The following is a 144,179-nucleotide window of genomic DNA, read 5'->3' on the forward strand; positions in this document are numbered from 1 at the left end:
GACGGTGTAGCTGGGTGAGCATGGCGTCAACAAAAGTGTGGAGGCAGCGTGACATGGTGGGCTGGGATATCCCCCCAGCAGCCGCTACTATCCCCTGGAAACTCCCGGAGGCCAGGAGGTGCAGGCTACACAATACCTGCACATGTGTAGGCACAGCATTGGTACGGCTTGTTGGGTGCTGCATCAGGGGGTCAAGGTCCTGTATTAGCTGCATTATCATTTCCCCATTCAGCCTGTATTTAGCATATATCTGCTCTCTGGTTTGCCCAGCAAGGTGACCCACTGGCGGAATATCCTGTCCTGGATCCTGCGTCTCCTCCGTGCTAATCGCTCTAGCCTTCGACGCCTCACCACCATGTACATTCCTGGCATTGTGGGACTCCTAATGCTGCTGATGATGATGGTCCTTATGTGTGATTGGTCAGGCCAGTACCTGTTGGTGATAGGACAACGGTTTTTTGAAAGTTTTTTTTGCATGGCTTTTATGGTTACCACCTGCTTTGAGTTGTCTTTATTTTGCGCGGTGCAAATAGCGATTTTTGGGTTTTTCGCTAATAGCGATTTTTCTTGAATACCGATTGCGATTATATAGCGAATTCGCTATTATTTTCGCAGAATCCGTGGTGTGTCGCAATTTCCGATTCGCTAATGCTCACCTGCCGGGATTCTGCAAATATATTAGCGAATTCACAAATCTGTGTTTGCGAATTCGCTATTTTGATGTTGAATGCCGATTACGGAAATTGCGCCCGCATTTGCATTTTCGCAGCGATTGCGGGCGCAATTTTACTTCATGAATCAGGCTGTAAGAGTTCAAGGTGGATGCACACAAACTACTAAACTTACATCAAAGGAGTTCGATTCAATGCAAACGCCTTTTTTTCAGTTCAAAACAACTGACCATAAAAGGTACCACATTAAAAATGTAATTACAATCACATCAAAATAATAAAACATAAAATACCATGTCATCAACGGTTGTAAGCAAGGAGTACAGTACATACTTAGGCCTACTACAATTCTAAGTACATTCATGTAAAAAGTAGATAAGCATACTTTTTTAGATATTTAAAAACAAAACAATAAAATCTATAAAATGCAGGTAGGTCACATAGTGGCTAAGAAACTGAGACTCCTCTAGGACAGACTGCATCCCATATAGATGAGGTGATACTAAAACAAAATAGCTCTATGGCTAGAATCCTAATGGCACAATTCTAATTAAAAGGAGGCTTACATTAATCCCATCCTGTGCTTCTAAAGTCCAATGCAATAAGAAGTATTGGCATCGTCAATAGGTCTTGCCAATGGGACTAGCGCAGCAATGGCTAGCACACGGAATGCATGATACCAACATGCATGCCTGCATCAAGATAGTGCCCAAAACTTGGGAGTGCAGTACGTCCCTCTCTCACATGAAACGTCTGCTGTACCTGGAAGGTCACAACTCAAGCAGAGGCAAGGCCCCCACAAAAAAATGTTTTTGGAACACCAAGAAAAAGCAAACGCCTTAACGCCAACTGTTTTCAGTCTCTTTCAAAAGTGAAGTAAAAAGGACAAACTGTGCCATTGAATACATTTGAATAAATATCACTTCTTCCAATGAACATCAGGAGAATTGAAAGTTCTTCAAAACACACAAGATGATGGACGGAATGTTGCACAATGGCAAAACATTCACCCCCAGTCACAGATCTGGGTTTAATACATCGTTATTTTGCTCACCAAGCAACCCCAGTTCAGACATGGCCATATGCAAATCAGTCTTGACCCTGTGCCTCATCGGAACAGTCCAGCCCGAACTGCCAAGTCATGTCTTTCCTGGACTGGAATCAAGCATCCTAGGACCGGTTTCTGGCTATCAAAAATTGAAAGTTCTTTTCATGAAGCAGGGCATTTTAAAAACAACTTTTTCAACAGTGACACAACTTCTAGGTATGGTCAGCACAAGGAAAGGGTGCACATACGTGACTCACTTTACTGGAAAGCATGATGACAACACCATCCTAAGGGTGGTCCACAAATTCCTAGAGATACAAACAGATGATCTCACCCTGCACACATGACATCGACAGCATGTGGCACCACAGTGGGGAGTGAGTGGGCAGAACTGAGTGCACAGTTTACTCATTCTTTGTCGTCAATTCCCAATGGTTGTTTGCTGCTTTCTTTGTCTGTCTTTAGAAACCAGACTGACCCAAATTTCCTGAAAAATGTTAACCAAGTGAGAAGAGCAGAGTACAGAAAAAATATATTTGTGCTAAACAAGAAGATAATCCGGCATGAGGTCTTTCTCTAATACAATATTTTATTAAAAAGAAGTGTGGGTGTTTGATGGCTTTTGAGAGAAAGGTGGAAAGCAAACCACCTACTGAAAAATCATAGCCACTCTGGTACGGAGTGAGGCATAAAAACATAGTGGAAAAAATATTAAATTTGGCACATTCTTTGGCGGCTGCGAGCTAAAATAACATTAAGACATCCCATTTCAGCATGCTCCTTACTCCGACTGCCTCATAATTACCCTGTCCGCAGTCCAGGCACATCCAGAGAGCAGGGATTACTCATTAGACAAGGAATTAGCAGGACTGCAGGCTTCACTGGCCGAACAGAATTCTATCTTAATCTGGCAGTGGCTGAGCCTGGTACCTCGCCCGCAGTGTCCCAACGAGAGCACAGTCCGGTCTCAAAGTTATGTAGAACACCTGCTTTCTAATCTTCTGGGAAAGAAAAGAACTGATTCAGCAGGCAACAGCAACCACCCATGCCAGTCACATTGGGATGATGTCAGGCGGCACCACAGAGTCAAAGGGCACCGTCTGGGTTAATAGGCAGCACGGCCAAGTCCATGGCAACACTCATTTAGGCGCCAAACAATATCCGACATGTCTGCAAGACTGAATGAAGAACGGTGCACCAGTGTGTCTGTCTGAGGGGTATCATCCCAAATTAATTTTAGGAAGCTTTTGTAGGAGGGCGGCTGGTGTACTTGGCTAACAGCAAGGAACCTGCACACACTGGTCTGGTCTAGGAAATCTATGAACTATCAATGAAAAAAAATAAAATACAAGAGATTTATTGTTGTTCACCAGAGCTGTATTTACTTATTTTAAAAGTGTGCATGTCCGATGGCGGATGAAGTGCGCGTCACAGAACGCACCCGTAAAGTAAAATCAGCACACATGATCGCTCCTAAAACAAGCGCACCCGCGCAGCCATGAAACCTTTGAAATATGACCCAGAACAGATGGCACCCTGCACGCCACTGCTGTAGGCTGTGGAAAGAAAAATTTACTTGGAAAGATGGGACATGCACCCGCCTTTGGCCACTTATGTGCTTTCATTTTTGAAAGCCACACATAATGGCAAATATAATGTGCCACGCACATGAGTTTGCTGAGAAGCTGGAGTGATTTCAAGAGGTCATCTCCTAGGGTAGCGCATGCGCACTGCGCTAGGTGAGATCTCAAAACATAAAGTGCATATGACCATGTAAACACAATGCTCTCCTTAATGTGAACTGCATCCCATACAAATGAGGTAAAGCTTAAACATAACAACGGATCAGTCAGAGTACATACAAGTTTTAGAGCAGTCTTTTAATCCCTGACATTATTTGCAACAAAAAATGGTTTCAGATAATTTCTCCTCAGTCCGTTATAAAACCTGCAGAAAAAGGATACAGTGCATAGTGTTCTGTTTTGAGATGCCATCACATGGATACAGAATCCTTTTGCTGGGTCACTATTTCATGACCAAAAAAATGACTAAAAAGCGTAATATGACTAGCCGCAACCTGGTTAAAACAAATAAGTGCCCGGGGTGGGAAACCATAGTGAGATATGACTGAAAGTCTTCCTCAGCCGGATTTGACATATATAGTATAAACATAGGTTTCATACCATCACTAAGCATCCTATTCTCTTACCTTGTGCCTAAATCTAGAGATTTTATTTCATTCTTATGCAAGGACAACATACTTTGTGTAGATGTAATCATAGGTGGGCAATACAACTCCTTAAATGCATCGTTAATGTTGGGAAACCAGTGAATGTTAATCAATGATCAAGGGATAAGCAATCCACGATGATCGATCTTGTAAAGGACTTTTCAGATTTGGCTCAAATTGACAGCCAAAACAAAATAGCCTTAAGTGTAAGTAAATCTTTCAGGTAGGTTAGCCCGACCTTTTCAAGGATTATATACGTCGGGGTAGAGGGAGAGATACTTAGCAAACATTTGATGAAGGCATTCTTTTCAGCCTGTCAAGGGCCACATGGTACATGGCCCCATATGCCTCTTGCATACATAGCAAGTGATAATGCTTTGGCTTTATATATGTTAATACTTTTTCTGATAGGGATACTACCTAGCTTACTAGAAACTCTAAATATGCCCTTCCAAACCCTACTCATTTTTGATCTGATGTTTTAGACATGATTTGCCCTTGAACCATTGCTAGCACATAAAATACTCAGATAATTTAATGTAATAACCCACATGATCGGGGAAACTCTTATGAAATAGGTTCTATATTTCTCTGGGCTTTTCCCCACAGATCATCGTGAATGTCTTAATGCTATTAATCTTCAATTTCCTCTCAACCATAAAACCAACAAACACGTTCATCAGCCTCTTCAGAACAACAGCAGTTCTTGACATCTGTAACACATCTTCGGCATAAAGTAGCACAGGAACCGAATGACCGTCAACTATGGGCGCATCAGCCTGCAGTGCTCTAAGGGCATAATCAACCCCATTGATGTAGAGAGAAAAAAGAAACGGGGTACAGGACTCAGCCTTGCCTAATTCCTTTCTTAACTCTAAAAGATTGGTAAATTTCTTGATCAGATCAAAGCGTACCTTGGCATTCAGACTCCCGTATAATATAACAAGAAAACTAACAATCTTTCCTGGTGCTTTCAATGAAAGTAGGGTATGCCATAAGGTTGTGTGCTCTACCAAATCAAAGGCACTACTAAGGCCAATGAAGCACAGGTGCAATAAGCCAGGCATGGCCTTTGTGTATTTTCCACTAATCAGGTCTAAGTTAACACACTGCTCTATTATTCACAATCCTTTTTGAAGCCATACTTTACTTATGAAAGGATTGAATTATCTATGGCCTTCTGCTCCAATCTTTGCAAGAGAACCCTGCCTATCAATTTAGCGGAGGAGTTCAGGAGTAAAATTGGACAATAGCACTTGAGGTCAGATCTATTCCCTTTCTTGAAAACAAGCAATCTGATGGAATCTGTCCAACTAAGAGGGATCCTATTCTCAGGGGCTGCATCGTGCATGCATGTCAGAATTGGGCTCTAGAGTCTCCCCATGGCCTTAAAAGCATTGACTGTGACACCATCTGGTCCAGGTACTTAGCCCCTTGCACTATGATCTAAAGGAAGAAGTACCTCCTCCAAAGTCACTTCCAATGGGCTACTAAAAATTGGGGTATCAATCATACATGTATCACCCACTAATGTGCGAAAAATATCCAAATAATGCTTGTCCCATGAATGAGAAGGCACATGCAAGGTAAGTTCAGGGACTGAATAATCTGTTTAAAAGGGTCATTAACTGTGTTCCATAACAAAGTGGCATCATTGGTCTCAAATTTCACCAAGCCTCTTCCCCGAGTACCCTTTTCCTATTTGCTAGTGCCAAATTATAATCCCTTCTTTATAGCAGTGCAGTCTCAATGAGAGCTATGTAATTTGATCAACAGTAATTTGGCATCCAGGGAACAAGAATGATCAAACCAGCCTTCTTTCAGTGAACAATGGCATCTAGATCTACAAGTCAAAAGAGTGTTCATTGACCCAGCAATTGCCTCAAAAGCCTCTGCTAGCCTTGTATTGTCCATCATATCGCCCAGGCAGTATCCAGTCTGCTGCATTAATGTTTAACAGCCTTGGCAGCACCACCGAGGGATCAAACCCCATCCACTTAATCCGCATGCCTTTGGGCCTAATGGTGTCTAGATTAGCAACTGTTTTACTTAACCCCAGCCTCTCAGCCTTTAATAACAGAGATACGATCAGAGGATTCTGACCACTTACTACAGTTGCTATTATTTTGTGGCCAAGGACAAAGTTCCTTGCTGAACAGGAGACTAATGTATGGTCAATAATCATGTGAGTACCTCTACCAATAAATGAGGGAAGGGTATCATCCACTCCAGAAAGGGTCTCTAATAATGTTAGATCATAGTTAAAGATTAGAGAACTGAGGGAGTCAAAAGAGTTGAATTTATGGCCAGAGGTTCTGGCAGCTATAGTGTGCAACAGTACATCCCGCAAAAAGTGAACAAAATGGCATGCCCTTACATCGTAACTTCCGAGAAAACTAACCACTCTGGACGAAAAATTTAAATAAGTCTCACTACATAGGAGAATGTCATGACCCCGGACATCTAGCTGAAGCAAATACAACTACAGAGCCCACAATCAAGGTCAAAAACATAAGAAGAGTTTCCTCCAAAGGATCAAAACTTTCACTAATTAAGCTCTAGAGGACCAGAGCAAGATCCCAAAGAGGCTCCAGAATGGGCCAATCCAACTCCTCTCATCCATTGAGAGGTATATACCCATCAACAGAGGACACTCCTCTCCCAAGGTTCTCTGATCATCCTGATGGTTGCCAGTTAGGCACACACAGTAAAATTGTATCTAAACCCAAATGAAACTTATAATACATAAAATCTAGAATACGCAAAGGGTCACAAGAGCAGAAGGGTAAATAAGTTTGACTTCACTCAAGCAGCGAACAGCCTTGCAATGTTGCGAATGGGCATTTTGGATATGACAAAACAATTTGCACTTACAAAATAGTGCAAAAAGACAAGTGTCATGAACAACAGCTCTGTTCATTCATTTTATTACTATGCTCTAGCAATAGAAGGTTTCAGCAAACAGGGTCCAATTGTATCAAGTAACAAGAGTAGGGTGAAATACTGGAAATTACATGTGATTAAACCAGCATAAAAATTCTACCAGGCCGTTAACAGAGTCAAGGACCAACCAGTTTGGTTTCTCCCAGAACTGAAGAAAACAATTGTTTTGGCAGAATAGGACCTTTAGAGAATACAGAAAGGCTTATTGTCACAAACTCTTTTGAACACAATAGAAATGGGGCATTGTTAGATTAGCTGAAAGCTACTTGAGGAACAGTTCAGAGTTAGCTGGACAGTCAAAGAGGCTCTAGATGGACTAAGTTAACATCCCAGTTGCATGAATACTGAGGACATGAAGATGAATAACTAAACAGTAACCTACAAACTAAGGGGCACTTGTCCATGGGGTAATGACTTAAAAGGATTAAATTCACCAGAAAAAGATGAATACAACACATTATTTGACTTACAAGAGAGGCTGCTCGCACACTAGGAAAAAATAGAGGGAAAGGGCCAGGTGGATGCAGGCTCTCATCCATGCAGTAGCATAGCCAAGCTTCCCAATTAAGTATAAAGGCTGTCTAGGACCCTTATGCACATGTCTTCTCCACTAGCTTGAAAGCTATTTGCAAACAGACAACCCCTCTGCTACTATTCTAGAGAGATTCCATGCTAGTAGGGTCAAACGGCCCCCCAGGGCTGTGTGGTGGAAACTTTCCTGTAGAAAAAACTAGAAAGGACAAAATAAGTTTAGATAGTTTAATTTAATAATGCACCAGCAGAGGAAACTACCTTTGAAAGGGGGTCAATAGGATCAGGTAAACAGTTCATCCATGCAAATGGAGCTTAACTCAGGGAATCAGAGAACAGGAGAAACTCATAGCTGAAGTTTGGAGCCTATTCTTGGAGAAAGGCATAAACTGGTCGTGCTTCCAGTTTTGAATGCTAACTTACAAATGTCTTCAGTTGTTTGCTGATGTGAAAGGCTAATCAGTCCACCTTTAAGGTATCAGAGCAAGACTGAATTGTCACGGAAATGCAATTGCCCAGCCTCTAATTGATGGAATTTCAAAATTGTGAGGGAGAACCATTCAGCCAATTAGTTCTAATAGCCAAGAAGATACTGCATCATGGCTGTGAGGGTTCGCTCAAAGCAGAGCTATGACAGAACCAGAGAGAGATAGAAACTATATGATTTGATAATTGACTGTTTCACTCCAATTTGTTCTCGTAGCAATATATGCAGAGATGGTGCCCATTTGAAATTCAAATTAACATTTGGACTTGTTCCTGATACAAAATCTTCATCAGGAAGGTTCCAGCAAAACAAGTTCCCAGCAGTTGATGTGAGGAGAAGACTCAATCTGAGACCTGGAAACCCCAGTGGACTGACCCCCAAAGATTCAGTGGTCAGGTCTGGTACAGAGCCATTCCAGGCCTTCAAATTGTCTAGGGACCTGAGTAGTTCATCAAGGTATTCCTTATCAAGAACACTGTGGATGGAATGGGAAAGACCACTCTGAAGATGACTGTCTTTTCATCTCTGTAGATCCTTGTAAGGATCCACACAGATTTTCTGAATGAAACAGTACAGGAAGCTCTCAACCCTTGCTAGTTTCCACATAAAGAGATAGGAGTGAGACAGGACCACTTGGAGTTCCCTCTTCAACGCTGTTTGGCATTTGTTCCAGTGAAGCTTCAGAAGACTTGACTCCTAGCAAATTCAGCATATTAAAGGGTGTGCAGGCAAACTTCACAAAATTATAAAAGATCTTCAGAGAATTTATGAGATTGACTATTAAGGTAAGATGGAGATGAAGAGTCTAGGGCACAGGACCATGAACAAAATATCATCTAGGTAAATAACCAGGCATACATGCCTCAGGAAGGGCCTAACAGTTTGAGGAGTGTTAGTGATACACCAAGGAGCAAACAACAGGGCACAGGGGAGAAAGTGGAATTGCTGCATGTGACTTTCTAGTGGAACTTCAGAAATATTTGATTCTGAGATGATTGGTATTGGAGAAGTAGGTATCATTCATGTCCATGAAGCCCATTCAATAGTCTGACAAAAGGGATTCAGGGAGGTCATATATGACCTTTATGCTGAAACGTGTAATGAACAAAAGTGTTCAGCGGTCTGAAGTTTATCGCTTCTCTCAAGCCTTTCAATTTTGTGAAGCCCATGGAGCTGACAAAACCTCCCCATCCTCTGGTGAACAGCCATAATGATAGTCGACTTCCTATCCTCACGGGTTTGTTGACTTCATGATCCACCAGAGTGTACTGTTCTAGGGGGAGAACCTATGAAGGCAGACTGAGAGGCTTAACCAGGCCCTCTATCAAATAACATGATACAGCAGTAATCAGTTTGAAGTATTCATGGATCAATTGCAATGTTCTCCCATTGATTGAGATACGATTGATGCTATCACTTACCAATAATAATTGGAAAGGAAGGGAAAGAACTGAAAATACACCTGTTGTGGGTCTTTAATAGCACTGAGCAGGAGGGAAGCTACCTCTGGTTCAACTTAAACTATGGCACCACCTCTCCTGCTGAACAATCTTCCACCAAGAAGGGATGGATTGGGCCTCTGTGGCTACGGGTGAAGATGCAGCAACAGAATGAGCCCCTGCGGCAATCTCCTTGGGCAAGAAATCACCAAAGAGTAGACAACTGAAAGAATTATGAAATAGAGCACATTGTGGTAATCCCAGGGTGCAAGCACATGATAAGAAACTTCCTCCACTCAAGTGACCAGGTGGTTTGAGACATACGCCTCCCCCAGAAGTCAGTCAGATAATTTTTTATCAAAAGCAGAATCGTCCCTCCCCAGCATGGTTAAAAATCTGTATAAATGGCCACCAATGTCAAAAGAATAAGGTGCAATACAAGTAGGATAGATCAGTTCTGTCTAGCCTTTGTGTGTAAGGATTTAGAACAAGTATAAGTTCGGTGTTGTATGTAACACTGTGGAGCACAGGTCAAGCTCACTTCCCCATCAGATTGCATGAACAAATTCATGAAGGAGTCTAAAACATCATTGGTCTTGTGGGTTTCTAGTTACACTGAAGTGGAGCAGAATGAGTAGAACAATAATAAGCTTGGGTGAAATTTCCATTACGCTGGTGTAATTTCACATAAATTTGCATTGCGATTCTTATGTGAAATTCCCCACATTACACCTGTTGGAAATGTGCCCTTTCTGCATGGTCACTTCAGATTTTCCTCTTTTTGCAGAATCCTATATTTTTACCGGTTTTAGAACTCGGTGCACTTTACTCCTGCTACCCAGGAGTAAAGTGCCTGTGCTCCCCTTTTAAACATGGATGAGTTGGCATATTCCTATTTGGGTATATTTAACTTACCTATAATTCCCTAATATGGTCCAAGATGTAACCTGGACTTGGAAGGTAAATGCCATTAGTGGGCTGGAGCAACTATTGTGCCATCCACTACAGTGGCAGTGCAAACGGGGCTTTAGTCCTAGCATTATATCCTGAATTAAAAGTGTAAAACCTGTCCTGTCATAATAAACCCATTGACAGGCCAAAATTTCCATTGTAAATATTAATAAAACACTCCTATGTAAGCTTGGTAGATCACAAAACACGATGCATGTTATTTAAAAGTATGACACGTAGAAATGTAATGTCCTTATATTGACTAGTACCCAAAAGCTATTTTCCACTGTTTCAGGTATCGCAGTCCTATGTAGAAAACCAGAGTCCAAATTCAAATTCCAATACTGTATTTCAAGAAAAGGACGAGCTAGAAAAATAATTGAACAACTATTTTAACGGTTATTCAAAATCCAACGCAATGGTGTAATCGGATGTTTGATAAATATTAAGGATAAGTAACTTTTAGGAATATCCATTATCTGTCTGAATTGCCAGAAGGCAAATTAGCATAAGTCTCTAAAAGCTCTCAGCTAATAAGGAGCATTGAATAGGTATGGTATGAGATTCCTCCCAAGAGCAAACAATAGACTGATCTGAATGGGCAGAGACTATTCTTCTGAGCTCACCAGACCAGGTGTTATGATACCCTCCTGCGCCATCTCTGTCACAACCCCTTCCTGCGTCTCTGCATAGTGGTCTAGAGCTCATGTTGCTTTATCCCTATGGTACTTTATGGCATGCTATGATATCATGAATAATGTTTCCCCAGCATCCTCATGACCGATCTTCCCACAGCATCCTCATGACTTATGTTTCCCCAGCATCCTCATGTCCGGTGTTCCCCCATCACCCTCATAACTGATGCTCCCCAACACCCTCATGACTGATGTTTCCCCAGCATCCTCATGACCAATGGTACCCCTCAACGCTCATACTTGATGTTCCCCAACACCCTCATGACTGATGTTCCCCCAGCTCCCTCATAACTGATGTTCCCCAGCACTCTTGTGACTGATGTTTCCCCAGCACCCTCATGACCGATGCTTCCCCACCGCTCGTAATTCCATTGCGCTTTAATCCCTGCAAGCTTCCCCTAGAATCCAGTGAGCCAATGGCAAGCCTTGCTCCCGCTGTTACTGGGGCTTTGGTGTTTTCCATTATGCACGTTTGAGCAAAAACAATACATTTTTCTCCTGTTATGTGGTTCCAATAAACAAGTTGCACCTGTAAGGTCAAAGTGAGTTAACACATGTTTTCTACAAGGTTCGAGAACCTTCCAGACGGCCATGTGCCCCACATTCTGCACATGATCTAGCTACATCCATTGAGCCTTCGAGGGGGTATATAAATCCCACCCAAACCCGAATCGCGACTAGACCTCCCCCCCTTGTGGAAGAAGCTTTATCCTTCCCATTCACCTGAAGAATCTTGCCGGAACCAAGAAGCGCTACAGTCCCTTTCAAGTCCATCTGAGCCTGTGGTTCCAGTGGCACCAACTCCCTTGATGTTTTTGTCCTTGCTCCATCCTGCACAGCTACTTCGTATGCCCGTACGACTCCCTAAGTCATAGACTTGAGATCTTCTTCGAACTTCAGTCAAGTGGAAGAACTAGACTAAGTACTTGTTATCAGGTTAGGGGGCACTAACCTTCCTATAGTAGTAAACAGGACCAAGTATCCCCGTCTTCAAAGACTATATCCATTTCTTCCATGTCCTCTCCGTGATTTACTCCATCATTTTTGTGTATTTATACTCTGGACCCGTCCTGCAACCTTGGTGCTAGAACTGTATTGCACAAGAATTAATTACGTCAGTATTGTGTTATCTGTACAGTAGTGCCCAGAGAAAGCACTTCGAGTCCTTGATAAATGCATGAACCTTGTAACCCACCCTGTGTTCCGAGTGTATTCTTGGGAGGGCAAGTAACTCCAACCTTTGTTCAGATTGAATCCTTGGGAGTGCAAGAAAATCCAACCTTTGCTCAGAGTGTAAACTTGGGAGTGTAAGTAACTACAACCTTAGCTCCGAGTGTATCCTTGGGAATGTAAGTAACTCTAACCTATGTTCTGAGTATATCCCTAGGAGTGCCAATAACTCCAATCTGTTTTACAAGTTTATTCCTAGGAGTGCAACACGCCAATCTGTGATTTTGGTTATTCTGTTCTCATGTCGTGCTGCTGATGAAACCTGTAAGTTTATGTCACTGCAGTTAATTCATGTTCACAGTAGGATTAGACCTGCTAGTGTACTGATGGTAACTGCCTTCTCTTGTTATTTCCAGTAAATTGCTTCACCGCAAAGCCAGAGGTTCTGGCCAAAGCACATCGATCTCACAAAAGTTGAAGGTCTCAGAAGTGACAAATTGTGTTACACAGTGTCGCACAGCCGCTGAGCAGTTCCAGTGCCACAAGTCTCTCTTTTCTTCTTTTATTCCAACTCCCTTGCCCCCAAGGGACAGTGAGGGATCTAAGGTGTTGGTCTCTTGACCTACATTGTCCAGCATCTGCTCTAGTGTCATCTCCATGGTTGGGACCAGGTGAGTGCATGACATGAGGCAGGGTGGGGCTGTGTGCTTTTTTTGGCACACATTGTAAAATCCTGATTAACAGGTCTGCTGAGCCACAAATATCACTTGGGGCACATTTGAAAGGAAGAGAACAGGATGCCAAGACAATTCTTATGTATCCACTGTCTGGTTGCTATAGAATCCTGCTTGTGTCCTACCAGACGTCTGACTCTATGTTTTACATACAACACTTGGAGCACAATTTAAAGGAAGAGATCGGGATGCTATGACAATTTGTGTATTCACTGTCTGCTTTCTAAAGAATCCTACTTTTGACCTACTAGACTTCTGTCTCTGGATTTATTGTGGGTACAGTTGATGCCCCAATCTGGATTGTAATGTTAGATGTGGTAAGAAACTAGGGTTACCATAGTAAACCCCCCACACAGACCTTCGGCCCGCAGAGCTTACATTTAGTGTGGCCAAAAGAATTTTGCCTTCTTTAAAATACCCAAAGTGGGCAGGGTTGGCCCAGAGAACTTTTACCCCATTGGTTAGAGTATGTCTAGGAGTCATACCCATCCACTTGCTTATGCCACGTGGCATTTCCATGCACTCTCTTTCTGAACCTGAGATAGAACAGAAGAGGACTGGAACAGCTGTCTGTGACCTGAGAGGAGCCCTAGAGGGATGGACATGATCTCTCTTGCTTTCAGGACATAGATGAGGACTTTAAGGGTCAAAGGGATAAAGGGATAAAACAAGCTACAAGAAGCCTTTCATGTAACGGCCTAGCTGACCAGTAGCAACTGCACCTAGACTGTATACTTCTGGGGGAATTTAGAAATGTATTCCTGTGGTGGATTGGGGCTCCAAGGCAAATTTTGAAAGCTTTGACCTGGACAAATGAGGTTGATGTATCTGACTCGTGCTCCATTGCAATCAGCATCAAATAATGTTTAGGTCCCGGTCTGCTATGACCTTTGACTATCATTGACACGTTATGCTTCTTGGCGGGATTCCTATGACAGTCACACCAGTCATGGGTGGATTTTGTGGATTCTTCCAGCAAGGCACTGGATGTTTGGGTGAAGGGCAGCAAAGTAAAAGATTATGATGAGCAGTACAATTTAGTTATGAAGAAACACATTATAAGTAATTGTTTTAAAGAGTTGTGCCAGTAACTGATGGACACCAAGCTCGCTTTGCTCAAAGAGGTTGGGAAGGAAGCTGACCTCTTGATCAGCACCAAGTGCCCTAGAAGTTACCCAGGAATGAGTCCAGGAAGAGTGGTTCATGTTCCCCTCTGCAGATGGAAGGGAAGGCCAGGATAATACAGAGAAGGTACTAAAAGGGCCCCCAAAGACTTTGGAGGTGAAGGATCACCCATTCCTCTTCAGAGCACAGATGGGGAGGGTTTGATGGATGAAAGACCGGGGCTCCCTTTCGCTCACATCGGTTTAATGACTTTCTCCAGAGAGAAAGGGGGCTCAGTATGCCCGGGAAACCATCCACAGGTGTTACCTCAACAAATGTAGCCAATGTAGCCCTCGGGAATGGTAGTCCCAGTGGGGAGGGTACAGCATGTCCAAGCCTCTCTTAGTTGGGAGGTAGACCCAGAAGATATGCTCGTGATTTCTGAGGGTAATAGACATCCTTCCAGGAGGTCAGAGTGAATGAGAGCCTTGCCACTGCTCTGATGTATACCTGTGATAGCCAGACAATGGTGTCAGCGAGGCTGATTTTCCCACCACTGTATCTGCCCGAATGGGTCTGTGGGTAATTCAGGCCCTGAGCAGAACCTTTTGCCACCTATGGCTTTGGTATCCCTAGAATTGTAGGGAGTACTTACCCCGAGGAAGATAATTGGCAGTCCCCAGATGTCCATTGACTGCATCCATGGCAATGACCTCCCACCAGAAGGAAAACCATGAGGAACACCCCAAAAGCACAAATTCCTAGCGGTACTGTAAATAAACTGAGGTTGGTGACACAGGCGAAGAGTAATGGGTAAGAGGTAAATGCTATTCACAGTGGGAGGGCCAGTGGGCCAGGAGTTCCCTACTTGGAGAGGAGAACACCCCAAGAATCACCCTGGTGAGCCCACATCTGACCTGGAGGTGCGGCCCATTCTGTCACAGAGACAGAGGAAAGGAGACATGCACCAGGCAGAACCTTGCATGACACAGACAGTGTGTGTCACCCTTTAGGGGGACTGTGTGTCCACCAAGGAAATCCAGGATTTCCAAGCACCTGTTCAGTCTCAGGGTTCAGATTCGGAACTGAAAAGCCACTCTCTGGGTGCCTCCCCTGAGATGGCAGAAGAAAGAGTAGAAGAAGGGTGTCTATCAACTGAGGGTGCAGCACTCCAACCTGAGAAACCCAAAAGGCCATAGAGACAGCAGGAGCAAGCAGGAGACACCTTGCCAGCCCTACGGCTGGAGGTGATGTAGCAGGATTTCCTCATATATCCAATAAAGCCAGAAGACAAAGTTGGAGAATAAAATAATCAATTTATTCTCATTGTAGTAGGACCCACGACTGATCATGTGAGAAACCAGCCTTCAAATGACCACAACATTACACATTCTAGAATACATGATGTCATATAGAATATTAAAGGTCCAACATTCTTTTAAAGTGAAATAGTACAATAAAATAGAAGCAACATACCAACTTACCACACATCCCCTTTTCATAGGTGAATCAAAAATAGTTAAAATATAAAAGTAAAATAAATATAACAATAAATATAAAAATAGAAATAATTACTAATACATGTAATAAATGCAAAGGAAGAAGAAAACAACAATAATATTTGTTTTTTAAATTAATTCATGACATAATTACAATAACGGAGTGGTAAAGATCTGACTCATCCACTCTCATTCATTCTACCTATGCAGTCAGTCAATAAGCTTTATTCGGTTGAAACAAAGCAACCATAAAAGCACAGTACAATTATTAAAATACATTCATATCTATACATTAAAAGGAAATACCGTGCCAAAGAGTAAATATGTACATACATACAATAAGTTTACAAAAATATAACAAACAGTTTTTAGATTATACGAAAAAAGTGCAAAGTGCGTTAACAAGGAATTTCATTCATATAAAAAAGGGGGATACAACCCTCACTCAATCGGCATGTAGCCGGTCTAAACGTAACATCATTCCCCCACTTAGTGCCGCCTCCTCTGCAATTCTAAGCAGCCCCAGGCGTCAGAGAGTTGTTATCAGACCTTTCAAGGGTCGAATTATCAGATCAATGCGAAAAGTGTTTCCAAGTGGGTAGTTTATGGTTACTGAGTGTATTGTTGCCCCAACAGTAATTATTTCCTGTCTTAAATCTTACATGGGGCACATATGCGGCTCTGGGGTAAAAATCTCTCAATTCCCTTACAACTATTGGGCCGTCCCCCCTTTGAGGCTGCCAGCCCAGAAGATAATGGGGAACCCGAGGATCCCTAAAGTTTACAAGAATCAGATCTCCCGCTATATCTTTGGTTAGAGGACCCAACCATTTCACCCTTCTGACATTCAGTATTTTCCCGTCTAAGTTTGGTGGAAGGGGCCTATTCTTTGTTAACCAAAAAGATACCTTGTTTGCCAGCTCGGTTTGTCCCTCGATTTTTCCATTGCTTAATTCAGGCACGCCTGATAGAATGCAAACAAATGGAGCTGCCTCCGGCGGTAGGTCAATTTGATTATTTTTTCTTAGCCTATAACCATTTTTTGAGAGAGTCCCCACTAAGGGCGTTGAATCTTTGGGTGACCCTACTCCTTTATCAGAGTTCAGTGGTATTACCTTTTTTGGACTACTTCTGTTTGGTGTAGTTTGCCGAGTATTAGATGGTAATGACTTTTTAGATTTGTTAGGTGCAGATGGCTTGGTTGGGGGAATACTGCTTTGTGTCATAGTTATAGGTAGATCGGCAGTGGCTGTGAGTTCAGCTTTGTTAGCACTTACCAGACTTTCTAGGAGGATAGCGTTCGCCTTCGTTGTTTCTTCTATATAGGTAACTTTTTCCCCGATAACCATGATTTTTTTAACCAGAGGGGATATTAAAGATTTAATGATGTGTTCAATCAGGGTCAAAGGGTCAGTTGGTGTTGAAGGTAGGGGAGAATCAGAGGTAGAGCATGCCCTGAATGATTGCGGAGAAATAGTACAGACCGAAGGGGGATTTGCATCCCGCTTTCTTTTGGTGGGGAGGGTCTGTGGGTTTGTAATAAAAATACTATCTTTAACTGTAATTGAGGAGTGGTTTCCCTGGTGGGTTACTTGGGGGTTAGGTAGTTTGTTAGGACTAGGACTTATATTTAATGGGGCACCAGTTGATTTGTTACCCTCTTGAAACAGGATGTAATTAGTTTTACAGAGCGCATTAAGTTCTTCCAATAGTGATAGCGATTGGCAGAAGTTGGTTGTTACTAAAGGGATTGACGGTAGAAATTTAAGTTATCCAAACTCCCGTTTCCAAGCCCCCACGGGAGTTAGTAATATTTATGACCCCTTTACCATCCATAATGTTGATAGCTTTCGTATATAGCAGCAATATGGTAACAATGACAAACACCAGTACTGGACCAGTGTACAATGTCATAAGTCCAATTCTGTTAGGCGGGAAAGGGTATCAAGGCAGTCACGATTATGAGTCAATATGATTTACCTCCTGTATCCAGTGGAAGGTAGGACAATATAACAGCTCGGTACCTCCTCCTTCGTTGTAGCCAAGAGGGAGGGCCCGTCCCGGCCTCCTTGTGCCTCTGAGGGCCACAGAGGGCCCGCCCTTTGCCCGGGCTTAGCCCCGAGCTCGGTCCCGCGCGCGTCCCACGTCGCGGGACCTCCCGTGTGTTTTTGACTGCCTCCAGGCGCGTCACAGGCGTCAGCGCCCGCAGGGGATACCGGGAGTAGTAGTTCTCCCTCCGCGCAGCGGCCACCTGGTGTTCCTCGGCGGCGGCGGGAGGGAGGAAGGGCAGCCAGTCAAGGGAAAGTTCAAAGTCCACCCCACGGGAATTGCTGGCGAAAGATGCGGTGCTCCTGACAGGTAAGAGCGGCGCTGGCAGACAAGCGCAGGGGAGCCCGCTCTGCCGGACCTCCCGTGTGTTTTTGACCGCCTCCAGGCGCGTCACGGGCGTCAGCGCCCGCAGGGGATACCGGGAGTTGTAGTTCTCCCTCCGCGCAGCGGCCACCTGGTGTTCCTCGGCGGCGGCGGGAGGGAGGAAGGGCAGCCAGTCAAGGGAAAGTTCAAAGTCCACCCCACGGGAATTGCTGGCAAAAGATGCGGTGCTCCTGACAGGTAAGAGCGGCGCTGGCAGACAAGCGCAGGGGAGCCCGCTCTGCCGGACCTCCCGTGTGTTTTTGACCGCCTCCAGGCGCGTCACGGGCGTCAGCGCCCGCAGGGGATACCGGGAGTTGTAGTTCTCCCTCCGCGCAGCGGCCACCTGGTGTTCCTCGGCGGCGGCGGGAGGGAGGAAGGGCAGCCAGTCAAGGGAAAGTTCAAAGTCCACCCCACGGGAATTGCTGGCGAAAGATGCGCTGCTCCTGACAGGTAAGAGCGGCGCTGGCAGACAAGCGCAGGGGAGCCCGCTCTGCCGGACCTCCCGTGTGTTTTTGACCGCCTCCAGGCGCGTCACGGGCGTCAGCGCCCGCAGGGGATACCGGGAGTTGTAGTTCTCCCTCCGCGCAGCGGCCACCTGGTGTTCCTCGGCGGCGGCGGGAGGGAGGAAGGGCAGCCAGTCAAGGGAAAGTTCAAAGTCCACCCCACGGGAATTGCTGGCGAAAGATGCGGTGCTCCTGACAGGTAAGAGCGGCGCTGGCAGACAAGCGCAGGGGAGCCCGCTCTGCCGGACCTCCCGTGTGTTTTTGACCGCCTCCAGGCGCGTCACGGGCGTCAGCGCCCGCAGGAGATACCGGGAGTAGTAGTTCTCCCTCCGCGCAGCGGCCACCTGGTGTTCCTCGGCGGCGGCGGGAAGGAGGAAGGGCAGCCAGTCAAGGGAAAGTTCAAAGTCCACCCCACGGGAATTGCTGGCGAAAGATGCGGTGCTCCTGACAGGTAAGAGCGGCGCTGGCAGACAAGCGCAGGGGAGCCCGCTCTGCCGGACCTCCCGTGTGTTTTTGACCGCCTCCAGGCGCGTCACGGGCATCAGCGCCCGCAGGGGATACCGGGAGTTGTAGTTCTCCCTCCGCGCAGCGGCCACCTGGTGTTCCTCGGCGGCGGCGGGAGGGAGGAAAGGCAGCCAGTCAAGGGAAAGTTCAAAGTCCACCCCACGGGAATTGCTGGCGAAAGATGCGGTGCTCCTGACAGGTAAGAGCGGCGCTGGCAGACAAGCGCAGGGGAGCCCGCTCTGCCGGACCTCCCATGTGTTTTTGACCGCCTCCAGGCGCGTCACGGGCGTCAGCGCCCGCAGGGGATACCGGGAGTAGTAGTTCTCCCTCCGCGCAGCGGCCACCTGGTGTTCCTCGGCGGCGGCGGGAGGGAGGAAGGGCAGCCAGTCAAGGGAAAGTTCAAAGTCCACCCCACGGGAATTGCTGGCGAAAGATGCGGTGCTCCTGACAGGTAAGAGCGGCGCTGGCAGACAAGCGCAGGGGAGCCCGCTCTGCCGGACCTCCCGTGTGTTTTTGACCGCCTCCAGGCGCGTCACGGGCGTCAGCGCCCGCAGGGGATACCGGGAGTTGTAGTTCTCCCTCCGCGCAGCGGCCACCTGGTGTTCCTCTGCGGCGGCGGGAGGGAGGAAGGGCAGCCAGTCAAGGGAAAGCTCAAAGTCCACCCCACGGGAATTGCTGGCGAAAGATGCGGTGCTCCTGACAGGTAAGAGCGGCGCTGGCAGACAAGCGCAGGGGAGCCCGCTCTGCCGGACCTCCCGTGTGTTTTTGACCGCCTCCAGGCGCGTCACGGGTGTCAGCGCCCGCAGGGGATACCGGGAGTAGTAGTTCTCCCTCCGCGCAGCGGCCACCTGGTGTTCCTCGGCGGCGGCGGGAGGGAGGAAGGGCAGCCAGTCAAGGGAAAGTTCAAAGTCCACCCCACGGGAATTGCTGGCGAAAGATGCGGTGCTCCTGACAGGTAAGAGCGGCGCTGGCAGACAAGCGCAGGGGAGCCCGCTCTGCCGGACCTCCCGTGTGTTTCTACCTATGCCATCTCCTTCCCCTTTATGGGACACTAAAGGATTTGACACGTTGGGAAGAAATAATATTTGAATCCCCATCTCCAGATAAAGAAGGAGTTGAAGTGTGAGCAGAAACAGAAGAATGAATAAAGGAATCAGGTGCAGAAATATTATCACCAACACCAAACCAGTCGGAATCAGTGTTGTCATTTACATTAGTGTTACATTTGTTTTCACGAATAATGACAGCCTGTCTATTGGTTATTTTGACTAGAGCGTTTTTGTACCACAAACCCCGGTCTTGAAGAAGAGCTGGAATACGTAAAACTCTTAGAACACGGACAGGTGATGAAAATTTGGAATGACCTTTAGCAACTTTGAAAGGTCTTTTGATAATAATCCAATCAGCAGGACTTAAAGGTTAGTCGGAAACATGCATGTGGTTATCATAACTACGTTTGTAAACTTCTTGTTTTTTCTCAACATAATCTCTGACTTTACTTAAATCCACAGGAAGTTGATTAGATTTCTCAAGAAACCATTCAGGATTAAGTTTGGAAGTTGGCATACGACCCCTTAGTAAAACACCCCGTCGTACTGGGGGGTGTGATGTTATAATTCCAAATTTTCTGAAATAAAAATTAAGGTATGTTTAAACCATTAACTACAGCTGTTTGAACAACCTCTTTTAACAAACGGTTTGCAAGTTCAACAAGTCCATTAGAGGATGGACTGTACAATGGAACAAGTATATGTTTAATATCCAATTTACTTAAAAAGAAATCAACTTCATGAGAAGTAAAGTGTGACCCATTGTCTGTTATAAGTTCTTCAGGAGTACCTTCAGTGTAAAATAAACGTAAAAATAGCATAACAGAGTTGGCATCAGCATTTTTGACAAAGGCAAAGTAAATCCATTTTGAAAAATAGTCAACAGCAACAATTAAATACCTCTTATCTGTGCTCAGCGCAGAAAATGGACCAGCAAAATCTAGACCAATTTTTTTCCAAGCTCCACTAGGCCATTGAACAGGACAAAGAAGTGGATTTGAAACTTTCCTATGTTTATCTGAGCAAAGGCATTGAAGACACTGGTCAACATGTGTTCTGACTTGATTGTCTATACCGGGCCTCCAATAAGCTTGTTTGATTTTGTTAATGGTAGCTGAGGTACCTGGATGTTCCTCATGAGCTAATGAAATTATAGTGTCTCTAATACTTCTGGGTGGAACAAACTTATCTTGACGAAGTAAAATGTAATTTGCGAAAGATAACTCAGAAAGCAATATGAGCAAAAATGTTCTCTTCTGGAGAAAGACTTCTGTCCAAATGCCACCCATTATCCAAATATTTTTTAACATTTTGTAAACAATAATCCTCAGCAAAATTGCGAATCCAATCATTTTGTGTAATTTTATAGTTTTGTACAACAGCTTCAGTTGAGTATACACATTCAAGGTCATCCTCAGGTTTAACAGACTCATGAACATGAGGTAATGGAATGCGTGAAAGACAGTCCGCACGCACATTTTTCCCACCGGGTATGTATTTGATGTCAAAATTAAACTCTTGAAGTCTAGCTAACAGTCTAATAAGCCGAGATGATGCTTTGTTTGAACAACTATCACCAAGCATGTACATTAGGTTTATGATCAGTGTACAACTGAAATTTAGTTCCCCAAATATAAGTTTAAAATTTTTCAAAAGACCATGTACATGCTAAAGCTTCACGCTCGATAGTACTATAATTAAGCTCAGCAGATGTTAGGGTACGAGATGCAAATGCAATAGTGCTTTCTTGACCATTAACAACCGGACTCAAAACACCACTGAGTCCTTTATCACTTGCTTCAACAGTTATTATGCTCTGAACACCATAAGTAAAAGGTTTGATAGCAGGAGCATTAAGAATTATTTCTTTGACTGAAGTGAATGCATTTTGTGTCTCGATGGTCCATTCAAATGTAACATTTTTTTAAATATATAACGAAGAGGTTGTACAACTGGAGCATAACCCTGAACAAAGCGAGCGTAGTACTCACTCGGCCAAAGAAATGCTCTTAAGGAATCTTTGTCATGAGGAGAAGGAGCATTTTTAATAGCATCTAGTAAAGAAGTTTTTGATTTAATACCTAAACTTGAAATGTTATGACCTAAATAGTCTACACTTTGAGTGAGAAAGTTGCATTTATTAATATTAACAGTCATACCATGTGTCTCTAAGATACTCAGCACTTTTTTTAATAAAACATAATGTTGTTCCAAGGTTTCTGAGTGTACCAGAATATCATCTTGGAAAGCCTGGATACCAGGACAATCATCAAACATTTTGTCCATTAATCTTTGAAATATACTAGCAGCTGATGCTAATCCAAATGGAAGTCTCTTATACATGTAGACACCAAATGGGGTTACACAAGTAGTAAGAGGTTGTGATTTGGCTGATAAAGGAACTGGTGATAAGCTGAGCGTAAGTCTATTGTCATATGGTTACTACGTTTCTATATATTGTGTTAAGTTAGCATGTGCTTATTAAATGTTTAAACGCCATATTTTCTTTCTGCTTCGGTTTTGCACACGACACCTAATTGTTATTGCAGCTTTTAACCTAGACGAAAGATGTGTTTATTTGAGAATAATATGTTATTGCACTGATATCAGTCGTGCTTGGTACACTTGGTACAACTGTCTGCACACTGAGAACTGCACACTCTCAGAATAACCTAACACAAGGTTGCTGTAGGCCTGATCCTCGCACCACGTTAGTCATAACACCAATAATGTTTGTGCCAAATTATGGCTCTACGTGGGTTTAAGATACAGTTACAGGGAATGAATCAACACACTTGATGCTGAGCATGCTGAGAGCTGGTAGCTGTTGATGTGATCTCCTACTACTGAGAATTAGAGGTATGGGTCCGCCCTGCTAAGAACCCAGATGAGACCTTCTTAGATATAATATAATATGCTAATTAGGGTGCGCGAAATATAGGTGACACAGAATTCTATAGATTTTGCATCATAACATGTTATCACCTTTTGCTTACTATGGATTAGTGACGATGCTGCTGACTCTGATTTTTATAATATGTATGTTGATATTATACAAGATACTGCGTTTGAGAATGCTGCATTGAAAAATAAACATTTCAAACTTGCACGTGTTTTCATTGCCTCCCAGTTTCGGTTTGGAATGGTAATATAACGAAAGAGTGTTCATGTGTTCCACGATACCTGAGGTATTCTAAGTTCATGTTCTGGATTGTCTAAGTCATTGGGAAGTAATTACTACCGATGCGACACTGTAGCTAGCTAGGTAAGGGGATTTCTGAAACAAAGGTGAGTTGTGGGTCACCCTAACTCACCCAAGTTCTAGGTCTCTGTGCACAGTTCTGTGAGAGAACGGAAACCCTGCGACATGGCGCCCATACGTTGATTGGCCTTCTTTCATGACACTCGAGTAGTATATCGTTCAAACCTTAACGCCTACATTCCCGTTTCCGGAAAACGGCAGTGTCGGAAGAACCTTCCTATTTTTGAAATAGGTCTTTTTCAAGCTTGAATCAATATAAAACGGTTTCTTTGAATTACTACCCAGTTGTGCTACAAAGTAATATTTGTTTTTTCTCGTTCCTGTGCTGACATGGCTCAAGCCGTGGACATCCCGCAGCATAGTCGCATTGCGGTGCGTGACCATTTGCGGATGTATGATGTTCCTCTGGATGGCTTGGCTGTGGTTTTAGTGGTGAGTGCGGAACATGCTTACCCGTACGAACTGTTTTATTCATGGGTGACATTTCCGCCGGTGGACGCTAATTCTGGTGTGTTCCACTCCTACACTGCTTCAGATGTACCGGCTGCGTACGCTCCGTACAGAGCACTGGAAGTACCTATTGACGCTTGGCAGCATGGAGTTTGGTTTGGTGGCGCCCTACCGCACGTTTTAACCGCTCCGAGGTTAGGTCCATTGTCCATTCCGGGCACTCCGTGGCCCGCTTTGGCTGGGTTTACTCCTCACACCCGACGTGCCACTTGTAACGTGGCAGATCTGCGGCGGCTTCATGAAGTCGCTGTGGAAGTGATTAGAGCACTTGTTCATTACACTAGCCGTAATGTTCAGGACGCGGCCCCTAGGGGCGCACAGCTTCGTGCAGAACATGCTGGTCTGAAAATCAATCCGGTCATGGTTAATTCCGTGATGGGTAAGAAGCCCCAAGAAAAGGATGATTTTCCTTTCTGGCTTGCTGAGAAATTCGGCCAGCTGGAAGCTGTGTTTCCCAATATGAGTCCGGGTGATAAACACCGGATTCTTACACTAAGTTTGCCGAAAGATCTGGCTCCTGACCTTGCTGACTGTGAAACCTGGGGAAAAACTTTTGCGGCGGTCTATTCGAGGTGCTATGGCTCCCCGTCTGTGACCAATCTAGGTGGGGTCCTTAAACGTGTTCAAGACGAGCACGGACCAGAGGCGGCTGTTGAATTGGGCATGCGCCTGTGTGGCTCATTTGAAGTGGTTTGCGATCTGATCCTTGCGAATGTCAAGGGGGATGCAGTGAACTTTCAGGTGGCTAACGCGTTGGCGTTGGTTCAAGAGGCCGACCGACCCCGACAGTTGGCAAAGATTATTGTGACTGCTTACAAAATGGTTGGCCGCAATGCGAAGGGGGTTAAAGCTTCTCCGGATAAGGAGAAGAAACAGCCCCAGGGTCAGACATCGGAAACTAGTGGTCAACAAAAGTCCAAAAAGCAAAATTGGCCTAAAAAGCAGAATCAGGGTAAGCAACAGCAACAACAAACACAGGTTTCTGCTCCTGCGTCTACGTTGCCTGCGCAGTCGGATCGTGTTTATGATTTGCGCCACCGCGCGATGATTAAATCGCCTGAGAGGTTTCAGGCTTCTGACCAACGCTCTCCTCGTTCCTTTCAGGACTCGTCGGCACCGTCAACCGGTGGTGGAGGGGGCGGCAGGGGCCGGGGTGGCCAGCAAGGACGTGGTCAGCCCCGCCCGCACAACGGTGGAGAGCAGCAGGAAGGCTCTACGCCCAAGAGACCACAGTTTGCTACGAAGAAAGTCGCCGCCCTGACCGCGCATCGTTATGCCCCAGATAGTGTGAACGCGGCTTCGGAATCTGACGTGGGCTCTGACCTTGCTGGACAGCGCAGCCGAGATTACCATAGTGAGAGAGGCCCTCCGTCCACTGTTGAAGGTGACAGCGACTGATTCTTATGTTGTAATTGAAACTGCTGATACGCATGTTGCTCCCCCTGAAAGACTTTTTGAAATTGTCCTGTTAATTGAAGGTGACATGCAGCGAACTGTAAAAGGGGTATTTTGGGAAAATCTCTCGTCTACGTATGACATTTTACTTTCGGAGGCTGACTGGCCCCCACCTTTTGTTCTGCGCAGCTCCGCGAGGGGAGGAGGTAATCCTGCCCAGCTTCGCGCACACTGTGCCGAGGGTGGAGGCGCTGCATTTTGCAGAAGAGTGGGCTCTGGCGCTTGCGCCGGCTGTGTACCGCAATCAGTGTGGCTGGGATAAATTGTCACCAAGCCACGAGATTCCTTTGCGGTCACAGCCACAGCCTCAACCTCAATATCCCATACGGCGTGAAGCAAAAGCTTCGGTCGCAGCTATCCTTGAACAATTGGAATATCAAGGTGTAATTGAAACATGTGTGTCACCGATGAATAACCCCCTTTTTACTGTGAACAAGACGGACGGCTCATATCGTTTGGTTTTGGATTATAGGCATTTGAACTCGCATTGCCGTAACTGTGCAGTACAAAATACGCATGGCTCTGCGTTAGTGAATAGTCTTGAGCGTAAACGGTTCAAAACCACGCTTGACATTTCCAATGGTTTTTATGCCCATAGATTAGATGGTCTAAGTTCCCAATGGACCAGTTTTACATGCGCCGGTGTGCAAAAAATGTTTAAACGACTCCTAATGGGCTACAAGAATAGTCCTGGAGTGTTTTCCGCACGCATTGTCTCTCTGCTGGAGAGCTTCGACCCAGTTGCTTGTTCGTATGTGGATGACATTTATCTCACAGACGACGATCTTTGGGAGCATCTGTGTCGAGTAGATAGCATACTTTGTAACTTTGCTGACGTGGGTTACAAATTTAACTTTGCAAAGTCGCACATTGCAGAGTACACAGTGTTGTTTCTAGGTTACGAGCTTAACAACGAAGGGAAGGGTTTAGCACCCCATTTCCTGGAGAAATGTGCACAATTGTGCTCTCCGACAACACTGAAAAAATTACAATCTCTACTGGGCTTTTTGAATTTCGGAAGGACATACATTCCGGAATATGCCCAGCGTATCAAGCCTTTGTATGCTTTGATACAACCATCTTTTTCCAAATCATGCTGGCTGCCTGAGCATTCGGCCATTCTGCAGTCTTTGCAGGCTGATTTGCTCGCTTCTGAATACTTACAGACTCGTGATAACCAAACCAACCTGGTGATAAGAATTATCCCTGGGGCGGTGGGTTTCACATACCTGACTTTTAATGAAGGAGACACAGTACCTATTGCTTACAAGTCACACCTGTACACTTCGGCTGAATTGCGGTTTTCCACTGTGGAGAAGGTTTTAACGGCTGTACAGATGGCAATTCTTAAGGAACGTGCCCTGTCACAAGGAAAGCGCATGTTGGTTGTTACCCCGTGTCCTGCCTTAGAGGCGGTTACGAAAGCCAGTGTACCTAATTCCAAAGCTTTGCACCCTCGGTGGATTCAATGGGCTGCATCCTTGACGTCCCAGGATGTCACGTTTATTTTTGACGCCACTTTAAGGTCGCAGGAGTATTTACAGTATGAATTTGTTCATCCTGCTCCGTTAGCAATGCGGCCGTTGGAGGCTTTCCATTGCATCATTTACACTGATGGTTCGGCGCAGGTTGCGCATGGCTCTAAACATGCCTACGTTTCCGCTTGCGCCATTGTGGTCGGTGCCATGGTGAACGATGAGTTCGAGTCCAGTGTCGTTGCCACACAGACACTTGGGGACTGCACCGCACAATTAGCAGAGCTTCGTGCGCTAATGCTTGCATTAGAGTACGCAGATCCTAGTGTGACGACTTTAATCGTAAGTGACTCTTACTACTGTGTCCAGTCTTACAATGATAACTTGTTCTTTTGGATTCAGAATGATTTTCGTGACTCCAAAGGTAGCACAATAAAACACAAAACGATCTGGGTACGAGTGGCGGAACTTAAAGAGAAGCTGCCACTTGTCTTTGTGATTCATACTCTCGGTCATCAGCGCGTGGGGGTCCACGCTGTTGGCAACTCGCTTGCTGATGAAGCAGCGAAGTCAGCGGTATCGAAATACCTAGTTGCAGCAGTCACGAGATCCAAAAGCAAAATAGATGATGACATCTTGGCAGCTGTTGCTGCAACACAGAAGGGAAGTAAATATCCTGCGGGATTCCCTTCTAAATACACATACCACTTAAGTCCCGATAAGGTTCCTTATGTGAAAATCCCTGAAGTTTGCGAACGTCTAGTTCCCAACTCGGATCGCAGGGCTGCTTTGATTACAGCGGCTCATGAAGGTGTGGCGTCTGCGCATGCGGGCGTCTCGGCCACTGTAACTCAGCTACAACAGAGATTTTGGTGGCGGGGACTGTACAAACAGACGCGTGAATATGTTCTTCAATGTGACATTTGCCAGCAGATTAAGCCTTCAACTGCTGCGCGTCCGCCTCAAACACAGTTGTACATCTCGAATAAACCACTTGGATGTGTTTATTTGGATCACTGCGGTCCATTTTCTTCTGATACTGCATATAAGTACATCTTAGTAGCAGTTGATTCATGCACACGCTTTGTGTGGGTATGGCCGCATCGGAGCGCTGATTCACGTACTGTCATTAAGGATTTGCGAGTCTTTGTGGGAATTTTTGCCTGTGGTACCTTCCATTCGGATCAGGGTCCGGCATTTGCCTCTAAGGCGTATAAGGATGCTATGGTTTCGATGGGGGTCCAAGTCAAATTTTCGAGTCCCTACAGACCTGAGGGTAATAGTGTAGTTGAACGAATGAACCGCGACTTAAAGCAATCTTTGACAGCTCGAGTTATAGGCACTGGTAGAAACTGGTTAGCCCACCTTATAGGCGTGCAGCGTGCGCTTAATAATCTCCCTAGAAGGTCTCTGGGTGGGCGGACCCCATACGAAATGCTCTTTGGTATCAAGATGTATGTACCTGACCTCGATGGGCTAGACAGCAAGGCCCAGGCCACGTCCTTTGACGTAGATGAACATTGCAATGTTTTACAGAATCTACAAAAGACCAGAGACAGTCTTGCAAAGGAACATTTGCCCTCCACATCGGATGATGCGCTGCAGATCCCGGTAGTTGGCTGGCTACCCCAAGTTGGAGAACTGGTTCGAGAGAAGATCGATAACAAGAAAGAGTTTGGTCCCTCATATCGAGCACCGGTTCGAGTTCTTGGAGTGAAGGGCACAAGAACAGTCATTTTACCACCACTTCCAGGTCGTAAGGAAAACAGATTTATTTCTATTGACAATGTCAAGACACACAGGGTGGCCGATTCTTCATAGCATGACACCGGCTGTATCCTGTCCTTCCATGGTGAGGCACTCTGTGCTGGCTATTACATCTCGTGCAGAACTGGAGGTGTCCCCCGAGATGCCTGCCATATCCAGTCCTTTATTAAATACTATTCCTGATACTAACATTGATGAGCTAAACTACACTTATCCTGCTGATTTATCGATGCCTGATTTACAGACCCGTTTGGCGGGCCAGTCCAGATTCTCTTTTGACTCTGTTTCGGAAAGTTCAAAAAAAACCACAAACATTGCCAGATATGCCACATTGTTCAAAAAACATTTTTTAATTCCGCCTTGGACATACATTTGGTAGATCCTATTTTCATTTTATCTTTTTATGTCAATTGGTTTTGTGTTTTATTTTTTCCGCCTGATTGATGGTCACTACGTTAAAGAAAGAACAGCAATTCGGTACCTTAATGGAACATTGGCCCCTCTTTCCTCTTCACATTCAGCGCACAGACTGAAACGAAACTTAAATACAGTTAACATACAGGACATCTTTGGTTGGGGAAGAGGGTGCACGCGCTAGTCCTCTCTCTAGGAGGCGACTAGGGCTTAAAAGCTGCCATGTCCACGCGCAGCGGAGACGCGCAGCGGGGATGCCGGAAAATCGCCGGAGTTTCGCCAGAGTCAAGCCCGTCTGTGCACGTCCGGGCCCAGACGGGCTCAGGGCATACCACTCTGCCCAATCCACCTAGACTTCTGGCCCCCCCTCACAGGTATTCATGGGACTCACTGCTCTCGCTTCGCGCGCCTAAACTGCCTAGTTGCCGTTACTACTGGGTTGAGGGTACTGCCTTTAAACACTGTCTTGGGTGTCGTTTGTCTAATAGCTGTGTGACTTTAAATTCACACACTATGGCTCTGCTTAATTGCAGATCACTGCCTTGTCACGCGATGGAAATACACTCCCTCCTTTTGGACCACTGTCTGGATGTGTTATTCCTGACGGAAACGTGGTTGACCGCGTGTTCTGGTCCCGATATTGTCAATGCTCTCCCGCCGGGATACCTCATTTTCCATCTTGATAGGCCGGATGGGAGAGGGGGTGGAGTGGCCATTGTGTATAGAGATACATTCGTCTGCAAAGCTGTAGACTGCGGTATTACCAACACTGAAAGCTTTCATTTCTCCCTTGGCATATCTTCCTCCGTTTCCATCTCCGGCCTCCTTTTGTATCGGCCTCCTGCTACGCTGGGGAATTTTGTGGACTCTCTCATTGAGGCCATCATTCCATTAGCTGCTGCCTCATGCAACTTTGTACTTCTTGGGGATTTTAATCTTCACTTTGATGACCCCAATGATGTAGTAGCAAGAGATTTATTGAGCTCATTTGGTGCTCTCGATCTTCACCTCGCTCATCTGGGAGCTACTCACAACAGAGGTCATCAGCTTGATGCTGTTTTTGCTAATACTGCCAACCTGCAAGCCCTCCAGATGTTGGCCCTTCCCTGGACGGATCACCACCTTATTCCTTTCAGCTGGTTGTTGAAGAACCGGGGAGATCCCGTGCCTAGACAATATACTGTGGAACGACTCTGGTCGAAGCTGCCGGTTGACAGTTGGGTTGAAGAGCTAGCTATAACTTGCCCTGACCCTTTAGATGACCCCAATATTGCTGATCAACACCTGGCTAATTGGCTCACTAACTCTCTTGATATTTTGATTCCTAAAAAAAGGAGGCTTATCAGGGAGAGAAGAATTGCCTCTACCCCCTAGTACACTCCGGAACTTAGGAGTTGCAGAACTTCTTGCAAAAGGCTTGAACGTGCCTGGAGGAGAGAGCAGACGGAAGAAAGCCGGGCTAATTATAAAAGAGAGATGAGAAAATACAAAAGTGCACTGAAGGATGCCAAAAAGAATTTCTTTAGTGATAGGATTGAGAGGGCAAGTAATTCTCCAAGAGAATCGTTTAAAATTTTTAAAGAACTCTTGAAAGCCCCGGTCCCGCCAGTCGTGCATGTTAATCCTAAAGCTAAATGTGAAGAACTGGCTAGTTTCTTCCATTCAAAAATAGATACAATCCTATCCTCTCTGCCCGCTATGCCTCAAATCTCTGAGCCGGCTGCTGGTCCAATAAGCTGTCCGACCGAACTTGTCTCCTTTGGCCCCTTCTCGGAAGAGGAGGTTACAAAGGTCTTGTTGGAGATGAAGAGTGGATCTCCGAGTGATCCAGTGCTTATGAAACATCTTAAACTTGTGGCTAACACTCTGTCAGCTCGGCTGACCGACCTTATCAACCTCTCTCTCTCTCATGGCATAGTCCCTCAGAGATGGAAAAGGGCAGTAGTAAAAGCCTTACTGAAAAAACCAGGCTTGGATCCCGCCAATTTGACCAACTTCAGGCCAATCTCGCTTCTGCCGGGGTTTTCTAAAATCGCCGAGAAGCTGGTTAACCGTCAGCTTTCTTACTATCTTGAGTCCAACCACCTGTTGGGAGACTCCCAGACTGGTTTCCGTCCCGGCCAGGGAACGGACACAGCCCTGCTGGCGGTAGTGGAGGAAGCAAGGAGCACTCTTGATACTGGAGGATCAGTGGCAGTGATCCTCCTGGACTTGAGTGCTGCCTTTGACACCGTGAGTCATCAGGTGCTCCTCCAACGCCTGTCAGAGGTAGGTGTCTCAGGGACGGCCCTGAAATGGTTGGGATCCTTCCTCTCCAACCGTTTCTACCAAGTCTGGGAAGGGGCAGAGCAGTCTTCCCTATTCCCTCTTCAATGTGGAGTCCCACAGGGCTCATCGTTGAGCCCTACTTTGTTCAATGCATACATGACTCCACTTGAAAGAGTGGTAGCCCCTTCGGGGTTGAAGATCATCAGCTATGCTGATGATACTCAGCTGGTGGTGGGCCTCACTCAGCTGGCGGATCAACCCAACTTGTTACATGACTGCCTGGCCAATGTCTACCAATGGATGTCCAACTCGGCTCTAAAGCTCAATGGAGGAAAAACTGAGTTGATGCTCTTGGGCAACTCCAGTCCCTCCATTATTGCCAGCTGTTGGCCCCGGTCTCTTGGCGATCCACCATCTCCCAAGAAGGAGATCAAGTCCTTGGGAGTATGGTTGGAGGAAGATCTGTCCTTTAGGACTCACGCCAGAAAGACCGCGGGGGTTTGCTTCGGTCTACTGAAGTCAGCCCGAAAGGTGCTACCACTGCTTCCGGATCCAGCTAAGAAGCTTTTGATGCGTGGTTTAATCCTTTCAAGGCTCGACTTTGGTAATGCCCTGTTTCTTGGTGCCCCTGAAGCGACCTTTAAAACCCTCCAACAGGTGCAAAACACAGCTGCCAGAGTTTTGATGGAGATCCCTAGAAGGCAGTCCGCTGCCCCGGCCCTGAAATCGCTTCACTGGCTCCCTGTTAAGGAGCGGGTGAAATTCAAGGCGCTGTGTACGGCCCATAAAATTCTACATGGCAAGGGCCCCCCCATCCTTTTTAATATGGCCCGTCCTTATAAACCTCCACGCCTTCTGCGCTCGGACCAGCAACATCTTTTGCAATCTGCGAGAGTTAGGAGAGCTCGGACTGGGGGCAGGCGTTTCTCGGTACAGGTGGCATCTCTGTGGAACTCTCTGCCCCTTAAGATTCGCTCAGAGCCCAAGATCCTATTATTCAGGAAACTCCTTAAAACCTACTTGTTTCCACAGTAGTGAGTAATCGAGTTTCTCCTTCTTTGGTCTGTCGCGCCGGGATGCCCCCGGGTAAGCTGAGCGCGTTACAAGTTTCATATAATAATAATAATATAATAATAATAATAATAATAATAATAATAATAATAATATAATAATAATAATAATAATAATTAACATTACTGCTTGGCCTGTCCTTGATGGGATTGTGTGGGATGCGGTTAGGTTTCAGATACATGGGCCTACTGAAGTGATTAATGTTCCAAATGTGCTTAGAGTAAACATGGGAGATGTAATTAAACAAGATATGCGCTCTGATGATTGGGATATTCAGGCCGTAGAAGCATTATTCTCTGATTTAAAGTATTATGCTGCCTTCGATGCTGAGGATCTGTACACAGATTCTATTAATTATGGTGATTTGTTTTGTTTTCAACACTATGGTAATCATTTTTTACATAAAACAAACTCCAGGAGGGTTGCTGTTAATTATACACAATGGGAACATTGCCCTACTCCGTTTGGGGGCAGTTCCAATACGTTTCTGAAAAAATACACCTATTTTACAGACTTTAATCAATCTAATCCCGAGTCATTTTATTTTAAAATGACACAAATGTCCATGTCCAAAGTTAGACTTACCGATACAAAATTGCTGTATTCGAAGTCCTTTCTAGACAGGTTGGCTGTAGATGGCTACGAGTTTTGGAAAGGAACAATTGACCTTAAATCGATTTGGGGTACCAAAGATTGGCAGGTACAAGGCACTGAGGCTTTGCATCGTGCATGTCTCATCCCGAATCATCAGTTGTTTTTAAATTCATCCATTTTCCAAACAACATGCTTTGGATTGGCTACTTCTAAAAAATTGAATACACCAACCATCCCAGATTTGGAGGAATATACAGGTTGGGGTAATTTTACTGATTTGTCCATTCATGAGTTGCAAACTCTTATACACAATTCGTCCTTTAACATATCCAGTTTGGATTCGAAGGGTTGGCTGATGTGGCATAAAAGTGCTGATTCTTGCCAACGCCGTTTTCTGGGTTTGGCTAAGGGGTTCACAAAAGTCAGACTCGATCCCCGTTTTGAAGAAGACTACACTGTCACTACTTATTCTGTGGGGAAGCTGTGTCAGAATTGGTTACAACATTCCACTTTAGCTGCAGTTAAAATACATCTGTCTCTATTAGATGATAAAGTGGATTTGAACGATTTTATAAAAGGCCCAGCTAAAGGTAGATCTAAACAATGGCAGTATGCGATTTACAATGAAATTTGGAAGGTTACCCAGGTTGAGGCTGCTAAACGCCTGAGAGCTATTGATCAAGCAAATTTAGAGAAGGTGCTTGCAGTTGTTGATAACAGCATTAACACACTTTCTTCCCGAATTTACACGTTAAACAATATTGTGCCTTCTGTTGTTGACATTGTACATGATGAAGTGTCCGTGTTATATCATGGTCAAAATCAATTGCGTTCTGTGATGCAATTTGCGTGGACACTACAGACTCTTAAGTCTGGTCGAGTGCCATGGACTTTTATGAACGTCTCATCATTATTTGCCCCGTTTAATCTGACTGAAAAACAGCGCATGCTATCAATGAGAGATGCAACGTTTTCTATGTTGCATATTGAAAAATTAGAATCCCTGCCATTTTCTGTGGCTGAAGTGACTGCTGCGACGTGGCTTATTCATGGTGTTATAACATTACCTTTTGCTTTGTATAAATTTACAAATTGTATGAAATATATAGCCATTGGGCGATATGAACCATTAGGCAGCGCTTTCCTCCATGAGACATGGTCTTTACCATACACTTACAGATGCCTTAAGGAGGGAAATGAAGTGAATCTGAATGGTGAAGAATGTACACAGTCGCCTGACCGCTCACTAATATGCAGACACATCCAGTTGCATGGTTCTTGTAATCAGGACAAACCTAATTTGGCCTGTGTTTTGAAAGGGACACCAGTTCCTGCAATTGTTCCCACGTTCACGTTGTTGTCCAACGGTAGTTATTTACTTTTGAATAACGAGTTTTGTTGTGGGTTAGAGGCCGGTATCGCATATGTGGTTACCGTGTCAGAGAGGGTGGTTTGCTGCAAGAATGTGTTGTATCCACCCACGCATGGGAATTCAGAAGTTTTAATTTGGCCAAGAATACCAACCTTGAGAGCTGAGTTCAATGGTTTAGGCCGTATAAGAGCCCTTTTGTCTCAAAAACAGGTGGCCCTGAGCTCTGCACGCGAAACTTATGTCCTTCACATAGCAAACACACGCACAGAAGTACAAGCACTTTTAAGTACTGATTTGCCGTTTCATTTTTGCGAGCTGGTTCATCAGATCTTTAATGCCTCCTCCACAACGGGCCTGGCTCATTTTTTTAAAATGGTTAGCAGTGGTCTCGTGACTACATTTGAAAAAGTATTTGGTATTATCCCTGCGTTCTTTCATTCTATATTTGCTAGCCTGTTTGGCGGATTTCCTGTTTTGCTGGCTTTGGCTGCAGGCGTTCTGGTGATATTTTATTTTATAAAACATGGATGCCCATCATGCGCAAGGAAACGCACAGCCCCTACTGATGCAGTTTCGCAACCGGATGCTTGATTATTATGGATCCTTGCCACTTGCGACATTGAGCACGGCTTTTGGATTATCCTTCAGATTTTCCTATTTTACCTGTGTCCACCCTGTGTTTCATTGCCTGAGCTGTGATTTCGACTGGGCCATTGATTTGTGTCTCTGTTTACCGACTTCTCCTGACGTCAACTTTGATCAGCTGATGTACCCCGTAGTGGCTCACGAGTTGGTCTGTTCTGGCGAAAGGGTAATGGCTGTAGCAGCGATGCATGGACTAATGGGTCAGTGGGACATATTCGCAGCGGCGCATGACTTTCTGGCACAGAGCGTTCTCGAGAATCCACTGAGTTGTCCTCTGATGTTGCTAGAGGAATCAGTGTTGGAGGAGCACGTATGTTCTTTCCCATTGCTTAATTGGATGGCTGAACTGTTTTCGGATGATGGCAGTGATTTCATGTTGGAAGCTGTAGCAACCTATTTTGCATATTCATTCAACGAGGAATGACTCTGAATACTTCCATCTGGCACGTGACTTTTTAGTAATTCTGAATGGTGCCTTTTTCAATACGAACATTCGATTTTTTCATATGTTCTAGGCCTGTTAATTGAAATTAGGCCTCAAGTTCGACTTTTAGTGTTTTGTGTGGCCACTATAGGCATTCATACATACATTATTGTGTTTTTAAATTTTACATACATTTACATACATTTAGCTTGGCTCAATATCATTGAACTCTGCTTTCATGTCTTGCCTCTCATAGAGTATTGGCTTATATTTTTTTAACCGTCCTCGGATCATTGGGGGGGTGTCATATGGTTACTACGTTTCTATATATTGTGTTAAGTTAGCATGTGCTTATTAAATGTTTAAACGCCATATTTTCTTTCTGCTTCGGTTTTGCACACGACACCTAATTGTTATTGCAGCTTTTAACCTAGACGAAAGATGTGTTTATTTGAGAATAATATGTTATTGCACTGATATCAGTCGTGCTTGGTACACTTGGTACAACTGTCTGCACACTGAGAACTGCACACTCTCAGAATAACCTAACACAAGGTTGCTGTAGGCCTGATCCTCGCACCACGGTAGTCATAACACCAATAATGTTTGTGCCGAATTATGGCTCTACGTGGGTTTAAGATACAGTTACAGGGAATGAATCAACACACTTGATGCTGAGCATGCTGAGAGCTGGTAGCTGTTGATGTGATCTCCTACTACTGAGAATTAGAGGTATGGGTCCGCCCTGCTAAGAACCCAGATGAGACCTTCTTAGATATAATATAATATGCTAATTAGGGTGCGCGAAATATAGGTGACACAGAATTCTATAGATTTTGCATCATAACATGTTATCACCTTTTGCTTTCTATGGATTAGTGACGATGCTGCTGACTCTGATTTTTATAATATGTATGTTGATATTATACAAGATACTGCGTTTGAGAATGCTGCATTGAAAAATAAACATTTCAAACTTGCACGTGTTTTCATTGCCTCCCAGTTTCGGTTTGGAATGATAATATAACGAAAGAGTGTTCATGTGTTCCACGATACCTGAGGTATTCTAAGTTCATGTTCTGGATTGTCTAAGTCATTGGGAAGTAATTACTACCGATGCGACACTGTAGCTAGCTAGGTAAGGGGATTTCTGAAACAAAGGTGAGTTGTGGGTCACCCTAACTCACCCAGGTTCTAGGTCTCTGTGCACAGTTCTGTGAGAGAACGGAAACCCTGCAACACTATGGTGGAGAAAAATTTACTATGCCCTAATTTAGCTAACATGTTGTGAATTTTATGCAAAGGGTGGGCATCCACCACAATATTACGATTTAGAACTCTTAAGACAGCACATAAGTGAATATCACCAAAGTGTTTGCGTGCTACAACCGCAGCAGATTCAACAGTACAAATGATACCTTTTGAACATAATTAATCTAGATGTTTCTTGAGATCGTCCCTGACAGAGAGAGGTACAGGTCATACTTTTTGAACAACAGGAAACACTTTATCCTTTAATTTAATGGTATGCTCAAAACTTTTAACCAATCCAATATTGGTACTGAACACATTTTTATGTTCATTAAATAATTTAAGTAACATAGGATCTTGTATACCAGAAAATCCCCAAGAACCACAGGTTCCGAATGTCCTGGTTTCAATATTATCCCCAAACTAGCTTGGTCTTGCCATCCTAAAATGTCTCTGCCATTCAATGCCACATATATTTTTGTATGAATTATTCTATTTTTAAAGTTAATAGTATCAGTTAAGTATCTGACAATGATGATATCATAGTCCCCGAAAGCTTTCGGATTAACATCTGAAGGAGATAACTTTGCGTCAGACCACGAGTTGTTAAATGTCTTTTGATCTCAAATAGTTATTGGTGATCCAGAATCTGCCATAACATCAATAGCAATTGGACCAATCAATACATTACAATTAGGTCGTTTAACTGTCTTATTATCAAGCGAATTGATATGTATAGATAAAGCAGCAATATTAAGGGCATCACAAATTTCATCTTCTGTACAAACAGATTAACATTGCTTTTGTTTTTAGGTGTTTTACAAACAGTGAAAAAATGTCCAACCTTTTTGCAATTGTTACACCTTTTGCCTAAGGCAGGACAATTAGGATTATTACCCACATGAAATTTAGAACGCACCTGTAACAAAAGATGTTAGTTCTGCGTTCAGAGGTTTTCTTATCTTTGAAACGAGTGGTAACAGCATTGACATTGTGTTCATTATCATTATAAACACATAACACTAGTGTAGGGATTGACTGTAGAATTTTCAGCTAAAATGTTTGACGAAATAACAGAACATTCAATACTTCTTGCAATTACCATAACTTCATCTAAAGTAGGGTTTTTCATGTTAAAATATGTTCTTGTATTTTTTTGTTATAACAATTGAACACCAACTGATCATGTAATGCAGTGTCCAGGTAGAAACCAAATTCACATTTGGAAGCAAAAACTCATAAAGTAGCTAAATAGACTTTAATAGATTCCTCTGGTTACTGTTTGCGTTTGAAAAAAACATGACGCTCAACCATTATAGATGCTTCATCTTTGTATTGTTTTCCTAGACGAGCCAACGCTTCAGAGAAAACATTCCATGTATCGTCAGAAGATGGAGCTTTAACAACAGGTAAACTATCAAACAGTTGTTGTCCAGCATTACCCAAATGGTTAAATAAAATTGCTCTTTTCCTGGAGGGAGAATATTCAAGTGCATAAATTGGTTCCAAATAGTTTGTAGAAATTCCTAACCCTTTATGCCATGGAGTGGGAGGCTTGCCTGCAAAAAGCAGGGTGGCGAAAGAATATTGTTAGTGTTGGCCATAGTAAATGAATAGAAAATAAAATACACAAAATATATATATAATCCAAATGATGTGACCGGAATTGCAGGTTAGTGAAGAGAACGATGAATTGATTTGCCGGATAACGGTTTTTCAAATGACAGTTCGTATTAGTGAACAAAAGAGCACATTACCGTTCGTTGTTCAAAGCATAGAAAAGCGTGGAAACTTTCCCAAAGATAAAGGATAGGCGCTGAAACGTACACTACGTGAGCACGTTGATTACATGAAAACCATTGATTCCAGAAGCATAGAGACGAGGAAAGTTCAACGGAACAATTCTTCGTCATTTAGACAGCAGGAGACAGCATGAGCATGGAACAAAGGCGCAGTTCAAGAAACAAAACTGTGGGGCATATTACCAAGCAATAGCGATAATTATCGCTATTGCTTGGTTAGCGAGAAAAAATTATGGCCGAGCTGCGGCGATTTTTATCGCAGATAAACCTTCGTATTACCAAGGTTTATCGCAAATGCGATAAAAATCGGAAACAATGCATGAATATCGCTGAAAAGTCAGGGATATTCAGGCATTACTGAGCTAATGCTCTTAGCCATGTTATCCACCTACCATTGGATAACATGGCTATGAACTGCTCAGGGGCAGGTGTTAGCTTTTGGAGATATTCGCGCTTAGCGCGAATATCTCCAAAAGTTGGTAATAGGAGATATCGATGTTAGCGACTGTTTCCAGTCGCTAATATCTTGGCACACCCACTTTGCATGTCATTAGTGATAAATATCACTGACATGCAAAGCGGGGCCCAAGATGGTCGCTATCTCCTACTAGCTGTCGCTAACTGGTGCTAGCGACAGCTAGGTAATAGGGAGATAATTTTATCTCCGCTTTTTTGGCTTTAAAAGCCAAGAAAGCGGAGATAAACCCCCTTGATAATATGCCCCTGTGTTTTTACCTGTGTCTAGTTTTTTGTGTTGTAGCCGGTTCCAGGTTTAGTTGCTCATTATATATATTTTTTGTTTCTTGTGTACAGGTAATGCTGGAAGGAGAGTACAAAATACATCTTTAACCCCTTCGATGCCAGTGACGGAACCATTCCGTCATCAGTCACGGTTGGGCTGTGCTGATGACGGAATGGCTCCGTCACGACCACACCCATTTTAATAAGGGCCAGCACAGGAGGAGAATTCCATCAGCAGCGATGGTGTTAAACAGGAAGAAAGATTATGTTTGGATATCCGATCTCCCCACTGGGGTAGAAATATTGCAATGAATTAGAATTTTTATTTTTGTGTACACACATTAAGAACCCACTGGAGATGTTTAAATTGTAATGTGATTTAACTGCACATTTAGGGAGGAAGGTACAGACCGCAATTTAATCGTAGTAGAGATGTCTACATATACATAAAATGGAAGGATTAAATAAATAAAAATGTGTAGATAGAGTTGAAAACTTACATATAAGCTACTCCAGTTTAGAAATGGAATTACATTTTACCCACTTGGGAAAGCTGAGTATGAGCTGAAATAGCGGTTTTCAAATCGCACAACTTTATTGATATATATTTACGTCACCACGATGTAACGAGACGATAAGGAACTGACAGTCAAAATGGTGCGCTGGTTTGTGCAATATGTTGTAAGACAGAGTTAAAAAAATTGTTTTAGAAATGGAATTGAACTTTACCCACTTGGGAAAGTTGATTATGAGTTGAAATAGTGTTTTTCAAATGGCACAACTTTATTGATATGGCGTCGTCACTATGATGTAACGAGATGATAATGAACTTACAATCAAAATGGTGCGCTGGTTGGTGTAATATATTTTGTAACATGATACAATTAGTGGCAAAAAGAATAATGTCATCTGTTCCTTATTTAAAGTATACCAGTATGTAGAAAACATTAGGAACACAGCCGTAAAAGAGAAACATTTGCTGTTATGTATTGGCACTAAATAAATATTTTTCTGTGATGTAAACATTAAATGGGAGACACTACAAGATAGCCGACAACCTTTGTTGTTCATGCACTAGTCCACTTTTTATGTTAATTTTTGATCACGTGCACACAAATTGATTAAATGTTCGTTTGAGAAAATAATGCACTAACCCGTGAGCAGGGCGGTTCTCGCCGAAATGCTTAGGGTGTTTTTTTTGGCTCATAATGCAAATAAATAATCTTCGTTGAAGTACACCGTTGGACTGATGGCGTAATTAGAAGGAGTGCACAGGTGCGTTGCTGCACAGTAAGGAATATATATATATATATATATATATATATATATATATATATATATATATATATATATATATATATATATATATATATATGTATATATATATATATATATATATATATATATATATATATATATATATATATATATATATATATATGTATATATATATATATATATATATATATATTACTCAGCACCAGCCACGGTTAAAAGATTTGTCAGGCTAACTCGTGGGCAGTCCGAGTTGGGGCTACCGGAAGCCCAATATATAAATACTCCGTTCTGCTCCTTTACAGATGTACTCGGACACAACACGCTGCTCGTGAAGATCATTTTATTGCAGGAAACAACGCGTTTCAGCTCTCGCCTTGTTCACGTTTCAACATTATGATAAATCGTGATTGTTTATATCCACAGCCTACCATAGACGTAGGACTAACATCCCATCCATGTAGCATTTGTTGTGCAAGCATGGCACCCATTTTGAAATTCTTAAAGCTCATTACTCTACAATGCACTTCAATAATATTTTGCACATCATCGGTGCTTTTTACAAATAATTATAATGTAGCACATTTAAATAATATTGTGCTACCCAACCCACTATACACAATGCACTTTTTACTGATTTTGGCAGAAAATTTCAGAACTTTCATTCGCTGTGTAAATGTATGAACACAACCTATGCATTAATGGTAAGGCTTCAACATAGATTTATATTTACAAATATCGGCATTACATACCCTACCAATATCACATAAACTAATAAAGTTTATCTGTTTTGAACTGTTTTTCTGTTCCGCCCCTTTGCAATGGCATACAAAAAGAGATCAAACAATTATGCACATGTGGTACCACCCATGTCATTTATGTTATTGAATGCCCCTGTAAGCTGTGGTACATAGACAGCACCACTCTAACAGCTAAAAAGCGAGTATTGGAGCAGTGTCGTGCCATTACTCACATAGATGAAAAATACCCCGTTGCACGTCACTTCAGGGACAAACATTTTTCAGATGCCTCTAATGTGAAATTCTTCATTCTTGAGCAGATCAATCACAATCCGAGGGGTGGCAACAGAGTTTTGAAGTTAAGACAAAGAGAGTCAAAACACATAGTGGATTTCCAGACTAAAGATCCGGGGGGCTGAACCAAGATGAGGAGCTTGCAATACATCTTAGGGAGTAGCTCCACCTCTGGCATTTGTAAGATCACAACCCCATATCTGCCACCTGTGAGATTTTGATTGCTTCAGGACATGACCCCTGTTTTCCAGCTTTCCGGATGGTCACTAGTTTCAGGACTAGGTTTCACTAGAACTAGCCAGGTCAGTGACTTTTCTGTGCAACCCTCTCCACCGTTATGTTCTTCCTCCCCACTTTTGTAATAAGTGTACATTGATAAATCTTGTTTCATATTTTAATGTTTTTATCTCTATTCACTACAATACTTTTATTCTATTTCTTTTTCACAGGAGGAAAGGAAGGGGCCCATCCACACCAACCACTCTCATGGGCAACCTACCCTCTCCACCATGATTGTCACTATGTATGTCACTGAGCATGTGTGACTGATGGGCATTCTATTGAATGGCAGCCTGGACACATATGGTGGTGTGTGACGAATGACACGTATCGGCATTGGACCTTGTTTCAGGACTAGAAGGATTTCCACGTGATGGGTCCTTTATGGTAAAGTAAAGTGTCTCCTATTTCAGCAAGCTGTGTTTTCATAGAGTCTGTGAATTTTAACAGTACTGTGGAACTCACTGTTGCACTGTCATGATCTTGGGCCAGTGTATTGTAACAGGCACAGTATGGCGCTCTGAAACATTGGGAGTAATTTTTTACCCACTCCGGGATGTGTGCTGTTTAATTACACAGTGGACAAGTGTATTTTACGTTGTAACTCCCCTTTGCTACACACAAGAGACTGATCTCTATTTAACTATGATGCATGCGACACGCATGTGCGGTATGTGTGAGAGCTCGACACAGTACTGGAATATTGTGGGATGCGAATGAACGACAGGACATTAACAACTGTTCGAGTACAGATTATTCATGCATTAACTACTCTGATTTAATACCGACACGTTGTGTAAAATGAGCTTCGTGAAATCCCTTATATATTTGATTTATGAATATTGCTTACTTTGGGAAATTTACTGATATATGATTTACAATCGATTACCAGCAATTGCATCAAATCACCCTCAGACCGTATACGTGATGATCGGACAGGTCATGTTGCTTACATTTCTACACCACTTCAAAATGGCTGTCTGACTAGGGCATGAAACCTCGATACAATGCAATCATTGTACTTTGTTTGTGTTCATGAAATAATTTTTGTTGGAATACTTTATTAGTCAGTTTGGTGCACTGTTTCATTAACGTGAGCAAGGCTTCTGTGAAGGACGAAATATGTTGTTATGAATAAACACCCATGGAATTGATTTTTGGCTGGCGAATCTGTCTCTGAGAGCGCACGACAACTGTGGACTACGTTTGTACGGGTATATGTATATATATATATATATATATATATATATATATATATATGTGTGTATATATATATATATATATATATATATATATATGTATATATATATATATATATATATATATATATATATATATATATATATATATATATATATATATATATATATATATATATATATATATTACGCTCAAAATCCTCCCACATCAGGAAAGGAAAACAGCACTCCGGTGGCGGCAGTCAACAGCAGTTTATTTCAGCAACAAACAAACGTTTATTACTTAAAAATGTATATATATTAATGCTTTGCCCCTTTTTTGACTATATATTTTCTGGAAACCAATTGGTTGCTTTCCATATTTGGCTAGATATCTTCTCTATTCAAGATGATTTACATGTGTTCTGATCATGTTCATATTACTATCCCTATGTCACTTTGAGTGTGATACTGCAGATATGGTATATGGCTGAGATACCCGCCACCCCCTCTCAACACAATCCCCGAAAGGAGGAAAACCGGAAACAGTTCTTAAAGTTTTTGGATGTGGGATGGAGTGACCATCCCGGCCGTATTTATTAAAACAAAAAATTAAACATTAAACGTTTCATGTTATGTACAATTTCATTATCACATTGCGATGTTTGGCTAACCTTAACATATTCTCTAATACAGAGGTTCTCCTAGCCGAACTAGCATCCTACAAAACATTCTCTAGAAACACTGAAATTGTACATCCTAACGTTTAAGGGCCAACGGCAAGGTCATAACCGGTGTCAAGATCCCTAACCAGACTTACCCCTCCCACTTGGGAGGGGCGACAGCACAGAGGCTTACCTCAAGTGCAACTACTAACAATTTCCCTTGACTTGACGGGGGCACTTAAGACTCGACGCCATTTAAAGGTCGTTCGAAGACTTGTGTGTGGTATCTAGAAGGTATCGTGGACCTCCCCCCACCCCACACAACTTACCGCATCTGCCGTCGCAGATGACACTGGCCCCGGGAAATTCCCCAGGAGGGGGCTGTAACCCCTCCTACAAAGGAAGGGGCCTTGACCGCCTTTCCTTTACTTCCGGCGACCCGCCCTTAGACGGGACCGCCTCCCCACTGAGGGGCCAATGGCCACCTCTCCCGAGCGCTCCCATCCGTGTTGGGTGACGCCCACTCATAGGGATCTACCAATTAGTGCTCACCGATCATGACCTTACCGCCTACCAAAATAAATACGACAATTCTTACTCAAACCTATGAAAACATCGGTCGCTACGACCGAAAGAACATGCATAAAATGCAACACTACTTCAAATCTTTTTAATCATAACAACCTACACGATTTTCACCATACTTTATTATGATCAACAACAAACTGATACTCTCACAGCCTGTAAACGAAATAGAAAGAACAAACTTATAAATTCACTTTATTGCACAACAACTTGCTGTCCTCAGGGGCTGGTGGGTGGGTCAAAATTGGCTCTTCGTTCCGTCCCGAGCTCACGTGTAGCGAGGAGGTGCAGCTTCGGAGCACAAGAACAAGAGGACGTCTTCTGGTCTTGCGTCACTTTTATCCGTCTTCAGGGCGGGCGAAAACCCGCCCCTGCCTGCCCCTAGGGCGGGGCTGGCTACGTCGGTGTCTAGGCCAGCCCACTCTAGGGCGGGAAAAAAGCGCGCCCCGGCTACGCCGCTTCGGGCATACCAGCCGAGACGCGCTTCCCGCCCCAAAATGGCTTCCCGGGGGGATCGAGGCACTCCGCCATACGTTCGGGGGGACCGAGTGGTCGCCCCTTTCCATATGGCTGAGATACCCGCCACCCCCTCTCAACACAATCCCCGAAAGGAGGAAAACCGGAAACAGTTCTTAAAGTTTTTGGATGTGGGATGGAGTGACCATCCCGGCCGTATTTATTAAAACAAAAAATTAAACATTAAACGTTTCATGTTATGTACAATTTCATTATCACATTGCGATGTTTGGCTAACCTTAACATATTCTCTAATACAGAGGTTCTCCTAGCCGAACTAGCATCCTACAAAACATTCTCTAGAAACACTGAAATTGTACATCCTAACGTTTAAGGGCCAACGGCAAGGTCATAACCGGTGTCAAGATCCCTAACCAGACTTACCCCTCCCACTTGGGAGGGGCGACAGCACAGAGGCTTACCTCAAGTGCAACTACTAACAATTTCCCTTGACTTGACGGGGGCACTTAAGACTCGACGCCATTTAAAGGTCGTTCGAAGACTTGTGTGTGGTATCTAGAAGGTATCGTGGACCTCCCCCCACCCCACACAACTTACCGCATCTGCCGTCGCAGATGACACTGGCCCCGGGAAATTCCCCAGGAGGGGGCTGTAACCCCTCCTACAAAGGAAGGGGCCTTGACCGCCTTTCCTTTACTTCCGGCGACCCGCCCTTAGACGGGACCGCCTCCCCACTGAGGGGCCAATGGCCACCTCTCCCGAGCGCTCCCATCCGTGTTGGGTGACGCCCACTCATAGGGATCTACCAATTAGTGCTCACCGATCATGACCTTACCGCCACAGGTCCGGATAGTTGACCGGCTATCCGGACCCCCCACAAAACTCCTACCTAAAGGTCATGTTTTAACGATTTTAACCAAGCTAGGAAGTCTCCTATGAGTAACTCATTCCCCACCCTCGACAAATGCACCCCATCCCCCAAATACATACTGTCATCATTAATACAACTATGCGAGATCGAATGCAATGTCTTGGAACGGAACAACCTACTCACTTTGTTATTCAATTTCCTAACGGAATGATTCAAAGCAGGGATCGAGATAGCCCCCCGCCACACTTTTCGTGGGATCATATGAGACCACGCAATTATGCACCCCGGAACTCTCCTTGCTAACCAACTTACCGTGGAAAGCATAGCCTCCAGGAGAAGTCGTCTACCGGTGGTGACCAAATCATTGCCCCCCAAATGCACTATGACTATGGACGGCGGTGACCTCATCCGCTCTAACAAACCCTCAAAAAAACTTCTGAAACTGGTCAATACAGAGACCGCCCCTTCCGTAGAAGGACACTCTGTACCCGTATTCCCCAGGTACGTGAATCATGTCACCTGCTTTGAATACGTCTGCGGCCCGTCTCACGTATGAGTGGCCCACGACCCACACCTCCTTCCTCACAGCCGGTGACGTGCGACCGCTGGCCTGGTGTTGGGTCGACTGCACAGTCCGCCCTGCCGCGTAGGCTTGCGCAACTGAAAACAAACAAAAGACAAGAAGCGTGAGTACATGATTACAGCTTCACAACATGTGCAATCGCACGTACCTCTTATAACAATTGGAGGACCAGCGCCCCACACGTTTCACTTGTTCTACATTAAGACCCCTGGCTGTAGCTTCAGTGGCAGCCCCTATTCGAAAGGAATGGGTCCCAAATTCGCCCGGGTCCAAGCCCGCTGCGGCAATGGCCATTGCAAGCACCCGCTGAAACTGAAACCTCGTCAGCGGGGTGGCGTCTGCATGCCTCAACAATGTCCCCCCCCATGATGCCACCCTTCGTGCTAGGTAATCCTCTAAGCACTGTACCGGACACATGGATGACTCGGGGTTCCTGCGAATGATCGTGCAGTCCCCTCTCCCATCCTGGTCAGTCTTGGACCTGAGAAAGGAGACAATCATCGCATCACCCCTGATCTGAACATGTTCCCTGCACAAGCCCCCCGTCACATCCTGCTTGTTCCTTGCAACTAGCTCACTAACTCTCATAGCCCCGTGAAATGCCAGCGTAAATGCAGTCCGGAACAAACAGGTCTCGAACGGGGACGAGCATGTGTTAGGGAGTGTGGTCAGTAACTGGGACAACCTGTCTAGACCTATCGGTCGTCTTACGTCTACTCTGCGACCCTCTAGACGTTGCCACCCACGCAGCGCTTTCTGTACCGTGAAAGACGCTGTTGGGTCCAGGATGCCATGGGCCCTGGCAACAAAGGAAATGGCGGCACGATGCCTTTGGGCCGTAGCCACCGATTTCCCAGCCCTACGTAAGGACATCAGAAAAAGTACTACCAACTCTTCCTGACCCCAAAGTCCCCCTCTCTCTGCCCCCAAAAAGGCTAAATAGGCCTGGAACGCCCCTTCATATGCCTTCCTCGTCCTGGGTGCTAGACTCTCTCCCACGAGGTGACGAAGTTCGGGGCACCGAGAGACCAGAGAGCTTCGGGGAAGGGTGCCGGCTCCGGGTCCGCTGAAGGAAGGAAACCCGAGAAAGCCTGCATGTGAAAACGAGACAGTGCATCAGCAGCCTGATTCATCACCCCTGGGACATGTTTTGCTCTGAATACCACGTTCAGTTGCATACACAGTAAGACAATTTCTTTGAGCAGCCTCAAAATCAATTTACAACGGGCTGCCTGACTATTGATGCATTCTACCACGGTCATATTGTCGGACCAGAACACAACAGAATGATCTCTGAACCCTTCTGGCCAGGTTCTCAGGGCCACCAGAATGGGAAATAGTTCAAGGAAAGCGATGTTACTTGTCAGCCCCTTCTCGTGCCACCATAGGGGCCACTTTTGTGCCGACCATTTTGTGCCGAAGATGGCGCCAAAACCTACGCTTCCTGCTGAATCTGTCCATAGCCCAAGCTCTTCGGAGGACACGGCTGGCTTGTTCCAGACGACTCGGCCATTGAAGTCCGCCAAGAATGCTAACCAAATCCGCATGTCCTGGCGGACCTCAGCCGATAACCTTGTGCGATGATGACCCTCCCTTAGGCCAACCATCGCTTGGGCAATTGAGCGGGAAAAGGGGCGAGCCATTGGTATCACCCTCAAGGCAAAGTTCAACTTTCCCACTAACTGTTGCAACTGATGCAGTGTAACTTTGGATGCATTTAAACATACTTGGAGGGCTGCCCTGAATTTCGACACTTTGCTAGCTGGTAAACGGAAGCACCCCTCCCTTGAGTCCAACTCGATCCCCAAAAACTCGAGGCAAGTCGTGGGACCCATAGTTTTACCCGGTGCCAATGGCACGCCAAGATGACCCATTAACACACAGAATTCAGCTAAGGCCTGGGCACATTCGGGAGTACCGGCGGGGCCAAGGAACAGAAAGTCGTCAAGGTAGTGCATTACATTTCGGAAACCCGTTTTCTTAGTGAACACCCATTGCAGGAAAGTACTGAATTGCTCAAAGTAAGCACATGATATAGAGCATCCCATTGGCATACACTTATCCATGTAAAATGACCCCTGGAACCCGAATCCCAGAAGACGCTGATCGTCTGGGTGTACCGGGAGCAACCGGAACGCTGACTCGATATCAGATTTCGCCATCAACGTCCCGTGCCCCAGGCGATTCAAGATGGCTACCGCCTCATCAAAAGATGCGTAACGCACCGAACAAACTTCTGGATCAATAGCGTCGTTCACCGAAAGACCATGTGGAGCAGACAGATTATGGATCAAACGAAACTCACCCGGGTCCTTCTTGGGGACCACCCCTAACGGAGAACAAACGAAATCCGGTACCGGGGGTTCACTAAACGGGCCGGCGACCCGTCCCCGGCTAACCTCTTTCTGAATTTTTTCTTGCACTACAGATGTATGTTGTAAAACGGAAAGTTGATTTTTGCACATCCCTACACCCTGAAAGTCCCCTACCGGGATGCGGAAACCATGTGTAAAACCGTTCCGCAGCACCCCGGCAGAAGTACGATCCGGGTATTCGCTGAGCCAGGGAATCATTGCCAAGGTATCAATCGGGGTTGGTAAAGGCGCCCCTCGGCCTAGCTTAGACCTGTTTGGCGCCTCCCTTACCCCCATTCTCACCCGTTCTGGCTCTGCACGATGACTCAGGATGGGACGACCCACACGTACTACACTCATGTTTGAATTTACACGATCCCGGAGGCCTGGTACATTTCCCCTTGTTGAAATTAAAACAGAAACCCTTTCTCCCTGTATTGCCCGCGGGCCTCGACTGGTCGTCGGTGCCCGTACTTGGTCGAAAGGGCGTCCCCACATTTTGGCGGGAGTAATCAACAACATTGCTCCCGACCAATGGCATTCTTAACATTCCCGATTCTTTCATTTTATCCCATGTTAAAGAATCGTAACAATCCCAAGTCAAACTCTTGTTATGTTCCTTTTCTTTCCTGAACAGATTGTCGTAACAAAACCAATGGTTACCTTGATACGCTGTCGAGTAACCCATAATTCGTGATTGGTAAACGGGAAACTCAGGCAGCAACTCGGGCCTACGTTCCCCCAAAATCGATGTGAAAATACCCCATGCATTGCCCCAGTTGCCAATGTTCTCATTTACCTTAAAGGCGGCCATTTTTGCGCGCCAAACACTCGGATGCATTAAGTCCTTCTGACTTTTCACATGCTCCACATCATAATGATCAACAAGCAGGGAAAAAATATTCACGTACTCCCCCGCCCAGATCTTTTCCTTTATAGCTAAAGGCACATGTTGTCCCAATCTCTCTCTACGAGAGGGTGCTGACTCGTCCCTTGCAATCGGCAATGGCCGCTTACCTGAACCGGACGCAGCTTCTGCCGCTTGCGGCTTGTCTATCCCCGCCAACGGCGCAGCCACTCTAGCTGCCTCTTTCTTCTCACGAAGCCCTTTTATCAGCGCCTGTGCCTCGGCAGCCGTGGCGCCATCACTACTATCCCCCAACCATGCTGCTAGCTGTGCTGCCAGCTCGGGGGGCATGTCTTCCTTGGATGTCGGGGTGACGACAACGGGGATTGGATTCCCCTCCATCGGTACTGGGGTCGGCGCCTCGAGCGGGGCAGAGGGAACCGGGACGTCCCCACCGGCTGGAACCTTTCTCGGCCTCTTAGGTCTCCCTCCAGCCGGCGCAGGGCCCGAACCCTCCTCCCCATCTCGCTCCGCCAACCGTTTCTTTATGTCGGACACTTCTTTGCAAAGGGCCCGCACCATCTGGTCGGTCGTCATTCTCTTTGCGCCTTTCTTGGGCATCTCTCCGAGGAAGTATCTAGAAGACAAAGAAAAAGATCAAAAACGCTCAAAATTGGCTCTTCGTTCCGTCCCGAGCTCACGTGTAGCGAGGAGGTGCAGCTTCGGAGCACAAGAACAAGAGGACGTCTTCTGGTCTTGCGTCACTTTTATCCGTCTTCAGGGCGGGCGAAAACCCGCCCCTGCCTGCCCCTAGGGCGGGGCTGGCTACGTCGGTGTCTAGGCCAGCCCACTCTAGGGCGGGAAAAAAGCGCGCCCCGGCTACGCCGCTTCGGGCATACCAGCCGAGACGCGCTTCCCGCCCCAAAATGGCTTCCCGGGGGGATCGAGGCACTCCGCCATACGTTCGGGGGGACCGAGTGGTCGCCCCTTTCCAAATGTCGAATTGAATGTATTTATAAAATATAAATTAGCGATATATGAACTTTTTTGGAATGATATGTCCTCCTTTTGTTGAAATTCAATTTTAACTTTAGATAACACATCCTTACTTCTCTGTTCCCTCACGAATCACCTGATTTCTCCTAGCACTTATCTAAATAACTTCACTCTTAGATGGTGACATTGCTTTTTGCCCATACTCACATCCTTTTACAAACAAAATGTTCCACTTCAAACGTGCCAATGGGCTTCCAATATTATATGGAGGACTATATGTATGATTCATCTTTCCTTGTCTAATACTTTTCTAAATACCCCACTCTAAGATGGCTGACAATTGTATGTGCTGTACTTGCATTCATTTATAACCCTCTCCATTTCTGGCCTGGCGTATGGCCTCCAACACTCTGTGGAGGGCTATTGGAGATCACTGAATGTGGCTGCGATATCTTTTTGCTAAGTAAGATGTTCTCTTTGTATTTTGGCAAAATATGGGACTGACGCTTTATGTGGAGTGCATGTTTAGTTCTTTTTGGCAATATTTGTGTTATCATATTCTTGCAAATAACATGTTTGGATGTAACTTGGCACCTTATTGGTCGTCTTTTACTCATCGTAGATGTAAGCCTCCCTTTTATGCCTTTATGTTACAGCTTTTCTACGTGGTACAATTTTAGTGTTGTCTGTGATTACCTACTTAGGTACCCTACGAATTGTAATCTAGGTGACCATCAGATTTTGTTTGGCACATTATACCATAATGGTATTTTGAGGATATTTTTTTTTTATCTCCCCATTTTATACAAAGGTGTCTGTAATCTATTTTACCTAAAACAAGAGAGTGTTGGCCACATTCAGACAGTTTCATTTTATTGTCGATGCACTTAGCTATTTATACTTCAGTGTAGATTATTTAAGATTATTTTCTCTGCTTCTTCTAAGGAATCCATGCTACATTTGCGATGGGCTGCTACAAGATAGCTTTCCTTTATCTGTATTTCTGGTTTGAAATCCCTACATAGATTGATAGGGACTTGTCATTCAATATGCTTATGTACATTGTTTATTCTGCTTTCAGATCCAGCAGTTTTCTGCAAGAACCACTTTTCTAAAATTACGTTGACATTTACCTTTCTAAGGGGCTCATTAGGATTGCGGTTTTTCCGCATCCTCGGGCCGGCGGAAGCCACCGCCGGCCCAGAGGATGCGGAAAAAACGCAGCGGACTGACCAAAGACCCACCGCCACATTAGGATGGCTGGTGGGTCCTGGTTTCCGTCCGCAGCTTTTCCGCCGCGGTTGGCTTACAACCGCGACGGAAAAGCTCTAATCTGGTGACGGTGTCTCTCAGACACCGTCAGGCAGATTAGGATGGGATGTAAAACATGCTTTTCCGCGGCGGCTTTTCCGCCGTGGAAAAGCATGTGTAACTTCACTGCGGGGGCCCGTTGCGGGCCCCCTACGTGAAGGGGGGGTGGGGGGTGCACATGGGGGGTACCTATGGTACCCCTCCTGCATTTGTATGCAGAAAGCGGCAGGCACCGCGAGGTGCCTGCCTCTTTCTGCATGCAAATGCAATGACTGCATTTTTAACATTGCCGCGGGTGCAGCTTGAAGCCGCACCCGCCGCAATGTTAAAAATAGAGGATGTGACCGCCAGGGTGGCGGTCACATCCTAATCGCACAGGAGGGGACTCCGCAGCCCATGCGGACGTCCCCACCTCCTCAGTGATCGCGGTCGGACGCAAGTCCGTCCGCGATCATAATCGGCCCCTAAGTCTTTAAACTATATATGATGTCACATTTTTTAGCTCTTTATTGTATTTTAACTCAGCTCACGTATACAATGTTACTTCTTTATATCTTGGTATCTATTTTGGGTGTATTCACAATACTGTTAGTTTGGAACCTTTTCTCTTACCACTTTCTCCTGGTGTACACTTTCTCATTAATGTTAATCTAATTTCTGTTGAATTTTGATTTCTAGAGGGGTCTTGGATCTTCACTCAACACATCCTGTCCTGATGATGGTCTCATAGATTCATCTCGGTAGAGACCGAATCGTTGACTGCTTTAACCCATTTCCTTATAGTTTCTTTTAAGATTCATCACTGGGAGACTTTTAATGACTAGGACATTCTCCAATGTATTGATTCTTAGGAATAGGCTACTGTACATTGATAACTAGAATAGTCTAACTGCCTAGAATTTCTTTTTGTTTTGTTATCAATGGTGCTGAAGTATCTTCACACGTTTGAACCCCTTATGTGACCACTTTTCTATGATTGAAAAATATAAGGATATAATAGATACACTCAGTTGTATTGACCTGTTTCTTCACTTAAGTAATCAAGATTATTTTTCTTTGAATTAGGTGTTGACCAGCCCTTGGTCACATTTCTACGAGAACTCTATTCTGACGCCTCGGCAAGAGTGAGATACGGGGTGAACGGCGAACTTACTCCATCTTTCGCCGTCACCAGGGGAGTTAGACAGGGCTGTGTCCTGGCTCCCTTCCTTTTTAAGCTTTACACCAATGGCCTTGAGTTGGCCATGCTGGCAGGGAGACAGGACCTACCAACAATTGATCACCGCCCTATTCCCGCATTACTGTATGCCGATGATTCTGTGATCATGGCAAGAACCCCAAATCAGCTGCAACTCCTTCTTAATAATTACTGCAAGTTTATGTCATCCTTGGACCTAACGGTCAATATTAAAAAGATCTTAGTAATGCACATTGGAAAGCGGGTAAAGAAGCCTAAACCGATCTTTATCACAAAAGACAAGCTGGAATGTACCACTACGTACCCCTATCTAGGTATCTTATTTGATAGAAAAATGTCCTGGAAGCAGGCCATGTGCAGTAGGAAATTAATGTTTCTACGTGCAACAATTGCCCTGACAACTTTCGCGCGAAAACTTGGTAAGCCTCCCCCTGAAGAACTTTTAAAAATATATTATGCCAAATACCACAATGTGGCAGTTTATGGCGCGGGGGTGTGGGGCTATGCTGCCGTAGAAACTTTACAGGTGGTGAAGAATGGCTTTATTAGGTACATGCTGGCAATCCCAAAAAGTGCTCCAACCTACGTTAGCCATATTGAATTGGGAATGGACTATATTACGGATAACATCAAAATCCAGCCCATTCTCTTATGGCACCGAGTTTGGACCACGGAGCAGTGTAACTTGACCCGCTCACTCATTATGGATTGCCTGGGCCTGGCCAATTGGAAAAAAATCCCCTGGCTGGCTGGTGAGTAACTTTTTTAAGGATATAAATATGACTATGTATTTCTTTGAGCCCCCAACCTTACTAAGCTTGTCAAGGAAAAATCTAAAAATCTTATGCATATCACATTTGAGGGAACTTCGTATATCTCAAGAAATTACTAAGATCTCTAATATCCAGATCCTAAGTGTTCGATCTTCCTTAGGCATCCAACCCTACCTGAAATACCATCTGAATGCATATGAAAAATATCTCCTGACTCGGTTTTGTTTTAATATATTCTTTCGTATTGTTTCCTTTCTGAAAAAGCAAGATTGGTCAAAATCTATTATTAAGTGCCCATGTGATGATACCTCGGAACAATCCACAATCCATGTTACGCTTTTTTACAGATTTTATGATTTACCCCAAAAGCGCTGGATTATCCCCCTATTGTCATCTATGGGTTTGAGATCTTGTCGTCCCGCTTTTCTTGCTTTGCAATATTTAGATTCTGAATTTATTGCTAAATGTGTAGCTGGTTTCCTCAAAACTTGTATAAAATATCGGTGTAACTATGATTAATTTGTCTTTTAATGCACTTGCACTTTATCAATACTCTGTTTAATAACTATGTCTGTTTTTAATGCTAAAATGTATCCTTTTTATGTAAATTCTGTTTTTGGTATAATTCGTTCTGCCGTCCCATTTTTATACACTGTTTATTGTAATGTACTTTTTATGGTTCCTAAAAAATTATGGAAACCGAATAAAATATATATGACTGACTGACTGAATTAGTTTCTTTACCTCATGATCAGACGTTTGAAAAATAACTAGAGATTTTAAAAAAATCAAGGTTATCCCTTGTAGGCATCTTTGCCTGATATTAATTGTAGACATTCCATATGAATGTGGCAGTGAGGAATAAGAGCAATACAACCAATGCCCATTTCACAGGTCAATCTCGAACTCGTGCTTAAATGGGGGCAGCGCATTCAAGTCAAATAGCAAGCAACTGTTCAAAAGCTGCTCCGTGTTACACTGTGCAGGCAGCAACCCACCCATGCAGGTGGGTTCAGTGAGTGGCACTACTTGCTTGCAAGGGGATTTCAGGGGCGTCAATGGGACCCCCTTTCTTCCCCCCTGAAGTCTGGCATTAGGAGCCACACTGAAAGTGTGCTAACTTGTTGTGGCACAATTTCAGTGTGCCTCTTCAAGACATGTTTGCCTCTGTGCTCACATCGCTATTACAGCATGGGTGCAAAGGCAAACTGATTCCCTTCTTTGCATGAGGCCACACCCCTATGCATGTGAGGGAACACCCTCTCATCATAGCTATGGCGCAACATGTGTGCCAGCGCTATCTGCATTTGAGAAGGGGATGCACAAACATCTGCACCTGCTAGAGCGGGGCTCACCTGCTTGTTTTACCATACTCACCTGGGCCCATAAATATACACACTTTGAACAGGTAAACCTTCGCTAATCAGGATTTAACCTTTTAGGACCTATACCATTGACTTACCAATCCTAGTCAACGGTACTTAGAGTCCTAAGGGATCAAGGAAGTTAGCATACTAGGTAGAAAATAAACACTTGCATTCATAAAATAACCACAGACTCGGGAAAGGTTTAAACACTTTATCTATGTAAATTCTTAAATGTCATAGTCGATACCAACATCAATTAAAGCTCGTTCAATTAGGAGGAAAGTAATCAAAGCAAGATGATGTGAAAATATTATGAGGCTTTCTTTGCGCATTGAAACATAGGAAGGATATGAAAAAGGAACCAGTACAATTACATACCCACACAAACTTATATTTACATAGAATGGTGTGAAGACCAACCCTGGCCACGGGCTGCGATAAAGGACAGGACTCCTGATAGTTCAGGTGCCAACAGGACAGGACAGGTGCAGACCAGAATCAGGACAAGTATGGACCAAATTAGATCAGGACAGTACTACCTTAGGTCAGGACCGGCACCCACAGCTAAAGTGCAATGCCAGCGTCACACCCCTCTCTGCAGCTAACAGTTGGACCCCGATTGGGTTATCAAACTCCTTCCCAGAACCCCGATTAGGTTATCGAATCTTCTGACAGAGTGCTCTGCCAGCACCTCTTCTCTCGATCGCCTATTGAATGCGTTGGGTCAGTGACAGGTCAGCTATTTGGACAAGTCGAACAATCTAACTAGCTAAGCCTACCCTAGTTATACCTTTTTCCAGGGCAGTGTACCACCCCCCCAATGTTGCAAATTTGCGTATTCCCTCAATTTAATTGGTCAAAAGACGAGGAGAGGTCATCACACCATACCAGCTATGAGATCATTTCATTCAAATATTCAAATTAATATTTCCTCCCATCATTTTATTTTCCCATACACTTTTATTCCACCCACCAATGGATGTTTCAATAACAAATACAACGTATAAGAAGATTTGTAAGTTGTCTTCCTTTCTGATGGTCAAGAGTTCATTTTCTCAGGCGGATCGCAGGCAAGACTGTCGCTGGCACAGGTTCAATGCCATGGCTTGTGGACTCGGGAGAATTCAGCACATGCTCGATGAGAGTTTCAATATGGAGTTCAGCAATGACACATCAGGCCCAAATACGAGCTAATACCAAAGTCAAAGAGAAACAGTTTTAGAACTAAGCATAAATGAATGCACTGTATTCCACTTATCTCTACTGTATTCCCCTTACTTTATTTTAACTATAGCGGTAGTGATTAGGCAAAACGAACAGGGTTTAGTACAAGCAGCAGTGCAAGCATCAGCATGTGAAACATAGAGCAGCCATCTTTAATTTTAGTGTGCAGAAGCAAAGTTTTCCAACCAAAGCAGAGAGCACGTCATGTCACGTGAGTGTGAAATACGCATGCACAGTGAAATTCCCGCATTGCGGCGTACATTTTAATGCATTCGAGTTACTGTTAGTAAAAGCACATAGTCAAGCTTCCCCTGGATACTAGAAATGTTGTGTGGTGCAATTATTAGTAATACAAAACATGTTTATTAATACATTATATGTTATTTAGAGAGGGTTGAGTCCGAGCAAGTCTCTTTACGAGCGAAACCTTGCTTCATCAATCCCCTCTTTGATGATATTTTATATCATCCCAAATTACAGAAACAGATGCCAACTTTCAACATTTACTCAGCTCTATTTCGTCAAACACTCTTTTAGGCTTTTCCCCATTATTCATGTGAAACTTTTTCATTTTCGTGTATAAATCCCCATTTAATTCTTCAAGCTCTATTTCATTGACATTTCTTTTCTTTCCTTTCTTATTTACTGTATATGTATTTTTTTGCTTGCAGCATTTACAACAAATTATTATCCCTAAAATCAGTAGGGCTACTCCCACCATTGGCATCAGTATTCTACCTACAAAACTTTTTCCTATGTTAGAAAACCAACTACCTATCGAAGACAGACCACTAATTAGTCTCTTCCATGCACTGTCAAACTCCAGTGGTTCAATTCTTCTCTCGAATGTGTAATGTTTCTTGCATATTTTCCAATTTCAACACTTTCTTCTGGAATGTACGTGCAACAATGTTGCGTTTTCAGCATTCTACAGACTCCGCCCTCTTTTGCCAATAATATATCAAGAGCAAGTCGAATTTGTAAAACCATTGATCTTACTGCAACTAGTTCGGTATTGATCATTAAAATTCACGGTAATTGATTTGTGCCATGCCTTTTTCTCCAAACCATAACATCCAGATAGCACATTTATTTTCTTGTTCAAATTCAACGACAATGTTTACGTTTGGAATTGTGTCCCTCAGGGGTACACAGAGAGTCCATCGATTTTCAATCAGATATTGAAAAGATTTCAGTGTCAGTCGATAAGCGATCCACCACTGTTGACAGTTTGCAAATCCTTTGAGTGTTCAGAACCACTCCTACTGCAGGTATTAATGCACTAAATATATCACCTACAATTTCGGCAAACGTTGTTCTTTTCCTACGTGTTAGTCCATTAGTTTCTTCATTGCTTTCAGTATTTTTCTTTACATGATATACCTTTGGGAATACTATTCCAAAATAGCAACTCCCATACCTATGATCAGGTAACTTAAAATAGGCCTTGTTCCCGAAAATATAATAAATTCCAGGAAATACTGGTTCAGTTCCATCTTTTAAACCCCAACCCCCAATTACTTTAAAATTATGTTCACACTCACTGGAACCAATGAATATATTGTTATATTATTCTGTTTTCTCCCTATTGAGACAGAGTTTCCCTTTCTTTTCAATGTCCAGCAACATAGCAGCTTGAGTCTTGCCATTAGAGGTAAACTCTTTATTTTCAGACCATTTAGGAATCTTTTGTTTCTCATCAGAGGCTTTTATATGGAAATCCTGTCTCCTTTTCTCTACTAAATCTAAAAACATCTTTTCTTTCTCATGTAATGTACATGTTAGATTATCTTTGTGTGCTTCAGCTATGTCTATTGATCCTACGGTTAGAAAATAATCACCCATGAAGTGTGTAGAATCTCTAGTACTAAGAATACGATTTAGATTTCTACGTACAGGAACTTCAGAAAAGATTACATAAAAATTGAAATAATAATATAGCAATTTTCGAATTCTATAAAACAGACTAGCTAAAATGCTACATGAAATAGCATATGTCAGGGGTAAGTAATGTGTGTGACCCCCTTCAGCTACTGATGTGGGCAACTTCATGCACACATAACAATCACTGATTTCCATAGCTTCTACATAATGTACTAACAATTATGCAAATACATTCAAATTAGTTCTATTTCTAGCTCTACTATAATGTAAATCTACCTCATCTGGTGCTTCTAAATCTACTTCAGGTTGCTTAAGGCTAACTGCTTTCTCATGTGTATGTGTGTTTAATTTCTTAGGTGCTTCTACTTGTTCAGGTATATTAGTGTTATACTGCATATCTTTGCTCATCAAGTAAGGTATAGCTAATGTCAGCCCAAACCATACTATAACTACTATTAATATACTACATGTGCATACTCTACAAAATGTCCTTAGACAATTTCTTTTCTGGTTTCCATTAACATTATACTCAGCCATTTCTGGCTAAGGAGACTTATCCCCTCTTTGTAACTTTTCCAGACTTTAACCTGTGAATCTCTTCTCAAGTTGGCCTCACTTCTTCGTCAGTCTGATCAACAATCAGTTTGTCATCACTCAGTTCTAGATTTTTGAAATCTTCAAGTATGACGTAGGTCCACTCAGATCCTTTGAACTTGTTATTCAATCTTTTCAAACATGGACTTCTCCATCTAGGTTGCTCTGTGGATGGTCCAGCTTTGCCTGATATTTCATTTACTTGCTCTGGTTCTTCATTTATTGTTTTAAGGCAAAATTTCAGTCTTTTGACAAAACCAAGCCACTTATCTCCTTTTCTGAGTCTTTTAGCTGGCACTGTGCTTTGACTTTCTTCAGATGCTCTTTTATTTTCATTTAGTTGTGGCACATCTGGTTCAATGTCGTCCTCTGTATCCCTCTCTATCTGAGTTGGTCCAGGTCTTATTTTTGTTTCTTCTGCCTGGATACTAATCTGGCCTTGTTCAGTAGTTAACTGAGTTTGACTTTGTTCGCCTTCTTCCTGAACACGTTTTTCTACACCTATCTGGGCCTGCTCAGATCTTTGAATTTCTTGATTGTCTTCTGCTTGAGCTCTCACCCTAATGCCTATCTGTCCCTCCTCAGACTCAGGAGTTCTGGCTGGAGTTTCAAATGTCTGAGTACATTGATTTTTCCTTATCTGGTTCTCCTCAGAATTACTATTGACTTGGATTTCTATCATCGGAGAGCGCTCTTCTATTCCTGACTCATCCTCACTATCACTCTGTCTATCTAAATAGGTTTCACTTCTGGTTCTCACAATTCCTGCAGGTATGTCGACTACTGGAATCCACTCATTATGACTGGTGCTCGGTTGTTCCTCATCAGCTACTTCAGGATCGACTTGTTGCGACCCTTCAGCTGTATAACCTTCAGCTCCTATGTCATCAGGTTCAGTCACCCTCTTGGTATGACTTGCATGGATCCAGTTTGGAATTCCCATGCACTTTACTGCTGTGGTGGTAACCAATATCACTTGATGTGGCTTTTCCCACCTTGGTGCTAAGCAAGATTCTTGAGTATGTTCTTTTATCACTACCCAGTCACCTGGATTCAGGTCATGTGCTGGGATTGATTGTCTGGCAACAGCGTCTTCCCCAACCTGGTGAGAGATAGAATGCACTTGGGCAGCCAGTTCTTTGCGGTACTCAAGCTCTAAATCATCAGTTATATTTATCAGCTTGTGTCCTGGCACCCATGCTTGACTCATTTCTTTTCCCATGATTATCTCATGGGGACTCAAGCCTGTGTTTCTGTCTGGAATGCTTCTGAGTCCCATCAGAACAAGAGGTAAAGCATCAGGCGACTCCAATCGGGTAGATTCATACATTTTTACAATCATGACTTGATTGTGCCATTCAGTTGTTCTACCACTCCAGAAGCCTCTGGGCGGTATGCACAGTGCAGTCTTTGCTCAATTTGGAATGCTTCACAGATTAGACAAATTATTTCATTATTAAAATGAGACCCTCGGTCTGATTCAATTGTTACTGGAAAAACGAATCTAGGTATGAGTTCTCTCAGTAGGAGCTTGGCTACAGTGAGGCTATCATTCATACGTGTAGGGTAGGCTTCGACCCATTTTGAAAACAGGCAGACAGTGACAAGGACGTACTTCAGAACTTGGCAAGAGGGTAATTGGATTAAATCAATCTAGAGTCGTATGAAGGGACCTTCTGCTTTTCCAATCTACCCTGGCAACACTACAGTTCTCTTACCAGGATTCATTCGTTGGCAGGTTATGCACATCTGGCGTAGACTCTTTGCTACATTCCTGAATCTCGCATTGAACTAACTCTGTCTAAACAGTCTAACCATTGCATCCCTACCTCTGTGGGAATCTCAATGGTACATCCTAGCCATAGGAGCAAGCATACAATCTGGTAACACAGGTCTCCCATCAAGGTAAATAATAACGCCATCCTCAACCCTTCTCCGACATCCTATTTTCTCCCACTCTTCCTTTTCCTTTATTTCTGCCTCATTTTGCAAATCTCTCACTTCATCACATTATTTCACTCTTTCAAGCAACATTAGTTGGCAGCTGTTTCCACATGCATCGATTTTCTTATTTATTGCCATCTTACATTTGGCACAATGCTGGGCTAGTTGGTCAGCATATCTATTACCAGCTGTCACTCTGTCATTTCCCAATTTGTGAGCAACACACTTGACCACAGCCACTTCTTTTGGCAATTGAATTGCTTCCAGCAAGTCTTTTACATAATGTCCATTCTTAATAGGAGTACCCGAAGAAGTCAGAAACTCACTTTGCATCCAGAGTTGGCCAAAGTCATGTACAACCCCGCACCATACTGACTCTCAGAGTATATGATTACTCTCCAATTTTTGCCAAATTTGCAGTCTCTTGTCAATGCAACTAATTCGCTATTCGTGCAGACTTGACTCCAGGTAAATAGGATGCTTCAACTGGACCCCACAACGTACACACAGCATAAGCAGCACTCAATCCTCCTTCTTCGTGTCTCATGCATGAGCCATCTACAAATAGCTCATATTCTGATTTTAACAATGGCTCTTCTCTTTGTCTGGACGGGGCTTAGTACTGTATTCTGTGAGATCGCTGCAATCATGCTCGACTTCCTCTTTCACTTCTTCATGATGTGAATCAGGTAACAGTGTAGCTGGATTTAGGACAGTGCATCTGGCAATGGTCACATTCCCTGCACCTAGAAGGATTCGCTCATACTTAGTCAGCCGACTAGGAGTCAAATACGGATTATGTGTTCTAGTTAATAGAATCACAACTGCATGTGGGACATACACAGTTACAGGGTGTCCCATAATGATGGGTTAACTTTGCTTAAGACTCATGCAGGTTGCAGCTACTGCTTTCAGATATCCCGGCAATGCAGATGCTACTGGATCCAGTGTGGCAGAAAAATATGCCACAGGAGTCAGACGTCTCATTAAACTGTGAGTTTGGGTCAGACCAGACAATGTACAATTGTCACGTGCATCAAAGAACAGTGCAAATTTTTTTGAATAATCAGACATCCCCAAGTCGGAGCTGAGCACAAACTGTCTTGCAGCTTCAAGAAGGCAGTCATGCTTTCGTCATCCCACTCTACTGGGTCCTTTGCTCTCTTTGTTGTCATTTGTAGCAGGGGTTTAGCTAAGATTGCAAATTCCACAATCCACTGCTTGCAGTAACCTACAACTCCAAGAAACATTCTGATTTCTTTCTGTGTTTGAGGTAGATTCATGTTTCTGATAATTTTGATTCTTTCAGAGGTAACTCTTCTGGCACCTCTGTCTATCTGGTGCTCCAAATATTTTACTGATGTGGTACAGAATTGTAACTTTTCAGGTGACACTTTATGCCCTCGTTCAGCCAAATGATTCAGCAATCGAATGGTATAACTCAGTCATTTTGAGTTTTAGACGCCACCAACAGGTCGTCTATATACTGCACCAGGACAGATTGTCTGGGCAGGACCAGGGACTCAAGAAATCTTTTCAATATCTGATTGAAAATCGATGGACTCTCTGTGTACCCCTGAGGGACACAATTCCAAACGTAAACATTGTCGTTGAATTTGAACAAGAAAATAAATGTGCTATCTGGATGTTATGGTTTGGAGAAAAAGGCATGGCACAAATCAATTACCGTGAATCATCCAGCTCCCCACTGTATCTGATACAATACAAAATCACTGCAGGATTTGGCACAACTGGACAACATGGGACGACAATTTTATTAACCTTGTGGAGGTCTTGCACTACCCTATATTTTCCGCTCTGTTTCTTTATGCCAATTATAGGTAAATTACATGGACTGCTCATTATTTCATGTAAAATGCCTTGCTCAACCAAATGCTTTATTTCTTCTGCAACACCTGCTTTTATTTCTGGGCTCATTTTGTATTGTCGAATGTTTGGGTAAACTGCACCTTCTTTCACTGTCACTTTTGTCGGATCCACATCTGCCATTAATCCTACACCTTTTCCAGTGAAATCCCACACTTCAGGATTCACCGTATGCTGTAACTCTTTTGGTAGATCTTCCACTGCTATCTTTTTATTTGCAGTTTCTTGTTTGGCTAACATTAATTTATAAACTCCATCTTTGTCTGGGGTTTGAATTTCAACACCACTTGGGGTGCAAAAGATTGTGCAATACATTTTACACAGTAAGTCCCTACCTAATAGGTTCACTGGTTTGGAGTCGCACTCTACAAATTTGTGCACTTCTTTAAAATTCCCTATTCTGACTTCCATTGGTTCTTTAACTAATTTGTTTATTAGAAACGCCCACTACTTGGATCGCTTCTCCCGAGAGGGGTAGGTTTGGAACATCTGCTGTTCTCACAGTAGAACGGGTAGCGCCAGTATCCAACAAAAAGGTAACATCATTTCCCTCAACCTTTCCCTCTATGTATGGACCCTACTGATCTACTGGCAAGGATGCGCCAAGTACGCTCTCCTAGCCCTCCCCTCTTAGGCACCGTCAGTAACTATCTTCCTTGAAAAATGCATCACTCAAAAGAAATTGTGATGTCGCTGCGTCTCTTCTTCCACTTCCCTCCCAATTTGTGGTATCCACACTGTATTTAGATTGGCTCCCAGAATCTGGCATTGGTGCAAGTGGTAACTGGTTTCGTATTACCTGTTGCTGTTGCTTCCTTGATACCCCATTCTGCGTCTGTGGATTCAAATTGTCAGTTTGGAAATTATTACTCAATACAGCCTTACACTCGTTCCTCCAATGCCCCATTTTTCCGCACCCATGACAAGGAACTTTTTCTTTGCATCCTCTCTGTTTATTCTTCCTCTTGGTTTACCCCCATGTCCTTCTGCTTGATTCTGATTATTTTTCAATTGATTCAACTGGGGTTCTTGCTGCTCTGCTAACTTTACTTGTGCCCACATTACCTTTTCTTCTAAATTCTTTCATTTATTGTCAATGTCATACCCACAATCTTTTGCATACTTGAGTATTTCATCAACAGGCTTGGCCTGCCAGCAGATTTTATGATCTTTAATCATTTGCAAAATGTCTGGCTTTCACCCCGACACAAACCGGTAAATAAAATGTGTCATGTCTTTCGTATCAATGTTTTCCAACCCACTGTACGGCTTGAATACCTGTAGAAGACGCTCATAATATCCACGTACAGATTCATCTTTATTTTGGGTAGTTCTGTCTATTCTTGTCCAATCTGTTTCCTTTGGGGGTACTTTCCCTTTCAGGAAGGTTATGACTTGATGGTACTTTTTCATCACATCATCTGAGGGGGCTCCTGTCTTTGGATCTCTGGGGTACTCCTCACTGGGCCAATCAATAGTAATTTTACATTCTGTCCATATATCTGCACTACGTTATCAAACAACTCATCTAAATCTTTCAACAATACTTTTGAGACTTTTACAAATCTTTCGACTTGCCTGCACCACTCTACAGGTTTCTCTCTGAGTTTCGGGAAATCATTTGTAAATGATAAAATATCCTGTCGGGACCATGGGACATGCACATAACCTCCTCCTGGCACTTCTCTCATTGGGAACAACCTTTCTACTTTTTCTGGTTCTTTTAATAAATATTCAGTTGCAGTGCTTTTTGCTTGGGCTTCCTCTTTTTTCTTTGTCCATCTAGCTTTCCACTTTTCTAAATCACCCCACTTTTGCAACAATGACAATAATTCCTTTATTTGCACTTTTCGTCCTGATACATTCATGTTTTCTAACTCCCTGTCAAAAAATTCAGCTCAGGAAGGTTTCTGTAACACTTTAGATGTCCCAAAATCAATTTGCATCTCCAAAGCCAAATTCATTAATTTTTCATGGACATTTTTGTATTTTTAGTAATACTTCGACATATAAACAACAATTCATCCTCACTGAATGCATTTAATCTCTCTAACCCCACATTTCCAGCAAGCAATTCCTCTAATTCAACTCTTAATTTACAAATATCCAATGCTTTTGGCTGTGATTTTAGTTTTTCTATTTCACGAGACCACCTCTCTATTTCTTCTGGGGATACTACAGTAGCACTTCTTGTACCTGAGGATGTTTCCATCCTTACCTCTCTGTGGCTTCCGGGAATGTTTTTCCTGTTTGGGCTTCCTCCGGGTTCTCTTATATTTAAATCCATTGGGGATATTACTGACTCGCACATCATCAACAATCAAGGTTTCCTTTCAAGGCTGTACTACAGGTGTGGTCAGAACAGGAGTTTTAGGACAGATCTGATTATCTCCATACAAGGGAACAACAGGACCTATAGTTACTGGTAAAGTCAAGGCTTTAGGACTTGTATTCAACTGGGAAATCTTCTGAATTAATTCATTTCTCTGTTTATTTATAGCCTCTCTTTCCCGTTCCTGTAACCCTTTTTCTAATGAGGGTTCATGTACAATTTGTGGAACCAAAGGTGGTGTTAAGAACGGGGCACTAGGATTAATTCTACTTGCTTCCTCATGGTAAGGTGGCAGATTTTCCATTAACAAATCCTCCAGATAATCATCATCTGAGTCACCACTAGTCATTGAATTTTTCTTTTTCCCTGTGCACTTGCTTCCTGATGGTTCTTCTAACGTTAGTACTGAATATATTCCTTCCACTAACATAGACTGTCTCCATTTCTTCATTTGCTTATCTCTTTAGAAAATCTGGGATAATATTTACTCCAGTTTCTGACACTTCTTGGTCTATCTCTATTCTAATGCTTCGTACTGGGTCAAATTAGGTCTGGGATCTAATTCATTCAAGCGTGTTCTCAAGTTGTACAAAATTCTACCATTAAAAGTACAATTTTCTGGAAATTCCAAAACACCATCATCTTTAGTGTACTCCATCCAGTTCTCTATCCACACACATGTGATAGCCCTTTCTACCATCATGTATGATGCGGGCATATTTGGTGGTGGAATAATAATTCCTTCTCTTGTTTTAATCATTTTATCTTTCTTAAAGAAATTATTACCTTTCTTAAAAAGCCAACTTTTTCTCTTTCCTCGGTACATGATATGAGGTCTTCCTCTTATGTATTGCTCTTGCGCAAATCCTAGGTACCTCCTAACGGGTCTGTTTCCTATAATTGCTGGATCTACATGCCACATATGATTTGTACCGATAAATTAATATGTAGCTACACTCAATTGTTTACTAAATGCTTCACCAATACCAGCGCATTTCTTATTTTCAATAACCAATTAGTGTTTAGAATTCAAATAAATTTCAACCAATAATTGCACTGCTTTTCTCATGAGACAAGTTCTCACGCTCCTGCACTCACCCCTTCTTTACAATTATTACCTCAGCTAAACACCCGCTGTCTCAACCAATACTAGTGCTGCTCTTGGTGACGTCAGTGCAGCACTGCGACTGACTCCCTCCTTTGCAAGGTAATACGGAAACTTATTTCTTTTCAGTTTTAAATGTAATATTCATTAAATAACAACGTAAAACATTCACCACTGTGCCAAAGTGACTAAATTCAAAGGAAAGAATAATTTTTACTCACTGCAAGTAAATCTCTTCCTCTTACTCTTCATACACTGTGAGGAAATCCCTTTCGCTTACTCTACATACAAGCATCAGAGAACCTGTTACTCCCTCAGGCTTACCCTTTCTAGGTGATATAAGGCCAAAGTTTCACCAGTGAACTCCTTTGCTATCATTTATTCACGCATTTATACAGAAAATCCCTAATCAGTGCTTCAAGTTCTACCTAATTGTACGCATGTAATTCCTTAGGCAAGTGACCTCACTGTAGCGTGGCTTCCATTTACCACCCGCTATTCTGCCCCCAGGGATTTCATACAAACATTGAACAATACAAAACGGGTTTTGGTTAATACATAAAATCAATACAAAATCAAATAATCAATACGCGACTACCTACCTTAACTAAACCCTAACCACTACTCTGCTACCAAAAGAATACTGATAGAGCGCGGGCTCACCTGCTCATTTTACCATACTCACCTGGGCCCATAAATATACACACTTTGAACATGTAAACCTTCGCTAATCAGGATTTAACCTTTTAGGACCTATACCATTGCCATACCAATCCTAGTCACCGGTACTTATAGTCCTAATGGATCAAGGGAGTTAGCATAATAGGTAGAAAATAAACAATTGCATTCATAAAATAACCACAGACTCGGGAAAGGATTAAACACTTTATCTATGTAAATTCCTAAATGTCATAGTGTAGAAATAAAGAGTAAATAGCTCTTGTAGATGGTATTTTATTCCTTAAGTTACAGCTTAGTAAGTTCCAATGTAGTCTTAATGTAAGTTCCTAATATGTGGCCCACCAGGAGCGGCCTCCTGGATGCTCAGCCAATCATCTCCAACTACTCCCACTTCAACTACAAACATCCCTAACATTCTAAATGACATCACATAGCTAGAGCATCAGGGCCAGGGAGATGCATTACATAAGAAGGAGATTACTACACATCTCCCCCTTTATAATATTTAACAAAACAAATTAGTATAACATAAAAAGAGAAGATAAACATTCCAGAGGTACATAAAAAAACACCATAAAAACCTAAACTAAACTCTTCTTATGTAATAATAATAATGTAAAAGTAATGCAATAATGAGAAATGTAAGTAATAAAATATCCTTCCCTATGTAATAATTAAAAATACAATGCAATAGTAAGAATAATGTAAGAAATAAACAGTAAAACAGTCTTCTCTATGTAATAATAATGACAATAAAGGCATAGTAAATATAATAGTACTGTAAGTAATAAAGTAGTAATATAAAAGTTGTAAACTTAAACAAGTGGCAAGAGTCAAACCACTTCTCTATATACCACACACAAGGGGGAATCCACCTCCCTATATACCACCACACACAGTAATCCAAGGGGGAATCCACCTCCCTATAAACCACCACACACAGTAACTAAGGGAATTCGCATTCATGCTCATGGTACTTGCAAACCAATACCCTTTATTGTGCCACATATTCATCTTCTGTCTAACTGATAATCTTGGAAGAGTGCGCAAGAGAATTGGAGCCATTAACAGCCATAAGCGTTTTGTTTCATACATTTTTGCATGTATTTTGAGATTCCATGGGTGAACACCGAAAGAGGTCCGGTGGAAGCACAATGTGGAATCACAATATGGCGGCACGCTTCTTGACGCTGCCACGGGTGGCTCACGGTGGGTCAGTGCACACAGGCGTCCAAGAGCAGCTCCAATCGTCATAGATGCAGAAACGCTTCACGAAGAAAATGCAGGTGAGCTCGAGCGCATTGAGTACAGCTCGTGTAAACTTAAAGTGGGACGGCGGTTTAACTGCCCTCATCAAGTTAAGGAAAATTAAAAGTCTCAATAGTCTTGATAAATAATGTATAACCAGTGCCTCAATCCCATCCTCGTCACCAATGTAGAAATAAAGAAGTCCTGTAAATAGCTCTTGTAGATGGTATTTTATTCCTTAAGTTACAGCTTAGTAAGTTCCAATGTAGTCTTAATGTAAGTTCCTAATATATGCCCCACCAGGAGCGGCCTCCTGGATGCTCAGCCAATCATCTCCAACTGCTCCCACTTCAACTACAAACATCCCTAATATTCTAAATGACATCACATAGCTAGAGCATCAGGGCCAGGGAGATGCATTACATAAGAAGGAGATTACTACACATAGTCGATACCAATTTAATTAAAGCTCGTTCAATTAGGAAGAAAATAATCAAAGCAAGATGATGTGAAAATATTACGAGACTTTCTTTGAGCATTGAAACATAGGAAGGGTAAGAAAAAGGAAACAGTACAATGAAATACCCAAACAAACTTATATTTACCTAGAATGGTGTGAAGACCAACCCTGGCCACAGGATGGGATAAAGGACAGGACTCCCAATAGTTCAAGAGCCAACAGGATAGGACAGGTGCAGACCTGAATCAGGACAAGTATGGACCAAATTAGATCAGGACAGGACTACCTTAGGTCAGGACCAGCACCCACAGCTAGAGTGCAACGCCAGCGCCTCTCTGCAGCTAATAGTCGGACCCCGATTGGGTTATTGAATCTTTTGACAGAGTGCTCCGCCAGCACCTCTGCTCTCGATCGCCTATTGAGTGCATTGGGTCAGTGACAGGTCAGCTATTCGGACAAGTCGGACAATCTAACTAGCTAAGCCTACCTTAGTTATACCATTTTCCAGGGCAGTGTACCACCGCCCAATGTTACAATCTAACTAGCTAAGCCTACCTTAGTTATACCATTTTCCAGGGCAGTGTACCACCGCCCAATGTTGCAAATTCGTATATTCCCTCAATTTGATTGGTCAAAAGACGAGGAGAGGTCATCACACAATAATTGCTATGAGATCATTTCATTCAAATATTCAAATTAATGTTCCCTCCCATAATTTTATTTTCCCATGCACTTTTATTCCACCCAACAATGGATGTTTCAATAACAAATACAACGTATAAGAAGATTTGTAAGTTGTCTTCCTTTCTGAGGGTCAAGAGTTCATTTTCTCAGGCGCATCGCGGGCAAGACTGTCGCTGGCACGGGTTCATTGCCATGGCTTGTGGACTCGGGAGAATTCAGCACATGCTCAATGAGAGTTTCAATATGGAGTTCAGCAATGACACACCAGGCCCAAATACGAGCTTATAGCAAAGTTAAAGAGAAACAGTTTTAGAACAAAGAATAAATGAATGCACTGTATTCCACTTATCTCTACTCTATTCCCCTTACTTTATTTTAACTATAGCGGTAGTGATTAGGCAAAACGAACAGGGTTTAGTACAAGCAGCAGTGCAAGCATCAGCATGTGAAACATAGAGCAGCCATTTTTAATTTTAGTGCGCAGAAGCAAAGTTTTCCCACCAAAGCAGAGAGTACGTCATGTCACGTGAGTGTGACATACGCATGCGCAGTGAAATTCCCGCGTTGCGGCGGCCATTTTAATGCATTCGAGTTACTGTTATTAAAAGCACATAGTCAAGCTTCCCCTAGATACTAGAAATGTTGTGTGGTGCAATTATTAGTAATACAAAACATGTTGATCAATACAGTATATGTTATTTAGAGAGGGTTGAGTCCGAGCAAGTCTCTTTACAAGCAAAACCTTGCTCCATCCTCCTTCTGAAATGCCATTGTGCCCCGGGGGCATACAAAGTGGGCGCAAATGCCTGTTGCACAATGTATAATATTGGCCCTAGTTGTTGAGATTAGGAAAGGCTTGGGAGGGCACTGAGAGTACAGAAAATGGTAAGTGGTCTGAAGTCATTGCCAGGATAAGGACATACATACTGGGCTCTGCTCCAAAGAGGCCTCAAGTTTTGGGGCCATATTTATCAAGGGTGCATCGCTTTGGCACCACGCAATGGGGTGCAAAAGCTATGCATACCTTATGATGTGATCTATCAAGCCACACAAGGCCACCTTCCTGCACAAAGACATCCCAGCTAGTAATGCAGACACTTTTGCACTATGGTGCATGAGTACCTGCATTGGTGCTTGGCAGAAAATTGTGCACCAGCGCTGGGAAAAGCCAGAAATGTGCCATACAATGTTAAGTACTGGGCATTCCTGCCCTTCCCCATCACGCAGCGCAGCGTAGCAGGGTCACTTGCTGACCTGCATGATATAATGGTAAATATGCCACACCACTGTCTACAGGCCACAGGGTAGGAGCATGGGGAAGGCATCTCTCCAGCAAAATTATCTAGGTCTGCCACAGGGAGGAACGGAAATAACCAAAGTGCATTAGTGTTAGGTAAAGGATGCTCTATTACCCCTCATTTTAATCCTCTTTTTTTCAATTTTTTCATGTCACCAAAAACTCTCCGACTTATGGTACGTGCCTTACTCTAAGCTGGAAAATGCCTTTTAAAATAGTTTGTATGCACCTGCTGGATCTAAGAGATGAAGCAGCAGTCGGCTGGCAAAACTGATACTGCTCTCGAAGATGGAAGAAAAATGCTAAAACACTAAGGGCTTCAATACAAGTTCCCCATTAATTTCCAGAGGAAATACTGTGCTGGAATTAATGATTCTGGCTGGTTAGGTACCTCTGCCAATTAGAGGTAGGAGGCTGTAGTAGTCAAGGAGCCTGTCAGTGGCAATTGTCAAGGTCCGGCACACCTCTCCTCGGGGCTGTGTTGAAAGTCCCAAACACGCGATCACGCAACCCACCCGTGACCCAGTACTGATCACAGACCAACAGGAGGGTTCCGAAACCGCGGGAAAGGAAGGGGACAGCGGGGAGGGAGATCTGAAATGACAAAGAACAAGGGATTTTAGTTTCACTCCCCTCCCTAACTTTTCCACTACAAACAGGGCACTCTATGAGAGAAACGTCTTCTATTCCCCCCTCCTAACTGTTAGCCTACCTGTAAAGGAAAATTCTAAGGCTTTATATACAGGAGGGAGATGAAGGGTCCTAGCAGTGGTTATAATCTGGTAAAGAAAGAAACATAAATGTACATGTACATAACACAATCATATCATATACTCTAAATAGTTCCTTTCACCAAACATACCAATGCTTGATCATAAAGTATCTTGTTCCACTCTTTCGTACTAGGGACCCCCTTGTTTTCCTCTCCTGCAGTTCAAAAGAAAACACAAACAAGTTGTCGCAAAAAGAAACAAGGATTTAAGTTCAAGGTTAATTGCACCTTGTCTTATCCAGGACTGATTGTTTTGTTGTTTAGTATCCGCAAATAATGTCACTATGTCAATGCCAGTAACATGCTAAACATTCGGTTGATACCAAACAGTCTTGTGCCACACAGGGATACTTTACGAAACTCAGCTCAATTCGTCACTTTTCTGATACTGAAGGTGTTCCTGTTATCTCTCCAACACAAACACTTCTGAAAGAATAAACGCCGCCGCGTCTATCCACAGTTTTGGAGGAATAACTCTTCTCCTCCGGAAAACAGACTTACTGAAGGGAAACGCTACGTACACAGCCGTGTCCGTCGTTCCCGAAATAGCACCAAGAGAATCAAAAACAGCCGTTTTGAATCTTCCGCCTAGAATGCCTCCAGCCGGAAACACCCTAGCGAAAACTACTCACAGTTTCTCCAAACAATACCGTAGCTCAAGACAAACGCCAGCAAAACCCAGAATTATCGGCTCCGAGTGTCCAGTACTTTTGCCTTTTGTTTCCGGGTTTGCGTCTTGACGTCTCGCGCTACGTCACCCATTGCACCATGGGGATTGTAGTCTTTAGCGTAGCAGTCTTCGGGACCCCACGCATTGCGCGGACAGCGTCCCGAACGGTTCGATCCTGACAGTACACCCCCCTTTTGCAAGGGACGCTGGCCCGGGGCAGGTTTATCCGGGTGCCTGCGATGAAACGAAGACACCAACCTCGGAGCATGTATCGCCCTGGCAGGCTCCCAAGAATTTTCTTCAGGCCCGTAGCCCTTCCAGGACAACAAGTATTGAAGCCTCCCCCGCACCCACCTGGAGTCCAACACACGTGACACCTCATACTCAGAGTCATTCTGCACCCACACAGGCACAGGGGGGCGATGCACAGGACTACGAGAAGACTTCAACAGGGACACATGAAACACAGGGTGAATGTGCAAATGGGCAGGCAATCGCAATCTCACCGCCACCGGATTCACCATTCTCACCACTTTATATGGCCCAATGAACTTAGGGTTAAATACGCTAAACCTGCGAAACTTGATGTGCCTAGTCGACAACCACACCCGATCCCCACACTTGTAAACAGGGCTCGGCCTACGGTGCTTATCAGCCTGAGCTTTGTACCTCCCCTTGGCCTGGATCAGATTTTTACGCGTTGCCAATAGAACACGGCGAATGCGCAACAATCGAGCCTTAACCTCTGGAAGGCGAATGGTGGTTTTAGGGAGGATTAAAGGAGTAACCCTAGGATGGTGCCCATAATTGCTGAAGAAAGGGGAATGACCTGTTGAGGAGTGCAAGGAGCTATTATAGGCCACTTCCGCCACCCACAACCAATCCACCCAAGAGTCTGTGTCTGCAAGAACATAACAACGAAGATACTGCTTAAGGGACTGGTTCAGTCTCTCCGTTTGGCCATCTGACTGTGGATGGAAACTGGTAGATAAAGAGGAGGAAATCCTTAACTCTGCACACCACACTTTCCAAAACCCCGCTGTGAATTGGGCCCCCCTGTCAGACACTATTACTGTAGGAAGTCCATGCAACCTAACTATGTGGGTTAACAGGAGATGAGCTAGTTGACCTGCAGTGGGTACTTTATCGCAGGCGATGAAATGGCCCATCTTGGTAAGGAAGTCTACCACAACAATGATGGCTGTCTTTCCTTGATCTTTCGGCAGACCTACGATGAAATCCACAGAAATGCTTTCCCAGGGTGTTTCAGGGGTTGGCAAAGGCATTAAGAGACCTTGAGGTTGTTGTCGATCCGATTTCATTCAGGCACAAGTCACACATTGTTCACTCCATCGTTTCAAGTCCATCCGAATGGAGGGCCACCAGAATTGTCTCAACGCCTTCTCCAAGGTCTTTATATAACCCATGTGTCCTGCACTTGGAATGTCATGGCACCATTTAAACACCTGGAGTTGCAATGTCTTTGTGGGCACCAACACCTGTTTCCCTTTCATCGCCACACCTTGTCTTATCCTCCATTCGGGGTGATGTCTAAGCCAGGTCCTCCATGGACATGATTGGATCCCTGAACGGACGGACTGCACAAAATCACTGGACTGAGTCACACACAACACTTTGGATGGATCAAGAATGGATCTTTTCTGAGTCTGCAAGTGTAATGCCGGATGTTCTTGCCTGGTTAGAGCATCTGCCTTTTTATTCATGCTTCCGGGTCTGAAGGTGACAATGAAACGATATTCTTCAAAAAAGAGCATCCAGCGCAACTGTCGAGGTGTCAAGTGATGAGCTGACCTCATGAATTGCAGGTTGCGATGATCTGTGTAGACAGTCACCTGATGTACTGCCCCTAGTAACCAATGTCTCCATTCCACAAATGCGTCCTTTATTGCCAGTAGCTCCTTTTCGGCTATAGTATAGTTGATTTCTGCAGGGTTGAGTTTCCTTGACATATAGGCAATGGGGTGTAACATGCCTGAATCTTCCTGCCTTTGTGACAGAATCGCTCCCAAAGCGACCTCGGATGCATCTGCTTCAACGATAAAAGGCAAGGAGGGATTGGCATGTCGTAGAACAGGAGCTCTGATGAAGGCCTCTTTCAACCCATCAAACGCTTGTTGTGCATCTGAATCCCACAGAAATGGTACCGTCTTCCTAGTCAAACGAGTCAATGGGGATACTAATGCAGAAAATCCACAGATAAACCTCCTATAGAAGTTCGCAAACCCCAATAAACATTGAATGTCCTTTACATTCCGCGGGCATGGCCATTCTTTGATCGCTTGAACCTTCCTTTCCGCCATGACCTGTCCGGAAGGAGTAAGCATCACTCCCAGAAACTCGACGGTAGTAACGTGGAATTCGCATTTTGTAATCTTGCAATAGAGATGGTGTTTCATCAGGGCACCCAGTACCTGTTTCACATGGGATTGGTGTTCACTCGTCCTGGTGGAATAGACGAGAATATCGTCAATATAGACGACCACGAAGAGATCCAGGTATTCTCTCAAGACTTCGTTTAGAAAGTATTGAAACGCGGCAGGGGCGTTACCCAAGCCGAAAGGCATCACGAGATACTCAAACAGCCCATACCGCGTCTTAAAGGCTGTCTTCCATTCGTCGCCTTTCTTTATACGGACCAGATGGTAGGCTCCTCGCAGATCTAGCTTGGTATAGATGTTGGCTGTTCGGACCTGTTCAAGTAGGACAGGGATTAATGGTAGAGGGTACTGGTTCTTTACCGTGACGGTGTTTAATGCGCGATAGTCAATGCAACACCTCTTGTCCCCGTTGGCTTTAGGGACGAAGAATAAAGGCGAGGATGCCGGTGATCGAGAGGGGCGTATATACCCCAAAGCCAGATATTTGTCAAGGTACTTCCTCAAGTATTCATTTTCTGGAATGGTAAGAGCGTAGAGCCTGCCGTTAGGAATCACCGCTCCAGGGACAAGGTCAATGCGGCAATCAAAGGTTCTGTGAGGGGGAAGGGTCTCTGCTTGTTCTTCACTGAACACCTCAGCGTATTCAGCATAACACGACGGAAGCTGCACCTCTTTCTCAGCGGCGGTGGCGATGTTAAAACCTCTTGCCAAGGTCTGAGAAGGACTAACCGTGGAGATTAAGCAGTGCTCCTTGCAATACTCAGAGTTGAAGTCGATGGTTTTTGAGGTCCAATGAATGGAGGGTTCATGTGTTTGAAGCCAGGGAAGGCCTAGTATTATCCCATACTGGGGTGCCTGGATGATATTAAAGGAGATGTCTTCCTGATGTGAATCATTGCTTATACACCGATATTCCGGAGTGTGAAATTTTATGGGTCCGGCAATTAACTCACTGCCATCCACAGCATATACTGGTTCAGGATGTTTCTTCTCGATGAGCGGGATGCCCAGCCTATCTGCTTCCGCATAATCCATAAAACACCCCGTAGCGCCGGAATCCACCATCGCTTTTACTTCTTGTTCTCCTTTGTCCATTACCAGGTGCATAGATAGATATACATGGTTTTCGTCTTGTTCACAACAGGCCGTGATTGAAGGGATAAGGATTCGGCTTGAAGATTCCCCTTCATGTATCCTCAAGCTTTGGAGTTTCCCGATTTCTCTTCCACTGTACTCGCTGCGGTCTGGTTTGTCTTAAACCTTCCGGTTTTTGGCTTCACCGGACATTCCCTTAGGTAGTGCCCCTTTTTTCCGCAATATAAGCACAAACCATTCTTCCTACGATATTCCTTTTCACCGAAAGACAAAGCCGCTCTAACCGCTCCTATTTCCATTGCCTCTTGAGAGGATGGGGATTTTTCACTGCTCCCCCCTCCTCGCTCAGGTGCCATCACCACCGGCTCTTTCTTCCGTAGTTCCCCTTTGCGTTCTCGGATACGGTGATCCAAGCGAAGTGCGAGTTCAATGAGAGCCGTACAAGTACGGGGTTGGGGGTCAATGTGTGCCAGTACATCCTTCATTTCGTCCTTCAACCCTTGATAAAATAGAGCGGATTGTTTAGCCTCGGGCCAATCGGTTTCTGCCACCAGGCGACGGAAGTTGTTCAGATATGTGACAAGATCAGATGTGCCTTGCTTCAATGCCAACAGTTCACGATCTGCGGAAAATGTTTCTGCCCTGCGGTCAAAGGTTTTCTCGAACTCCTGTCTGAATTCCTCCCAATCGTGTAAGAGGGGATCATCCCTTCTGACTATGGGGACTGCCCACTGAGCTGCTTCTCCACCCAAGTAGGAAATTAAAAAGGCTACTCGAGCTTGATTGGTGGTAAACATCTTTGGTTTGCACATAAAGTGTAGGCGTACTTGGGTCATAAACACCTGGACCTTTTTGTTATCCCCAAAAAACCTCTCGGGGGGAGCTAACGGAATCTGTGTGGGAATTTCTACTACCACGGACGAAGGACTAGAAGAACTAGCCCCTGCACTGAATGGGTTTGCCTGTAAGCTATCTAGTCGGGCTTTGATCTGGACGTTCTCAGCACGGGAAGCAGCGACCTCTCGATTGGAGGCAGCCAGTTCCGTTTGGACTAATGCAAGGGCAGCCAAAACATCATCCATAGTGGCCATTTTCTTCCAACACAGCCAAGAGGAGGACCGTTTCCTTGGGCCGATAATTCTGTCAAGGTCCGGCACACCTCTCCTCGGGGCTGTGTTGAAAGTCCCAAACACGCGATCACGCAACCCACCCGTGACCCAGTACTGATCACAGACCAACAGGAGGGTTCCGAAACCGCGGGAAAGGAAGGGGACAGCGGGGAGGGAGATCTGAAATGACAAAGAACAAGGGATTTTAGTTTCACTCCCCTCCCTAACTTTTCCACTACAAACAGGGCACTCTATGAGAGAAACGTCTTCTATTCCCCCCTCCTAACTGTTAGCCTACCTGTAAAGGAAAATTCTAAGGCTTTATATACAGGAGGGAGATGAAGGGTCCTAGCAGTGGTTATAATCTGGTAAAGAAAGAAACATAAATGTACATGTACATAACACAATCATATCATATACTCTAAATAGTTCCTTTCACCAAACATACCAATGCTTGATCATAAAGTATCTTGTTCCACTCTTTCGTACTAGGGACCCCCTTGTTTTCCTCTCCTGCAGTTCAAAAGAAAACACAAACAAGTTGTCGCAAAAAGAAACAAGGATTTAAGTTCAAGGTTAATTGCACCTTGTCTTATCCAGGACTGATTGTTTTGTTGTTTAGTATCCGCAAATAATGTCACTATGTCAATGCCAGTAACATGCTAAACATTCGGTTGATACCAAACAGTCTTGAGCCACACAGGGATACTTTACGAAACTCAGCTCAATTCGTCACTTTTCTGATACTGAAGGTGTTCCTGTTATCTCTCCAACACAAACACTTCTGAAAGAATAAACGCCGCCGCGTCTATCCACAGTTTTGGAGGAATAACTCTTCTCCTCCGGAAAACAGACTTACTGAAGGGAAACGCTACGTACACAGCCGTGTCCGTCGTTCCCGAAATAGCACCAAGAGAATCAAAAACAGCCGTTTTGAATCTTCCGCCTAGAATGCCTCCAGCCGGAAACACCCTAGCGAAAACTACTCACAGTTTCTCCAAACAATACCGTAGCTCAAGACAAACGCCAGCAAAACCCAGAATTATCGGCTCCGAGTGTCCAGTACTTTTGCCTTTTGTTTCCGGGTTTGCGTCTTGACGTCTCGCGCTACGTCACCCATTGCACCATGGGGATTGTAGTCTTTAGCGTAGCAGTCTTCGGGACCCCACGCATTGCGCGGACAGCAACCCGAACGGTCCGATCCTGACAGCAATGATAGGCTGTGGCGTTGCAAGGAAGAGTGGTGTGGTAATGGGGGTAGGCATGGATTGAACTGTAACTGCTCATACCATCTGCCCCCCCCGGCTGCATTTTTACTGGATGTGGACACCACTCTATAACAAGCATTTGCAATGCAATAGGTCTCGCATTTACGCGAGTTTGAGATATTAGCATTGTAAATGACAAAGCCTTTTATTTATGTTTTGTTTTTTTAAACACAAATAAACGGTATTGTCATTTACAATGACAATAGCTTGAACGAGCGTAAATGCGAGTCCTATTACATTGCAAATGCTATAACGTTGTGCGCCCCCCCCCCTTGCTCGGCCCTAACGAAAGCGGCCTGCACTATTAATAAAATAAATAAATAAGAGGGACCGCTATAGTTAAAGCGGACATGCTATAATTTAAATAAATACATTACGAAAGCGGCCAGCATTATTAAGTAAATAAACAATTAAGCGTGGCCCCTAGAGTTAAAGTGGACATGATATAATTTTAATAAATACATTACGAAAGTGACCAGCGTTAAGTAAATAAATAATTCAGCGCGCCCGCTATAGTTAAAGCAGATGCGCTATAATTTAAATATATACATTAGTAAAACTAAAGGCGCTGCTGAGATGTTGTGGGTAGAATAGGGAAGATCATTAGAGAAAAAAGTGCTTACAGACTTATGAAGGAGACTGTGTAACGCCACAAGTAAAAGATCCAGTCCTCATGGGAGGTAATAAACGGCAACAAGGCGGTAACAAGGAGGGACTAACAAGCCTCATAATCAATTGGAAGCCAGCATTTACCAAGGACAATGACACCAGCCAATGAAAAATATGGGAGGAGAGTAGGCGAGGTTTCCACAGCATACTCTACTACAGCATGCCTCGCAGAGCGAGTAGAGCATGTGCGCTGCTGCTAGGCTCGACCTAGAAATGGGTGGGATGTTTCCTGGCTTAGTCATTTCAGTTCAGGAAATACAGAACTTCTTAATATTGGCTTGAGCGCTATCCCCCTTGGGATCCTAGTCAGGACAGTGTGTAATGGGAGTCAAAGTGTAAAAACTGGTGATAGAAGAACGCTTATTAGATGTTAGTGGGATTTAGGACACCCAAAATGGTAAAAGTTAATAGTATATGTAGACACAAATTGGGTACAAGCTTAGGTATACTTGCTTAGGTATCAGCCTAGAAAGTGCAGCAGTGTGCCAGATGAGCTGTATGATGCTTAACGAGTGAGATAATAAAGATTCATGGAAGCAAAGGGGTGGCACAGAGGGAAGCCAGCCTCAACATTTTCTGTTCAGCGCAGCCAGCTGTAGAAAATGATGGCCTCATTTACTATATTTTGTTGCATGGCAGCGCAGCAAGCCTTAGTGCTGCGCTGCCAGGCTTCAAAATAAAAGGGCAAGAATGAGCTGCATCTACAAGATACAGTGCATTCCTGTCCTTCTCCCCTGCGCCGGTGCACAAATAGCAACCTTGTGCCAACACAGACAACCTTGTGTCATGGTGCAAGGATGCCTATGTTGCAGGGATGATTGTTTATGAGCAGGAAGGAACACCTTCCTGCACATAAACAATAATTATTGGTGATTTGCTCCATCTATTTGTGCTGCAGAATGCGGCACACACAGAAAGAGCAAAAACAGAGGAAAAATACACGTATTTCTCCTTGTTGCACCACTCCTATGCTTCTCCTGGGGAGGCGTAGGATTCTGACGCATTCCCAGGTTTACAACACTTTATAAATCCGGGAATGCGTCAGGTTCCATGAATGTTGCGAGTGAACACCCACAGCAACACCCATGAGAAACACCTTTCACGCACAGTAATGTGTAAAAGGGGCAAATTTGTACATAGCCATGAAAAGTCATGTGCTCTTATAAATGTGAGCAGGCACACTGCACCGCCGGTGCACCTAAAAAAGTGACGCAGTGAAATGGGCTTTTAAATGAGGCCCGAATCTTTCCACATAAATGCAAAGAGTAAGCATAGTGCAAACCTAAAAGCAGAAGCAAATGCAGAAAGCCTGCAGACGTTAAAATGGTAGTGGAGAGTTCAGGGAAAGGTAAATAAGGCTTGCATTGGTGAGTGGAAGCCCAGCAGTAGAGAACTAGTAGGGGAATCAGAGTCTTTGAAAAGAAGATAGACAGGTGAGACAATTAATAGAAAGGGGATTTAAAAAAAAGACATGAAAAATAATGAAGTGCAATGAATAACTATAAAGGGAATGGTAACAGACAAGCTAGTGATACCACCAAACTGAGGACTAGTTTGTAACACTATCAAAATTAAATGCAGGAGCCAAGACAAGTAAGGCAGAAGGAAGACTTCTACCTGCACCAGGAGCTGCAATTAAACACAGGGATTAATGGGGACTACTCTGGTGTACTGGTGCTGTGGTGGTTTTACCTAGTAATTTACACGAACATATTTTTAGCTGTAAATGGACCTGCCTGATGTCCAACAGTTGTCAACGCTGGGTTCATGGACAATGAGCACATTAGGCCACTGTCGATTTGTTACGGTTTAAAGTAGGCCATGGTCCCAGAAGGATTGAAATCTTCAAAGATCTAAGGATGTATAAGCACACTTATGTCTTATCCTGATCTAATATGTAAGAAGCTGAGGCAACAATTTTAAACCTATAACACTGCATATTAGGACGTATTCATCGCCTGTCTAACTTCACACTTTATGGTGTTTGAGTACTGTTTTGCAACGCTTAACTCTAGTTGCAACCGTGCACATCATTTAGGGGTCGCCGGGGGTTGCACCTGCGACCCCTGGCTTTCCCCTTGCAACCCCTGGCATTACATTTGCGACCCCTGGCTTTGGGGTGGGTGGTGGGGCATAATCAGTGCCAAGAAACCGCAGGGATCCGTATTCCTTACTGTCTGCCTGTTTTTCATTATAGTATTAGTGAATGATATTGTATTATTCACTATGATTGTGACACAAAATGGAGCACACCTAGGATCTATGGTGGCAGCTGGGGTAAGCAAACATGGTATTAAATGTATGTGGTAAGCGTGCCTGCGGGGGAGAGCTTTTTTAAGAGACAAAGAGCATGCGTCTGTGAGAGCAAGTGTTGATGTATGGGTAAACGTGTGTTTGAGTAAACCTGAATGAGAATCAAGTGAAAGGTATTGAGTGAGGGCTGAGGCCAGGTGTACTATTCTTGACGTAGGGCAACCCTGCACCAAAGTAGCTGCACAGTCTTGCATCAAAGCGGTAAAGGCAAAATGTGCCATATCTAAGATGTTGCACACTTTTTCTTTACCCAGTGTGCTGTTGTGCTTTTGGCAGCCATGCCCCAACACACATGACCTTGTGCCAGAGTGCAAGCTGTGTGCATTCTCTGAAGCCTAGGTTTTGACCTGAAAGGGGTCCTTCCAGTACAAAAAATATGCATTAAGGCATTTCCAACTTTCTATGTGTGCTGTACAATACAGAGCATATGCAAAGTTGGAAAAAAGCGAAGAAATAAACAAAATTCTCCTCATTATGCCTGCATCGAGGAGGCATTAGATTTTGGAGCAAATTCTTGTATTTCAAAGATTGAAGACAGGGATTTGAGTCAAAATCCAAGGGTGATTGCATGGGAACCTTCATGGGCCATCCATGGAATGCCCCTTTGATACAGAATAATGCAAATCAGTGCACAGCAAGACTTTGCGTTACTTTATGATTCTATCCAATGCAGATCCTTTGAAGTACTTTGTCATGCTATCCAATGCTTACAGTGATGTTAGGCCATGTGACATGCCTTCTTGGAAATAAATCAGGGTCACTATTATATCGCTTCCTGTGTTGTCATTGAATGAATGAATGAAATAATTTTATTGAGTGTGCAATACCCGAAGGTGTCTTAGCGCTACATGATTCATCACCAGGAAAGTCTTCTACCTGGGGACACACCTCTGGCATAGCTCATTGACGTATTGAGTAAACAACCAGGTCTTCAACTGTTTTCTGAATTGCTGCATGGTAGGTTACGAGTGTAAGGCAATAGGCAAGGAGTTGCATAGTTTCTCTCCACTGTACGAGAGCATTCTTCCACCTCATTTTGCTTTGTTTGTTCTTGGGACAGTGATCATTCGCGCAGAGCTCAATCTAAGGTTCCTAGAGGGGAATATACCAGGAGAACCGATCCTGAAAAAAGGTTGGACCAGCTGTGTAGAGGGCCTTGTGGATTATGCACAGAGCCTTAAACGAAAACCTCTTTTCCACTGTTAGCCAGTAGGGGGCAATGCATTAAATGAGAGATTGGTCCAAATTTAGGGACCTTCAGGAACGTTCTTGCTGCTGCGTTCTGCAAGGACTGGAGTCTTCTTTATCAGATATTTAGAAGTGCCTAAATATAAGGCATTGCAGTAGTCCGTCTTTGAGAAGATGAGTGCCATCATCACCGTCTTCTGTAGATCCAACTGAATAAACAGAATAATTTTCTTGAGAAACTTCAGCATGAAAAAAACCTGCTGAGATCACAGCATTGATTTGTACTGAGAAGCATAGTTTGGTGTAAAAAATTACTCTAAAAATTCTTGCCTTCTCCTCTGGCTTCGGTAAAGCGCCTAGATCCGAAGGCCACCATGATTCATCCCAAAAGTTGGTCTCCTTTCCAAAAAGCAAAATCTCAGTTTTATCAGAGTTCAGCTTGAGACAGTTTCTCTGCAGACAGTTTGCATCCTTCTCCACATCTGATGAGATGGATACCACTATCTGTGTATCATCAGCATAGGAGAATACAGCCAGGTCAAAACTGTGAATCTGATTAACAAGGGGAGTGTCATACACATTAAATAAAGTGGGGCTAAGAGCTGACCCCTGAAGCACCCCACAGGGAAGAGAGAAAGGCCTGGAACTTGCGTCTCCCATCTCAATCCACTGTTGACTATCATTGACAATGACACAAGCCAATGAAAAATATGGGCGGAGAGTGAGCTGAGCTTCAAGTCCCTACCTGAATACAGCATGTCTCGCAGAGCAGTGTATGCGCTGCCCAGGCATGACCTAAACACTGTCACAGTGTGCCAGGAAGGGGGGAGCATTGGAGGGGCAGGGTTTCTACCTGCCTCTCAACCTTTGCAATTAATAAAAACAAAAAAACTTATAAGCGTGTGGTGGATGTTTTGGGAACATTTCACACCCTGTAATGGACAGTGACTGTCTAAGGCCTTGATGCACATGCTGAAAATCTACTCTAAGGAGGGTTTCCAGCTAATATGTTGTGCCGCAGTGGAATATCAGTGCTTCACCTGGAGTCTGTGTGAAGGGAGCCAATATTGTGTGACACACAGTGGCCCTGTTTGAGCCGGCAGGTGTAATATCGCCCGTGTATCTCTATGTTTATTTTTCCATGCCTCTCCTGTATTTTTAAGTATAACACCCGGACATTCGCCTGTGATTGGGACCAGCATGCCAAAAGGGCATGTTATTCCCCAGTCTGTCATACACAAACAGCGCATTTGCACTATCTGCTTCAACAATTTGCGCACAAACTTGTAGTCCCAAATTGAGCGCAAACTAGTGCTCGTGCCCGTGTGGGATGACTGGCAATAGTGGCCTAAAGCCCTCATGATGAGTGACTTTGTAATTGGTACAATCTTTATTGCACACCATAAAATACAACTCTCCTTAGCTGGAATTAATCGGGTGCCATAACTACCACCCAATTACGAGTTTTTCCATTATAATGGGGATTAACATTTGTAGCGCCTTCCCTAGCCCAGTAGCATGCAAATGATCACGCCACACACTGAACTCTGCAACAGAGGTCTTTGTGCTTTAGCATTCAATCACATTCTTTACGCATTGCATTATAACTTCTTAACCACAATTTAACACATCCCAGCAGAAGCCACAGCCAGTCTATTTAGGCTGAAGGGTCACATCTCCTCACCTTTTGCCCCTCACGAACATTGTCTGCCAGGCTAAACAAAGGTTAGCCTGACAGACACTTTTCATTTTTAGGCAGCCAAGAGCCAGACATGAGCTAAATGTGCAGTTTCCTGGCTGCCTGAGCTGAACTTTGCTGGGCTGAGGAAGTCACAGCTCCGGTGGGTGTGACCTCCTCAGCTCAGAAAAGGACCTCCCACCAGTGACTAGGGGTAGATTCACTGATTTCTTCACACCTGGCACTTCAGTTTTAAGCCCTGAAGAACCCAGGGTAGAGTGTCAATCAGTGGCATTTCGTCACAGAGGGTGGTGGGGTCATTAGTCTCATTGATCCCATCCCACTCTGTGATGACGTTGGAACCTTAGGTCAGCCAATGAGGGAAGGCAGCAGTCCAAAGCATACTGGGACCTCCGAGCCAGAGCTACAGGTAAGTGTGTTTTTTTTTATATTAATGTTTTGTTCGTGCTTGAGTATGTGAGTGCCAGTGTGTATGAATGTTTGGTAATGAGTGCTGTGAATGGATGTTTTTTGTGTGTGTGCGTAAAAGCATAGCTAGGAGTGTGTATGTGTGCGTGTGCATGTGTCCCATCCGGCCCTCTACCTCCTAAACTTACCAGCTGCCACTGCCCAGCAGACTACATAATTCCTGTTTAGAGACCAGCCAGAACCGCCAGGGTTCTGGTGTGCCAAATATTAAAGACACTACATCTCCCCCTTTGTTAAATAAAAAGTACAGGCAGCATTAGCATCATATTTCTTCAATGAGTTGCCAAGGTGCTCGCACTGGTCTGCCAGATTGGGTGGTCTGAGGTAGTTAGGATGCACCTTGATAAGGCACTAATGATATAGGCTTAGATGTTTGATCACATGGTGTCACCTCGCCTGTGATCTCAAGAGATGACGAACATTGTGGTAGGTGTTTAAAGTGTGACTAATATCGTGGGATGGACTTTACGGGATGATGCACTGTCACCATGTGTCCTTTGCAAGTTACAACCCTCAAAGGGTCATCAGCAAATGGAGAGTCCACTTTCTGCTTCCGTTTCTTTTTGACCAGTACCCAGCCCCCTTTATTGAAGACTGTTTCCTGGTGTATCACCGCATAGGTTTTCATTTTGTACTTTTAAGAAGTGTCTGTGACGCTAACGTTATCGGCATTCATCGATTGGTCCGATGTCTATTGTGGGAGTTTAGTTCTTATGTCTCTCCTAAATAGCAAGGTGCTAGCACTCTCACCAGTGGTGGAATGAGGAGTTGATCAATAGGCATGAAGGGCTTGACACTAAGCATGGGCGGAAAATCCGTTCCGCTCGCGGATTTTGCGGATTTTCGGTAAATTCGCAATCCGCGAGATTCGCGAATTTCCCGCAAAATCCGCAAATCCGCGAGCAGCGGATTTTATGGCTTGCTCGCACTGTTCGCGTGAGTTCGCGGCTTCCCAGTTCAACTTCGCGCCCCGCGAATAAGCGCTAAATTGTAGAAATACGATTTTAGCAAAACTGAAACTACTTACCAGGTTCAAAAGTTCAAGCTCATCATCAGTAGCCATTTCTTGTAGTGCTTCCTGAGGGGCCCCTCCAGAGTTCAATTGCCTACTTGCAACTATTATGTGACCCTGCTCTGACCCTCAGAATAGTTACACAAAGGTCCTGAATTACAGCTAAGGCAGACAAGCAGGAGCCAGGCTGGAAGTACAAATCCAGTGACACATTAATCAGCCCCTAATTCATTATTGTCAGTTGGGGCAGGGCAGGTGTTGTAACTAATTTTGCAACAATGAAAGCACTTAGCAAGTGCAAAAGATCACTAATCAGGAAGCACTAAGGAAGCAGGTACCAGCTAAAAAAATATTCTGTGACACATTAATCAGCCCAAAATTAATTCAGGTCACTTGAGGCAGGGAAGGTGTGCTTTGCTTTGCCGAAAATAATGTACACTGGACAACCAGAGGGTGCGGTGATGAAACAGAGGGTGGCATGGGTGGGCCAGAGGGTGGCATGAGTAGTCAGAGAGTGGCAGTGGTGACAGAGAGTGGCAGTGATGAAGAAGAGTGTCCCAAACAGGCTGGACACGTAGAAACAACAAGTTCGCAAAACTTGCGACCCGACAGGTAAGTTCGCGTTTACGAAATTGTACAAAACCCTCGCGAACTGGCAGAAACCCGTGCGAGCACAAAAAAAAAAATCCGAAAAATTCGCGAACGCGAGATTCGCAAAATTCGCCCATGCTTACTTGACACATGGCTTCGTTAAGATCAATTCCCTCCATTGATAGCCGCCGAATTACCCTCTCGAGGGTACCCATAAATCGTACAACAACACCATTGGCCTAAGGCCAGAGAGGTGTACACTTTTGATGCTTAACATTGAGACAAAAAGAAACTCATTGAATTCTTTACTATTGAAAAATGGGTCATTATCACATCTGGGGATAGCGAGCATGCCCCACGCGGCAAAGATGTCATCAAGCCGCTCAATGGCTTTGTCGTGGGTTGTCGATGATAAGACTGCCACCAAAGGATAACGCAAATATGCTGTGTCACCTAGAGGGATAAGAAACTACAAAGGTGGCACTCTTTCAGCTCTTTCTCAACTCGTTTATCTAGGCAAGGGAACTACACTCAATCTCCTAGGGCTCTTTTGGTGGCTACAAGGCCATGATGTCCATTTAAGGGCTATTTCATTGACTGGCTGTCTTAGGCTCTCAGGTTATATAAACATCACACACATACAGACATACATACATACATACAGACATACATACATACATACATACATACATACATACATACATACATACATACATACATACATACATATGAGAATGCATTGAACATTTCATCTCATTGAAGTGACAGGGGTCAGTGGAGTAGACCTACCTAGGAGCTCAAAACTCCACTAGGAGTGGGCATAACTCACATAATTTGCTGTAATGTAATTACATGAATAACAGCAAGATTACGTAGAACTACATGAGGAGCATAACTCAGCATTTAGTGTTATTTTCTTAGACCAAAATGCATTGAATAGCGCTAAATGCAACAAAACACAAACTGCAGCAATGATCGTTAAGTTTATTGTTCCTGTGAAGAGGCATTTTTTTTTATTTTGCAACAATAAAGTAGCACAAAATTAACAAAAAGACTCCAATTACTATAGTGTAACCAGGCCCAAATTCCACTCGGGCAGTGAGCTGTGTAAGCACCACCTTCTAGCCACTAATAAATGTGTTCCAGTGATCTTGAAAACTGGACAAAGTCCTACCCTAACCAAATACTTGTTAGAGTTTGGTGGAAGGTATACTCCATTATTATATGTTGATGGAGCCATGTGCAAACTTTAAAAAGAAATTGACAGGAACCGCTGTTGTGGAAAAAGGTAGGGCTAGGACCTTTCTCAAGATTTGCCCGGCGCTAACCGCCCTTGTACCATTCAAATTACCAAGCAATGAGGCAGGCGCCGGAGACCAGAAGGCAGGAAACAGAAGTTTTATTCCGACGGAGCAGAACACATCAGATCAGACAACAAGGTATCGTCTCGAGGTGCTCTAACAGCCTCTCGGAGGCCTGGCCTCTTATACACTGGTTTATGGCATGTGACCTTTCTTTATTACAATCAGAACTTTGTAAAGCAAGGAAAAGACATCCCCGTAATCCTCGTGTCAATCCCACCCCCATATACCTTCACAATAGAGGTCCTCAACCTGCTGATAAGAGGAGGGGGTCATCACGCAGCTGAGTGTTCCGCCGAGTCTTAGGATGTGTGCGCCTGATCATATCACAGGGGGTGGGGAGGCCTGGATCAATAGAGGGTCCTTTGAAGGAGAGCGACCTCATACAATAAGGGGCAGTAAATGATATCTCTCGGCTTAGGCAATGGCCTCGGACATGCGTGGACAGCTGGACACGGGGTGAGGGGTCATCAAAGGAGTGGTATTCATGCCGTGTGGACAGACCAGTGCGGAGGGGAGGTTTATCAACAGAGGGGCATTCATGGGAGGAGAGGAGGTGTTGGTCAGGCGCTGGCGTGACTCCCAAGGACAGGGTCATGCAGAAGGGTTATGCTCATGAGGGGGAGGGAGGGGGAGCCAGGGTGCGCGGAGGATGCTTGCTGGGTCAGAGGGGCGCGCTGGCGATCGATCGTGGACAGGGAGACCATGATACCTAAAATGGCTGCCGTGCACGTCGTACGTGGATGACAAGCTGGCGCAGATGATGTTTAGATTGCAAACTAAAATTCCACAGTCCTCCCTTTTAACATGTCTCGCCAACTTGTCAGTTTGGATTTATCCCCATAAGGCCACGTATTTCTACTTCATAGAGGGGGCTCATGTGCTCATTTCGGAAGTCCAAAGTCTTTGGGCACATACAGTTAGAAACAAGGCCGCACAAAGGTGGCAGACATTGGATACCTAAGCAACACCCACATAATATCACAAGAGGTATCAGCACGAAGGAAAACAACTTCCAACCCCAGTTCTTCAAAGTGTCCCAAAACCAGTTCCCAAGCGACCATCCTTCCTGTTCTTGGTGAACCTCTGAGGAAAGTCTGTGGAGGTGTTCGATGGCTTTGTAGACTGAAGGCGAGTTGTCTGGCACGTAGGTGCAGCAGCTGGATCCGATGATGTGGCATGCTCCTCCTCGGTCGGCTAGGACCACGTCTAGGACAAGACGATTTTGAAGGGTCACAAGGCGGACCGCCTGAAGCTCCGCAGTGTTGTTGGCGAGGATGCCAGCCGTGATGTTGATCGTTGTTTCTACTGCCTGGGTCAGGTGTCGGATAGCACGGCTGTTTGCCATTGGGCCCCACAGAGGAACAAGTCCCTTTGCTGCATCCAGGAACTGTGCTCCGGTGGAGTCGGCTTGTCCAAGGTCGTCTGCACGCCTCTGCCGGTGATGGTTGGCAGGGGCTACATATGTGGGTGGAAGAACGAAGGCAATGTAACAGATACCCTTCCAACCCTTCGGGAGCCAGGTGTAAGCCTTGGTGCCACACACAAAGTACATGTTCGGAGAAGCAACAAAGGAAGGGGGGTCAGCTGAGTCCAATGTTCTGGTGATTCGGCAGGCGCTGTGACCCACCAGCTGCGTTCCATGGCCTTCGAGACACACGAGACCTGTGACATTGATAACAGACAGGGCCACAGTCAGAGTGGCGGTAGTTTGTTTTTGCAGATGAGTGAAGGTGGTTCTGGCTGGATTGTGGAGCACCTGTACTTCGACTCGTTCTTTGGCTGGAATGTCTTTGAGGAAGGTGGCGCCTGCGAGCGCAGGACACAGGGCAGCAGGGGTCTTTCCTGTTTTGTTCAGCCAGAACCCAGAGTAGAAGTGTGACACTGTCCGGCTGGAGGTGGCGTTGTCCTTGTGGCTCTCTTGCATGAGGATCAACCAGGCGAGGCAAGAGCCGTGAACTGAGAAGGGTGAAGGGATGAAGGGGATGGAGTGTCCAGTGGCATGCGGGAGCAACCCGCAGATCCAACAGTTCGTAGCATTTGCAGCAAGGTTGTGTTGGTGCAACAGTTGCACGAAGGAATTGTTCCAGAATTCCCTGCGCCTTTCTCGGAGCTGAGGTGACAGGGAGATTAGGTGATGCTCTTTCAGGGGTGTTGGCTGTGCAGTAGGTAGCAACGCCTCATGAGCCGGTGTGCTTTCCTCCAGAATCCAGAAGGAGGTCATGAGGAGGAGGCAGAAGAGGAAGACAATGAAGAGTGCGATTGTCTTTGATTTGTGCAAGTTGTCAGTCTTTGGATTTCTATACTGGGTATTTCCTGTTGCTTCCATCATCTTCTTATCTGGCGCTTCCATCATCTTCTTATCTGGCGCTTCCATCACCTTCAAGGGGCTCGGTAGTGGGCAGAACCACAGACTTCGTTTAGCTTCTCTCCCGGTAACCCTTGATTGTGTTTAGGTCACCGTTCTGAGATTTAACTTAGTCCGTGGCCTACTTAGCCGAAACTCCCTCCTTTCGACGCAGGAAATACCCTTCTCCGGATGGCACAGTGGGATCAGAGAATTTAGCAAGTTCGAGTGCCTCAGTATCGGAATAACAGTCCAATATCGGTCGATCTTTGCTCAGGAGCTCTTCTTGGGTGTTGACGTTTTCTGTCGTGGCCAAGTTCGCAGAGACCTTCCGGCAATGATGTGCATGCAGCCAGTGCTTCTTCCCCTCCACTCGAAGCGCCGTTCGGGTGGTAATCAGCACTTGCCAGGGGCCCGTCCACCGCGGTTCCAGACTCTTGGTCCGCTGGAAATTTCGTATCAACACGAAATCTCCCGGTTGGATGTCGTGGCCGGGGCCCCTGGAGGCATCGGGGATGGCCTGCTGCACCTGTTGATGAATGACAGACAACGTTTTAGTTAACTTGCACAAATAATCAGATAGTAGGACGTCTGGGACGTCATGAATGGAGGTCGGTTTGGGAGCAGTCCAGAGATTCATCGGTCGCCCAAACACGACCTCGTAGGGGGTCAAATGGTGCTTGGTGGGAGTGGAGCGCATCGATAACAAGGCCAGTGGGAGGGCATCCGGCCAGTTAAGTCCAGTGGTGGCCACTATTTTTGACAATTTCAGCTTCAGTGTGGCATTATGGCGTTCCACCAGACCGGCGGATTGGGGGTGGAAGACCGCATGAAACCGTTGCTTCACCCCCAACCCTTTTAGTATTAGTTGGATAACCTCGGCTATGAAGTGGGGGCCATTGTCGCTCCATAAAATTCGACAAAGGCCATAGCGAGGGAAGAATTCTTTCAGTAGTACTTTGGCAGTATTCATGGCAGTGTTGTCACGGGTTGGATAGGCCTCTACCCATTTGCTGAAGGCACATACGATGACTAGTACATACTTCAGGCTTTGGCATCTCTCTAGTTGGATGTAGTCCATCTGAAGGACCTCAAAGGGGTGATTGGGGGTCCCAAACCCTCCCCGGGGTACTACAGTTCCTTTCCCGGGGTTGTGTTGCAGACAGATAAGGCACTGCTGAACTAGGCGTCTGGCTGAGTCAGGGATTTTGTCGTTGTGCCAGACTTTGGAAATGAGTTCGATCATGGGTGCAGATCCTATGTGTGCGGGGGAGTGTGCCATCGTCAGTATGGGGATCAGATATGAGTCGGGCAGCAACCACTTGTTTGCATCCTTCGTTCGCCAGCAGCCCTCTTCATCCTTCAAACCCACCCTTGCCCACTTGGTCAGCTCGTGAGGGGTGCTGGCCGACTGTATGTCTCTGATCATTACCCTTGTGTCACTCCATGTTTCTGCTTGTGACCTGGTCACATACATGCGTGTCACCGTCCTATTCTCAGCAGTGGTTCATGCAGTAACGTCGGCTAATGCATTCCCTTGTCCGACTAAGTCTGTCACCCTTTTGTGTGCCTGACATTTGATCACCGCTAATCGTTTGGGGAGGAGAACTGCTTCGATCAGAGCGCAAACTAGGTCTCCGTGGAGGATTGGGGTGCCGTGGGACGTCAGGAATCCCCTCTCCCTCCACAGGAGCCCAAAATGGTGGACCACTCCGAAGGCATACTGGCTGTCCGTATATACGTTCCCAGTGGTCCCTGCGGCTATGATGCATGCTCGTGTGAGGGCTATCAGCTCTGCTGCCTGGGCAGATCGTTGTGTGATGCAGGCTGTCTCGACTACTGTTCGGGCTGTCGTTACTGCATAGGCAGCTGAAGTGGTGCCATCTGGGAGTTTGATGCATGAGCCGTCTACCCATAGCTCTCCATCGGGGTCAGTAAAAGCAGTGTCTCGGAGGTCAACCCTACTCCTAGTTTGTTCGTCCGTGAGGGTCACACAGTCGTGGATGGGAGGAATGTCGGGGTCATTTTCAGGCAGGGGTAACAATGTGGCAGGATTCAAAGTCGTGCATCTCTTTAGTGTGATGTGGGGTGCAAGCAGAGTCAACTCGTACCCTGTCAGTCGTGCGCTAGTCAGGTGTTGGGTCTTTGTCTGGTTCAAGAGGGTGTCGACTGCATGGGGTACTAGCACAGTGAGGGAGTTTGAAAGTACTATTCCTTCGCTCTGGCGGATAGAGACAGCAGCGGCAGCTACCGCTCGAAGGCAGGTAGGTAAAGCTCTGGCTACAGGATCAAGAGTGGCGGAGAAGTAGGCACAAGGGCGCTGCTTAGGACCAATTGATTGAGTTAGGACAGACAATGCGCATCCCTCCCTTTCGTGGGTGAAGAGGGAGAAGGGTTTGGAGTAGTCCGGCGTTCCGAGGACGGGTGCTGAGCAGAGTGCGTCCCGTAATTCCTTAAAGGAGGCTTGACACTCAGTGGTCCAAGGAAGCGGGGAGGGGACATCTTTGGTCAGCAGGGCAAGTAATGGTTTCACAATGAGGCTGTAATTAGGCAACCACTGTCTGCAAAAAGAGGTTAGGCCAACCAAAGAGCGGACCTGCTTTTGTGTTTTTGGGATGGGGGTGTCTAGGATGGTTTGGATTCGGTCGGGTGTAAGTTTCCTCCCTTCTTTGGACAGAAGATGGCCTAGGTAAGTCACTTGTGGCTGGCAGAACTGTAACTTCTTTTTGGAGACTTTATGGCCATTTTCTGCAAGAAAGTGTAGGAGTTGGACGGTGGTTGTCGTTGCAAGCGGGGTGGTGTCGGCCGCCAAAAGGATATCGTCAACATATTGGATCAACACCACTCCATCTGGTAGCTGGAAGGCATCTAGCTGCCTTTTGAGGGCCTGGCTGTAAATGCTGGGACTTTCAGTGTACCCCTGGGGAGCTCTACAAAATCGGTACGAGCGGGATTTTAAAGTGAAGCCGAAGAGATAACGGCTGTCTGGATGGATGGGGATAGAGAAAAACGCGTTCTTAAGGTCGATAACAGTGAAGGTGGTGGCAGTGGACGGGATGAGGGTCAAAATGGTGGTGATATCAGAGACTACAGGATATTGGGGTACAACCACTTTGTTAATCTCTCGTAAGTCGATGATGAAGCGGTACGCTTTCTCATCTCCTTCACCTTGCTTCTTAACAATAGGTAGGATTGGGCTGTTGCAGACGTTGCTAACCACCTCTTCAACCACTCCTGCATCTACCAGAGACTGAATGATCGCTACCAGTGCCTTCTCACCCTCTGGCGATATCCGATATTGCGGGAGTTTCGGGAGCATAGCGTCCTGTCGTACAGTTATGTGAATAGGATCAATCATCATTCGCCCCACATCAGAGTCATTTTTGGCCCACAGGTACGGAGGCAGGGTGTCAAGCAGGGACAGGTCAGCGTCAGTTATGGAGCACATGTGTCGTGGGGGACGGGATCTGGGCATGTCTGGGTTGTCGTACAGGATGACTCGTATTCCATCTGGGGAACACCTAATGGTAGCTCGAAAATGTTTCAGTAAGTCAATACCCATAATGGCGTCAGGGGAGTTGGAGGAGAGCAGAAATGTCGCGTCAGTGGTGTTGTTTTCGAGGTCAAAGGTAATAGGTACGGACAGGGGGTTAGTGGAGGGCGTTCCATCGAAACCTATCGACGTTATGTGTGAGCCAGACAAGGGTGCCCTTGGAATCAGTCGTTTTGATAACACACTACGTGTCGCCCCAGTGTCTACCAAGAATGGAGACTCTGTACCCAGGACCTTAGCGGTGACATAAGGACCTTGCTGGTCAACACAGAGCTCGACTGGATCCCTCCCTTGCCCCTGGCAGTCCTATGCAAAGTCGGGGGCATTTTCACCTTCGGACAGCTGATATTGGTTCTGTCGGGGACGGTCAAATGTGTTCAGTCTCCCTGATCTGTCATTGCTGGTGTCGTTGGTGTGCCCTCGTCCTTGTACTCTATTTCTCGGACCACCTGCCACATCCCTGGAGTCCCTATTTCTATTCACTTCTAGCAAAACCGGACACTGGGATTTCCAATGGCCGAACCCTTTGCAGAAGGCGCATTGGTCATTGCTAATGTCTCTACGTCCAGTGTGGGATGTTGGGGTGTGATCTTTAGGAGGTAGATCTCTGGGGGTGGTTGATTGGTAGTTCCCCCTTTGGTGTTCCCGTCCTACCGCTATACCCTGTATCTGGGCTATCATTACCCTTTCCTTTAAATCTTTCTTCTTTTTCTCGGACGCCCTATCATTCTCATTCTTTTGGTGCTCGTAATACTGAGCCATCTGAAGGATAGCTGCGGGTTTGGAGGCCCCCCAACTACTCTCACTAGTCTGCAGTTTTTGGGAGACTTCTTGTGTTAGGCCCTTTACATAATTTTGTACAAACAGGTGCTGTCCGGTTGCGGTGGTCATGTCTTGGCCACTGTAGTCGGAGAACACTGTCTCAAATCGGGAGAAGTATTCTGACACATCTTCCTGGGGTTTCTGTCGACAGGCCGTGACTATCGACCAGTCTACCTTTCTTTCTGGAATCAGTGTCTTTAATTTCTGGACTAGTTTGTCTGGGAGTTCCAGTATGTCTTTTACTGGTTTCCTCCCTGGCTCTCGCTGTCTATCTAGTTTACCGAGTTGGTCCCAGGTATGTCCAAACAGATCCGTGTGGTCAGCCTTCCGGATTTGCTTCCACACATCAGCTGGCAGGCATAACCCAAAGAACAAGTCAATGTCCGCTAAAGTCATTATTGTCGAACCCAAGGCTGTGCCTAATTCGGTATAAAATGCCGTCGGGTTCTTTCTAAAATCGGGCAGGGTTTGCTTAAAGGTTAGGATATCTTGTCGGTCCCATGGTTGGTAAACCCAATTGTACACAACCCTCCCTTTCGCATTTTCATTATTAATATCATCGCTTGTTCCCTGGCCCCGTGGCGGGATCCAGTAAGGGGCCGCTTCTCTGATAGGCATCATAGTATTGGCTACTTCTACCGAGGTCGTTTCAGGGACTGTAGCCTTGGCTTCTGGTTTTTGTTCCGTGAGGTGGCGGAAGACCTCAAGCATCTGCATGAAGAGCTCCGTCGCCTCACGTTCAGTCCCATCTCCAACATCAATTTTCCTATACAGCGTTGTTAGTTTAGCAGGACCCTTACTCTGATACCTATCTTCATATGCGTTCAGGGTGTAGTAGCTGAATCGCAAGATGAAATGCCGTCTGTGGCTGTCGGCATGTGAATTATATACGCTCATTGCATAATCTTCGCTCTCCCTTCGTTCTACTAATGTCTTTGCTATTTTGTCGATCCCATCCCGCTCATCTTTGCTCAACCTAGTTAGCCTAGCTGGTGATTGTTTGCTAGCCTCGGGATCGGCTGACGAAGTTGTTAATGTGGCTGGTGCAGAGGCCGTGAGGGCTGGTGCACTAGCGCTAGGGTCACTTTCACTTACACTCGGGGCTCGCAGGCTTTGTTGGCTGGGGGCATATGGAGGGGGCATGTAGATGATTGGGGGACCTAGCAGTAACTCATCGTTTGCCCGTTGTTTGGAGGGCAATTCAGGGTAGAGTGCAGAGGGGGTCCTAACAGGACATTGGCCTGTCGACCCTGATTCTTGGTTTTGTGTAGCTTCTTTTCTTTCTTTTATTTCCTCTTCTAGTTGCTTTGCGGCTAGGTGGGCTGCCTTTCGTAATTCTTTCCCTATTTTTGCTTCTTCTCTTTTCTTTCGTTGTTCCGTTTCTTTGCGCCACATGCCGATACTGTCGAGCATAGTGGGCGTGGTCTTATTCTTCTGGAGCGCTATTTCTAATGTTTTTATTTTATTTTCATTAAAGTAACCTATCAGTGGCCACTGACTTTCAGAGTTCTTTTTTGTATATTTATGCCATAGTTTAGTGTAAGCTATAGCGACTAGTCCATACTTAGTGAACATGTCCTTATTAGGGGTGCCCTCCAGTGGAGCTGGATGGTTCATCTCTAATAAGCGGTCCGGGCTAAACAGGCTACCAACCAGTGGGGAGAAGATAGGCATGACGGATTACAACGGGGACAAAAGTCTGCACTACCTATCTTATCACGGCGGGCAAAGACTAGACAGAATATTTCTATTCTCCGTTGTTTGCCGGCGGTGAATACCTCAAACGAACCAATACCGAACAATCGGTCAATCAAAACAATTCAGTGGGGAGAATAAGTGGGCACGAAATGTTATCGTTACCCACTCTTTCTCTACCTGCAAAGAGAGACCTTGTTCTTCCCTGTTTGCGGACAAAGAATCTCCAGACAATAATCCACGAACGACAGTTCGGGAAACATTGGGGGAGGAAGATAGGCACGACGGATTACAACGGGGACAAAAGTCTGCGTTACCTATCCTTCACTGTTTGCAAAGAGAGAGCCTGTTGTTTTCTCCGTTTGCAGACAGCGAATCTCCAGAGGTTTCAACAAAGCGTAATACTAGTATTATCCAAACAAAACAATTTTTCTCATTTCGTCGTGTTTACACGACCTTACCCGGACCGCATGGACGGTTTCCTGTCCTCTGGATCCAGCGCCCGATCGAGTTAGGAAAGGTCTATAGCAAAGTGACAGACATTGATTAGATAATACAATTTACGTTTTTTGTAAATAAAAACCTAGAATGAAACAGTATATTAAGTCCACTTGTGTACAGAAACCAATGAGCAAAATAATTTCTGATAGAGCTTTATTGTTTATTGTTGTTGACTATTTTTCTTTTGTTTTCTACTGTTTTTTTAAATATATATAGTTTTTATAAGTGATTATGTGTTTAAATTTTATATAGTCTTGAATTAAAAAATACAAAAGAGAAAATACAAAATCAATAGACATGAAACATATATACAGTGATGAAGGCAAAGCGGTAGACACCACTACGCGCGTTTCGGCTCTTGAGCCTTCTTCAGGTGACCGTCTATTGTTAGAGTTTCAAAGAGTCCAGGACTCACAGTTAGGTGTGGCGTGGATATAAAAGGTCAGTCGGTAAAGGCAGCTTCTTAAGATCTTGAGATGTGGAACGATGTAGTCCTATAGCTTGTCATATGTTGTTATGACATCAGAGAAAATGAGGTGGTAGAACAGTATAGTGGAGGTAGCTTAGATTCAGATCGTTATTTGTGTTGACATTTGTAGAACCTCCACGAGTATAACTTCCAGTGAGTAGGTGGTAAGGTGATGAGAGCAATAGTGAAGGAAACGAGTATTTATCTCCACAAGTTGATAAAATATCCGGAGGCGAGCAATAATGATGTATAATTGTTAGCACGAATATTTTGTATCCACCTAAAGATAAAGTAGAAAAGATGTCCCAGGAGCGGAAAATACTATGGAGGATGATCTGGTCATAGCATCGCCCGTGAGGTTTGATGAAAATAGTGACGCTCCTGGTAGAAAAGGACTGGTAGCAATACTCGACCGCCAAAAGACCACACACCGGTATGCTAGAATGCAAGCAACCGCCCGATCGTCCTCTCTCCTTCGTGATGCCCGTGGCACTCCTGATGGTTCCCAGTCAGGACCGTAGATCACTCGAGAGAGGTCTGTTCAGAACTAGTGAAGGTCGGATGATCGGCTGTCAGACGAGGGTCTATCGGACACGAGCTCTCCCGATCGTTGCAGTCGTTCACTCTGTCGTCGGGACCTCTCCCACTGGATCCACGTGTCGCTGATGGGCCCCACGTTGGGCGCCAATTGTGGAAAAAGGTAGGGCTAGGACCTTTCTCAAGATTTGCCCGGCGCTAACCGCCCTTGTACCATTCAAATTACCAAGCAATGAGGCAGGCGCCGGAGACCAGAAGGCAGGAAACAGAAGTTTTATTCCGACGGAGCAGAACACATCAGATCAGACAACAAGGTATCGTCTCGAGGTGCTCTAACAGCCTCTCGGAGGCCTGGCCTCTTATACACTGGTTTATGGCATGTGACCTTTCTTTATTACAATCAGAACTTTGTAAAGAAAGGAAAAGACATCCCCGTAATCCTCGTGTCAATCCCACCCCCATATACCTTCACAATAGAGGTCCTCAACCTGCTGATAAGAGGAGGGGGTCATCACGCAGCTGAGTGTTCCGCCGAGTCTTAGGATGTGTGCGCCTGATCATATCACAGGGGGTGGGGAGGCCTGGATCAATAGAGGGTCCTTTGAAGGAGAGCGACCTCATACAATAAGGGGCAGTAAATGATATCTCTCGGCTTAGGCAATGGCCTCGGACCTGCGTGGACAGCTGGACACGGGGTGAGGGGTCATCAAAGGAGTGGTATTCATGCCGTGTGGACAGACCAGTGCGGAGGGGAGGTTTATCAACAGAGGGGCATTCATGGGAGGAGAGGAGGTGTTGGTCAGGCGCTGGCGTGACTCCCAAGGACAGGGTCATGCAGAAGGGTTATGCTCATGAGGGGGAGGGAGGGGGAGCCAGGGTGCGCGGAGGATGCTTGCTGGGTCAGAGGGGCGCGCTGGCGATCGATCGTGGACAGGGAGACCATGATACCTAAAATGGCTGCCGTGCACGTCGTACGTGGATGACAAGCTGGCGCAGATGATGTTTAGATTGCAAACTAAAATTCCACACTGTGACATCAGTTCCTGCCAAAGCTTCAGAAATGATAACCGATTTGGCGGTCATTTCTGAATTTGGCAGTTGGGGATTCCGTCATGGCGATAGAGTAATTTATTCTGTCGCCTTGACGGACTTACCTCTGACCTCTGACCACCAATTGTGGCTGTAAGTCTCCAACAGCGTTCAGTAACAACGGTCAACTGAGGAAATTCCCTGATTTTTCTACAGGTCTGTCTGCATGTGATGGGCAATTCATAAAATTTAAAGATCATGCTTTAAGTACTTGAAGGATTTTTTGCAACAATGGAGTAGTTATACTTCATTACCTAAAGGTCAAAAGCTGACACCTCTTTGAGTGCTTCTCTTACCAGAACCAAAAAACACATGCATCACAACCTCACAACCTCCATTGCTTACTTAAGAGTACATTGAAGCACTGGTTAATTAGACATATAAAGAAATTAATAAAAATACATATTCGAAAATTATTTTCAATTAATGCATTCTTTTAACATAATTAAAGCAATATCTAAAAAATAGAAAAAAAGACGAATTGAGGCAAATCTCTCTCTTTCTTTATTTTCTCATTCTTTGTGTTGTTGACCATTATCCTCATGTTTACTCAAAGATATTACTATTTGCAGTAATGCAATTTCATGTTTTAATATGTTATTTTGAAAGAGCCCTAAACCACTATGGCCTGGAAAATTAGCTATTATTTCCCCCCTTTGAAGATAGTGATACTGGAGGTACTGGTAACTCGGGTGGGGAAAATCCAGCTCATTGCCACAACTTGGATGATGAGAGTCTACAAAGAAATAAGGAATTAATAGGGCAATCTCTAATTCTGATTCAATCGGTTATTCCCTGTTTTTCCTTCAAGCAAAGACTTTAGCTGTTTTTCAGCAGTTGAAATCTCCATATGAAAATAAGGCGGCCCACTATGTTCCAGTGAATCATATAATTCAGATGGAGCCGGTAACTGGTTTTACTGCCTTCATCGGAATTAAGGAGCCACTAAAAAAGAGGGCCTACCTGGTGCAAGCATGCAACATCAATTAGTTACATAAATCTATCTATACTACTATTATAAAGCGAGAACTGTGAACCTTTGAGGCGGGTAAACTTGGGAACCACAGCGCCAATCCAATTATCCAATACATAATTGGAATTGTCAGGCTCTGCAGAGTGACATAGGCTATATACCACAAAAAAAATATGCGTTCCTTAAAAAATATACGTTCCAAAAAAACGTAGTCCCTTGGAAGTAGCGCCGGCTGTGTGCGCTAACGACGTGCATGCTGACATCATCAGGAGCGCTTGGAGGAGCGGCGGACAGGAGCGCGGGGAGGAGCGGTGAACTTTGGTGGACTGGAGCGGGCTGAGGTAGGTCAAGCAAGGGGAGGAGCGGTTAACTTAGAAGCACGGGTAGGAGTGGTAAACTTTGGCGGCCATTTAAAAGGTAAAAGAACCGTGCCAGCAAAGTAGTCCCTTGTGGGCGTGTCTGGGTTGTGCTGTGGGCGTGTGCTGGGGGCGTGACAGACGCTGGGGGCGTGTGGTACGTTCCGCCCTTCATGCCATGTCCCATATCGTGTGCTGTGGGCGTGTTGCGGGGGCGTGGGCGGGCGCGGGATTACGGGAAAAAAAGCGAGCGTTGTGCCCATTATTTCATTGTTTTTTCTTCCCAGGTTCTGTACATTCCAGCTCCGGGTGTCCACCCTGCTCCCTTTAAATACGCCTGCACCCCATAATCATAACCCACGCTTACTCCTTAAAATACCCCAACACCCTTAAACACTAACCCATCTTAACCCTATAAATATACCCTGTACCCCAAAACCCAAACCTATCCCTAAACCCTATAAATACCCCTGTACCTCAAAACCCAAACCTAGCCCTGAACTCTAAAAATACCCTGTACCCCAAAACCCAAACCTAGCCCTGAACCCTTAAAATACTACTGTACCCCAAAACCCAAACCTACCCCATAACCCTAAATATACCCCTGAACCCCAAAACCCAAACCTAGCCCTGAACGATAAAAATAACCCTGTATCCCAAAACGCAAACCAACCCCTGAACCCTAAAATACCCCTGTAACCCAAAACCCAAACCTAGCCCTGAACCCTTAAAATACCCCTGTACCCCAAAACCCAAACCTACCCCTGAACCCTAAAAATACCCCTGTACCCCAAAACACAAGCCTAGCCCTGAACCATAAAAATAACCCTGTACCCCAAAACCCAAACCTACCCCTGAACACTGAAATACCCCTGTACCCCAAAACCCAAACCTAGCCCTGAACCCTAAAAATACCTCTGTACCCCAAAACCCAAACCTAGCCTTGAACCCTTAAAATACCCCTGTACCCCAAAACCCAAATCTACCCCTGAACCCTAAAAATACCCCTATACCCCAAAACCCAAACCTAGCCCTGAACCCTAAAAATACCCCTGTACCCCAAAACCCATACCTATCCCTAAACCCTAAAACTACCCCTGTAACCCATTACCCAAAACTATATCTGAACCCGTAAAATACCCAAACATCCCAAAACATATACCTCAGAACCCCAAAACATATACCCATACCCATACTTACCTTATCCAAACATTTTAAAAAACATGCTTTTACCATTCATGCATTTACAACGAATTTCGTTGTAAATGTATGCGTGGTAAAAGCATATAAAATGTAATGCAATGCGTTATAATGGCATTGCGGGGTCATGGTACTTTCGTAATGAAAGTATGCTGTGTAATGGTATGCAGAAAGAAAGTTGCGGAATAATGGGTGTCTACCAACCCCCCCCCCCCCCCCCCGCCCCCCCCCCCCCAGTAAGTACATTGGTGGCACGGCGGCCCACATCTCCAGCAACATACTCATATTTTTTCACCACCGATTTGAAAAATGCACAGGTCTCTCTCATTGATGGCCAGCACCGACATACAGTTTTAGACACACCTCCCACCACAACTTCTAGAATTGCGAACTTTAGAGCTGGGGAGCTACGTTTGAATCTCGGCATCAGCTCAACATCCTGTGATTCCAGGCAAATCGCTTTGTCTCCCCGTGCCTATCACAAATGAATGTGTTCTTCTGTAATGTAAATTGTGCTCATGCCATGTTGTCGAGTTTGCGCTATATAATATTGCAAGAAAAAATAGAGTAGGGAAACTCGAGTTCACACACTACTGAATGCGCACTCTTAAGTGCATCCGCGGTGCACTGTGAATTGGAGCGTTTCCCAGGCCTGTCACAGATAAGAAATGCTATCAAAACGAAATCCCACAAAACAATATACTACTGGCCGGCAGCAATTCATACCCGGACAACCTCGGGACGGGCTGCTAGTAAATAAATAACTGTGAGAAATTGGGCTTTTTTGTTGTAAAGGATATGAGTTCTGCACAAGTAAAAATACACAGTTGCCTTATTACAGGGAACCAAGTACCACATTGTGGTACTTCTCAGTTCCTTGGGAGGTGATATGGGTTAGTAATCTCAGTTTGTTGTCACACAAAAAAAAACACTGAATAGATTATTGTTCAATCTTTGCTTTTTCTTTTAAAAGGATAATTACCTTTATTGCTCACACACTAGTAAATCATATGCATTAAATTGACAATATATACATTCAGGTAGATGGGAGTATATTTTTCACACACTTATATCACATTACACCCCCATTGGATCATAATCCCCATAATACCAATACCCCCACCTAAACCAGATGCAACATCACAATATAAGGAGGTGTCATTTTAAATAGGGCAAGCGGATTGTCTTTGTCAGGGTGTCATCACATTAATACTAATAACCAAATGTTATACTTTGCCAATGTAACACATTGTAAGGGTGTCAATACATATAAAGCAAGCTTACTGGCTTTGTCAAGGTATCACCACAACAATAAAGTCAATCACATAGCATGGTTAAAACTTTTAACACCATTAAAACCAATAAAATCAGTACCACTAGTCATTAACATTCATTGTTCAATAGTTAGGTTATTAATAAAGCAGTTAAAACCAAAACAGCATCCACGTCTGGGACTTTAGTAACTTGCTACAGGTCACATAATGTAGCCAGAATATTAACCCATAGTGATCCCTGCAGCTCAGAGCCCAAAAAACTAATGTTCCAGCTCTGAGAGTACTTGAAAATTACATAAATTATGTAGTGTGGCGGCAGTGGGTAAATGGGAGGGGGCGCACCATTGTATTCTGTTCAATTTATGTACCCCCTGGGACTTCACAAAATTGCTCTCCCGATGATTAGTTCATTCTTTTTTTTTTAATTTTTATTTTTGTTGCAAAACATAAATAGTATCAGTATCATCATCAGTCACATAAACATATACATTCGTAGGGTCTCTTCAGAACACAAATTAAATGGGAAACGGCAGGCATTGTGGCATTACCCCGCAGTTACGTTGTGAACCCGGTGAGCTGAGTGACTTGATGAAAAGGAACATACATGTAGCGTAAAAATTACAGTTTGCGTTTTATGTTTTTTCTTGTGCTTCGAACAATAGCGAACTTAAACCAGAAAAAGTGCACACATAAATCGGCATGTCAGTGAGGTAGTTTCGACAGTATCTAGCATCACAGTCTTCCTATATAGGGACTAATCAAACATTCCTATGCCCCTCGCCCCACTCCATCCCCCCCTACCAAACTCCTAGCGCAAATCCATCCCGCTCCCGTGTATGTCGCCCAGCAATCACCCCCATACCCAATCAGTGGTCTTCTTGACTCTCAGATCCCTCAAGATCTTCCTCATCCAGTGGCTCACATATGTCCCCCCTATAGGAGTTCCAAGGCTGCCAGACCCCATTCCATTTATGCGGATTATCCCTCAGCTTATACACCGCCCTTTCAGTCAGCATGAGCATGTCCATGTTTCGGATCCACTGAGCCAGCGTGGGGAGATCAGCCGATCCCCACTTCTGCGCTATATCCCGTTTTGCCGTCACCAGCCCCACTGTAGTCCACGTTCTAGCATAAAAGGTGAGGTCAGTCGGCCCCCAGACATTCAGCAGGCACATCCGCGGGTCTAGAGTAAGTGAGGTGTTTAGTGTTTGGGCTATGGTGCGCAAAACTCGTTGCCAATAGCTAACAATTAGTGGACATTCCCAGATCGTGTGTATAAACGAGCCTTCTGCCCCGCAACCCCTGAGACAATAAGGATGATCTGCCCTGTGTAGTTTATGTAATGTCGTGCGAGTGTAGTAAATCCTATGCAGAATCTTTAACTGTACCAGGCGGAATTTGGAAGATATGCCTGCTTCACGTGGGGACGCCATGGCTGCGTTCCACTCGGTCTCGTCTAGATCTCCTACCTCCAGCATCCATTTGTCTTTCAGCTTCCCCAGTGGTTCAGGCATATTATTAATCAATTTGCGGTATGTCATCGATGTCGCCCCTTCCTGTAGGTAGTCAGTGAGTAGACGGTCTTCTAGAGGGGAGGATTCTGGTGGGGATGTGTCTGGCGGAATCGCCGCTTGTAGGGCGTGTCTAACCTGTATGTACCTGTAAAGCTCAGTATCCCCCAACTCATATTGCTCCTGCAGAGTCTCAAAAGGAACCACTCCCTCCCTCGTCCACAGGTCCCCCACAGTTGAGATCCCGATGTTGTCCCACTGCTTGAAGCCCTTGGAGCGCCGCAGGTGGCCCAATGCTTTCGAGTCCCACAGAGGCGTAAGTTTTGTGATGGTCCCATCCCATTTCAATTTCGCTTGTGCCTTGTACCATAGACGAACAGTATGATTCGTGGGCCCAGTGAGTTTTGCCGCAACACCGCGGTGGTACAGTGGGGCCAACAAACTGTTCGTACCCAGTTGTGCCCTGTCTGCTTTAAACGCTGGGTCCTCTTGCGGGGCGTGTATCCACTGATTAAGGATTTTAAGCTGGGCCGCCCAGTAGTACAGCTGTATGTTGGGCAGTGCAATGCACCCCTTATTCAATTTTATGTGCGAGATCCGGGCTGGCTGGTTTCCCCAGAGCAGGCCTGTGATCTGTGCCGTTATTTTTTGGAGGAAGCTATCCGGTACCAAATGTGGAGTATTTTCAAGAACGTACAGGAAGCGCGGCAGAGCCATCATTTTAAAGAGCGCTGCCCTTCCCAGTAGTGATAAGGGGAGTTCTTTCCAATGTTGCACATCACTACGGAGGCGGAGCAAGGGAGGCTGCAAATTAAGTCGTGCGAACTCTGCCTCGTCTCGGGTAATATGGATCCCCAGATACTTAAAAGAAGTGTGCGCTAGCTCTAGTGGACAGGAATCCGGGAGTGGCGGGAGTGGTCCCCGTAGCTCAAAAATTATTGACTTCGCCCAGTTAATGGTGTAGCCCGAGACTCGCCCATGTGCAGTACAGAGAGCCAGGAGGTTAGGAAGGCTGTCCTCCAGGTCAGTAAGGTATATCAGCATGTCGTCCGCGTATAGGGACACTCTATCCTCCCACTGCGGGGTCCATTGGATCTCTTTCAGGAGCTGCGTGGTGCGAATAGTAACCGCCAGCGGTTCCAAAACCAGGGCGAAAAGGAGGGGTGAAAGCGGACACCCCTGTCGCGTACCACGGCCTAGATGTATGGTTCTGGAAATGTGGCCGTTAGCCACCACTCTGGCTACGGGGTCTCTGTAAAGCATGCGTATCCAGGAGATAAACACCGGGCCGAAACCCATATGTGCGAGCACTGCAAAAAGATAGTTCCACTCCACCATGTCGAATGCCATCTTGGCGTCTAGTGAAAGGATCGCGGCCGGTTCCCTTAGTAGCGGGAGTCGCGCCACTACCCCATGCACCCTGCGGAGGTTTAAGGCGGTACTCCGGTGTGGCATGAAGCCGGATTGGTCTGGGTGAATCAATTGAGTTAAACACGGCAGGAGCCTATTCGCCAACACCTTAGCGATAATTTTAGCCTCTGGGTTCAAAAGAGAAATAGGTCTATACGACGAGCATTCACTGGGGGGTTTACCAGGTTTCGGTATGGCTACGATAGTTGCCATCCATTGATCCGGCGGCAGTATTCCCTTCAACCTACATTCTTCATACATGTGAAGTAGGGGTGTACTCAAGGACTCTGTCATAAGTTTAAACCACTCGATGGGAATTCCATTGGGGCCCATGGCCTTACCCGGATGAAGGGTGCCAGTGGCTAGTTGAATCTCTTCAACCGTCAAGGGCGCGTCGATGTCCCTTGACGCCTCTTCCGTCAATTTCGGCAGGGGAACATGCTCAAGGGCAACCCGGACCTCATCCTCCCCCACCACCGTCGTTGGGGTGTACACTTCATTAAAATAGTCAGCAAGGACCTCCACTATCTTGCCAGGGCGAGTGTGAACAATGCCGCACGAGTCAGTGAGCTTTAGAATGTTCCTCCCTCCACCCTGCCTCTTGTCTAACCACGCCAAAAGTTTACTAGCTTTGTCCCCGATGTCGTAGACCCTGTGTTGTGTCGCCGCAATGTCCGACACCGTGATCCTCCTTAAGTGGTCGGTGAGGCGACGCTGATGGGCCTGTAGATCGTGGAGCGTGTCGTCCGAAGGACTTGCCATATGGGCGGTGTTGGCCCTCTCGAGGCCCAATTCCAAGTCTAATGCCTCCCTCCTGTGTGCCTTTTTATGGTTCGCAACAACGGCAATGGCCTGGCCCCTAAACACGGTCTTGTATGCTTCCCATAACGTAGAGGGGGAGTCTACCGAGGACCGATTCTCCTCAAAGTAAAGCCGTGTAGCCTTCTTCAGGTCCTTGCTGATCTGGGGGACTTTAAGATAACCAGGGAAGACCGGGAACAGCCTCTGTCGTTTAGTGTCTGTGGTAGTGATCGTCAGGGTGAGTGGAGAGTGATCCGAGATGCCCCTCGGCTGTATACTTGTCTCGGCCACCGTAAGATGCCCGTTGCCCAATGTGAAGAAGTAGTCTATCCTAGAGAGACTGTTATGTGTGGCCGAATAATAATAATACGCAGCATTAAAGTGTCAATAACAAAAGAATGTCAGATGGTCATTGTTCCTCGAATTCTTCCTGGCCGCCTTCTGCTCCCAAAGAATCACAGTTATCTGGTCCCCCTCCCGAAGCCTGGGAGTCCTGGCGGTGGCCTCCAGTTCGGTCCTTCTTGGGTCGATTTGTCCGTCTCTGGTTCTGTCCCGGTCTCCAGCCTTCCAACCATTCTTGCACGTTTTCAGGGTTGTCGAAGAACCACGTTTTGTTCTCCGCTACCACCCTCAGTCTCGCAGGAAAGAGCATGGAATATGGTAGCTCTCTGGACCTCAGTTCTTTTTTCACCTCATAGAACGTTCGTCGCCGACGGGCAACCTCCGCTGTGTGGTCGGGGAAAATGGCGACAGTAGCGTTCTGGATCTTAAGAGGAGGAGAGGTTCTGGCCGCCTGCAAGATGGCGTCCCGGTCACGGAAATTAAACAAACGGGCCACTATGGGCCGTGGAGCTGCCCCCGGTTTTGGTTGACCTCCCGGCACCCGATGGGCCCTTTCCACTGAAAAAAAGTTAGACAGCCCTTTTGGCTTCAGTTCATCCGTGATCAGGCTCTCCACAAAAAGGTCCATGGCCTTTACACCTTCTGATTCCGGCACCCCAATAATGCGGATGTTGTTCCACCTCGAACGTCCTTCCTGTTCATCCAGTTTCTCCCGGAACATTTTATTGTCCTGCGCCATCTTCCCCATTTCCCGTTGAAGTTCGGAGACGTCCTCCACTAGAGATTTTGTGACCACCTCCATGTTCTTGACTTTCTCCGACATTTTGTGGAGGTCCGCCCTGAGTAGAGTGACATCCGTGGAGATTGCGCCCACGGTCGTGTGTAGCTGGGCCAGAGCGTGCATGACATCATCTAATGTCGCCTTCTTCCCCCCTGGGGTTTCGGTCGTCTTCCCTCCCAGGTCTTTCCCCGCTGGGGAGACGGTTGACTTGTCGGAGGTATACCGTTCGATGCGGGTCTGTGTGGCGCCGCCCTTGGGACCTTTCCCCGCCATGCCGCTGATTGTCGTGCTCCTCGTGCCCCTACGCTCCAGGATGTGTGGAGTGGTGTGGACACCCTGCCCAGACCAACTCGACAAAGGTCAGGTCTTAGTAGGGTGAACCGGAGGGCAAGAAGCGTCGATAATTGCCAGGTGCGTAGCGTCCTCTTCGATTTAGAAAATGGCGGACGCCCCCTTCGTCACCGGTTCCTTGACTTTCGGTGCCGCTCGTGTCAACCGCAGGGACGGTCGGAACGCCAGCGACAGTGCTGCTGTCCACCACACCCCCGAGGTCCCTGCGTTTCGTTGCGTCCAACCGTCCGGTGTGCACTCGTTCCGTCGTCTCCTGCGCCCTACGGGCACTTCCGGTCCAGGTCCCCAGGTCCGCCTGTACTTCCTGCTGGGCCGCTCAACCAGGGGAGGTCCCGGCTTAGGAGGTCGGGGTAGGCCGATTCGCGGCTCCGACGTATCTCGGTCATCAGACGTCGGATCTTGTCGCCGCTTGTCGCTGCTTACTCCACCCGGTCCTGGGCTCAGGTACCCTCCTGTAGGGCTTAAAAAATGTGACGGATTATATGTCGGATTGACGAAGAGGCCGCTTCAGCTGCGGAGCTCATCCCTTATGCTGCCGCCATGATCGGCTGCTAGCCACGCCCCTGATTAGTTCATTCTTACTTGAGTTGACTCCGGGCACCCTCCTGGTGGGTGGAGACACAAATGCTGTCATGGGCACAGAGCTGTATTGCTCTAGCTCTTGAGAGGGCAGGAGGGGAGAGTGCGACTTGGCAGACTTCAAGATGGCCTTGGGTATGGTAGATCTATGACGTAAAACTAGATGGGTCAGGTGAACTAGTCCCTTGGATGGGTGCACCTTCAATGAAACAATGTGTTTCTTATCTCAATTCCACCATTTGAAAAACAAAAATTCTGATACTTGTTGATTCTTGATTACTTCATCAATTTATTCATTCATTTGCAATGTCATTATTCCTTTTTTCATAGTTCTATAATTCTGTAGAGATGCAATGGAATGATAATACCCAATGTGTTTCGGGTCAATCACTGACTCTTCTTTGGGGGTTTCAAAGCGTTGGGATGAAGTAAGCAAGAATCACAAGTATCTGAATTTTTTTTTTCAAATGGTGGAATTGAGATAAGAAACACATTGTTTCATAGAAGGTGCACACATCCAAGGGACTGGTTCGCCTGACCCATCTAGTTTGCAAGAATAAGGGCACTGTCAGACACAGTATAGCGGATGGAGTAGCACACAACTAAGGTGGAAAGTTTGGTATTATAGAGGAAAGCAGAGTGCACTGAGAAACTGTGATTAGACCTATGGCGTACATATAACTCCTCGCTTAGGCAATATACATATTACTCTGCACAGCTACTTTTCTAGGATTGACTACCTCTTCACGCAGAATGACAAAGTGGACGAGTTTGCAGACCCAAGGCATATGGCATGGAGAATTTCATATCATTCTCCGGTAGGTGTGGCCATTAGGGGGCCGCTCCTCAACAGGGCAACCTTCCCGAGGATTGACCCCTGGCGTTTGAAAGATCCAGAGCTCCGAGACCAGCTCTGAGAAAGCTTGGAGCTCTACTTTCAGGAAAATAAAGGATCAGTAGCCTAACACATAACAATATGGGAGGTATATAAAACAGTGCTAAGGGGGCAAGCACAGGCTCTGATTGGGGCAACAAAAAAAAGGACGAGACGCTCCAAATTGGGTCTTTGGAGCTTGAGATAGCCGGGTTGGATAGGGAAGCAGTAGACAACACCTCTAGCGATTTGAGACATAGGCTAGCACTACAGCAGCGTGACTAACGAGCACTGGCAGACAGTGACGGAAGGGCGTATGCCCTTGTGACACAACACAGGCTATACGACATAGTAGACAAAGCGTCAAGGCTCCTAGCAAGGCTGGAAAAACAGGATAGAGAACACTCATGGGTGACAGGTGTGAGAGAAAAGGCAGGGATACTGAAAAGTACAGGCATAGCAGAAGTCTTCGCTGCGCACTTTGAGGAGGCATATGCACTCATAAGTACTAGATCTGAGGGCGATTGTGAGGAATTTTTGAGAGATTTCTCCTTCCCCTCAATATCTTAAGAAGTGCGTGAAGCATTAGATGTGGATCTTATGGAGGAAGAGTTGGGAGGAGCCCTGGGGCACCTCAACTTGGGGAAGGCAGCAGGTCCCAATGGACTTCCAGTGGAGATCTATATGCACCCACCAGTACTAGATCTGAGGGCGATTGCGAGGAATTTTTGAGAGATTTCTCCTTCCCCACAATATCTTAAGAAGTGCGTGAAGCATTAGATGTGGATCTTATGGAGGAAGAGTTGGGAGGAGCCCTGGGGCACCTCAACTTGGGGAAGGCAGCAGGTCCCAATGGACTTTCAGTGGAGATCTATAAAAGTCAGGTTTCCATAATAATGCCACCACTGTTAGACATGTTAGTAGAGGCCCGAGAGTGGGGGCTGATATATGTGATTGGCGTACCCTCCTGTTGTCTCTTATTGGCAGGGCGGCCCTGCTTAAAATGATAGCTTTGCTGTGCCTCCTTTATGCTAGCCAGAATACCCCTTGCCGAGTTCCCCCAACAATTTAAAAAATAATATCTCAGAAGGTTAGAATGCTACTTTGGCAGGGGGCTCCCCCGGGATACTGCTTCACAAACTACTGAGGGGGGTGTATGATGGAGTTTTTTTTTTTTTTTTTATCTGTTTATTAGCATAGTTTTGAGAGCAGTAACAGCATACATCTTCATACATATAATCTCAGTGTAAATTCCGTTGGTACATGTATGCGGTGTATGATGGAGTTTTATCGGTACCAGACATTAAGCTATATTACTGGGCCTCCCAGCTGCTAGTTCTAAACGACTGGGTATATGCTGATCTGACTGAACCTGCAAACAGAGTGGATAGAGCTAATATGTCGGGCGACCATTGTACACAACTCTTATACCCCTGAAAGAGGCGTCTGGAGTGCCCACCGCACACAAGAGTAGTTGTGAAGTGTTGGAGAGAAGCTAACAGAATGCTGGGTTGGGCCGGGAAACTGACCAGCCGGTCCCCACTATGGGAGGGTGACCTCCTAAGGGAAGTAGCTGTATTAAGCGGCTTTGGAAAGTGGACACTGATAGGGATTGAACATCTAGGCGATGTATGGAGAGGAGAGGCTCCACTCGCATTTGAAGACCTGCAATAAGAATACACTTTAAACCAAATGCAAAGATACCTCTATCTCAGACAGATGCATGCCCTGCGGCGACACATCCAGCAGGGCACATCCATTCCAGATTACCAACCCCTGGAAGAGAGATTGTTATTAGACCCCTTCCCTGAAAAACCAACCCTCACAATATATTGTAAACTAATGAATAATATACCAGACCCCCTAGTGGCCCTGAGATCTAGAAGGACTGACGATCTTGGGAACATGGATGACACATGCTGGCAGGAGGCATTACAGAGCCCAAGAGAGATTGCAGTCCGGACACGATTTAGACGTCTGCAACTTTAGATACTGCACCGTACTTACTACCCTCGCCCGCTCTTGTATTCTTGGGGTAAGGCACACACAGCACTTTGCGTTAGGGGGTGTCTGCAGGAGGGTACCTTAATTCACATTCTGTGGGACTGTCCAAAGATAGCAAGATATTGGCATGGTGTCACAGACGTAATGTCAAGGGTTTCAGGAGTAACGTCACTATGGACGTCAAATGGCTTTTCCTGGTGATCAAGGGAGACTCTGACTGGCCCAGACATACAAGAATATGGCTCGCTCTTGCAGCTGTCATTGCTAAAAGGACCATTGCAAGGAGGTGGGGAGCAACTTCGCCGTCGTCCATGGGAGAGTGGAAACGGAACCTTGATATTCCCAACGGGCAGAAGAAACGATATATAAAATTAGGGGATGTGTCAAAAAGTGGGAATAAATATGGTCACCATGGCGTAAGCATAGAGCAAGACTAGAGGAGAAGGGATCAAAATTAGTCATGCATGGTCAAGAGAGCGAAGGGGACTGATATACTTATTTACTGATTATATGTATGGCTTGTTACACATTTCGGTCTTTGAAACTAGGTAGGACCCGTGCGCTCATATCTCTCTGGGAGAAAAGTGTTGTGATGTTAAGATGTCAACCATGTACAAACGATTGTAACTATTGGAATGTATGGTCACTTGAGTAAAATTTTTATAAAAAAGATTTAATAATTTAAAAAAATAATAATATTACATAAGTCTTTCCTAGGGTCATCCTTTCAAGACCCAGGAGACTTAGGGTCTGTTTTTCTAAAAACATTTGAGGGGCGGGAGGACCTGATACAGACCACCAGAACACCTGCACATGCCATGCCCTTCCATGGGGCACTACAGGACCCGCAAATATGAAAATCAGCCCTCACAGGGCGCTATGGGGAGCTGCTCACCTGAGTTTGTGATTTATTTTTTATGGGGAGCTTTGCTGTGTGCTATCAGCTGCCTCATTCTGCGTTTGTTGCTTTTCTTTTGCTGTTAAGGGGTGTTTTTAGGTCTCGCCTGTCGATGCGCATGCGCATCGAGCAAGCGAGACTATGGGGGCTTATCCACTCTTTGTCCAACTTGCAAGGAATCGTGGCGATTCCTTGCAGTGCCCGTGACTTTTAAGCTCAATGTGCATGCGCATTGAGCTTAAAAGCGCGTGCACATGCCCCCAGCCGCCTGCCTTGCCTACTCTACCAGCTGGTGCCGCTCCACCCCCTGTGGCATCAAAGGCTTTCACGGCCGGCCGGCCATGCTTTCAGTTTCACGACCGGCCGGCCATGTGAAGTGCATTTCAAAGCCCGCTCTCCCTGCTCCGCCCCCTGCTCCGGCCGAGACGCATTTCTCCTCCCTCCTCCCCCCTCCTGGGTCAGGTTACCCTGCTTTCTCAGTGATTAACTATTCCTTCGCCTTGACGCCGGTGGATGCAGCGTTTCCTCGCTCCTAGGTAGGTGTCTGGCTTTTGTGCAGTTGGAAGAGCTTCTCTGCAGCAGTTTTCTTTCGTTTCCTGTGTTTCTGTTGGCTCCTTTGAAGTTGGAATGTCATTGGAGTTGGGTGTTTGTGACTTTCTTCTCGGCTCGGCGTTGTTTTAATGCGGGAAAGGAATTGCGTGTTGTTTATTTTTATTTGTATAGCCCCATACTCTTTTCATGTTCGGTATGGTTACTTCTTGTTGGTCTCAAACTTAAACTTTCGCACAGAAGTGTCTGTAAAGTGAAGTAGTTGTTCTAATGTAGCTGTTTGGATGGCATTGCGGTGCTAGGCGCAGGTGAATTCAAATCAAACCAAGTAATTAACCCAGTCAAAAAACATTTAGGGTACTTTGTATTTAAATGATTTATCGATGCGTTTTCTTTCAGATAACTGAAAGGTGCAACACAGCATTTTAATGATGTTTACATAATCAGAACTGCATGTATTACGAACAGTAAATGCTGTGTGTTGAAATTCAAGTTCCGCTAACAAAGGTGTGCTATATGCTTTAACAAGTACCGCGCTACATGAAAAGCTAACACAGCATGTGAAAATAACTTTACTTTTCAGGAGCACGTGAACAATAACAACGTGCTGATATAGAATTAGACATGCCTGTTGTTTGTCAAGAGAGTGGAAGTGAGAACTTGTTGTGAACACTGTTTTTAAGTTGTGGTGTTGTGTCTCACTGAGCAGCGCCACACATCACGCATTTGGCATGTGCCCGTTTCACAAAATATCAGCACATTTAGGGAATGTTCCTCAGAGCTCAGCGCGCGTGGTCGGTGCGATAAAAACTTCACTTGTTCATGCACACTAATTGCCTGCCAGCGCCGAGTTATTTGCAGACAGACTGTACACCGCACCGCAGCCGGGTGCTTCATGCCAAAGTGTGCTCTGCAGAGTTTAACATGCTCATTCTCGCGTGGTAGCATGTAGAGAAGGTGCTTCTTGTGTATGTTGTCATGTATTAACATTAATAATAAATCGTATTTCGGAGACTCCATCATACCTGGTACACAGGTGATTTGCAAGACACGTTTTATTTCTCTCCCAGACACAAACGCATGCAGACAGACATGCTGTTGCTGCAGAGGTCGATGAAATCTCCATAAAATTATCGAAATTAAATATAATTCACTGTTCCTTTGGTTTATCAACTCCTTTACACTTTTGAGTTGCGAATGTGTACCATTAAAGAAAAGAAAATACATTTAAAAAAAGTTCAGAGTGCCTACTTTCTGAGAGGTGTGAGGGCTCCAACAAATAACTTGAAGTAGAAGCTGGTTTTCTGTGTGATCTTGTTTTTTCAAGTCGTTTTTAGGTCTCACCCTCACTCACCCTCACCCTCACTCACCCTTAACCCCTCACACTCACTCACCCTCACCCACCCTCAACCCCTCACCCTCACTTACCCTCACCCTCACTCACCCTCACCCTCACTGACCCTCAGCCTCACTCACCCTCACCCACACTCACCCTCAATCACCCTCACTCACTCACCCTCACTCACCCTCACTCTCACTCATCCTCACTCACCCTCAACCCCTCACCCTCACACTCACTCACCCTCAACACCTCACCCTAACTCACCCTCACCCTCACTCAACTCCTCACTCACCCTCACGCACCCTCAACTCCTCACCCTCACTCACCCTCAATGCCTCACCCTCACTCACCCTCACCCTCACCACCCTCAACCCCTCACCCTCACTCACCCTCACTCACCCTCACCCTAACTCACCCTCACTCAACCTCAACACCTCACTCACCCTCACCCTCACTCACCCTCAACCCCTCACCCTAACTCACCCTCACCCTCACTCAACCTCAACACCTCACTCACCCTCACTCACCCTCAACCCCTCACTCATCCTCAACCCCTCACCCTCAACCCTCACTCACCCTCACCCTCACTCAACCTCAACCCCTCACTCACCCTCACCCTCACTCATCCTCACTCACCCTCAACACCTCACCCTCACTCACCCTGAACGCCTCACCCTAACTCACCCTCACCCTCACTCACCCTCAACCCCTCACTCACCCTCACTCACCCTCACCCTCAACACCTCACCCTCAACCTCAACCCCTCACCCTCACTCACCCTCACCCTCACTCACCCACACTCACCCTCACCCACCCTCACTCTCACTCACCCTCAACCCCTCACCCTCACTCACCCTCAACCCCTCACCCTCACTCACCCTCACCCACCCTCACCCTCACTCACCCTCAACCCCTCACCCTCACACAGTGCAATAGGTCTCAGACCATTTCAGTTAGAGCTTTTAGAAATGTTTATGGCTTTTTTTTATTTGTAATTCTTTAGCATAGGCTACAGAACACAAAAATGCTAAACATTTACAAAAAAAACCATAAACAATTCTAAAAGCACTAACTCTAATGGTGCAAGACCTATTGCATTTCCAATGCTTGTTTACATATATTGTTGAGGGCTGTGGCGAAGTCTCAAGGCCCAATGACCCCAGGTGGCTTCTGCAATACTTCAAGGGTGGTGTGGGAGCTGGCACCATTCTCCTCTGCTCCAACTCGGTGGGTTCAGACGTTTTTTCTGGCTCACGTCTGTGGCAGGAGAAATCTGCTACTTTGGTATTGTTCTGCAATCTGTATTTGGGGGTGAGGGCCCACACATGCCAGCTCCCTTAGAAAAATAAATATGTATTTGCTGGCCCCAAGTCCCTGGCCCACCCAGGGGGTATTTTAAAAGTTACCACAGAGCATCTTGCACTCTGTTTCTTTGTGCAAAACAGTCAAAACTTTGTAGATGTATTATCTCTGGCACTCTCAACAGGCCTCCTATCCTGTAAAAGGATGCATTTAGTGGGGAGCTGAATTTTCTGTTTCCCTACACTAGCCTAGATTTCTCCTCTGTTTGGCTCTTTGTGCTACTCTCCCGCTGGTGGGGGAATCTTGTGCTGACTAATGCCTAAAACCGATTATGAGCTGAGCCAGAGACATAAGATAATTCCTAAAGTCCCAGAAGAAGTGGAAGTGGTCTATTGGGAACTGCAAATTAATTCTTGGTGTTCATGTTTTACTCAAGTTTGGTACCTTGCTGGACCCTGCTGGCCTAATTGGAGTGAAACTGTACTTTAAAGCAGATTTCTCATATATATATGTGCTACAGTGAAAGCACTACAGATTTTCCAGTAAACACTACAGACCTATACTATGAATACCCACTCATAAGGCCTACCCCAGGTCAGTACTAATCCTTGCAGAGCCCCTTCTGTGACAGACTACCTGTGCACAGATACCGGCCTGTGTACAAGGGTAGTCTCATACATGCACACACATATGCACACATGTTCATGTGCAACCAGCCCAGTGCCTGCTACCCTAGTTGTGCAGCAGCAGCCTTATCCTAAAAGGCAGATGTAGGAAAGTGCACATTTTCTATGGTCACCCCCCATCTTTTGCGCCAAATGCTCATGGTTATGACTCTATTAGTGCACGGGAGTCTGCTGCCCAGACCCCAGTGCCTGTGATCTCTCCCAAAACGGTTGTGTTTGACTTGACATCCCATATTGGAATACCCATATTGGCAAAGATTTAACCCTCTTATAATTCCCTGGTATATGGTACTGGGAGTACCCAGGGGCATACGTGGTAAGGGTTCTCCAAGGCTGCGGCATGGTTTGGCGCCACCCTGGGTGACCCAAACAAATTACTGACAGCAGGCCTGCCATTGCAGACAGCAGGAACAGTGCAAACTGCACGATCTCCACTGTCCCCTCACCATGTGTGGCACAGTCAATGCACTGTCTTTACTATATATCAGGCACCTCTAAAGAAGGCCTCCTCAGCCTAGCAGACAGGGTTCATTATATTAAAGGTGTGAACATAAAAGTGCAAGCCTATATGTCCATATAGCGCCACTGGCCATTGGAAACTACTATAAATGTTAGCGATCCGTAGGATAACATGGGCTGCCAGATGGGCACTCTCGAGATTGTCAGTCCATTATGGTACCACTAAAATATGTCATGTAAGGTCAAACAGTGTGCCTTCTCTTCTCTGACATGATTATCGTGTCCTAAGTGACGTGGCACGCACCCAGGTGGCACATTAGTATTTGCCCACCTGGTTACCCCAGCTTCACTATGCGCTGGCTGAACAACCCACACTGTCCCGTGCCCGCTGCCGACAAGACAAGATTCTGACCTTCTGCCAGACAGTGTGATTACTCCCAGGATTCAGGAACAAAGGCTTGGGAAGTAAGGATGTCTCACCTCCCACCTCTCAATCAGGCTATTGAATTGGCACATCGAAGCGGAGAGCATCAAAGGCTGCACCGCTTCGGATATGAATCTGAGCTGTCCAATTGTTGAGGACACAGCTTTCCCCTTTCACCAGGTCCACTTGCAACCCGGGCAAGGTGGGAAATTAGCTATATAAGAGGTTTTGCCACATCTCTAGTTTTCACATATTGTGGAGGCCAAAAACAACTTCAGTCTCCCCTGGGCTAGTGGCACTAGTCCCTTGCAAACTGCAGGTAAAAACTCTCATCAGATCCAAAGATTCGCTGGTCATCGGGTCCTATGAGGTATTGCCCAAATCCAGGTGGTCCAGTGCATTTTAGGAGTTGTCGTCTCAACTGCCTTGAAGTTTCAGGCAACTATGTTACTCCCCGACCCAGTCTAGCTCCAGAAGCTTTTTGCTTTTTGCTGTGCTTATCGCTATGAAGTCTTGTTGGTCACCAATCAGGTAACTGATCCCTGCACTCAGGGCTGCATCTACAGAGAACACCGTGCAATCATCATCTGATGTCATTATATTAAAGTGCTGTGTACCTGTTGTGTTTTTGCATTTTGTTTCTTGCAGGACCATGCAAGTGGAAAAAACAGCACCACCCGCAGCTCCCATTCAGCACCAAGGATAGCTAGAACAGCTCTGCACCCAGACTCCACGGGCTAGGAAAAAATGATCTGACTGTAGTGGCCTGGTCCTGGAGCCCACGTGCCCTTAAGTCTGTCACTAGTGGTTTTTGCTATTGACCGCAATATTATTTTGTCTATGTATTTTACTGCATTGATTTCATATAGCTTCAAAAATCTACAACTTTGGTTATATGTATGCTATTCAGTTTTTTTGGGTGTCAAAATTAGGATAAAAATGCATTCTATTTTTATTAATTGATGACAGATTTCTCTTGAGTCGTGTTAATTACTTAACGTCCATGTTGGTACTCTGAAATGCTTATCACATGTTCCTCTAGTAATGACTGAGATAAGAATGTATTATTATGAATCCAAGGACCATCTTTGGGTTGTGATAATATTACATGGTAAGGCCAGCCAACCATACCACATAATATTCTACTTTCCTACAGCAGGCTGCGTGGTAAACCACTCAGCCCAATTATCATAAGACTTAGGTAGTGAGATTTACTCATACTACAAAGTTAAATAAAAAAAGCAGTTAGTCATAAGCAAAACATCTTGGTAGACTAAATTGGTGAAACCCATTTGCTACAATAACTAACTTACTAACTAACTAACTAAATAAATAAATGAGTAAGTGTGATAAAATCCTAAAAGTAAGTATATTACCTTTGATGGAGAGGGTAGAATGCATAGCGAAGTTATATACGAGTTGAGTTGCCACTCTGCAATAAAGGTTATTGACATTGGCTTTGTTCTCAGAGGCTCGAATGTGAAAGAAGGAACTTCTTCTTCACCAAAAAGATAGTAAATATTATGTTTAGGACAGTGTATCAGTGCAAAATCAGTAGCACAATTCAATAAGCTCTGGCAAAGCCAATAGGTATGGCTCTCATGTGGTAAAACTGGCAACTACTGGATTACACAAATGCTTTGGTGGTGGTGGCAATGAAGGTCGTGAGATTAAAGGTAGCAGTGGTAAATTATCATAGTGAAGGTGGTAGAACTGATGGTCTGTACTACAATCATATCAAAAATATAAAAAAACCCACTCTTATTGAGAAAATGCTAAAAAGATTGTTGACTGCATACAATGCATGTTTGAGATGAGGAATTGATTGCTGAACGCAGTTTTCAGATCCAAGACACTCCCTTATAAAATGTAAAGCAAGCACTCTAGAAGAGTTGGAATGAGGAACAAAACTGCCAACAGCATGAGGCAAGAGAGCAATTGTGTATGTGTTTGAATACTCCCACTGGTGTAGTAGAAGCCTATTCGATGTATATTTTAAAGAATTGGTAACAATGTGTCTCGCGGACAACTGTTCTGCCAATCCAGACTTAAACAAACAATGCAAAGACAATAGGTTTCGCCTCGGAGACCTATTTGCTCTCCAAAGACTTTTGTTCATGCTGTAAGGCATCTTCAAAGATGCTGAGGTTGTACAGCATGATCACAAGGAAGCCAAAAGAGGCACAATAATGCAGTCACTGCCTGCCACGTCATTTTGTATGTGCAGGCAAGTGTGCCTCTGTAACCATGCATATGCACTCCTTCAAAATGAAGACAGTACTACTTTTTTTAAACACATTTTTAACAATTTTTTTAAAAAAACATTTAAATTGGGCTGTAGTTGTAGAGGGGAAACAGAAGGAAAGGGTCGGGCGGGGAGGAAAGGGGAGAGTTTGTGGGTAGTTGAAAAGCGGCACACCAGGGAAAGAAACATTGCGAAGAGGCAAACAAGCAAGGGACAGCCCTGGTGCTGAGGAGGGACAGAAGCACATGGTTCAGGGAGAGCGACATGGAGTGCAAGATGAAGGAAGCACATGGGTAAGACAGAACACAGAGGATTGGGGAGCGAAACACACGAGCGATACAACTGAAAAACACATGCACTCAAACAGAGTGCTTAAGCACAAAGAAAAGAGTAGATCACTAAAATTGAGCAGAGAAAGGGCACAAGTAATGAGGCTATCTGTGGCATATTAACATAAATACACTGTTCTGAGTTGGAATGTTATGAGGTCAGGGGTATATTGCTATAAGATCTTGGGAGGTCTGGTTAAGCTCTATTTGGTGATATTCCGACACCAGGTCTAGGATGGCAAATAACCATGCTTCCGTAAATGTTGGATTCATCTCTTCAATGTTGGATAAAGTGCTGTTGGATGAGGTGACTGGAATAAAGGCTTAACTTACCTTATTTAGATGTCTGTCTTACTTCTGGAAACACCACAATATGCTCCATTGGGAGGGGAAAACAGAAGAAGAGCAATTTAAGCCATCCAATTAGAAGCAACCAAATGAGAGCAACATTTTAAGTCAACCTATTGTAAGAAATGGGTGGGCTTCAAGACCATTCTAAGTTCTTGGTAAGCTGACAATAGCTCTTTTTAAATCAGACAGCTGTGCTGTCTGCTCGACACAGCCGAAACGATCTTAAAGAGACACTAGGGAACAATCACAATGCACGAACCAGAACAACATTAAAGCCATTGTTGCTGCAGACGAGGGCAGATTGAAAGCAGCCCAACATTTTACTCCAGAGCATATGTATAAATATTTTTAGTTTTTAAGTGCTGCAGCACCACTTCTTTACCTTGAATCTAGGCCTTATGCCAACATTTGAGTAGTCGGAATGTGCACACTTTCTTGTAGCTGCCAGGGCCCTGCAAGCTACCACCCATCCTGCACCAGAAATTGGTCCTGGGGTCAACAGAAATGTGGCAGTGTTGAAACTGAGCAGGTGGTCGCAGGTGGGGCGCACTCAAACACGTTTCTGGGGACCCCTGCTTATTTTTCCTCATCAGACTTTGACCCAGAGCAAGAGAGAGCACAAAAGGTGAAAATATAGAGGAAGGGGAAGCAGGAACGTAGTGACAAAAGAAGAAATTAATGAATGAAGACTTAATGGAGTGAGATAAAGGTTTTTTTTCCTGGTGATGGGTTAATGAAACATGAGGTGGAATCAAAACAACACTGCCTTGGTATGTATCACTCCCAATGTCCAATAGTGCGTGTGGCGGGCTTTCCGAACAATATTTTGGGCCCGACACTTACTCTTTCACAAATTAACCGTTGTGGGTACAAACGTAAAATGGCCCCTTTTTTCTGCAGTCGGGACCTGTTTGTTTTTCATTCTCCGGTTCTGCTCACTGGCGTTCTCGTGTACAGCGTCACTTCCCTTTGCCTCCTGGCAGCATGACTAGTAACAACAAGTGCGCGCAAGGCGTAAATTAGTCAGCGACAATGAGCAAGACAGGCCTGCCTCAAAGGCAGAAACACATGAATAGTGCTGCCTATTAATCACGTGCTTTGATGTCTTGATGTTCCAGTTTTAAGACTCTATGAAGCAAGATCCCCTGCTCCGCCGTCTGACAGCGCATTTAAAAAAAAAAGCACTTCAAAGTTGGTAATTTACCTTCGCCTTATTTCATTAAAGCGCCCTGCCCAGTTTTGAATGACAGCCAACATCAAAGGGCCCCCTCCCTATAGATTTGTTACAGACACAATTACAGACAAAAGTACATGCTGGGGGTGTCTTTTTCACAGAGCGCGGCCCCGCCCACTCCTATTTGAGGCAACTCTAATTAATCCTGTGGCGGCGCCTCTTGCTGTGCTCTGCCTTGGAGTTGGTATTACAGTCATGGGTGGGGCACTGCCCCCTCCCCTGCTCCACCTCTTCTCCCGCCCTCGACTCTCAGAAGTAAAGACTTGATGTGCTTTTGAAAGCCTAATTAGAAGTCATTCAACTAATTGCAGGAGCTTTTCTGAAGACTGTTTAGGAGGAAATTTGACATGGATTCCAGCCCTTTATTGCCTTTGCAAACAGACATATAAAGCTCTCTTTTCGTCGGGAGGTTGCAGTTGTGGGAACAAAGAGATTGATGTGGCCTAACGGCCAGACCTTCCGATTTTGGAACTGGGGAAGCAGGTTTGAGTCTGGCGTTGGTTGAGCACCGTGTGATTCTGGGCAAATCAGTTAATCTCCCATGGCCTTATTTATGAAGGCCTTGCCTTGCGCCACCGGTGCGTCACTTTTTCCCATGTTAAAAGTGACGCACCGGCGGCGCAAGGCCTTCATAAATAAGGCCCCCAGACAGTGCCTACCAAAAATGAATTTGTTCTGGTGTAACGTAACTGGTGCTCATGTAAAGCGCTTTAATATCTTCTGGTCGAGTTCGCGCTACATACATTTGCAAAAAAACTGAACATTTTACGGTTTTGGAAAGAAAACTTAGGATCTGCCATAGGGCGTCAACTTCAAGTTGAACTGTGTCAGGTGTAAGTAGTTCTGGCAGTCCTGTTTTCGACTTGTACTATGATGATTGTACAATGTCGCCATTACAAATTGAACCCAGAACCTTGAGACTCTTACGGGTGAGCGCTTTACAAGCATTTGATTGATTGAGGACTACAACTACCAGTATGCAAAGGGAAAACAGCATGAGATTTGTTGTTAGTAAGTAAATAGGAATGAGTTCTTTGTTTTGAAGCCAAATAACGTGTCTAATACAGCGTGAAGTGGGTGCCTGCTGCCCTTAGTACACGATTATTCCAATTATTATTATATACGATTATTCCAAAGTCCCTCATGATGACACGCCTATAAAGACCCATCTTGAACAGAGACCCTGGAAAACGTGTTTCTTTCCAAAAAAGCGAAGGGATAGAATGATGCCTGCAATAAATAAATCAACTCTAAATATAAAAATTCTGAAGGCTTTGAGGCCTGTTATTGATTAGCTGAAAATGCAATACAATGACTCAAATTGCTCGGACGTGTTTTTAAATTCCTCACGCACGTACATTGCTCACAATTGTTGAACTAATGTTACACATCCCTTTCGTCTGACAGAGTCAGAGTGCTCGCCTGTGCAAAGGAAGTAAACAGGAGAGATATTTATTTCTGGAGATGTGGATTGTTGTTGTTTTTCATTTTTTTATACTTATAAGAAACATTTGGGGTTGGCACGGCTGTTTGAAAAAGGAGATTTGTTTCTGGAAATATTTGCTCCCCTAACCAGGGCATACCCTAGTGGTTCTTTAGGGAGAAAGCATTGTATTGTCTATTTGTTTTGGCTCAGGCTTGCTATTTAAGTGGTGGCCAGCCTGGTGAGCAGGTATGACCCCCAAGGCAGCCAAAAGGGCAGCAAAACGCACCAGTAAGGACTCCAACACGGAGTGAGTCATGTTCAGGTTGGACTCAGTTGAGGAACAGCTGGCATTATTAAGGGGTACAGTGGTGTATGGGGAGGAACCCAGTGCTTCACCCACTGCTGCTGCCATGCCAGAGCAGCCTAGGAGGATTGGGGTGTCCCGGAAAGCTAGTTTCCCACCTTTAGAAAGAGTTCAAGAAGGAAATGGGCTCAGCAGGGTTGGGTGGTCACGCTAACCCTACCAGCCTGTATTGGGGGTTACTCGAGTGAATGCTAGCACATTGCCTGAAAGGGCACAGGGAGTTGGCAGATGACTAGAGAGGGGCTTTCTGGGCCTATATTGGTGGCACCTATGTCACTGGTAGATGCATCAGGGTCCTCTATTAACCAAAAACTACAATTGTACAGATTTGACAAGAGTTAACTTCACACCAAGTCAATGGTGGATTCAAGTCTCTGAACATTCAGTTGCACATGCATCCACATGATGAATTTGTACTGATCACTTATCTATTGTCTTTCTTTTCTTTTGCAGGTAGATCGCAGGGATGTATGACATCACAACGCATGCTTTTACATCGCAAGTTTTACAACGCATGCCTTTACAACGCATAGTGTTGAGGGGTGCTGGATAGTGAATAGTTTAATTTACTATTCCAACTCCAGTCCCTGTGGATAGTAGGGAAGGTGTTAGATAGTAAATTAAATCTATTCCCTATCCTAGACCGCCCCCCAGCGCAATGCGTTGTAATGGTTTGCGTTGTAAAGGTTGCGATGTAAAAGCACTGCGTGGTAAAAGTTACGTTGTAAAGGATGTTTCCCAGATCGCAGGAGCCGCAACAGGTGTTTGAGAGGAGGTCGCCGTTGCTGTTCCAGGAATGAAGACCAAGCACCCCAAAAAGATGTTTTCAGGTAGGTTCTCCTTTAGATGCGCTCAATGATTTCTGTTAGATCGCTGATTGCATAGCAAGGCACTGTTATGATGGGAGTGGTATTTATACCAATGGTGGCTACAACTATAAAAATATGGAGAGGTTTGACTGCACCAAATTTGCAATATTTACTGCTCCCCCAAGTGTGGCACTTCTCTCCCCATATCAGTGTCCTCGAGAAGGAAAGGGAAAATCTTTGTTCCTCAGTGGAACGCCAACAACAAATCCTGGATTTGGTCTCAGCTAACCCAGCACTCATTTTGAGGCTGGGGGCCTGTGCCAGCAATGCCCCGGCTGTTTCACAGCCATGGTTTTGCTGGGTGTGCACAGTGCATATCGGACTGGCTGAAGCAAACCAGCTTGCCAAGCCAACATGCGCCCTGCAGGGGCAACTGTAATCCTGCAATCGCAGCAAACAGGGCAATGCTCCTCTCTTCTCTTGAGGGTTAGCTGCCCCTGATTTATACCATCTCAAATCTAAGCTGGCCGCTGAGACTTTTAAGTGTTTCATGTCCATTTTTAAAAATTTCTAGGCCTTTTTGAGATTGCGTATTTCTTATCAACATGCAAATTGCTAATCTAAGAGTGGACACTGGGGTGCGCTTTCTGAATGTCTGTTGGGTTACCGTTTACTGCAGTTTGTTAGTAACCGCGTGAGAATGCCCATTACACGATAGCTATTTCTTCATTACTGGTAATGATTATTTCAACCTAACCAAGTACACCTTAAAATTTGCTTCGATTGCTATGCCCTTGTCATCTGCTCATGCGTTCAAACACTCACTTCTCTGAATAATGGTGCAGTACTTCTAGCTCTCCCTTTGGTAACACGTGGGTCCACCCTGGGGCAAAATAGAGGAGATTGCTTTTTCCAGGTGGTCAGAACAGTTTTCCATCTTAAAGACCGCCATCCCGATGGTTATTATTGGTTTATTGGGATGCTGTTGGTGAAACTTATGTAAGAGGCTAGGTGAATGAAGGTGACTAGCGGGCTCCTAGGACCTTATGTCTTCACGTCCACCAGATAGTAAAACTGTCCCCACATCACTTTAGAATTTTAGATTTGCTTAGCCTCATACTCTAACTCCTCATCAGCTTCTACTGAAGGAGGAGGGTGTTCAAAGTGTGTATGAGGGCGGCATGGTTTTATTAGTTGGACGTGAAAGACCGGTTGAATGCAGCACCGTTGGGTGTGGTACCTACAGAGAGTGAGAGTGACACCCCCATTCCCTTGTAATACCCCTCTGGTGGCTAGTGAGCCTTCTACCCGAGGACCCAGCTCAACGATTACAAGACTGGGCGGCTTTGGGATGGCTGACACTTGGTGATTTGTATGAGTCTGAAATTGTGAGACCCTTTGAAGATCTGCAGTTGACTTGCCAGCAGGTCACTTCTTCCACAACACAGTCACTGCACATCTGCAAAGAAGATGGTGATGGGGACAGGAGCCTCCAACTCTACAGGGCTGTCAGGTCCTGTGCACATCCTCAGTTAAACACAAGGTGGTCACGTGCCTCTAAGTGACCCTCTGAAAGATGCCTGGGTGGCCCAAAACTGGTCCTAGGATGCTTGTTTCCAGTCCAGGGAAGACCTGGCCTGGCAGTTCGGGCTGGACTGTTCCCATTGGGCACAGGGTCAAGACTGATTTGCATATGGCTGGGTTCAAACTGGAATGTCATGGTGAGCAAAAAAACGATGGATTTAGGCCCAGATCTCTGTACTGGGGTGAATGTATGACATTGTTCTGCATTCTGTCCATCAACTGTTGTTTTTGCATTTGTCACCCGAGTGGGACGGGTATGCTCAGACGTGAGTCCCGTGCTCTCCATGCCACTGGAGTCAAGCTATCCTGGCTGATGAGGGCTTAAAGCCCGAAACTGGTCCTAGGATCCTTGTTTCCAGTCCAGGGAGCACCTGGCCTGGCAGTTCGGGCTGGACTGTTCCCATTGGGCACAGGGTCAAGACTGATTTGCACTCTACTCTGGAACCCATACAGTGTTAGTGTTGAATTAGCATAGTGTAATATGAAAGTATTTTGAGTGGTGGATATGTTAGTCATTTATTGTATAGCGCTTGCTACCCCTGATGAGGTTCCAGGGAGGGGGCTTTGAAGCAATTTTAGGGCAAGAATAGTGTAACTAGAAGCAGCCTCTGAATGGGTTTTGTCTGGTTTAGTGATGAATGTGGCTTGAATTGATTCCCATTCTTGTAGCCCTGACAGTGTCATTTCAGTGATCAGTCTGTAGTATTCCGGTTTGATAACATGACCATGGTCCATTAACCCCTTAAACGCTGCCGTCGGCCAACAGTCGTCGCGTGCACTACCTTGGTAGTGCTGCGCACGTCCGTGGGCTGACGCGGCCCCACCCGTTATTCGAACGTTCAGCACTGGGCGCTGAACGTTCAACGCTCTAAACGGGTTGACCAATAGCGTGCTAGGTATAGGAGGGTGTTGAGGGTGCTCAAAGAGATCATTCTGATGAATGTAAAGAATAATCTGACATTTAAAGGTAACACTATTGATGCTCTTTTTTTAAGTTACAGGAATTCAGACATTTGCACCCAGAGGCAGCAGACGTTAGCCTAGCATCTACATCTAAAAAATGTTATGAAGGGGGCATTCCAGCATTAGTGGGGCTTTATGTAGGGGTCAGGCAAGAGTGAGCTGTTTATTGAAAAGTCTTGGGATGATTTCTTCTATCTCCTGAAGTGGGTGGGTTGATCAGCATCCTCTGCAAGGAGGGTCCGGTCTGCACTGTCCTTTGCAAAAAAACTGAGTGGGGCCCAGTATCTTACCAGCTTCGTTTTCATTATGAGAGCCAAGAAAGGTTGAAAAATGCCTGACGTGATTAGGCTGGGTACAAGGTAACACTTTGACATTGGCAAACTAGGGATGATCATTACAGGGAGGCAGAGGGTTTGCTCATCAGAGTTTGAGGTCCTTCTCTTCAAGACTTCCTTCTGCTTGGCCATTTATGGGGCTTTTAGGCTAAACAAGCTGGTTGCCATGTCAAAACACAACCTTTATGTGGGCTTGCTGTTCAAAAGTATTAGCTGTGAAGGACTGGGTTCTTTAAGACCCAGCGGTGCCAGGGCACAACACCTGAAACCTTCGTGGGTAACCTGCTCCGGCGTACGAATGACAGAGACACGGGACACTTCCTTCGGCGTCAAAGATTCAAGGTTTATTTGCTGCAGGGAACACAGATATCACGACAAGTACAACTCGTGCAACTTGGGGAGACTGCTTCAAATTGGTTCTGTGGATCGCTCCTTTTATACAGTTTTTACCCATAGGACAACATGGTACACAAAGGTTTACAACCCGGTTCCCATCATTATCCCCCAGAGGGGTCGCTTTGGTCACTTTGATACACATAAGGTCCGGAACACAAGTGCGGAAACATTTGGCGGTTCCCAACTGTAAAAACCCATCTTCCCAACATTAGTGCATTCCAATCGGCAGTAAAACAGATCGAAATAGGAACAAAGACAGGTGCAGAGGAAGACGGAGACAGTGGGGAGATCGGAAAGGGTGTAAAAGGGGAGGTATCGGGAAACACGAGATGCAGGCATCAAAGGGACGTGCCTAATGAGATGCACGGCTGAGACAATAAACCGGCACGGCGAGATGAGCCTCGAGCGGGGCCATCTGCCTTACAGTATCATCCCCCTCGTCATAAAGACACTTACAAAGGACATGTGTCTTCCGCAAATATCTTGGGAGTCCCAGGGTCGCGAAGCGGACAGCGTCCGTTCGCTGGCTACTTGAGGGCAAGAGACAAAATGGATGCCGTATCTAAGATGGAACCCGTGGGTACAGATGAAAAACCCACATAACAAACAAACGGTTTAAGTTAGCACAGCGAAACTGCGCACACTTACTAAACTCGTCATTTGCGGTTCATAGATACCAGACTCGACCATATTCGTGCGAGTCGAAAACACCACTTACAATTGTCACGGAACCTCAGACGCTCCTTTTGCCCTCATGTAGGCAAGCACTAGTCGGAATCATATTCGATATTCATCAGACCATCGAGATGTTGCTGTAGCATAGCTCTGTCCAACCGAGTCCCCTTGGTAACAGGTGGCTGTCTCATACACGTTGTAACACAGAGGCCACATAAGGCAGGACCGCACTGCACACAAAGGCAACACGTGAACAGGAACACCACAACGACTCCGATGATCATCAGAATCTTCCAACCCCAAGTCGACATCAGGCCCCAAAACCACCCAAGTAGCGTCCAATCCCCTACATCCACGTGTATGGATTCGGAGATCTTATGCAACTTCGAGATGGCTTGATAGACAGTCGGAGCGTTATCAGGAATGAAAATGCAGCAGCTCGAATGGATCACCTTACATACCCCACCTCGATCTGCTAAGATGACATCTAAAACCATACGGTTTTGTAACGTCATAAGTCTATCCGCCTGAAGTTCTGTGGTGATATTACCAAGGGCACTGGCAGTAATATTAGCTGTCGATTCTACCACTCGAGTCAACTGTCTCAGGTTCCTACTATTAACCATAGGTCCCCAAAACGGGAGGAAACCCTTGAAAAAGTCTCCTGCCTCTTGACCGGCAGTATCCTCTTCGCTAATTACGCCTCTCACAACTCTAGTCTTATGATAATCGGCATCTACAGTGAACGTCGGAGGCAACAGATTTGCAATGAAGCATGAGCCCATAAAGTCAGCGGGCAACCATGCGTATGCACGATCATGGCAGATAAAGTATGTACCCTTGGCAGCCAGAAACACAGGGGACGAGAACATCGGCAGAATGTAATTTTCAGTGCAAGCACTCGCTCCAAGTCGGGCTTGCGATCTTCGGCCACGACCTATGAGACAAAAATTACCAATGTGGGGTACGACCCATATCGGAGGCGAGCTTTTAAGCTGCTTTTCACTGGTGAACACACTATATTCGCCTCTACTTAGGACCCTATAGGCTTGTACCTCTTCTTCGGGAATAAGCGAGGGATCATAGATATCGCTATCTAGGTCCTCTATTGCTATCGACAAAGGTTTTTGATACGAGGTAGGACCAGAGTAGGGAGAACGTGGTTCTCGAATGGGGTGGAAACCCAGTGCGCTTCGAAACATTGTCTGAAATGCTCGAGCAGACCCTTGGGAACTATACGGTAACACCAGATATGGAATTCCCTTATCCGTAGTATGTGGCATCAACCCACACACCCAACAATTAGTAGTGTTAACCACTAGCTGATGCTGATGAAGGAGCTGAATAAAGGAATTATTGCGGAATTCTGCACGTCTAGCCTGTTCGTGTTCAGGTAAGATATGAAAGGAATGAGGAGAAGCAGTGGAGGTAAGTTTAGGGTCAGGGGTAGGAGTAGGTGTAGCTGAAGGTAAGAAGTAAGACATCGTGTAATACACCCCACCCGCCAATAATGCAGAAGCAGTCAAAAACAATACGAATATTTGGAATATAAAACATTTGGTACGACTGAGTTGCTGCAGCTTCAATCTATGAGCCTGAGCTCCTTCCAAATCCATCAACTTCGAGAATGCCATTCCCTATGACCGTCCGCAACGTTTCTTGACGCACTTCGTTCTGTGTAGCAATAGTCAATCCCTAGGAGTTCCCAGGAACCGACGGCCTTTAACCTAGCGTCAAGACCTACTATCCAGAAGGAAGTACGCGCGCGGCCCTACGGCCTTTAATGCACAATATATGTATGTATGCAAAAACAATGTCTCTCAGCTGTGGAAGCAAAATGTGTAAGGAACGAAGCTCAATGTATATGTACAAAATAATTACAATGGTACGAATGTTCAAAACTGATCACGGAAAACGGGATAATGCAGTTGTCAATACAGCAAAGCAGGATCTTTTATTAGTCTCTAGTGCTAGATCGCAAAAAGTATCGGGTTTTCCCAGGACGTGTCTGTTCGTCGAACAAAGGATCCGTTGAAGGGACAGCGTCCTGTTGATCAGCTGAATGTTCTGGTCTTGAGTCTTTGGCTGACAATTGTTCAACAGTGTCTCTCTGCTGCACTGAGGATTCTCCGACAGGTTGTGCGTCGCTAAAAGGTACAAACGCCGGCAATCCTTCGGTTTCAGTTGATGCAATGCCTTTCCTCACCCACGAGTCTGCTGGCAACGGGATGGGGACTTTCTTTGTGTGGGTGGCGTGCACCCAATTCTTCCGCCCCTCAAGACGAACTGCAGTTCTCGTGGCAAGGAGGACCTGGTAGGGTCCGGTGAACCTCGGGTCCAAGTTGTTCTTGCGCGAAAAGTTCCGCGTCACCACCCAATCTCCGGGCTGGAGCTGGTGGCCTGGACCCTCCGTCTGCGTCGGCAATGCTTCGTGAACCTGTTGGTGAATTAACCTCAGTTTAGCAGTCAAGTCATGAAGATAATCGATCAACATTGGGTACTCAAGATCACAGAAAATACCTGGCCTAGGAACCCCCCAAACATTCGCAGGACGACCGAACACTATTTCATAGGGACTAAGCCCTACTCGGGAGTGTACAGTCGCCCTAGTTGACAGTAATGCTAAAGGTAAAGCGTCAGGCCACGAAAGACCAGTCGTAGCCTGAATCTTCGCTAACTTTAGTTTAAGGGTGCCGTTATACCCTTCAACCAAACCAGCTGACTGGGGATGATTGGCGCTGTGGAATTTCTGATTAATTCCAAGGCCCTTACACACACTCTTCATCACACTACCCACAAACTCACTTCTGTTATCTGACCACACGACTCTAGGCATTCCATACCGAGGAAAATATTCCTTCAGTAGGATTTTCGCAGTAGACAAAGCATTATTGTCTTTGAGAGGATAGGCCTCGATCCATCGGGAGAATGCGCAAACCACGACTAAAACGTATTTCAGGTTATTGCATCGCTCCATATGGATGAAGTCCAATTGGATCACCTCAAAGGGACATGAAGGGGGAGCAAAACTGCCAGGAGGAGTTGGGGTTCCTTTGCCAGGATTGTACATCATGCACACCATACAATTCTTCACCAGGCGTTCAGCACATTTTGTGATACCATCATTCTTCCATACAGGAGACAACAACTTACAAATACCTTTCGTGCTAATATGTGCTAACCCATGCGCCATTGTCACAACGGCCAGCACATACGCATCCGGTAACATCCATCTTTTCTGATCAGACAAATCAATCCAACAACCATTCGCATCCAACTTTCCCGTACTTTCTTTCCACTTCGTCTTTTCAGCCTCGGTGGCCTCATTCTGAATTGCCTTTACACTCTCGATAGTGTCCTCACACATGCTCGATTCTGTAGGCCACCTAACCGAACTCGTCACATACATTCGAGTGCTAAGGTTCCGGGCAGTCTCCTTAGCAGTCTCATCCGCAAACGCATTACCACGACCAACATCATCCGTCACCTTACGATGCGCACTACATTTAACAATCGCTACTTGCTTAGGCAACGTCAGTGCATCCAAAAGATCATTCACAAGCTGGCCATGCTGAATTTTCGTACCATGCGACGTCAAGAAACCTCTCTCTCTCCACAATCGTCCAAAACTATGCGCGACGCCAAATGCATATTGGCTGTCGGTAAACACATTCACACGTTTTCCTTTCGCTAACACACACGCTCTAGTGAGAGCGATCAGCTCTGCAGCTTGGGCAGAATTCTGATTTAATCTTGCAGTCTCAACAACAGTATTCAACGTTACAACAGCATAAGCAGTAGTCACATCGCCATTCGGCAACTTAAAACATGACCCATCCACATATAATGTGCCATCCGGATCTTCCAATGGGGTGTTTTTAAGGTCCACTCGACCTTTTGTTTCTTCTTCAGTCCTCAAGTAACAATCATGTTCTGCTACTACATCTGACTCTGTGCTAATTGGTAACAAAGTTGCCGGGTTCAGAACATTACAACGTTTTATTTGAATGTGGCTTGCCAACAGCGTCAACTCGTACCCAGACAACCTTGCACTCGTCAAGTGCTGAGTTTTCGTCCGATTCAAAAGAGTATCGACTGCATGCGGAACCATCACCGTAAGCATATTATCCATGACCAATCCTGCTGATTGTCGGATGGAGACCGCAGCTGCCGCTGTTGCTCTCAAACAACTCGGCAATGCTCTAGCTACCGGGTCCAAGGTCGAGGAAAAATATGCACATGGACGTTGCTTACCACCAAAAGGTTGCGTTAAGACACTCAAAGCACAACCTTCTCTCTCGTGAACATATAATGTAAACGGCTTGCTGTAGTCGGGAGTACCCAACACAGGAGCCGAACATAATGAATCACGCAGCTCAGAAAAACTTTTCTGACATTCTTCCGTCCATGGTAAAGGAGTCGAAACATCCTTGCACGTAAGAGCCACTAATGGTTTCGCTAGCAATGAAAAATTTGGAATCCATTGCCTGCAGTAAGACGTGATACCTAGAAAGGCACGCACATCTCTTTGGGTTTTTGGCACAGCCATGCGCGCAATTGCTGCAATTCTCTCTGGGGTCAACCTCCTTCCCTCCTTTGACAATAAGTGACCTAGATAGGTTACTTCTTGACAACAATATTGGAGTTTAGAAGGGGACACCTTATGATTCAACTCACAGAGATGTTGCAGCAACGATACCGTAGCAATTTTGCAAATGTCCTGAGTATCAGCAGCCACCAATAAGTCGTCGACGTATTGGATTAAGGCCGCACCGACCGGCAACCTAAACGCATCCAGTTGACCCTTCAAGGCTTGACTGTAAATCGATGGACTTTCACAGTAGCCCTGAGGAGCGCGTTTGAACCGGAAGCTGCGTCCACCAAGAGAGAAACCGAAAAGGTCTCTGCTCTCCTCGGCAATCGGGATGCTGAAAAACGCATTTTTCAAGTCAATCACCGAAAACCACGATGCAGAAGCTGGAATCAGAGTCAGTAGCGCCGTGATGTCAGGCACAACAGGGAATTGAGGAACCACAATTTTATTCACCTCCCGTAAATCGATAACAAAGCGATAAACAGGCGGTTTCGAAGGATCAGTACGTTTAAGAATGGGCAGTACAGGGCTGTTGCACACGTTTCCCCGAGTCTCTTCAATAACATCTTTCTCGATCAAATCATAGATGATCGCTAACAGTGCTCGTTCACCATCAAGGGAGATACGATATTGGGGAATACGTGGCAACCACACATTAGATTTCAACTGAACAACATAAGGGGAGATGTCAAGCAGGCCCACGTCATTGGGACCTGTTGCCCACAAAGACGCAGGAAGAGAACTCAATTCCGGTGGAAGCTTGTCGAGAGACAAGTACATGGGAGAGACAACCCTCTCTCCCAACGTAAGCTTTACACCCGCAGGAGAACAATACAAAGTTGCATACAAACGTTTAAGCAAATCCAGGCCCAAAAGATTTTCACCACAACCCGTGGTTAAAATCAACGGAGCTTGAAGCTCACGAGGCCCAATTTTAAGGGGCAAAGGGCACGAAACTGGATTGCTAACAGGGGCGCCAGAGAATCCAACGGAAACATTTGTTAAGCCAGACAAAGGTGCGCCAGGGAGTTTCGAATGCTTAATGGAACTTTTCGCTGCACCAGTGTCCAACAGAAAAGGCTCAACGACGCCCGATGTAGCAACTGCGACGTAAGGCCCTCTCTGATCAACCGGAACTGATACCACTCCCTCTCCTTGTCTTTGGCTGTCCTAGCAATTACTGTCGTCAGTTCCCTGATCGACGTAATAATCGTCTACATTGTACTGCGCAGATCGTCCTTGCGATGATCCACGTTGATCGAAACAATTATCGGAATTCGATGAGTTATCTGAACGATCGTTCTGAGCACCACGACCTCTACCACGTGGTGCCTGCTGCGAACCACCACGACCTCCTCTCGATGAGTTACCACTATTACGTTCGTTTAGAACAGGACAATTGAATTTAATGTGACCCTCTTGTCTACAATAAGCACATTGATTGTATCCTAACGAGGATCTTTGGGAAGAGGAGTCATTACGAGTTTGGGATCGGTTCGATTGCGGCTGTGATCTATTTTGTTGCGAATTATTCTGATTCGAACCTGGAGGATACGCTTGCTGAAGCAGCACTTTAGTTTTTAGCTCTTTCGTCTTTTTATCAGCACGGTCGCTCTCCTCTTTCTCTCTATTCTCATAATACTGTGCCGTAGCCAATATCTGAGCTGAGGTAGAAACGGCCCATGCACTTTCCGAATTCTTTAATTTATTGCTCAAATCGGGCAGCAAGTTCGAAACAAATTTATCCACGAACAACCTTTGACCACCCTCAGTGCTCATATCCTGACCACTATGGTCAATGAATGCCTCCTCGAACCTCGTAAAGAAGTCGGAAACACTCTCGTCCTTCTTTTGCTTACAAGCTGACAATTTGTCCCAATTTACCCTCATAGCTGGCATAAGAATTTTCATTAGCGTTATAATTCTTTGAGGAAGGTCAATAATCAGCTGGTCGGGTTTAGTAGCAGCCGCTTGTCCGGCATCTGCTGCTACAATGGCAGCCCAAGCACCACCTAATTCATTCGGATGGTTTTCATGACGAATCTTAGCCCATACCGGTTGCGGTACGACATTGCCGAACAACATATCGATATCGGCAAGATTCATTACCGTAGCATCTACGAGCTGCGATAATTCTTTGTAATACCCCGTAGGATTCTTGCGTGGGTCAGGCAAAGATTGCTTCACCTGTAACACTTCTGAGCGTTTCCATGGGAGATGTATCCATACTTTCTGGAAATGCGCCAATACCGGGGGTTGAGCATTCGGATCAGCTGGTATCCAAACCGGTGGAACTTCTCGCATAGGAAATTGACCAGACTCATCTGGCTGTCTTTCAATATCCTCAACAAACAAGGCTTGAGGTATAGGAGTGGGACGAAAAGATAGCAACCGTTCAACGGCTCGTCGAACGTTGGTATCCACTATCAGTCCAGCCGAAAACTGAAGCTGTAAATCAGACAACGCGGTCAGCACCTCGTCAGGTGCGTCGGCCGATATCTGATCACGAAGGACCTTACACATTTCCTCGAACACAAATCTCTGGGTTGGTATATTGAACTGACAAAACGTGTCGAGTACAATACGTGGTGGATTTCTAAGGGGGTGCGTCATCCAACCCATCGCCATGTTATATAGCGAAGCACGTTCCCTATTACCTGGAAGCTGACTACGTCTCTGAGGACCATCTGAACCAGCGGACCCAAGAACAGGTCCGAGCGAATGAAAGAAGCTAGCCGCAAGAGGAGAATTACGACTACGAGTAGAGGGAGAAGTATAGGACACAGGACTAACAAGTGAAGGAGTAGAAAGAGAAACAACAGCAGGGGTTAATAGAGCAGGAGCAGTAGCGTGAGCAGGAGTATGTGGAAGCGGAGGAGCAGTAGGAATAGCAACAGACGAAGGAGCAGGAACAGTCGGAAGAACGGGTGCAGGTTGAGGAACAGGCGGAGGAAGAATAGGTGCAGGAACAGGTACAGGGGGAATCACAGGGGCTGTGGTACCCTGTACGTACGGAGGTGGCGATTTCATAAGATAGGACATTAAAGGATCCTCAACTGCCTCATCCTTCTTGTCCGACTCCGTAGGCAAAGCAGGATAGCACTTATCTATAGTCATACGCTGTAATCTGTCAAACACTTCCTTTTCCCTAACCTCCTTATCATGCTGGAACTGCTCTGCTTTCTTTACAATGGTACCAGCACTATCTCTCTGATTTCGCTTAGTCTGTCTGATTTCTTTCTGTCGGGCTTCTTTACGCCACAACCGAAAGGCATCAAACATGGCCGGCCTTGACTTTTTCGCGAACAATTTAACCTCTAGATTATCTAAGATCGGGGCCTCGAAGCTACCATGTGGTGGCCAGCGAAGGTCACCGTCCTTCTTCGTGTATTTAATCCAGTAATCATTAAAAGTAATCGGGCCTAGCCCATGTTTGCTGTACAGTTCATACGTGGGAGTTCCAACCGGAGGTATCGGACACGAGTCCTCCAGTCGGGAATCCGTACCACAAGGTCTGAAACAACTAAACAAAGTACTGCGACCAGGCATCTTGCACACTAGCCGAGTTTCACAAACTTCAAGGGTTACGGGATTTACCAAGTCCCAGCAAAAAAACAAAACCCTCGGTTTTTGGCGGCTGCAGTCGTCAAACAACACAACAAAGTACCAAGAACTACAAATGCAATGGAACCATGCAACCACTAAGTAACCACAACCAAGAACTCTGGGAGCGACCCACAAATACTTAACTCAAAGATCGATGGCGTCTCCAGGAAGGCCCGTCAATCGTCTCGCTATACCAAGGTCTACGCCAGGCGCCAAAACAGGTCTACAGTCAGGGCAGCAGTCCGTTGCAGCCGCCAGGAGGCGGGAATCTTCGCGGGAAAAGTCTTCGGGCCACTTGTTTCGACAACAGGATCGATGAAGCGGAGTGCACCTTCCCTCGGAGATTTCACACGAAGTTCCTCACGATCGTCGGGCTTGGACCGGTACCACTGATGCAGCCCCACGTTGGGCGCCAACTGAAGGACTGGGTTCTTTAAGACCCAGCGGTGCCAGGGCACAACACCTGAAACCTTCGTGGGTAACCTGCTCCGGCGTACGAATGACAGAGACACGGGACACTTCCTTCGGCGTCAAAGATTCAAGGTTTATTTGCTGCAGGGAACACAGATATCACGACAAGTACAACTCGTGCAACTTGGGGAGACTGCTTCAAATTGGTTCTGTGGATCGCTCCTTTTATACAGTTTTTACCCATAGGACAACATGGTACACAAAGGTTTACAACCCGGTTCCCATCATTATCCCCCAGAGGGGTCGCTTTGGTCACTTTGATACACATAAGGTCCGGAACACAAGTGCGGAAACATTTGGCGGTTCCCAACTGTAAAAACCCATCTTCCCAACATTAGTGCATTCCAATCGGCAGTAAAACAGATCGAAATAGGAACAAAGACAGGTGCAGAGGAAGACGGAGACAGTGGGGAGATCGGAAAGGGTGTAAAAGGGGAGGTATCGGGAAACACGAGATGCAGGCATCAAAGGGACGTGCCTAATGAGATGCACGGCTGAGACAATAAACCGGCACGGCGAGATGAGCCTCGAGCGGGGCCATCTGCCTTACAGTATCATCCCCCTCGTCATAAAGACACTTACAAAGGACATGTGTCTTCCGCAAATATCTTGGGAGTCCCAGGGTCGCGAAGCGGACAGCATCCGTTCGCTGGCTACTTGAGGGCAAGAGACAAAATGGATGCCGTATCTAAGATGGAACCCGTGGGTACAGATGAAAAACCCACATAACAAACAAACGGTTTAAGTTAGCACAGCGAAACTGCGCACACTTACTAAACTCGTCATTTGCGGTTCATAGATACCAGACTCGACCATATTCGTGCGAGTCGAAAACACCACTTACAATTGTCACGGAACCTCAGCTGACCGGTGAGACCCTAGCTGTTTACTTGTACTAAGACCAATGAAATAGGGCAGGATGAACATATAATTTGTGATGGTGCCCCTGGGATCCAATGTTGCCCGATGGAAGTTGTGAGTTTGTATGTGATGATTAGGTTGTGTGGGTGGCATGGACTTTGTTCCTCCATGCTGATGGAGTTTTCGTTTCCTGGGGACCATTATCAAAGGTACTGAGCTTGAGCTTGGGACAGTGTGGATCAACCTGCGTCATTTTAGCTTACATTCCTTTAGAATAGACACAGAAACTTCAGTGGCAGGTTCTGCGTTTGATTCAAAACCGGTACAAGATATTAGGAGGTGGAAATCAGATGATTTCAATGGATATGTTCGCATAATAAGATATAACCATGGCAACTAGTAAACATGTGCCTTTTCCTCCCATAATCCTCCCTTTTTTGTTTTGTTTCTTTCATATGAAAATTTATAACATGGGGACTTCTAACTCCGAATCTATTTAACCTCCAATTGGGAGGAAATTATCTGGCTGAGCATTGTCAGAGGGACCTGCCAAAATTAATCATTGCTGAAATGTCTTTGTTGTCTATGTGTTTTCCAGAGGCAGTTATAGCATGGTCCAACATAGTCCCAAAGCAGGTGTGGTGTGGTGGTTTCTCTGTCCCAGCCCTTAAGAAATCCACAAAGCCCTGAACAGAAAAATGCTCAGGCTTCCGAAGACAACTCTTTTGAGGTGCACCCCCCATGGGTTCCTCAGGGGGCAAGATTTTTCAACCGTGATGGGGTGCAACTTCCCCTGCAGGTGATTAAATATTTGTGTATAGGCTGTTTTCATTCTCTTTTCAATTTAGTTTTTCAGCTAGTGGCAGCCGCGGCCCGCGGATAGAGTTCTGTGGGTTGACAGGCAGGGCGGGGGAGGGGCAGGGTGGGGGGTGGTAAACGCCGGAATATGGACGATTGCAGGTAAGTAAACAAGTAAATTAATAAAACAAATTTGTAGTGTGCCCTGCATCGCATTTTGCGATGCAGGGCATGCAACGAAATTCGTTTATTTCGTTTAATTTTTTACTTACCTGTAATCATCCATATTCCGGTGTTTACCACCCCCCACCCTGCCCCTCCCACGTCCCACCTGTCTGCCCCACGGAACTCCCTCCACGGACCGCAGCTGGCTAGTGGGAGGCCAGTTGGTAGGTGAACCCTGCTAGCCCGTGGCTCAGTGTGCTAATGGTTGGAGAGCACATTTCTGGTCAACTTGGCTTCTCAGAAGAAACAATGCATATAGAGTATCAGAGTCGTATGTATTGTGTATTTGACTTTATGGGTTTATTAGTAAATATGGGCCGATAAGTTGTTCTCTAACTAAAAAGAGAAAGTGGGTCTTGGGTTTCTATGTAGCAGTAATTTCAAGAGGCATTCACTATACAGATATATCCCAAATACTTTACTTCTCTTTATAAATTTTGATATCTGAATCTTACAGTATTTCCTTGCATATTACTTACGTTATACAAATAAAATGTAAAATACTGTTCTGTAAGACCATTTCTTAATGGATGTTCTGCTAGAGGTTAAGCACAGATACAAAATGAAACTTAAACCAACGACCATTTGAAAAACATAAATGGGATACGTAGAATAAAGGAAGCACATCTTTTATTCCATGAAGCGTGCACATGCAGGCTTGTTTTTTGCTTAACACATGCATGTTTTACACAAACTATTTTATTGTACGGGCTAGAACAGGAAACGCTCATACAATTGTGTTACTGTACTTCCAAGATAAAAACATTATTTGTTGGTACAGAACATGTTTTCCTTCATAGCGTTTTATTACATTTAATACTGTTGTGGCCGCTGTGTCTCAACCCACTGGTCACCTGAGGGCTGCTGTACCTTAAGTGTTTTTGTGGTTTCATGCCATCATAAAATGTGGCAAGAATCTCACAGCTGTGGACTGTGTGTCTCACTCACATGGAGCTGCCTCCTCTTGTGCTTGTGGTCCCCTGGTTGTTTCTCTCCCCTCCAGCTCCAAAATGAAAATCACCTGTCTGAAGCTTTCAGAGCTGCCTTTTAAAACTACTCTACAGCTAATCCAATTCCGTTTTTCTTTTTCATTATTTTTTATTTTCCCTAATGGCATTTATTTCTTCCTGTTTTTCCCAATCTTTTATGGTTTCCAGTGATGTGATGTTTGATGTAATTTCACTTTCCCATTGTTTTGCTATATACTGGCTTTAGTATGGTTGGAGGGTGCATCACAAAAAAGCTGTGTTCTTTCTGTTGCTTTTTCACTCACTCCACTGCTGATCCTGACATTTCCCTCCTGAAGAATTTCATTGTTGGGCTGCTGATTCCTGGTTTTCTTCATTCCGTCGTCCAGCAATGAGTCTTCTGACTCCTTGGCTTTTTCCTCCTGAGAAGGAAGAAGCTTCTGGAGGACACGTCTGTACCACATATTCCAGTGTGTGACGACATTGTGCTTTCAAGAAATAGTCACCATTACCTCTGAATGCAGAAGACCTGGCTCTGGAATTTCATGAAATGGTTCCTGTCCCCTAACCTTTCAGTAAAAAAGATGCAATGCTTGTAAAGGAAAAGAACATAAGCAGGACAGCTCCAATTTTACAATAGGCCAATGAAGGTTTCCACATCTTACAAAACTCTGTGCCTACTCTGTCATGTATCAGCTTTTTAATCGCAATGAATCACTACCTTTTTCTGGAACCACAGTGCAATGTCTGGTGCAATCTTTTATTTCCAGTACAATGCAATCAACATTTTAGGTACACAACAGTTGTTACAACATTGCTCAGTTTCTTCAGTTGAGGGTCTCCAGTTGAGGATGTCTCAGAAACAATAAAGTTAAGCCCAGGTCATCTGGAATTGTGAAACCCAGAATAGCTTTGATATAATTGAGAATATCTTTTCACTATGTCTGCGTTTGGGGGCACTCCCACTAGTGTGCATTAAAGAACCCAGGCCTGCAGAGCACCTTCAACATGTATCTTATAGAGATGGTAAAATGATATGTAATTGTTGTGGGGTTGGATGCCAATGTCACATAACTTTGATGCTTTTCTATGTGGCACGTTTTCATAGGAAATAGAGGATGTCATCCCACATATCCACTCAATGTTATTCCTCTGTGTCCTGTGACAGTGAACTTATGCATAACGCTTTATAGTTCCATTGCCCATTGAAGGCCTCTTGTTTGTGTACCTTGATTGTCTGCCGACCATGTATTCTCCTATAATGGTAATTTGAAGCAGTGATCCTTCCTTCAAGATTGTTCTGAAGATCTGCCCCTTCAGTCTCAGCCTTAAGGTTTCACATTTTGAAGTTGCCTCTGCAAGACCTGTTCTCTAGGTCTTCAAACTTATTGAGCACAACTCTTGTTTGCGTTTCCAAGTGGGTCACCATTATTTGCTACATTGTCTATTGCTGCTCATTGTCAGTAGGTTCTCTATCAACTCAAAGCACAATAGAGTGCATATTTGTTTTCAAGTCAGGTATGTCCTTGTTCACTTAAGTAATCTGTGAACGTTTTTGCTTGCTTTAGTTCAGTCAGATACTATTTGAAATTGTCCACTGTTAAAACTCAATTCCACCCCAATCAACATTTTTTCATGTCACTGATCCCCTAGCCAACATGAAATCTGTGAATGCTTGGTTATTACTGTTGACAGAGTATGGCAACCTGTAGCGGTTCACCAGGAGCCTTAGTACTACTGTGCTGGCCTATGACTAAAATAGTTACACAATAAGAATTCTGAAATTGCCACCCCACCTCCTAACATCCTGTTCCATCCTGGCTGTACACTCTTCCCCTTGACATCTTCTACTTGGAATGACTCAACTTGTGAACTCAATTCTCTATAAAGTCCTGATTACATCCCACTAAGTGATCAAAAGAACAGATTACAGACAAACACTTCTGACTGGGCCCTCATCTGAAGGCCATGCAATTGACATACCCTGCGTCTACGTGTAAAATAACAGTAAGGGAGATGATACCTAAATTAAGTCTAGAATCATGTTTTTATAAATAAATGCATGAACATATACCAATTAAGGGTGCAGGAACTTCCTTTTTTTAAAATGCATAATAAGCATAATATCTTCAAATATTGGATGTGCCCTGTGAATAACGGTTCAGCCGCTGTCTTCATGAAATTGCACTAGTGGGGCTCCCTCGGGTAAAAAAATTACAAACATATGCTTTCTCAGACTATTTGGCAATTGCTTGTGTGACATTTTCTACCCAAACCTGTCTGCATGCAAAAAATTATGCAAAAAGCGCAAGAATGAAAAATAAAAATATAACATGAAATGCACAAAACGCAATAATCGTGACATCCACAAGATTAACCTCATGTTAAACCCTTTAAGAAGAATTAACCCCTAAATGCCAAGAATCTCTTCATTTTGCAGTACTGAGCTAGATAATCCTGCAAAATAAAATAATTGATTTTTATTATATATTCTGTTTCATATTGAACTACGCATTGTTACCCAATTTATGGTACTCAATTGACTTTAATTTGTACTGCAGATATAACTCACCGCTGATATCAGACGAATTGCCACCGTTTCGCCTATGTACTATTGTGTCATGTTATTTATCGCTCTAAGATAATATATTTTACATGAATGTGGTCAATGGCATCTTTGGCACCTTGATCTGTATATATGGCCCTCTGCAATTTTTGTCATTAATCCTGCAAGGAAGCACTGCAGATGTTTATGCAGCACTGAGCTGCCCGATTTATGTAAATTTGTGCTACCAATTTGTCAGCGGCATGCTTTCAGTTCACTAAGCCTGTTTTAACAAATTATTTTTTCTGCCCTGCTACTCAATAAACTTAGAAACATGACAGATTCTAAGCAGACTTTTTTAAACGGCATTTATTTGACATTTTACACAGGCGGATTAGGCCCAAGGGCGTCAGAGAACGTTACAATTCAATTAAATAAACTATTTATTCAGGCATAAAAATATAAAACACATTGAGTACACTTGATACTGAGCACATGAGTATACAAATCCCATAAAAGTGTAAGTAACAGGTAACACAAATTTGCATTTTTTATTTAGGAAGAGATTTGAATATTAGAATGGGCTTTTCTAAATTTGGTTAATCAAGGAACGAAATCCCAAACTGTTTTATTAATTGTAAAGCTTTGAATAAGGAAATACATTTTCTTGGACCATTTTAAACCTTGTTATTAGCTTGAAAAGGGAGGGTTGCCATACATAGCTCCTTCCCCCTTCGAACTGCTTAGCTAAGGGCATCAAGACAGAACCGACAGACAGATATTACATTTGAGTGAGCTTCCATTGCCTACTTTATTTGGCGAACAAAATGTCCTCCGCCTCTATGTAATTGACGAAAGCATACTATACTTAACCTCTCTAATTAATTCAATAAAAGTGTTTTGCCACAGGCACAAACAAAGGACAAAAAATGCACGTCAGATCCAGCGTCTGGGTCGCGTCGTCAACAGATGGATTCATGAGGACTCATTTGCCTTCGAGGTATTCAACTACAAGGCGCGTTGTGTTCTTTAACTCTTAAAACATGCACTTCAGAGACCTACAAATCCATTGGACAGCCCTGCGGAACATCATTGTTTGAGACTGATTTACGGCCCGAACCAGACAACGCGCAGTCGCCGTTAGTGTGTGTGTCGCCACATTTAGCAAAAGAATGCGAAAAAAAACCGTGTCATACAAAGCAGGCCCTTTAGCCCCGTAGCTGTCCAAGCACGCGCTCTTGCACAAAAAAATGTTATTCTCGAGAGGCTAAATTAACACAATTGTTTAATGTGAACTGAACGGTGTGATTGGCATACATGCCAACATTTATTAACAGGGAAGAGGGAGACTTGGAAGAAAACATTAGCCAATCCAATAGATCTGTTGTAATGCGTTAACACATGCAGCAGAGTGAGATACGTTGTAGAGAGCCAGCAGGAGAGGGCTGTACTTTTAAAGTAGTACCTCATGCCGCTCAATGCAACTACTCGAGGAGGAACGGAAGGATACACCCAAACAATAGCAATTTAAAGTGAGAGGTGATTACTCTAATCACTTGAGCTGAGACATGATTACCAAGGTCTCAAGACCATGATGGCAAGAGGCTGAAGGCAGACAGACATGGGTTGAAGGGGGGTCTCAAAGCCCTAATGTAAGCAATAGGCCTTCCAACCTCAGGTGTAAAACACATGTATGGATGTGTGTACTTTAGATTTATAAAGCGCACTATGCCCATGGGTGTCAAACCACTTCCACCGGGTAAAACCTAAGTTGGTGTCAAAAAGTTTCTTCCACCTAATCTAAGGCAAGGTAGGTTCCTCTGCATCCAATAAAATCTCTGGTGGATGTATCATTCCAGGCATCGCTATGTCACCATACACAATGAACAAAAACAAGCAAAAATAAATAACACAAATGAAAAAATCAAACTAACAAACCACTGTGTAATAATCTTCTTTCAATGACAGTATTCTAAATGTCATTAAAATTGTATCCAGATGCTGAAATGCTGCAACTTGCCTCCTGTAATTCTAGCACTAACGACTACTTCAATCTGTTTCTTCCAAATTGTCTGTCACCATCGTGCCACCCAGAACATTAACTGTGTCGATTGTCACTCTGGCATGTGCCTTAGTTACCAATGTGGTACTTATGATGCCCCCCTCTTCTTAATAACATGATTTGTTATGTAATAACCTGTGCAGGTACACTATGTCTGCGCTGCGGACCAATATGCAGAATGTGTGTAGATGCTCTCACTCCCATTCCAAAATCTTGTGGATGAATGACATCTTCACACACCTACATGATGTGTGAGCTATCACTATGTGCAAGCGTGCCTGATGCACCACCATTCAATTAGGGTGTATATCACATGTTTAGAATGCTACGCGACAGTGTATAATGTATGGGGTGTCACATGTGGGTAAGAATATTACAATTTAATGGCATTCATGAATCATGAAAAATGACATTGTATATCTAATTAAGGAAATAAAACATCAACAGTGTGCGGCACCACGATATCCAATGCCAATTTGCAGTTAAATCCTCTCAATCATCCATGTAGTTGTAGTGATAGGGGTTGGTGTTGCCAGTAAAAATCTCCCCCTCTACAAGCCGGTTCATTGCAGTTTATTCCACTGTGCTCCCCTTATCCACACTGCAGTCACCGCTCCAGAGTTGGAGTATTGTTTTGCCAGGCATATTCAGGAACCACAGATCAACACCAAGCAAACCATAACACCTCACAGGTCTTGTCCAAATGCCTTGTGTCATGGACAAAAATTGTAACCTAGAATTGCTAGGTGACATGTTGAACAATCCTTGTTAGAATCCTAGAATTCTGAACTTCCACACTTGATGCTTCCCTTGTGAGACTATTCTATGGGACAACTCTTCCGGCAAAACGCCCTCTCTGGCAGGTAGGAATGAGAACACTCTTGACCTTTTATAGGCTATGAGGAAAGATATGGTCCGCTCTGAATATACAGATATTGGTATCGAAAGGGGACATTGTTGCAGAGGGAACATGATGCAATTACATAACATTGACAGTGTTATTGCTAAGATAGGCATGGAAAGGAAGTAGTAATAGGGACTGGTCGTACAACAAGGTAAGGTGATGCTCAACACTGGATTCGTTTTGTCAATTGAAGGGGACACAGGATCCTGATAACAGAGCTCATTAGCCAATCCTAACCAACAAAAGCTTGGAGGAGGATGTCGCCTGAATATGTTCTTTGCAGACCCAGTACTTCCCTCAGGGTGTACCCTCAGTTTCTAGGGGAAAGGAAAGAAGTTACCGACCCTCTACTGGTACAGCATGTTGCTTCAGTTATCTAGTAAAATACTCCATACTGATAGAACGTGTACCAAGAGTGCTAACTTGCCACTGAATTTAACCTAAATCGATAACTGCATATTTGTGAAATTCAGTTAAACTGCGTAGCGTTTACTTCTTCCTTGTTAGAAAGAACAGCAACTGTTGAGAGACAAAATG

This window comes from Lissotriton vulgaris, chromosome 7 (assembly GCF_964263255.1).
Source record: "Lissotriton vulgaris chromosome 7, aLisVul1.2, whole genome shotgun sequence".
Taxonomy (NCBI): domain Eukaryota; kingdom Metazoa; phylum Chordata; class Amphibia; order Caudata; family Salamandridae; genus Lissotriton; species Lissotriton vulgaris.